This window comes from Nansenia antarctica (genome assembly GCF_963989245.1).
Source record: "Nansenia antarctica genome assembly, chromosome: 1".
Classification (NCBI taxonomy): Eukaryota; Metazoa; Chordata; class Actinopteri; order Argentiniformes; family Microstomatidae; genus Nansenia; species Nansenia antarctica.
This window is the reverse complement of record NC_137674.1, coordinates 22,609,316-22,749,315: the sequence shown is the minus strand read 5'-3', so window position 1 is coordinate 22,749,315 and position 140,000 is coordinate 22,609,316. Positions and strand designations below refer to the sequence as shown.

At 46.7% G+C, this 140,000-nt stretch overlaps 8 protein-coding genes across 9 annotated transcripts; 5 read left to right on the top strand and 3 right to left on the bottom strand.

Moving 5' to 3' along the window:
* Positions 1-17,390: 17,390 nt before the first annotated feature.
* On the bottom strand, positions 17,391-25,012 carry LOC308176015 (cell division cycle-associated protein 4-like). 2 transcript variants are annotated; one of them, XM_080550609.1, is made up of 2 exons: positions 24,999-25,012; positions 17,391-19,789 (listed from the first exon to the last, which is right to left on the bottom strand). In XM_080550609.1, the coding sequence occupies exon 2, from the start codon at positions 19,778-19,780 to the stop codon at positions 18,731-18,733; it is 1,050 nt and encodes a 349-aa protein (XP_080406735.1). In that variant the 5' UTR covers positions 19,781-19,789; positions 24,999-25,012; the 3' UTR covers positions 17,391-18,730. The 2 variants fall into 2 exon arrangements, with proteins under 2 accessions (XP_080406735.1, XP_080406736.1); XM_080550610.1 differs by lacking the exon at positions 24,999-25,012 and adding an exon at positions 21,291-21,534 and having other exon boundaries at positions 17,391-19,785.
* Positions 25,013-27,483: 2,471 nt separating this feature from the next.
* LOC308165450 (putative G-protein coupled receptor 132) lies at positions 27,484-30,064 on the bottom strand (the record flags this gene model as incomplete). Its single annotated transcript, XM_080539605.1, has 3 exons — positions 27,484-28,260; positions 28,769-29,082; positions 30,040-30,064. The coding sequence occupies 3 exons, from the start codon at positions 30,062-30,064 to the stop codon at positions 27,484-27,486; spliced, it is 1,116 nt and encodes a 371-aa protein (XP_080395731.1).
* A 4,703-nt stretch (positions 30,065-34,767) lies between these two features.
* On the top strand, positions 34,768-42,422 carry ahsa1b (AHA1, activator of heat shock protein ATPase homolog 1b). The gene is made up of 9 exons (XM_080535901.1): positions 34,768-34,897; positions 36,140-36,330; positions 36,520-36,602; positions 37,312-37,429; positions 38,089-38,177; positions 39,528-39,653; positions 39,936-40,037; positions 40,387-40,438; positions 41,288-42,422. Exons 1-9 carry the CDS (start codon positions 34,818-34,820, stop codon positions 41,458-41,460), a joined length of 1,014 nt encoding a protein of 337 aa, XP_080392027.1. The 5' UTR covers positions 34,768-34,817; the 3' UTR covers positions 41,461-42,422.
* Positions 42,423-43,320: 898 nt separating this feature from the next.
* Positions 43,321-45,763, bottom strand: LOC308165342 (dr1-associated corepressor; the record flags this gene model as incomplete). The annotated part of the gene is made up of 6 exons (XM_080539499.1): positions 43,321-43,353; positions 43,783-43,894; positions 44,383-44,499; positions 45,170-45,263; positions 45,526-45,598; positions 45,719-45,763. The coding sequence occupies 6 exons, from the start codon at positions 45,761-45,763 to the stop codon at positions 43,321-43,323; spliced, it is 474 nt and encodes a 157-aa protein (XP_080395625.1).
* Positions 45,764-64,774: 19,011 nt separating this feature from the next.
* larp1b (La ribonucleoprotein 1B) lies at positions 64,775-100,747 on the top strand. The gene is made up of 18 exons (XM_080539389.1): positions 64,775-65,139; positions 67,692-67,753; positions 68,041-68,097; positions 68,722-68,971; positions 70,100-70,252; positions 71,371-71,542; positions 76,626-76,770; positions 77,179-77,413; positions 78,202-78,428; positions 80,880-81,245; positions 84,276-84,390; positions 84,918-85,105; positions 86,321-86,427; positions 89,791-89,954; positions 91,253-91,397; positions 97,398-97,507; positions 97,905-98,032; positions 98,893-100,747. Exons 1-18 carry the CDS (start codon positions 64,785-64,787, stop codon positions 99,838-99,840), a joined length of 3,927 nt encoding a protein of 1,308 aa, XP_080395515.1. The 5' UTR covers positions 64,775-64,784; the 3' UTR covers positions 99,841-100,747.
* Positions 100,748-102,559: 1,812 nt separating this feature from the next.
* On the top strand, positions 102,560-108,446 carry pgrmc2 (progesterone receptor membrane component 2). Its single transcript, XM_080533149.1, has 3 exons — positions 102,560-102,919; positions 104,640-104,795; positions 106,339-108,446. Exons 1-3 carry the CDS (start codon positions 102,568-102,570, stop codon positions 106,434-106,436), a joined length of 606 nt encoding a protein of 201 aa, XP_080389275.1. The 5' UTR covers positions 102,560-102,567; the 3' UTR covers positions 106,437-108,446.
* Positions 108,447-112,679: 4,233 nt separating this feature from the next.
* On the top strand, positions 112,680-118,077 carry asmt2 (acetylserotonin O-methyltransferase 2; the record flags this gene model as incomplete). The annotated part of the gene is made up of 8 exons (XM_080545640.1): positions 112,680-112,760; positions 112,915-113,089; positions 113,303-113,432; positions 113,801-113,869; positions 115,113-115,231; positions 115,702-115,839; positions 116,216-116,338; positions 117,866-118,077. The coding sequence occupies 8 exons, from the start codon at positions 112,680-112,682 to the stop codon at positions 118,075-118,077; spliced, it is 1,047 nt and encodes a 348-aa protein (XP_080401766.1).
* A 4,355-nt stretch (positions 118,078-122,432) lies between these two features.
* Positions 122,433-139,956, top strand: jade1 (jade family PHD finger 1; the record flags this gene model as incomplete). Its single annotated transcript, XM_080546883.1, has 10 exons — positions 122,433-122,478; positions 129,549-129,619; positions 130,093-130,250; positions 130,745-130,929; positions 131,519-131,730; positions 132,739-132,906; positions 133,223-133,339; positions 133,998-134,609; positions 137,361-137,472; positions 139,297-139,956. The coding sequence occupies 10 exons, from the start codon at positions 122,433-122,435 to the stop codon at positions 139,701-139,703; spliced, it is 2,088 nt and encodes a 695-aa protein (XP_080403009.1). The 3' UTR covers positions 139,704-139,956.
* Between the last annotated feature and the right edge of the window lie 44 nt (positions 139,957-140,000).

The following is a 140,000-nucleotide window of genomic DNA, read 5'->3' as shown; positions in this document are numbered from 1 at the left end:
GGTTATTCTTTATTGATTTTGTATTTCTACTAGAATGCCAATGCCTAAATTGAACCTGTACCCAAGGATGTTACTCCTTGTATCCGTCTATCGATGTAATAAAAGAAATTCTTTAATATATTTTATTTTCAGTTTTTCAGTGTTATACACAAGACAAACAAACTAACTAACTAACAAACAAACAAGCTGCCAGGCATACATGTCTAGTATGATTTGGTTCCAACCAATTCCGAAAATGCAACATTGTCAGGTATTACAAGGATACAACTAAAGAGTAAAGTAAAATAAAGAGAAGATAAAAAAAGAGAAAGAGTACAGGCTTGCATCACTACAGGGATATAATCAACAATTATTTAAATTTTTAGATAATCAATAATTGGACCCCATATTATAAAAGCAGTTCTGATTCTAGTTCCGTAGCCGGTCAGTGGCGGTGGTGGTTTCAGTCTGGGTTATGAATCTGTGTTAGTTACACATATATAGATCAACTGCAACCGCTGATTTCTCTGCCTCATCTTCAGCTGCCGGTGTATCTGCCAGTCAGCAGTAAGTGTTGTCTCCCCCAGAGTGAGAAGAGAGGAGCGTTAGACATGTCTGGCTGCAGTGCCTCGATCAATACACACAGAGGCAAGGCCGTGTTCTCTGAACGCAACTCAGGACTGTCTGTCTTCTGTATCGTATTGTCATGCAGTTATTATAAATAAAGCTCTAGCGTTTAGTTTATCATTATTATGCAGACTTATCCGAACATAAAATTTGGTTTTAAGACACGCTCAGTAGGATGGAAAGAGAAAGAAGGAAAATACTAATAAATTCTCGTAAATTCTTTGGAATATGTTCAATATTCAGATACACGCCTCAGTTTGTGCTTCCTGGCAGCGTTTCCAGGACAGATGCAGATGGATACTTCTTGGCTTTGATGCTTTTTTTAGGCTGTTAGCAGCAAGATGATACTGCATTAGCGTCTGGCAGCAAATCAAACAACAACTCACAGCAGAATCAATGCTAGCTCTGGAGAAAAACAACAAACTCAATTTGCTCACCAAAACACCGTAGTTCCACCCTGCTGGACACACAGGGACGGTCATCTACAATAGTATTCAACACAGATAATCATCAGAGTGCATCAGATAGATAAGATAACACGGATTATAACGATATCATAAACAAAGATAGCAAACTGTATTGTGATGTGTCATTCTCTGTCACAAACAGAAAGACAGGAACTTCACGCCTCTGTCATGTAACGACCTCACAGCAGCGTCTAATGTACAACGTTAACCTGATCAGTTCTACGAAACCCGGCGTAGATAAGAATCTGGAGTATGTCCGCCGCTGTGAGAGGCGATGTTTGTCCACAGGGAGGTCACTGCCGTTCAGGAGGAGCCTCAGGGTATATTTAGGTGTCGGTTCCATGAAACTCACCAGAAAATCCACAACCTGATGTTCCCAGAGACAACTAGACATCACATGCCTACATGGTAACAACAAACCCTGCTTACAACCTCCTCCTCAGCAGAGATGCTGACCTCTGTACTTCCAGACACCCTCCTCTGTCCATGACTACTGCTCTGGAATCTGAGCGTTTCATAACATCATGAGATTCTAAGTCATGCATGTTTATGTTGGGTTTCGTTTTTTTTCCGTCTGTACGGTGAACAGGACATGAGGCCTTCACGTCTGCCATACGTACTGAATCAATGTTCTGCCCATCCTTCCTTGCATCATACACACACACACACACACACACATCATACAGAGGCCCGTGTTCAGTCTGGACAACCTGAACCTCTGATGAAGCTCAAATTAATGTTAAGTACATTTCCTTGTCAACAACAACGCCCTCTGTGTTGCACAACACCTCTGGTATTAACCCAGGAGCTCCTAGGATGGCCTGCGTGCATTCCACACCACAGCCTGGGAACACCACCACTAGTGTGTCCTCTGAGTACAAGGCACTTAGGCCCTGACAGAAATGACTCCAGGGAGACTGGGTCCCTATCATCTGGAATTGTAAGTCACTCTGGTTAAAAGCGTCTGGCTGAAATGGTTCAAACGTAAACGTAAACAAACCTGGTCATTCAGAAAATGAAGGATGCTTTTGTGTGTGTGTGTGTGTGTGTGTGTGTGTGTGTGTGTGACCTCAATGACCTCTGTGCGAGGACTGGAGTTTCCCTGGACTGGGTGAGGTCTGACTCAGACACTGTAACAGTGTCCGAGAATTTTATAACTGACTGTTCAACCTCAGTAAGGGCTACTGTTATTGACACAGAACATCATTTGTCACCAGACCATGCACGAAGGTACCTTGTTAGGTTACAGCACCAAAGACAGCAACAACACTGGACTGGTTTAAAACTACAGGGAAAGCTAGCTTGCCTCCCTACTACTGATCATTCTGTTTCTCACTCGATATTTAAGAACCATGCAGTAGATGAGGATATAGTCACTTTTACAGTTAAAGCTAGATTACAGGTCCTTCCAACTAGACTCAATCTCTCTCTGTGGTACCCTAACACATTCTCTCCCCACTGTCTGCACCATGATCAGAATTCAATCACTGAATCCCTGTCACATATTCTGAATGGCTGCTTTGTATATAAAGGCATGTACATCACTAGGCATGATAGAATTGTTGACTTGCTAGTTAAGGACATGCTCTCATATGTTACACCCTCTGTTAAAACCTATAAACACACACGTGTCTCAACTACCATGTTCAATCTGTGCAATAATGAATATGACTATTTTTCAAATGTTGCAGCCAATACACCAGATGTTATTGTTGTCGATGAGGACAGTAGAGAGGTCATCATTTTGGAAGTGGGTTGTGCGTTTGACTACAGCCTAGAAGAGGCCTTTCTTACCAAAGTTGTGAAGTACCATCCACTCAAAGATGCCATTGTACAGCTTGGGTACAAATGTAAATTATTAGTGTTTATATTTGGAAGCCTTGTTAATGTCCACAGACTAGTCGTCAGGGGGTTGCAGATGGCAGGAATTCCCAAGCCTAAAGCAAATGCCGTGGCAAAATTCTGCTCAATATCTGCAATAATTGGCAGCCGCCACATATGGAGGAGACGCTGCTACCTGTACCCATAGACAGATTTAAAGCTTGAATTATCGAGTGTCCTATGCTGGTGCAACTAATACTGTTTGTGTTCAAGAATTTTATTGTAAAATGTGAACGCAAATAAAGATATTAAATGTGTGTGTGTGTGTGTGTGTGGGGGGGGGGGGGTATGTGTGTGTGTGTGTGTGTGTGTGTGTGTGTGTGCGTGCGTGCGTGCGTGCGTGTGCGTGCGTGTATGTGTGTGTGTGTGTGTGTGTGTGTGTATGTGTGTGCATGACATCGTGCGTTGACTTCTAGCCTTGTCTATGTGTTGTACAGTAAGTGTGTATGTGTTGTACAGTAAGTGTGTATGTGTTGTACAGTAAGTGTCTATGTGTTGTACAGTAAGTATGTATGTCCTTGTCTATGTGTTGTACAGTAAGTGTGTATGTGTTGTACAGTAAGTGTGTATGTCCTTGTCTATGTGTTGTACAGTAAGTGTCTCTGTGTTGTACAGTAAGTGTCTATGTGTTGTACAGTAAGTGTGTATGTGTTGTACAGTAAGTGTCTATGTGTTGTACAGTAAGTGTCTATGTGTTGTACAATAAGTGTGTGGGTGTGTGTATGTCCATGAAGGACAGCTGCATAACAGGGCAGCAGCCGGTCAACCCCTCCTGACTGTAACTCTGGACAGAAGAGCTCAGAGAGGGAGAGACGTAAACATGTTTTCATTTCAGTCCTCCATTTCCACACATTGTCTCCACATCATCTGAAACAGACGCATGTTAGATCCCCTCTGTCCTGTGACTGAGGAGGGAAAAGCAGAAGAAGAGGAAAAAAAAAAAGTTACTGGAATGAATAAATCTACTGTAGTTGTTTTTTCCCTGGGAATTTTGGAGGGCAAGCTTCCATTACCATGGTTACGTCACAACGGACACGGTTTGTTTAGCAAATCAGTTAAGATGAAGACAACTTTGTTGTCATTGCACAAGAGTACTAAGTACTGAGACAACGAAATGTAGCATGTTTTGCTCTGGGTCTGCACAGGGTGAGGCATAGTCAGCGCCCCTGGAGCAATTCGGGGTTAAGTGTCTTGCACAAGGGCACAGCGGCAGTGGTAGGCACCTTAGGTATGATGCCAGTCCAACCCTCCAGTCACCAGCTCACATGCAGCTCCCTCCAGAGGCGGGGATCGAAACAGCGACCTTCCGATTGCTAGCCGGCCTCTCTAACCTCTAGACTACCTGCCTCTCTAACCTCTAGGCTACCTGCCTCTCTAACCACTAGACTACCTCACTCTCTAACCCCTAGGCTACCTGCCTCTCTAACCTCTAGACTACCTGCCTCTCTAACCTCTAGACTACCTGCCTCTCTAACCTCTAGACTACCTGCCTCTCTAACCTCTAGACTACCTGCCTCTCTAACCTCTAGACTACCTGCCTCTCTAACCTCTAGACTACCTGTCTCTCTAACCTCTAGACTACCTGCCTCTCTAACCTCTAGGCTACCTGGCTAGGCTATGTTAACATGTTATGTTATGCTGGATGAAACTCAATAGATACTGTAGTTAAACAGACGTGGGTAAACAGTAGTTTTGAGACATGTTTATATGGATTTATGTCTCCATGAACTTGCATTGAATGTCTGTTGGCAGTTGAGGTTAAAGTCAACCTTTACATTACAGTGGAAATCCTATAATATCCCCTATAAGACCCCAGCCAGAATGTTGTAACAGGAGAGAGAGAAGTGTGTTGCTGCTTGTCACTTACTAACCAAATAAATCATGAAACTCAAACTTCTAATCTCCACACACATGTTGAGGAGAGAGAGAGAGAGAGAGAGAGAGAGAGTATGGAACGACTTTGGTTTAGGATCAGTGTGACAACAGAGCAATGCTGACTAATAACTGATCCTTTGCCTGTCATTAGCCGTGTTCATAGGCTAATGTGTGCATAGGCTAATGTGTTCATAGGCTAACTCATTTTGAGAAGATTCGATTGAAGAGCATAACCCATATAGCCCCGTAGCAGCATAGTATGGCTCTTGTTCAACAGGGGAACCTCTGGCTCCCTGCCAACTAACAGACAGATGTAAGTCACAATGTGTTTATTGCATGGTGCCGAAACACAGTTCTAAGAATTTAATTCAGCTATTCATCAACAACGTACACATAAATTACATAAATCAGATAAAGCAATCAAAATAGTTGCAATCAAATTGAGCAAATTATGTTATGTTGGAAGGAAAAAAATAGTTTGGGCCCTTTGTGTCCAGATTGCAAGTTGGCCAAGGTTTAAAAGGTCATTGTTGGAGCTAACATGCTAACATGCTAACATGACCTGACGACTATTTTGGTTTTCCCTCCATTTTGGCGTGGAAGCCTTGGCAGAGACATTTCCTCCCTGATTTCCTGTTCCAATTACAGAGGTCACACTAAGGTCAAGGCCTACCAAACCAAAGAGGCACTTCACAGTGTCAACAACTGCCATCTAGGAGCTTCATTACACCGTGTTATTTATGTTATTACTATGCTCCTCCTCTTGCTGTATTTATATGTATGTAAAGCACTTTGAATTATGCTGTACAGATACACTTGCCTTGCCTTGCCATGCACCGGGGGGAAAGTGTGGACTTCTGAGAGTAGAATGTAGCACTGGTGGCCTGGGGTGGTCCAGTGGTCTAGCAACATGGCCTGGGGTGGTCCAGTGGTCTAGCACCATGGCCTGGGGTGGTCCAGTGGTCTAGCAACATGGCCTGGGGTGGTCCAGTGGTCTAGCACCATGGCCTGGGGTGGTCCAGTGGTCTAGCACCATGGCCTGGGGTGGTCCAGTGGTCTAGCACCATGGCCTGGAGTGGTCCAGTGGTCTAGCACCATGGCCTGGGGTGGTCCAGTGGTCTAGCACCATGGCCTGGGGTGGTCCAGTGGTCTAGCACCATGGCCTGGGGTGGTCCAGTGGTCTAGCACCATGGCCTGGGGTGGTCCAGTGGTCTAGCACCATGGCCTGGGGTGGTCCAGTGGTCTAGCACCATGGCCTGGGGTGGTACAGTGGTCTAGCACCATGGCCTGGGGTGGTCCAGTGGTCTAGCACCATGGCCTGGGGTGGTCGAGTGGTCCAGCACCATGGCCTGGCCTGGGGTGGTCCAGTGGTCTAGCACCATGGCCTGGGGTGGTCCAGTGGTCCAGCACCGCGGTCTACAGTGCACACATATGCCCATGTCGACATGGGTTTGAATCCGGCCAATGCCCTGCTAACATGCCCTCTCTCCTTACTTTCCTGTCTGTCCAATAAAAAATGAAATATATGAGTTACCCACTCAAAACTAATAAAAAATAATGTAGCATTGACTTCTCATAGAAAGGATTTACTGTTTGTCTATGCATAGCCTGCAATAATGTACTTTATGCAGTGTGATAATGTCTAGACCTTGACAGATGATATAGAACAAGAATGTGTCTATACAGATTCAGTTTCTATGGCATACCTTTACAAGGTCACACACATTTTCATTAATGTCCTTTGTCCATTCAGCCAATTTGAGAGTGTAGCATAATAGGCTATAACTATCTTAAATATATATATATTTTTAATTTAACCTTTATTTATACAGGTAAAAACACATTGAGCCCCAAGGGCTCATTTTCAAGTGTGACCTGTTCACAGGCATACAACAACAACATCCACCACAAACAAATACAATACAAAACCTGGCCTAGTCTAAAACTAAACTAAAACTACATAGTCTAAAACTAAACTAAAACTACATAGTCTAAAACTAAACTAAAACTACATAGTCTAAAACTAAAACTAGTCTAAAACAGTCTAAGATAGTCTAAAACTAAACAAAAACTACAAAACCTAAAACTAGACAGCTAAAGAGCTAGGGACAGGGAGGGGTCAGCAATGGGCAAAAGGGAGGGTCAATGTCTTAGAGATTCATTTAATGATATAGTGTATTTCAGTCAGTCAGGTCCGGCCACTTAGAAGACAGCGACACTGAGCACCATAGTCATGTCTAACCTGAGGCCTGGGCGACCTCTGTCTGCTTTTAGACTTCGAGGCACACCTCGAAAAACCCTAAACCTACCGAATTTAATCAAAGATTTGTCAATAACTTGATGTATACCTTGTAAAGAAAGTTTATTTATGTATTTATTATATTTAAATGATAATAACTACCGGTAATAATAACCTTTGTTTGAGGTTTTAAACTCACGCTAATAAACAATATGCCATCAAAGTCTCATAATCACCTCAGGCAACATGACTCCGTTGATACGCTTGATTGGCTCACCTGTCAGGTGTTCAGCCCCGCGCCGCTCCCGGCCCTACGTCATCAGGGCGGCGCTCCCGGTCATACGTCATCAGGGCGGCGCTCCCGGTCATACGTCATCAGGGCGGGTCCAGGGCAGTAGCAGGTAGGCTAACCTGGCGACCCTGTTCCAACCCGCCTCTGCCCGGTGGATCTACCGATGGTGTTACTCGGTGGGCTTCCGACGATCGAAATCAAAGAATTACAAGATTTATTTCCAGATTTGCAGTGTAATGTAAGTTAGAGCGTGTTGATAAATACATTCACGTGAGTCCTGTTGTTGTTGTTGTTGACTTCATCCAAACAGTGACTTTTCTGGCATACATTTTTCAAATACATGAATTTAGTATTTACCCATTCCCTGCTCTCTCTCTCTCTCTCTCTCTGTCCCAAAATAGAGCTTCATAGTTTTTGTTTTATTGAATGGAGGCGACAACCGTGTTAGGATGCGGGGACTGGTCGGTCTGGGGAGAGGGTAACACCGTGTATGACACCCAGGGTAACACCGTGTATGACACCCAGGGTAACACCGAGTATGACACCCAGGGTAACACCGAGTATGACACCCAGGGTAACACCGAGTATGACAGCGCATTTGGAGAGTGGGGTTCTGTTGATTCAAAGTCGGAGGCGATTGAACTCTCCTCAACTTCCTCTTTTGGTCACTCAACACAGGTTGTTTACCTGTAACGTTTACTATATTGTTGTTTGTTGTTGCATGCATATTGTGATTGATACTGATGAGCTGTCTAGACGTTGCCTTTGCACTTTCTTTCTCTCTCATGGTTCATCATTCATATCGTGATACGGCGTCATAGAGTGCAATCTGTTTTCTCGTTCTCTCTGTAGGTGCAGAGCAGTGATGTGAAGACGCCCTGGCAAACGTGTTTCCAGGACTTCAGTGACTCTGAAGAGACGGACTGTGTCGTACCCTCCCTGTCCCAGCTGCTTCTAAACACCCCAGAGACCCCATCTCAGCCAGACACCTCCACAAGGTACCCCAGTCCCTGTCTGTCTGAGTGTGTGTGTGTGTGTGTGTGTGTGTGTGTGTGTGTGTGTGTGTGTGTGTGTGTGCGTGCGTGTGTGCGTGTGTGTGTGTGTGTGTGTGTGTGTGTGTGTGTGTGTGTGTGTGTCTGTCTGTCTGTCTGTCTGTCTGTGACCACAGTCCCACTCCACACACTCCCACTCCACACACCCCACACCCCCACTCCCACTCCACACACCCCCACTCCCCCACCACACTCCCCCACTCCCACACCTCCTGTCAACTGTAACCTGTAGGCTACTGTCAACTATCTGCCATAAAAAAGGGGGCTAGTCAGCTAGTAGCAGGCTAGTCCTGTTCACCGAGTTCACTAAGTGGATATAAGTAAACATAATCCGGCGTGAGAGAGAGAGTGAGTGTTTACTACGTCAAGCCCTCCTCAGAAATGACCAACTGTCAAGCTGCTCTATAAGGAGTGTGTGAGTTCTGTTTGTTGCCAAAAGACTAGACAGAACATCAGCTAAATGAAGTATTTTTTTGGTCAAGTCTGTGTGTCCTCTCTCTCCCTGTTTGACTCCCCTGTTACATGGTGTTGATGCGTGTGTGCTGTGAGACTCTAGTAATTGTCATCTGCTTTACTGCCCTGCTTAGTGACGGTGTTAGCCTGCTTAGCGACGGTGCTAGCCTTCTTAGCGACGGTGCTAGCCTGCTTAGCGACAGTGCTAGCCTGTGGAGCTGTCTGCTGACTGGGCAGAAAAGACTGAGGCTCTACAAGCCAAGGCCATGCCTACACAGCACCACGGGCCTGGTCTCTGCCCTCAGACTCGCCCCCCCAGACCCCCGCACTGGCCAGGTGAGCAGGGAGGGGGGGAGGGGGGGGGCACTGGGAAAGGAGGGAATTCAAGGTCCTGTAATGTCTTTATTTTAAGTAAGTAGTCTTGAGAACCGATGGTTCTTGAGCCTAACAGCCCTTAGGGGGCAGGAGCCTATCTCCTGTTTCCGTAGCGTGAGGCGGCTTGATGTACAAGACAAGTACCCCCCCTGGACATGATGCTGGTATGTCGCAGGGTCTTGTAAATGTCTTTATGACGTGTACATTTTGGTTTGGTTTATTACAGTAATACAAAAATCTGAATTATGGGGTTGACATTGAAATGTGTTCTTCACAAGATCGGCGTACGTTTATTATACATCTAAGTACGTCTAGTAGGGAGATGTGTGCACAAATGTTTTGACTGTAAAAGTGGTCTTCTGTGTGCAGTGGAGAATAGCTGCTAAAACTGCAGTTTCGCTTTGTGTCCACTAGGAGGTGCTCCAAGCTTCCATGTAACGTAGTCTGCCTCATGTTTTGCCCGTCGGAAATGTTGTTTTTACCACCTCTCTCTCGCCACAGTGTGTTCCTTTGTGTTTGGATGACCATGAAGAGACAGAGCCCCCTACTGCTGCTCCTCTGATCCTAACAAAGGTGTGTGTGTGTGTGTGTGTGTGTGTGTGTGTGTGTGTGTGTGTCTGTCTGTCTGTGTGTGTGTCTGTGTCTGTCTGTCTGTCTGTCCATCACAGACCTGGTTATCATAAGTCAGTATCATCCTGCCCTCGTTAGCAGTGAACACATGTTTCTGTAAACTCTAACTTCACCTTCTCTCCTCCTCTCCTCCTCTCCTCTCTTCTCCTCTCCTCTCCTCTCCTCTCCTCTCCTCTCCCCTCCTCTCCTCTCCTCTCCTCTCCTCTCCTCTCCCCTCCACCCAGCTGGTCCCCCCCTCCTCCTGTCGTAGAGACGCCCCGGTCTTCATCTACCAGATCAGTCAGCAGTGGCTCGCCCAGTGCCGCCTCCAACTGCACCCTCAGCACTGCAGGAAGACCCTGCACTGACCTCTGACCCCTCAAACCCTCCCCTGACCTCAGTTCAAGCCCTCCAGTGACCTCTGACCCCTCAAACCCTGCACTGACCTCTGACCCCTCAAACCCTCCCCTGACCTCAGTTCAAGCCCTCCACTGACCTCTGACCCCTCAAACCCTGCACTGACCCCCGTTCAAACCCTCCACTGACCTCTGACCCCTCAAACCCTGCACTGACCCCTGTTCAAGCCCTCCACTGACCTCTGACCCCTCAAACCCTGCACTGACCCCCGTTCAAACCCTCCACTGACCTCTGACCCCTCAAACCCTCCACTGACCCCCGTTCAAACCCTGCACTGACCTCTGACCCCTGTTCAAGGACACTCTGTTGTGTTTTCGAACCCTGTACAGCCGTGGGGCTGTTAGGTTGGTTGTAGCCGTGGTGAGAAATGAGAAGATGAACACAATATTTACCTCAGGATTTACATGTTGTTGTTTTCACAGCTCAGTGGAGGAGAGGCACATTTGTATACAGTCACACTGACACACACTCACTACCAGATCAGATGAGTCTAACCTCACTGCTGTTATACGCCACTGTTTCTTCCAGGGGAGGGGGGGAGGGGAGGAGAGGAGGGGAGGGGAGGGGAGGGGAGGGGAGGGGGGAGAGAGAGGGGAGGGGAGAGGAGGAGGGGGGAGGGGAGGGGGTGAGGGAGAGGGAGCATACAAAGATGATGCAACTCTGTGGAAACTGGAAAGACTGATAATAAGCCAATGCATTCCTCTGCTGTTCTGCCACACGGCCACTAGGGGGCAGACTCTCAGCTCTCCTCCAGGCCTGCGCCCCATTTTACAACCGATTGTCCTTTCTGTATTATATTATTATATACATACTTATTCTGTATTATATACATACATATCCTGTATTATATACATACATATCCTGTACTGTTTACAAGCTGTTCTCCTTGTATAAGGTGTCTGACAGAAGCTCTTAGGGCTGGTCTCACAGACCAGGGATAAGCCTGATCCCAGATTAACAAGAGTCTTCAATGGAGATTTGACGTTGAACGCGTGGTTTAGTCCTGGACTAGGTGGTTTGGTCCAGGACTAGGTGGTTTAGTCCAGGACTAGGTGGTTTAGTCCAGGACTAGGGGATTTAGTCCAGGACTAGGTGGTTTAGTCCAGGACTAGACTTAAATCTGGTCTGTGAAACCACTATTTGTTACATTTTGTTTTTAGATAGTTTTAACATATACCTGCGCATTTAATACCACACATCTTTGTACCATACTGTAGATATGTTTTTAAATATGTAATTTATGATATTTTAAATTAAAGAAAAAACTCACACAACATTCTTCCTGATGTGTCATTGTCCTGGACCAGTAGTGTCAGAACCAACAGAACATTTACTCAAGACCAGTAGTAAGAACACAGACTATATATCTAATCGTTATTTAATTTAACTGTCACTATAAAACAAATAAAATGTATTTCTATATTTATAGTTACATTTGATCATCGTTCTTCAAATCTGACCCACAGCAGTGGAATAAGTTAAATAATACAAACCAGAACCACTGACCAGTAGTGTTGTATATAGTGGAGGTACAATCCTCACTAGATGGCTGGTGATTTAACTGGACAGATTCACCTTGTGTTTACCTGTGGACAGACTCACCTTGTGTTTACCTGTGGACAGACTCACCTTGTGTTTACCTGTGGACAGATTCACCTTGTGATGTTTGCATCTGTCCCTGTGGGTCCTGTGTCCCTGCAGAGATGTTCAGGACCACATGTCTCATGCCATTGGGCACCTTCAGTCTTACTGAGGACAGAAGAGCAAAAGAACACTCTAGAACCCGTAGTTCTACCTCATCTTCAGCCACGAGGACAACCTTAGAGACAGAACACAGCACAGTACACACACAGCACATCAGGAACCTTGTCTATCACTGAGCTAACAAACCAGAACGGATGAAAGGTCATAAAGGAATAAAACTGCAGGTAGAACACAACCCTGAGTTCTCTGTTCCAACTAGCAGGGTTTGCTTTCCTGGAGAGAGAGGAAACAAGGGGGGTGATTGGAGCAGCACTCTCCTCCCACAATGCACCTGCTTGGCTGGCAGGCTGAGGCTATGAATAGAAATGAAATTCCCTGAGCAAAACAATCACCTTTCTCACAAGCCCCTCCCACACCACAAGTAAGCCCATCCCACTTGACCAGCTCTCAACATCACCATCCCTCCTCCTCTGCACTGCCCTCCCCCTCTTATTCTCTCTATCTATCTCTTTCTTTCTCCACCTCTCTCCACCACCCCCTCTCATCTCGTGCACTGGGAGGATGTCAGGGTGAGTTAAACCTTGTGGTGGCTGAGGGGAGGAGAGGAGAGGGGAGGGGAGGAGTAGGGGAGAGGGGAGGAGGAGAGGAAAGGAGAGGAGACGAGACAGAGAGGAGAGGGGAGGAGTAGGGGAGAGGTGAGGAGAGGGGAGTAGGGGAGAGGTGAGGAGAGGGGAGGAGAGGAGGAGAGGAGAGGAAAGGAAAGGAGAGGAGAGGAAAGGAAAGGAGAGGAGGGGAGAGGAGAGGAGAAGAGAGGAGAGGAAGGACGACCCTGTGGTATTGTGTGGTCACATGACACTGGTGCACCATGGGAAAGGGCCTCGCTGCTCAGCTATTCACTGAATGTGTTTGCTAGCTTTCATCTTAAAAACTACAAATGTATTCATAACTGAGATCAGACTCAGATCAGATATGTGGAGCAGCTGAGGGTCCCCGAGGAGAGGTTTGAGAACCACTGCTCTATATGTCCCCTCCGGGCCTCCGTAGGTACTGGACCTTGTCTGTGAAGGCAGGACACCTTCCCAGCTGACCATGCTGGGGGGAAGGTCTGAATACTATGAAGGCCTGTGAACAAATGTAACTCATTAACATGCAAGGAATAACACATTCATATTACATGAACATATTCTGATGTGGTCGTTTCAATATAAAAGTGGAACGGGTCATACCTTTATCTTCAATTAAAGGTATGACCTTAGATGAGATTCAACCTTATTGTCATTGCAGAGCACAAGTACTAGACAACGAAATGCAGTTTAGCATCCAACCAGAAGTGCAGATAGTGATATAAGAACATGATATAAAAACATGACAATGATAGTGATAGGTGCAGTTAGGCATGTACGGTAGTTTAGAGGTATATACAGTGATGAGCTATGTACAGTTAAGGTAGCTATGTACAGTTAAGGTAGTTTATGTACAGTTAAGGTAGATATGTACAGTTAAGGTAGATATGTACAGTTACGGTAGTTTATGTACAGTTATGGTAGTTTATGTACAGTTAAGGTAGATATGTACAGTTAAGGTAGATATGTACAGTTACGGTAGATATGTACAGTTATGGTAGATATGTACAGTTACAGTAGATATGTACAGTTAAGGTAGATATACAGTTACGGTAGATATGTACAGTTACGGTAGTTTATGTACAGTTACGGTAGTTTATGTACAGTTATGGTAGATATGTACAGTTACGGTAGATATGTACAGTTAAGGTAGATATGTACAGTTACGGTAGATATGTACAGTTACGGTAGTTTATGTACAGTTACGGTAGTTTATGTACAGTTAAGGTAGATATGTACAGTTACGGTAGATATGTACAGTTATGGTAGATATGTACAGTTACGGTAGATATGTACAGTTAAGGTAGATATGTACAGTTACAGTAGATATGTACAGTTACGGTAGTTTATTTACAGTTATGGTAGTTTATGTACAGTTACGGTAGATATGTACAGTTATGGTAGCTTATGTACAGTTAAGGTAGATATGTACAGTTAAGGTAGCTTATGTACAGTTAAGGTAGATATGTACAGTTAAGGTAGCTTATGTACAGTTAAGGTAGATATGTACAGTTAAGGTAGCTATGTACAGTTAAGGTAGATATGTACAGTTAAGGTAGCTATGTACAGTTAAGGTAGCTGTATACAGTTAAGGTAGCTATGTACAGTTAAGGTAGATATGTACAGTTTCTAATGTGCAGATGTATAAAAGAAGCTATATTAAAGAGACATGTTGAATGTGCAGTGAACAGTATGTGCAGAGGCAGTAGTATAAACATCAGGTTAGTTTAGGTTAGAGTGATCACGTTAACCAGGGATGTGCAACCATCAGAGTATTGTCATTGTCATTTTACCCCAGGGGGGGGGGGGGGGGTACTGAGAGTCAGTCAAGTATGGGGGGGCGGGGGGGGATAGGTCAGCAGGGTGTGGGGGGAGTGTTTTTCAGAGTGCTGAACAAGCAATTAGATGGATATATACAGTGCTTTGCAAAAGTATTCACCCCCCTTGGCTTTTTACCTATTTTATTACATTACAACCTGTAATTTTAAACATTTTTTTAATCAGAATTTTATTTGATGAATCTGCACAAAATAGTGTTAGTTTTTAAATGAAATGAGAAATATATATATAAAAAAAGAATTTTAAAAAATAACTGAAAATTGGCATGTGCATATGTATAAGGCCCCAGAGGCTGCAACACCTAAGCAAGAGGCACCACCAACCAAACACTGCCATGAAGACCAAGGAACTCTCCAAACAAGTCCGAGACAAAGTTGTTGAGAAGTACAAGTCAGGGTTGGGTTATAAAAAAATATCCAAATCTTTGATGATCCCCAGGAGCACCATCAAATCCATCATAATCAAATGGAAAGAACATGGCACCACAACAAACCTGCCAAGAGAGGGCCGCCCACCAAAACTCACGGACGGGGCAAGGGGGGCATTAATCAGAGAGGCAGCACAGAGACCAAAGGTAACCCTGGAGGAGCTGCAGAGTTCCACAGCAGAGACTGGAGTATCTGTCCATAGGACCACAATTAGCTGTACACTCCATAGAGCTGGGCTTTATCGAAGAGTGGCCAGAAGAAAGCCATTACTTTCAGCTAAAAATAAGAAGGCACGTTTTGAGTTTGCAAAAAGGCATGTCGGAGACTCCCAAAATGTATGGAGGAAGGTGCTCTGGTCAGATGAGACTAAAATGTAACTTTTTGGCCATCAAGGAAAACGCTATGTCTGGCGCACACCCAACACATCCCATCACCCCAAGAACACCATCCCCATAGTGAAACATGGTGGTGGCAGCATCATGCTGTGGGGCTGTTTTTCACCAACAGGGACTGGGAAACTGGTCCGAGTCGAGGGAAAGATGGATGGTGCTTAATACAGGGATATTCTGACCTGACCTGGAAGGACAACACAAAAGGCACCATCAAGAGGGCACAACAGCGGCTATACACCCTGAGAGTCCTCAGGAAGGAACACAGCAAGCAGGAGATACTGGTGACCTTCTACCGCGGCGCAGTGGAGAGCATCCTCACCTACGGCATCTGCAACTGGTTCTCCAGCTGCACAACAGCGGAGAGGAATGCGCTACAGAGAGTCGTGAGAACAGCACAGAAGATCACCGGCGCCCCCCTCCCCTCTCTGGAAGAGCTGTACAACACACGCTGTCTCAGGAAGGCCTCCAAGATCTCCAGGGACCCGACCCACCCTGGGTACGAACACTTTACCAGGCTGCCCTCGAAAAGGCGGTTCAGGACCCTGGCCGCAAAGACAAACAGACTGAAGAACAGCTTCTACCACAGGGCCGTCCAGGCCCTGAACACAGCAAAGACCTAAGTTCTGGGCCCTGGACAGTCTGGACGGATTGTATGGCAGCTGCTGGACTGAAAAAATCAGGTGTAGTGCTGAGGCACAAACATGTACATTTCAAGCCTGCAAACTGTGACACTTTAAATAACGTGAAACAATACTATTGTGCAATATGACAACCCTAGTCGTCTAGCTGTACAGTATAGTACAGTGGATAGTGTACATAGCCTTTATTTATGTAAACCAGCTCCTTCCCTTTTTTTTTTTTTTTTTTTTTTAAGTGTTATTTTTTTCCCTTTCCTAACACCAGGGGAGCCACCCCTCCTAAATTTCGTTGTTTGGTACCTGTACTGTAGCAATGACAATAAAGTCCATTCCATTCCATTCCATTCTTGAGCAAAACCTGTACCAGTCTATAAGTGATTTGAGACTAGGATGGAGGTTCACCTTCCAGCAGGACAACGACCCGAAGCATACTGCTAAAGCATTTTTTTTTATAACCCAACCCTGACTTGTACTTCTCAACAACTTTGTCTCGGACTTGTTTGGAGAGTTCCTTGGTCTTCATGGCAGTGTTTGGTTGGTGGTGCCTCTTGCTTAGGTGTTGCAGCCTCTGGGGCCTTTCAGAAAAGGTGTGTATATACTGACAGATCATGTGACACTTAGATTGCATACAAGTGGACTTCATTTCACTAATTATGTGACTTCTGAAGGTAATTGGTTGTACCAGAAGTTTTTAGGGGCTTCATAACAAAGGGGGTGAATACATATGCACATGCCAATGTTCAGTTCTTTATTTTTTTTAAATTCTTTTTTTATATATATATTTCTCATTTCATTTAAAAACTAACACTATTTTGTGCAGATTCATCAAATAAAATTCTGATTAAATTTTTTTTTAAATTACAGGTTGTAATGTAATAAAATAGGTAAAAAGCCAGTGAATACTTTTGCAAGGCACTGTATATACAGGGTTCCCCCACCTTCTGAAACATCCAATTCAAGGACAAGACTCAATTCCCTCAAATTCAAGGACCCAACACGGCAGTTTGAGACAGATCTAGATGAGAATTTATATAATAGGAACTATCCTCTCACAGACAACAATTAAAAAGAGAGGCTTGAATGTGTGAACACTAGAAGGTCTCTTGCCTTCTCTACCACGGCACAGCAAAACAATATATTGTGAAATATGTGTATTTCACATAATACTTATTTACTAGTTAACGAGCTAAGTAAAACATTTTTTATATATATATAAAAAAAAATTTTAGAGAGAGAGGGGGGAATTCAAGCACTTTCAATGACCCATGTCTATTTTCAAAAACTTTAGACCTTGATTTCTTTTTCTCAAATTCACAAACTTTCAAGGAGGACCCGTGGGAACCCTGTATAGATGGATGGATAAAACATATTCACACAATATATCAGGTGAAAAATTCACTAGAAGAAAAAGAGACAAAGAATAACTTCATTGCACCTTTTATTATAAAAAATATTTACAAAGATGCTACCATTTTTTCCGTAATATAAAAATGCATATATCTTACAATTGTTAAGGTCTTTGAAATCCCAGCCCCTGTTGGAGCCAGAGTGACATCATTGAAGGGAGTGTTGTAGTAGCAAGGTAATACTGTTTCTGCTGTCTGCTTTCACTGCTTCTGGTTCGCCTGAGAGAATCATCATGATAAGGAGCGATAATGAAAATCATTTTTTTTTAGAGAATGACAGCTGCTTGTAAGAAAAAAATCATTTTGATAATTTCATTAAATTGTATACAAAGAATCATTTAGCAAATGAACTGCATAGTGAAGAGTAACCACCATTCCTGAAAAACGAGGAATAATAAAATAACTGTATCTCAAAGAAGAAGAAGGGAAAAAAACGATTGTTGTTGTGATACAAAACGTATCACGTGGGGCTACGCTGTGAAGGTAAATCAACTTGGCATGTCCATCTGTGTTGAATAAATAAAAAATAAATTAAAAAGTAATAACTTAAATGGGTCAACCCATAATTCTTCATTTGTAAGAAAACAAATATCCGAAAATATGGCGTTTTTAATGCAGATATCAAGCAGGAGTTTCTCTAAATACTTCAGGAATAAACAATTAATTGTTCTGAGCCAGGGGGCGTCTGGTCAAATCAAAGTGAGAGGACCGCGCCTGATAACAGCAAGGTGACAGTACCTGCCAGACTGTTCTAGACTGTTCTATGCTTGATAGTAAAACCATAGGAAGACATTGGGTGAAATCTGGCGACGTTAAAAATCTTAAAATCTCTGCCAGGGAGAAAAATAATATCAAGTAATTCTGGTAAATTTTCCCACGCTTGTATGATGCAAAAAATATATTTCTATATACATACGTACATATACATATATTTCACTAATCTTTGTTTTACTCTTTAGGAAAATATGCATTGCTTCAGAGGTTGTGGATGTCCAGTAGAACGTCCCGGTGTCTGGTCGTGTTCATGTAGTGTGACGGCATTGTTGTTCTTCAGTTCGTAAAACAATAAATTAAAAGACACAACTGGAAAAATAGAATGTATGACAAAAAAAGGAAACATAGAAAGTACGTAAAAAAACAAACAAAAACAGTTATGGTATATGTTCTAATCTCAGTCCACCCCGGTGAACAACTGCATGTGTTAACACTGTGATGCTTCTTTTGATTTCATAAATCCTCGACGACGTACGACATACGACATTATGCTGCTGCGTGTGTGTAAATAACATGACACATCCGTGTGTGTGTAACACACACACACACACACACACACGACCGTGCACAGTTCTGGAAAAAGAGAGGAGTCTTTGTCAAATAGTCAGTAACAAAACAAAACAAGGACAGGAGGAGTAAGTCTGTTGGTTTGTTGGTGTTTCAGGAGCCCACTATGATCTCCATGATGTGGTCCAGTTCGTTGAGGTCCGACCGGCAGCTGGTCCCTGCACTGAGCGGGGAGGGCCCGTGGGTCAGGCTCTCCAGCAGGTCGTAGGGGCCCATCTTGGGCGCGCTCTGCTGCATGCCCGTCAGCACCGTGTCCAGGTCGTAGTACGAGGCGTCCACGTCGGAGAACAGCTCCTCCAGCGCCGGGTCCGGTCCGGGCGCCGGGTTTTTGATCTCGAACGTGCCGAAGACCTGCTCCGCCGTCCTCGAGTCCTCCTCCCCCCCCCGCCTGCCCTCCGCCTCGCCCCCCTCCTCCCCCTCCTCCGACACCTCCGACGCACACTCCTCACTGTCCTCCTCCTCCTCCTCCTCTTCCTCATCCTCCTCCTCCTCTTCTTCCTCCTCCTCCTCCTCATCCTCGTCGTCCTCCCCCGTCTCCTCCTCCTCCCAGCTGGGGTCCATGCCGAAGGTCCCCGGCAGGTAGACGGTCGGGGAGGGGGCCGCGTTCGCCTGGGAGGGGGAGGAGACAGAGACAGAGACAGCGGCGGACGACATCACCACCTCGCCCTCTCCCTCCGCCTCGCCCTCCCCCTCCGCCACCACCTCTTCCCCAGCCTGACACCCCTCCGGAACGGGGAAGGCTTTGAGCGCCTGCTCGCCCCCCTGGCCTCCCCCTCCCGCCTCCGTCTGCCTACACAGCACCTCGGTGGCGACCAGGCGGTCGGCGGGACACTGCGCGGCGCTCAGCGCCTGGGTCATCAGCTGCCAGGTGCCGTCCTGGGTCATCTCCTCCTGGATCTGGCGCACCGTGTTGGCGATCAGGACCGAGCGGCAGAGGTTGGGCTCCACCAGCATGTGGCAGAGCTGCAGCTTGATGAGCGACATGTCCAGCAGGCTCTGCCGCTGCAGGCTGTAGGAGGAGAGCATGCGCACCGCCGCCACCGACGCCGCGCTGGGCGCCTGGCCGTCCGTCGTCTCTGGGCCGCCCGGCACAGGATCGTCCCCGGAGTCGGAGAACTTGCGCTTCGTACCCTTGGGGAACATGGTGGCTCTCTAGAGGGGGAAGGGAGAGATGGGAAAAGAGAATTAGTGTTGTCAGGGTATATACAGGGTATGCAGGGTATATGCAGGGTATATGCAGGGTATATACAGGAATCTTGAGGTTAATTTCAATACCTTTCTAAGACTTTTTAAAGACCTTGTCAATATTTTTCTAGACCTCACCGCCACTTCGAGCTGTAACCGTTTACATCAGTGAACCTTTAACTTAACAGTTTTAGTTTGCAATAGACTAATAGACCACTATCATACAACACAATTTCCGGTTCATCTTTGTTTTTTAATAAAAGTAATAAATTCACTTTTACTAAAAGTTTTTAGGACTCTTTGGACAGAGTCTAATTCAGAAAAATACATACAAAATTCAAGACCTCATAAAATCGTGATAAGACTTTTTAATACTTATTAAGGGTCTTGATTTTCCCAAAATTGATTTATCAACTTTTAATACTTTTCAAGACACCACGGATACCCTGATTAGTGTTGTTCACCGTGACGCTGTCGGAAGGTTGGAGTTGGACACACACTGGCATGTCGTATGTCGTGTGTTGTTGACTTTTTGAAGGATTGTTAACTGCTCATAAAATATACGGTAACATTCTGAAAAACTAGTGAAATTACAGTTTGTGATGCGACGTTTGAAATGTATAATAATACAGGAGAGAAACTAGTGAGGTGACTATCAGTACGCTACATCTGACGGCTGATAAACAGACACTTAGACACTCTACAGGTCAAGTTTTGGTGTAGGCTACAGTATAAAGCTACAGTAGAAACCCCCAAATACAGCATGTTACCCCCCCACTGAACCCCCAAATACAGCATGTTACCCCCCCACTGAACCCCCAAATACAGCATGAACCCCCAAATACAGCATGTTACCCCCCCCCTCCTCCAGAAGGTTGTGAGTTCAAATCCCACCTGGGAACACCACCACTAGTGTGTCCTTGAGTAAGACCTGGGAACACCACCACTAGTGTGTCCTTGAGTAAGGCCCTTAGCCCTCAGTTACTCCAGGGGGAATGTCCCTGTAATTCTAAATTCTAAATTCTATGTTACCAACCAACTGCCTGCATCAAAGTAGAGGATAATTCAGCCGTTGCTAAAAAAAACTGTAGAAAATAAAATAACGTTCACAATCAGCTCATTTACATACACCATCCCCACAACCTCCTGTTACCCCCGGTTACCAAGAGATCTCCTGCTCACGAGGTGAGGAAAAACCTCACTCCCAACATGAGAGGATAGGAAACAGTGGGTACGAAAAATGGAATGAATACCACACAAGAATTACATGTGATGATGTTTGTTTTGGAGATAAATAAATAAACCATGCTTAAAAAAAATAAAGCTACAACTACCAGGCTAACTACCAAGCTAACTACCAGGATTTCATAACAGGGAGAAAGGAGGAGGGTAGGTGGTTGTCCTGAGTGGCCTGTTTCTGCCTGAGGAGCTAACCCGCTAACCCGGCGCTACCATGACGACACAACACTTGCCTCAGAACAACATGGCCGCCGACTTGGACGTCTGCGGACGGCTTCCAAGGATCAAACAAGCGAGAAGGAGGAAGGAGGGCAGAACAGGGTTGAATACAGGCCTTGTTAACACTTCACACTACATCTCCCATCCCACTGAAACAAAGGAGCTTCTGTCAGCGTGCCTGTTCACTATGACTAAGCTAGTCAGTAGAGGGCATTGAGTTACTCCTCCACTACATCCATCCTCCATCTAACAAGCAACACAAGGCAGTCAAACAGCAGCACAATATGTAATTAACTAAAACAGACTAGACATTTTGGATGTAAAAGCATACAGGCCTACTTTTGGAGTTAACAGAAGGTAGTCACACAGGACAGGAGCACATCACATGTTATCATCAAAAACTAAAACAGACTAGACATTTTGGATGTAAAAAGCACCTACTTTAAGTTAACAAAAGATACAGTTCATCTTTATCAACACATACTAGCTGATAGCAAAAACAGGGAAACACACAGGCAAACTTCTGCATACGCGCAGGCCTAGGCCTGGTTGGATCATAGGGACACACTGACAGGACACTAAAACAGACTAGACATTTTGGATGTAAAAGCATAGGCCTACTTTTGAAGTTAACAAAAGGTACACTTCTTCTTTATCAACACATACTAGCTGATAGCAAAAAAGGGAAACACACAGGCAAACCTCTGCATACGCGCAGGCCTAGTTAGACTGTAACACCAAGCAGTCCTATAACATACTCTATATAACATAAAACATACTCTATATAACATACTCTCTATATAACATACTCTATATAACATAGTCTATATAACATACTCTATATAACATACTCTATATAACATACTCTCTATATAACATACTCTCTATATAACATACTCTATATAACATACTCTATATAACATACTCTATATAACATACTCTATATAACATACTCTCTATATAACATACTCTATAACATACTCTACATAACATACTCTATATAACATACTCTATATAACATAGTCTATATAACATACTCTATATAACATAGTCTATATAACATACTCTATATAACATAGTCTATATAACATAGTCTATATAACATAGTCTATATAACGTACTCTAGGGTTCTAGGGACTCTCTGGACACCACTGAGACGCTGTCAGTCTGAACACTACAGGGCCAGTCTGAACACTACAGGGTCAGTCTGAACACTACAGGGTCAGTCTGAACACTACAGGGACAGCCTGAACACTACAGGGTCAGCCTGAACACTACAGGGTCAGTCTGAACACTACAGGGTCAGTCTGAACACTACAGGGTCAGTCTGAACACTACAGGGCCAGTCTGAACACTACAGGGTCAGTCTGAACACTACAGGGTCAGTCTGAACACTACAGGGTCAGCCTGAACACTACAGGGTCAGTCTGAACACTACAGGGACAGTCTGAACACTACAGGGTCAGCCTGAACACTACAGGGACAGTCTGAACACTACAGGGTACCAGTCTGAACACTACAGGGTCAGCCTGAACACTACAGGGTACCAGTCTGAACACTACAGGTTACCAGTCTGAACACTACAGGTTACCAGTCTGAACACTACAGGGTCAGTCTGAACACTACAGGGTCAGTCTGAACACTACAGGGGTAAGACATGGAGCTTCCATCCTACCTGTGGCGACATCGCAGCACTGTTGACACACAAATGATGCAACACAAAGTGACCATCTGTTTTCCAGTGTGTTACTGAACATCACCTGGGACAGGGGACTGTGTGATCTACTCTACTGAACCACTGCTGCTCTCACTAGAGGGGAGCAATGCGCTTAGAAGAACGTCTTTAGCCGCGATGGAGGGAAACACTGTCTGTTACACTGGACACTGGGTCCTCCTTTCTTTTTTTCCCCACTCATATTTTTCACTTCATTGACAGACACAGTAGAGATTTAGACAGGAAGGATGGGTGAGAGAGAGAGGAGGGATGACATGCAGGATGTGTCCACGGCCGGAATCGAACCGGGAACCCTGCGGTTACGTGGTCAACGATTAACCCGCTACGCCACCTAAGCGCCCAGGACACTGGGTGTTCTGACTGGAGTAGAAGGTGATGTTAGCTGCACCAACTGAGCACAGCAGACGGGTCTCAGGAATGTTTTTCTCTCTTACGCGCTGCTCTGTTCTGCTCCGCTAACAGGACTCATACACGGGGCTGCCCGGCCAGGAACAACCCTGTCATTAAACACATGAAACGTGAGACAGAAACATGAATGTATTTGTCTGGTCTTTCCTTTGTTTTACAAGCCTGTCAAAAGGGGGAATGGGAGAATACTCTACTTTAGGAAACGCACACAAACACACTTAGGGTTAGAACACAACTGTAGGTTCCTGTCAATCACCAGACACAGAAAGAGGGTCTCTACGTCTGAGAGTCTAACTGATTGGATATCTGAAAAACTAGAAAAAGATCCTTAATCCTCTGCAAACCTAGAAAGGACTGTTCAATACACATCTGTTAGGCCCAAACTGATTAACTAATGGATACAAAATTAAATTACGTAGGTTAATAGTAGGCTATAAAAACAAAACTTAAATCAGGACAACATTCAACACCAACAATTGTTGGGGGGGGGGGGGGGGTATTCCATCAACATTGCTAAAGGGAAATCCAGGCTTATTGTGACAAATCTCCCAAGACTCATACAAAAACCCAGGTTGATTATTTCTGATAACTCTCGCGAGACTTACAGAAAAAAAAGAAAAACATTAAGCCTGGGTTTCCTTAAGCGACGTTGACGGTATACCCCCCCTGGTTTGGTGATTTAACCCCAATCAATCTGGCCACAACAACGAGCGGAAAACACACTTCTTGATCGGAAAAAACACACTCGTTGAGTCAGTGTGGCTGTGTGCGTGGGACGTCGTCTGTCAACCTGATGTTACTGTTACTGTTCCTGTTTGTCTCTGTTTGGTGTCTCAACTTAAAGCAGCAGCAACAACAAGCAGGAGCAGCCCAGAGGCCCTCTCCTCTCCTCCTCTCCTCTCCCCTCCTCCTCCTCCTCTCCTCTGGCTCCACCTAGCCCCCGGCTCCCCTCCCCCACTGCCCTGACGCTGCTGCCTGCTACTGCTGCTATTTCTTATTTGAATGGAGAAATGAGCTGACTAGCCCCCCAAGCAGTGCGACGGGTACACACGTCCTGCAAATATCACAATAGGTTAATAAAATCATTTTCATAATGAAATCAGTGTCCTTCCCCCCCTCTAAGCCCTCTCCCCGTCCTCGCAGGCAGCATGCTTTGTCTCGCAGCATCACACAGGAGGGCGACAATGGAGGCGACGCCATTTTGAAATAACTAAGTTAGCTACCTAGCTGGCTAATTCCCCCAGTCCACTTTTAAGATAAAATGGGGGGGGGGGGGCTGGTGGAGATATGAATGCAAGCACTTCAAATACATAAATCCGCCGTATACTTGCCGTCATTATCCCCTCTCCTGTATCGGTTGTGAAACGTGCATCTACTTAATAATAATAATTAATAATAAGTAGTGTGTGACTGGAGCTACGGTTAGCATAGCATAGCATAGCGCCCGCCGCCTCAGTCATCTCACACTAACATTTTGACACCGGGCTACTTTTGGACATAATGTAACACACAAAAAAATACCAACTCAATAACCTTAAATTATTAAAATATGACCGTTAAATAAATCCCGCCTACCTTTTGTATGTGTTTACTTTATTCCGGGGTTGGTCATAGGATCCTCTGTAGAAAGCGGCGATCAGGCTGAGATGAGATCATTCATGCCACGGCTTCAAACCAGCCCGTCTCCGCTGCTCTGCTACTGCTGGGGCCGGGAGGGAGGGGGGGGGGGGGGGGTAGGGAGGGGGGAGGGGGGGGGTCGGGGTGGGAGCAGGGTGGCTGAGGATGAAGGGGGCGGGGCCTCCATGCATCCTGATGGACAGGCTGTCACTTCATTGAGAGCAGCTCTCCCACCCGAACAAAAGACACGCTCTCAAAAAGGCAAATACATTGCAGAAAAAGCGAACGCAACATGATGAAATGTCCAAGTTTCCTTACTCATATACTCATGCTGTCATGATGCATGCATGGGTGAGGGCTGGAGCTAGGCTCAGGGCTAAGGGTTAGGTTAGGGCTAAGGGTTAGGTCTGGAGCTAGGCTTAGGGCTAAGGGTTTGGTTAGGGCTGGTGTTAGGCTTAGGGCTAAGGGTTAGGTCTGGAGCTAGGCTCAGGGCTAAGGGTTAGGTTAGGGCTAAGGGTTAGGTCTGGAGCTAGGCTTAGGGCTAAGGGTTTGGTTAGGGCTGGTGTTAGGCTTAGGGCTGGGGCTATTGGGTTAGAGCTGGACTTTGGGTTAGGTTTAGAGCTAGAGTTATGGCTAGGGTTAGGCCAAAGGTTAGGGTTAGCAAAGTTATAGCTGGTGTTAGGGTTTGGGCTGGAACAAGGGTTAGGGCTAAGGGTTAGGTCTGGTGCTAGGGTTAGGACAGGAGCTAGGGTTAGGACAGGAGTGAGGACTAGGGTTAGGGCATAGGTTAGGACTGGAGCTATTGGGTTAGACCTGGACCTATGGTTAGGTTAGGGCTGGGGGTAGGACTAGAGTCAGGGTTAGGGCTGGAGCTAAGGTTAGGGCAAGGGTTAGGGTTAGCTAAAGTTAGAGCTGGAGTTAGGGTCAGGGTTCTTGCCAGATCATCATTGTAAATGAGAATTTGTTCTCAATTGATTTTTATCTGGTAAAAAATAAAGGTCAAATAAAAAAAACCTAAAGGCCAAATAGCACATGGTATCTCTTCTTCTTCCTGCTGGCTTCAAATACTTCCCCTCTTTGTCTCCACTCATCACATCTACTGTGACTTTTATTTTAATTTTTTATAATCAGTTTTTGAATTGATTTTCAATTTGAATTTTTCAATAAACACATTTCTTGACTTACACAACTTTTGTATAAACTGGTAACAATATCATCGAATAAGTCTTGCTGTCATCAAACAGAAATAATACAGAGAAAAGGACAACATATTAAATAAAAAGAAAAATCACCTCTTACATTCATCACTCATCCAATTAGTCAACTTCAGTCTTACTACCGACTAGCAATATATATATATCCCAAGTAGCCTCCCCATTTTGCTGTGTATTGTTCAGTTCTGTCCATAGAACTGAAGGACATTTGTTTGTATGATGCCACCTTTGCCAACTCCATAAGCCTCTACTGTGACTTTCATACCAGACTGCTGATGAATGTCTCATCAAAACAGCATTTAATAAACACCTTTAATGTAAGAAAAGCTGTGTCTCATGTTTCTTATGTGTCTCATGTAAACCATAGTGATTCTATGATGCACTTTCTCAGATGGTGTATTGAGAAAAAAAGACATTTGTAACAAAGTCAGTCAATTTATTTCAGTTATACTAAATCAGATATAAAAATAGAATAAAATAGACATCATGCATGCAATTTGGGCTACGAACATTGTTGAGACACAATAGCTGTTTGAGTGTTTGTCGGTGAGTGTATGCAGTGTCGGCAGAAATAGTGGATGTGGGTGTGGGTGTAGTAGGTGTGGGGTTTGTCACCTGTCCCTGACCTGACCACAGAGCTCCGTGTACAGAGTTATGCTACATGCAGAAACTAACCGCAGTCATGAGCGATCCTCACAGATGTTTTTATTTAAAGATTTCTAGATTGTTTTTGTTATTGTTATCCACAATAATTACTTATTATTATAGTGAATTACATTATTTAACATCTTTGAGTGCATGACAGCATCCTCTGTCTGTAATGTCTTGGGTATCCAGCCTTCATACATAAGACCAAGGTGAACTTCCTGTTGTCAGGAAACATTTTCTGTTACTTCCTGTTCGATGACATGGAAAAAAGCGGATCCCAAACAGGCAAAAAAATGATAATACTGAGACTTGAGAGTGATCGACTGGACTCTCCATCCAGACCTAGAAGACGCGCTAGCTCCAACCAGCAGTGACAAACTCGCTCCTAGGGTCAGGGTTAGGGTTAGACAGGGTTGGGGTTAGGGTTAAGGTTAGGGTCAGGGTCAGGGTTAGGGTTAGGGTTAAGGTTAGGGTTAGGGTTAAGGTTAGGGTTAAGGTTAGGGTTAGGGTTAGGGTCAGGGTTAGGGTTAGGGTCAGGGTCAAGGTTAGGGTCAGGGTCAGGGTTAGGGTCAGGGTCAGGGTCAGGTGCAGCGGTCGCTCTGTGAGTTCCTCAGGCTGTGTCCTCCTCTCTGCTGGCCACTCTCCGTGAGACGCGGGCGCAGGGAGCTGGTCCCGCTGCGGAAGCTGTTCAGGCCCCGCCGGATCTCCTTCCGGACGCCGTCGCTGGCCAGCACGTACAGGATGGGGTTCAGCGCGCTGTTGAGCGTGGACAACCCCAGGGATATGGTGTACGGTGTGTAGACGCGCGTCTCAAAGTCACACTCGTCCTGAGCGGCGGAGGCGGAGAGGTGGAAGGTGACGGCGCGCAGCAGCAGGATGACGTGGTACGGCCCGAAGCACGCCAGGAAGAGGACGATCACCGCCACCGCCAGGTACCGCACCTTTATCTTCTGTTGGGGCCGCAGCCCGGAGCTCGCCTGGACGTTGGCCAGGATCGCTCGGTTGGTGAACACCAGGACGGCCAGAGGGAGGAGGAACCCCACCCCCACGCGGGCGCAGTTGAACGCGGCCACCGTGGCGCTGCTGTGGCCCGGCTCGAAGCAGCTCCTGGAACCACCAGCCTCCCCCCCCGCCCCCTCCCCCCCCTTGTCCACCTCGCCCTCGGGCATGAAGAACACGTTCAGGTGCACCCCCGCCACCACCAGGCCGATGACGAGGCACACCGCCACCGCCGTCTTCTGCCGCCGCAGGCCACGGGACTCGATGGAGTACACCACGGCCACGTAGCGGTCGGCGGACACGCAGCACAGCAGGAAGATGCTGATGTACATGTTGTTGAAGAAGATGTAGCCCGTCACCTACAAGAGGAAGTATTATGTCATGCAGTGTTCCTTTTGTCAAAAGTAAAACAGCAAGAAGCTCCTTTTTCTATACTGGGATTTCTTTATGGAACCATCTGCCTCTGCATATTCAGCAGTGCCAAAGCAAAGCCATCTTTAAAACAAAAGTGTCATATTTATGGGGAGAACTAATGGCTCACCCCTAAGAAAGAGAGGGTGTTTCCGTTTTGTTTTGTTTCACTTTATGTTTCCATGTTGTGTGTTTTAATGTGCTTTTTCTATGCTGTGTTCTTATAGTTTTTTAATTCTGTTTTATGATGTGATGTTTAGTTATATTCATTTTATGTTTTATACTGTGTGATGTTTTGTTTTATTCATTTTATGTTTCCATCGAGGACCACTTTGGAAATAAGTGTTTTAAATAATGCTTTCAAGTGCCTCAAGACTATCCTCTGGACATTACTTAGTGTCATAATGCGTAAATGATTCTATTGTAAAAAAAATCAAATCAAATCAAATCAGTCACCTTGCAGGCCAGCGAGCTCCAGGGCCACTGGTGGCCTCGGGCCACGTAGACGGCCCACACCGGGAGTGTGCAGAGGTACATGAGGTCACACAGAGACAAGCTCAGGAGGTAGATGCCCAACACGTTCTTCCGGTGGACCTGTAGGATGGTCATGCAGACGGTGGCCATGTTGGCAGGCACGCCGATGAGCAGGACCGCGCTGTACAGGACCACCAGCGGGATGCGGTCCTCGCTGTAGGGGAGGGTGCAGTTGGTGCTGCCGAGGCCGCCGCCGGCTGTCATGGTCTGGGTGGCGTCCATGGTCACCATGGTCACTGAGGAGACACCAGGAGAGGAGGTTACAGAACTTCAACTGACGTTGTTTTAGATGAAGGTGCTAGTGTTGTTATATATATACAACATAAAATAACAACAAACAAGCAACAGAAACAGTGTTATTGTCGAGCAGCGTACTGAAGCATTTATAAAGAGTGTTCAGTCTCCAACCATTTCACTTTTTCAACCAACCTATTTTCAGGGAGCTCTATCAACTGGTATATGACAATAGATATATTGGGACATTTTAGTCAGATATTTAGTTTTTCTAAATGATGTGAGCCTGAAGTCGTTGTCTTCCTCTCTGACTAGAGTCAGATTTAACCACATCCTTCCTGCCGCCACGCTCTGAGAGGAATTTTAACACAGCAACAGTCACTTTCAAATCTTTCTCATCTGAACTGAATAGTGCAATTTTCATATGATTAGACACAAACGTCAAATTAATCACAGTTTTTGAATAACACGGGTTGGGGCTCTCATAATATCTTCACACGTCTCTCATCACTCGATCGACCAAACATACATTTTTAACCCTTGCCTGATCTTTATAAACAGATACATATCCACGCTGAAGACAGTATGATCTCCTTTACTTCTTTTCATACCATCACAAGATGACACTTTCAAATACTACGTTATCCTCAATAACAGAATCATGTTCTGGGATGTATTCAACAACCTACGATACTAAGCCAATAAAAGACTCTACATGTAAAGTAAGAATATAATGTGTACGTTTTGAAAGTCCACAGTTTTAATATTTTATAAAAAAATATATAAGATTAAACAAAAAACAAACTAAACTAAAAAACAGTTGCATAAATTATAAAAGATTGAACGTGACTCATAATCTGACAGCTCTCAAAAACGGTCCCCAAAAATCCCTCGAACTATTTGTAATTGCGTAATATACCACCAAACTGAATTGAAGAAATACATTTTAAACTACTCACTGCTCTTGGTAGGTGCCAGTGCCATCTCAGCAAATGTCCTATTCTAGGTTGACTGACTGATCAAGACACACGTACACACACTCTGTAGTTCAGTACGACTGCTGAACCAATCACATTGTTGGCCCCGTTCCTCTTTTTCGCCTCTTCCTCTTGTTCAGACCAACCCCTTCTTACCTGTCCTGTCCTGACACCCGCTGCTGGGGCCTGCTTCTGCTGCTGTCGTCTAATCTGGAGCCGCAGACTGAAGACCTGTCTCCTCAGGCTACATCTTACAGTTCTTCTCTACTGCTTTAACACTAACACCTCTACTTTAACACTAACACACCTCTACCCCTCTAACACTAACATCAGAACCTCAAACACAATGACTAAAACCTGAAACTGGGGTATTTTATCTCACACCAATTCTTCACAATGACAAACACATTTCTTGCTTATCACTCATTTTGCAGCTCTAAACCACACAGTTAACAAAACACTAAGTACAAGAATGAATAATGAAGAACACTTCACTTCACTTCTGAGAAGTGGACAGTGTTTCAGAATAATAATAAAAAACAATTCTATTCTTGTATTTGTGTGTTTTATAGTTGAGTATGAAAACATAACAGTTTATAACAGGCTACTGTACGTATGTAGTGTAACACTGAAAATTATGATCATTCCCCAGTCCCCACTCATCCCCTCTACCCCCCTGTACAGACCTCTTCATCCCCTCTACCCCCCTGTACAGACCCCCTCTACCCCCCTGTACAGACCTCTTCATCCCCTCTACCCCCCTGTACAGACCCCCTCATCCCCTCTACCCCCCTGTACAGACCTCTTCATCCCCTCTACCCCCCTATACAGACCTATTCATCCCCTCTACCCCCCTGTACAGACCTCTTCCTCCCCTCTACCCCCCTATACAGACCTCTTCATCCCCTCTACCACCCTGTACAGACCTTTTCAACCCCTCTACCCCCTTGTACAGACCTCCTCATCCCCTCTACCCCCCTGTACAGACCTCCTCATCCCCACTACCCCCTTGTACAGACCTCCTCGTCCCCTCTACCCCCCTATACAGACCTCTTCATCCCCACTACCCCCTATACAGTTTCTCTAGTGTGAATAAATGTATACCTTTTTTAAAGTAATTCTTCCTTTTTCTAGCATTGTGACTGCCAGTGGCCCCTGGTCCTAGCATAGATTACTTTTTTCTTATGATGACTGGTATGATGGATAGATGATTCAGTTACTTAGACAAATGTTTTTGTTGTAAGTTGCTTTGGATAAAGGCGTCTGCTAAATGCCAAAAAAAATGTAAATGTAAAGGGAACTCTATGTAGATAAAAGAAAAAGAAAATTTCAAAGAAAAAAAATCTATCCATACACATACAAGTCAGTGACATTGTTTACATTATCGGTATCAAAGCGGAGCGTGCAAAGAAGCATTTCAACAGATATCGATCTTCAGCCACACAGAGAGAAACTTGAGACATGAAAGGTTATTGTGTGGAAACAAAACAAAAGTCTAGACAGCAGCTCAGTTCACTTCCTGTCAGCTCTTCCTGAAGAAAAGGAAACCTAAAAGGTGAGCTCACCTGGCAGGGTAGAGAACACCTCTACAGGGGATGACCGAAGAATGTCCACCATTTAATAACCCCCCCCCCAAAAAAAAACAGCTGTAGACAGAATCAGGAACCCACCAGGAGGTAGTGGTGGTGGATGTGAGAGACGACCATCCACAGAAGACTTCCCCAGCAGAAACACAAAGGCTACACTGCAAGGTGCAAACCGCTACATAGCCTCAGAAACAGGATGTTCAGGTTCCAGTTTGTTTGCAGAGTTCTCGTCCGTCTTATGGCGAAGATTAACATGTTCCACTGAGTCATGGCAAGAGGAAAGTGTGGAAAACTGCCCATGATCTCTACAGCATATTATCTTATTATCTGACGACCAAACCACCCTCAAGACCACCAGGACCAAGCTCCGGACCTGGGGTGATAGGGCCTTTTCAGCCGCAGCCCCGTCCCTCTGGAACGCCCTCCCCAACCACATCAGACAGGCCAACGCCCTCCCAACATTTAAACAGGCCCTCAAAACCCACCTCTTCAAGCTCGCCTTCACCAGTTAACCCTCTCCCCCTCCCCTTCCCATGTGTCCCCAGCACTACCTTCATTAGACCCCTATACTTTCTTTTATCTATTTTTTGTGTCTTTTTATTATTACTACTCAATCTTTTCAGCTAAAGCGTCTTTGAGTGTCTAGAAAAGCGCTATATAAGTCTAATGTATTATTATTATTATTATTATTATTATTATTATTATTATTATTGTGTTTGTCTATGTACAGTATGTATTTGTATCATTTGTATAGCAAGGCTTCCTTGAAAAAGACAAACAGTAGTAAAACCAATAGTTATACAAATACCCTCAAGACTCCAAAGGCAAATGCAAAGCCTAGAATCAAGACTAGACATGGACAGTTCTCTCATGTTGCACAAATTATGCGACAGAACACAATAAAACAATAATTGTCCTAATACTTTTGGTGTTCTGAAATAGGGGGACCATATAATAAGTGCTGGTGTTTCTAAATGGTGAAACCAATAAATATATATATATATATATATAGTATAGTATAGTATAGTAATAGTATAGTATAGTATAGTATAGTATAGTAATAGTATAGTATAGTAATAGTATAGTATAGAGCCAAAAGAAGAAAAGTATATGTTGCTTCACTGTCCAAAGTGCTTATAGTTTATAAGCCAGTCAAACATCTGTTCTATGTCTGTGGTCACACACACACACACACACACACACACACACACACACACACACACACACACACGCACATGCACACGCACGCACGCACGCACGCAGACACACACACACACACACACACACACACACACACACACACACACACGAGCCCTGTTACAAGACACAAGACTACAATAAGGATCACCCGGCAACACGATCTGATGTGATCTGTTACACCGGAACTGTCTCAAGTAACAAGACAGCAACAATGCCAATATAATAGAGAGACACTTCCGTTTCCAGCAGTTATATATAAATAACAGGACTCCATTCTCCTGTCAACGATGAACCTCTACGCGTCGTTGTCTTGACTTCAGAATAAAAGCGCGCAGTAGAAATGGAAAGTGATAGGATCACATGATTGTCTCCTATTCTAGTTGAAATAGGCTATGGAAATGTTACGGAACATAAAGTATATACAATTTAAAATTCCAAAAGTAATTTTTTCATCATTAACATTTACATGTTGGCTCATGTTACATGTCAATGTACTCCTAATGCCCTGTATATTTGTATAAACTGGACTTATGGCTGGTTTCGATTTTATCTGCTCATAATATTTAGCATGAATCTACTCTGCAACACTTTAAGAATATGGACAGGGGTGCACATAACTGGTGCGCCAGTGCGCATGCGTCGCCAAAATGCATGCTGCGCGGAAGATCAGCGGCATGAACGCGCTCTTGCGCACCAACAGCTGGAAGCGCTGGGAGAGGAATTTACTTCCTCAAAATCCAACTGCTGACTGCTGACTGCTGCATCACTGCAAGCCCCGTAACGCCATCACGACGACCACGGCGACTCCCCTCACGAAAACATTCGGAAAGTATCGTAACTTGTACTTTCATTCCGCGTATCGCGTATCGCACGGTTATCACGGTTATCACGCCGACACGTGAAAATTCAGTCCCAAACGACTCGTCGCTAAAAGGAAAAACAACACCAAGGGACTTCACGTTTCTTTTCTCTGAAGCTTTCAAACGTTCAGACGTTTGTTTTACAGCTTCATTATCGCACCTAGACCCCTGACCCAGGGAATATGGTTGGGAATTCTATTAGAAGAAAAAAAAATGACTTTGTTGCACAATCAAAATAATGAGCTATTTAAAGTGATAGCCTACAACATCCTCTACCATGGTTGAAATTGAGGACAGTGATAACTTACAGCAGTCAAGAGAGCAGTGATGATGATGATTAAGCTTGTAGCATAAATAAATGCTTAGGCTGTAACTTTTTGTTGAAAAGTTGATTTCAGTGTTTACAGAACAGAGCAATGCTTAAAGAGATGTCAGTTGATTTCATTGTGTTTAAAGAACAGACATTCAGTTAGTGCTTAAAGAGATGTCAGTTGATTTCATTGTGTTTAAAGGAGTCTGACAGACTTTCATGCTTAAAGAGCAGTCATTTGATTTTGCATTTGTTTCTTTTGTTTTGCACACAATCATTTGTTCGTTCATCTTTATTTATGAATAAATGTCGTTTTGCTAATATAAGTTATCCATGTATCCCTTTTTTATCCATCCTGTGGGACGGGTCGTGACTCGCGAGCTCGGGGAGCACCAAGCAGCATCCCTAGGTGCTCCTCTGAGCACTGGCCCCAAAAAGTTATGTGCACCCCTGAATATGGATCAGGTGAGTTTGAGTCTTAATATGTGTTTTACAAAATGTTACTGTGGTACATGGACACTAATTCCTTTTTAAAGTTAAATGTAATGTGTGGTTCATCCATCATTTTACAATGTGGTTCATCGAGTTTACTGCTTTTATTTTGAAATCGTGATTTACAGCCACCGGAAAATGATGGGCGGAATTCCACTAACGTAGATGACGTAACGACGTCACGCCACTACCGTTAGCCCAGTATTCCTGAAACCTGTCGTAGGAGGACAGTCAGGCATCGACCACCCGGCGGCGAGGTCTGCTCTCTTCTCCCGTCAGCTCACAGTATTGTTCACGTCTGAAGACACAACCATGGCGAAGTGGGGAGAAGGGGACCCTCGCTGGATCGTGGAGGAGAGAGCAGATGCTACTAACGTCAACAACTGGCACTGGTGAGGAAAGAGACGTCAGTCCGAGTCTGGTGTCAGCCAGGCCGCTGAGGCTAGCAGGCTAACAGGCTAGCTGGTTATCTGGCTCTCTGTCTCTCTGACCTGGACCTCAGACCTGACAGAGAGCAGCTAGCATGGAAGGATAGGCAGCTAGCCATCAGACGCTGCTGACCAGCTAGCTTATGGTGGTGCAATGATGAACACGGCATTATTCCTGGTGCTAACTTGACCGTTAACGCTAGCTAGCTAGCGAGCTAATGTGCTCTGTTCTAGCTTCTACTCTAGTTGCGTAGCGACGGTCACGGTGCTTTAGAGGTGTGTAGGGATGCTCAGTAGCGCGCGATTCATTCATCACTGTGAGCGATTGAACGGTTTACAGTATATGATGTTCGGTGCTATTAGATTAGATTAGATTCAACTTTATTGTCATCGCAGAGTACAAGTACTAAATAACGAAATGCAGTTTAGCATCCAACCAGAAGTGCCAATAGTGATATAAGAACATTATATAAATAGAACAAGAGGTAGTGATAGGTAACTATGTAATATACAGTATGTGCAGAGGTACTATTGTAAACATCAGTATAGTTTAGAGGTATATACAGTTATGGGCAATATACAGTTATGAGCTATGTACAGTGAGGTAGTTTATGTACAGTATCTAATGTGCAGAAGTATAAAAGAAGCTATGTCAGGACTCAGGAGACATGTGCAATGTGCAATATACAGTAAGTTCAAAGGTAGTAATGTAAACATCAGTAGTGCAAAGGTTAGTGATCACATTAACCAGGGATGAGCAGCCATCAAAGTGTTGTACATGATGAGTACAGTATATGATGTTGGGTGCTATTACACTACTCTAAAAAGGCAGCTGTGCTATAAGCTATACTGTCACCATGACCATCATTACTGATGCATAGTTTGCATGTACTCGTATGTAGTAAGCTACAATTGTCCCGTTCCAGTCAAGCTGAGATCTGAAGGATACACCAACAGCTAGGCAGGCATACACCAACATTAGCTACGATGACTTCATTATATGTATGAATGTATTTTCCTTTGTTGTAGATCTGAGTGTCCATAAAACATGTATTCAATGTCTGCTAAGGACGGTTAATGTGTGTCGTTATACATGATTAATTATTCACAGTGGCTAGCTTAACTGCTGGAAATCAAGTCATCAATCAACTACTTGGCTAGTTTGAATGATTCCATATTCACATCTGTTCGTCCTGGTCTGTAAAGGACTGAGCGTGACGCTACAAGCTGGTCGTCAGACAAGTTGAAAGCCCTGCTCCTCGGCCTGAGCGTGGAGAACGAGGAGGGCACGTGTGAGGTCACTGAGGTCAGCAAGGCCGAAGGCGAGGCCTCCATCAACAACCGCAAAGGAAAGCTCATCTTCTTCTACGAGTGGAACCTGAAGGCTACCTGGACAGGTGTGTCTGTCAGTGTGATTGGGGGGATTTACAGTTCTTGTTGTTATCATTATTGTGCATTTTTGTCACTCACCACCACCATGTTTTCTAAGTTCTAATTTCTGTCTCTTAACACACACAAAAAAAGAAATCACACTGCACATCCTTACACACTCGATCCTCAACGGTTGCTCTTGTTTGGTTTGTCAGGAACGTCAAAGACGGGAATCAAGTACACAGGAAATATAGAAGTTCCAAACCTCTCAGACGAAAACGACATGGAAGACCTCGATGTAAGTCGCCTCTGGAACTCCCTCCCCCCCGGCATCAGGAACATTGATTCAATCTCCTCATTCAAAACCCACCTGTTTACGCAGGCGTATCCCTGTTGATTTACTGTTCCTGTGCTGCTCTGCTGCCAGCTATGTTTTATACTGTATATTTCTATGTATTTTGTATTTTGAATTTTGTAACTGTTTTTACATTTGTTGTTGTACGGCGACCTTGAGTGCCATGAAAGGCGCCTTATAAAATAAATGTATTATTATTATTATTATTACATTTGGGACACGTGTAGAGAGATATCATATATACGTGTAGAGACACATGTAGAGAGATATCATATACCTGTAGAGATATATCATATACGTGTAGAAATATAGAGATTTGTGTAGAGATATAGAGATACGTGTAGAGATATAGAGATACATGTAGAGATATAGAGATTCATATAGAGATACGTGTAGAGATATCGTATACTCTCTAGTCTCATTCTCTGTACCGTGATTTCCTTACGGTTGTAATGTTAGTTAATGCAACATGTGCGATTCTGTGACTGATCAGTGTAATGTTAGTTAATGGTGTGTGGTTCTGTGACAGATCAGTATAATGTTAGTTAATGGTGTGTGGTTCTGTGACAGATCAGTATAATGTTAGTTAATGGTGTGTGGTTCTGTGACTGATCAGTATAATGTTAGTTAATGGTGTTTGGTTTTGTGACAGATCGGTGTGACGCTGGGTAAAGATGAGCCGGAGACGCCTCTGACGGCCCTGATGAAGAAGGAGGGGGCAGACAAGATCCGCGCTGCGCTGGGAGGCTACGTGGGCTTCCTCAAAACAGGCACGTCTACCCAGTTCCTTGTTGTCCTTTTCTGCTGTATTTCTGTTCACGAGGGGTGCAGCGGTTCAGTTGGCCCACGGCTCGGTTTTTGGGTCACGGTGGTTTCGGTTCGGTTTCAAAAACCGAAATAAATGACTCCACAACGTTACAGAAGCAACTTGACCTCCGACTTTCAACGTATCGCAGCATAAACCCAAAAGCCGACATTCACTAGTGTGTATTGAACCGTCCGGACAGTTCAATATAAAACCCAGAACCGTTTCACCCCTAGTGGTCACATTGAACTATGACTGAATATGTCATTACTGTGACCTGTTGTAGTCCCTACATGTTATCATAGAGGCTGTAGAAGCTAACGTGGTCCTCTGTGGCTCAGCTGGTGGAGCATGGCGACTAACAACGCTTAGGTTGTGGGTTTGATTCCCGCTGGGACCGTTTATACAGAAAAATGTACGCACTCACTGCAATGTAAGTCGCTTTGGATAAAAGCATCAGCTAAATGGCATTTATTGTTATTATGTATAGTATTGTATTCATGTTTAATGTTGTTATTATGTGTAGTATTGTATTAATGTGTCATGTTATTATGTACATTATTGTATTAATGTGTCATGTTATTATGTACATTATTGTATTAATGTGTAATGTTGCGTTCTCAGAGTTCACGCAGGGCATGATCCTGCCCACAGCTAACGGCGTGTCCAAGCCTCAGTCTTCACAGTCCAAAGCCAAAGTGGACAAAACTCAGGTTGGTGCCGTCATGACATTTACCTGTAATAACACACTGTAATAACACACTGTAATAACACACCTGTAATAACACACCTGTAATAATACACCTACAGTTGCAATCAAAATTATTCAGCCCCCATTGCATATTAGGTTTATTGGCAAAATAAACAATTTCTCATCTGTTTTCAATAAACAAAGTAGACAAGAACAGTTTCAATAGTTAAATCAAACTAATATTACCATGGTTTTTATCCAAACTCAACATGAAAAATGCTACTTTTAATCACTACTGCAGTCTCAAAATAATTCAGCCTCCTGTCTCAAGCACACCTGGTGCAACTATTCAAGGGCTTGATTAGTTCAGGTGTGCTTGAGATAGAACACATAAATGTCTGGACTGGCTGGGGGTTTGTTGAGAGTGACGTTTGATTGCATGTTAGTATGGCTAAGTCAAAAGAATTGTCCAAAAAGTTCAGAGAAGAGATCATTGTCTTGCACAAACAAGGAAAAGGATACAAAAAGATAGCAAAAGCACTGAATGTTCCTAGAGATACAGTTGGAAGCATTATGCTGTTTAAGCCATAGTGCACAAGTTCAAAGTTGAAGGAACAGTGGCTACACTACCTGGCCGTGGCAGGAAGAGGAATATATATATATATACATAAGCCACATAAGTTTTGGAATTCTGTTCTGTGGAAACAAAACTGGAACTTTTCGGGCCTCTGGATCAGCGGCATGTCTGGAGGAAGAAGAATGAAGCATGCTGAAAAGAACCCCCTGCCTGCAGTGGAGCATGGCGGTGGCTCAGTGATGCTCTGGGGCTCTGCTGCCTCTGACACTGGAAACCTGCAGCGTGTGGAGCTGCACGATGGATCAGTCAAGTATCAGGACATCTTAGGAAGAAACGTCACGCCGTCTGTGACGAAGCTGAAGCTTGGGCGTCATTGGACCTTCCAACAGGACAACGATCCCAAGCATACCTCAAAGGCCACCAAGGCTTCAGAAGATTCTAGAGTGGCCGTCAGTCACCTGACTTGAACCCTGTAGAGAATCTCTGGTGGGAACATCTTGTGTTGAATTTGGATAAAAAAAACCTTGTAATATAACATTGAACTACTTAAACAGTTCTTATGTAATTAGTTTATTGCAAACAGCTGAGAAATGTTAGATTTTGCCAATAAACCTAATGTGCAATAGGGGTTGAATCATTTTGAATGTAACTGTAACCCCTCAGTGCAGAACGGTTGTCTTCATAACACGTCTTGTGGGTGCTCGCAAGTGTCCGATGTTCAGTTAACTTTTTAAATGTTTAGTTTAGCTGAAACCTTTTTGTTTGTTTGTGTGTTTTGTGTTGTTCTGAACCCAGATCAGCTCAGGCAGCTCTGCCCCTCCAGCCAACACCGGCGTGAAGATCCCCACCTGTTCCTTCCGCATGACGGAGGCCTTCCTCACCTCGCCTGAGGAGCTCTACAGGGTCTTCCTCAACCAGGAGGTGAGACGGCCACATGCACTTCTGCCAGTTTGGGCTGTACTGGGCTGTCCTGGGCTGTCCTGGGCTGTACTGGGCCGTACTGGGCCGTACAGGCTTTGAAAGTACATTGTCTCATAACTAATTCTCCTGTAAGTTTCCATCACAAGTTATGTGTTTGTGACATGTCTGTTGTGCAATATATGGTTACTGAGCTGGTCTCTTGAATACTTCCTCCTCCATGTCTGTTCCATGTCTGTTCCATGGCTGTTCCATGTCTGTTCCACGGCTGTTCCATGGCTACAGATGGTGCAGGCGTTCACCCATGCTGCAGCGGTGGTGGAGGCAGAGAAAGGGGGGAAGTTTCGCCTGCTAGATGGGAACGTGATTGGTGAATTCAAGGAGCTGGTGAGAACTTCCTCCTAACACCCCAGAGCAGGACTCCTAACCCTGACCTGAACACACAGGACTCCTAACCCTGACCTGAACACACAGGACTCCTAACCCTGACCTGAACACACAGGACTCCTAACCCTGACCTGAACACACAGGACTCCTAACCCTGACCTGAACACACAGGACTCCTAACCCTGACCTGAACACACAGGACTCCTAACCCTGACCTGAACACACAGGACTCCTAACCCTGACCTGAACACACAGGACTCCTAACCCTGACCTGAACACACAGGACTCCTAACCCTGGTCTGAACACACAGGTTAAGACTCTTCTCTTCTCTTGTCTTGTTTCCATCAGGTTCCTGAGAAGAAGATAGTAATGAAGTGGAGATACAACACCTGGCCCTGTGGTAAGCCATGTTCTGTTGTCAGCAGAGACACATTTAGACCACACACACACACACACACACACACACACACACACACACACACACACACACACACACACACACACACCTAGAGCCATGTTCTGTTGTCAGCAGTGACACGTTTAGACCACACACACACACACACACACACACACACACCTAGAGCCATGTTCAAATACACATTTTACTCACGTATGAAATATGCACCAATTAACATCATTTAACTCCACCTCTCCTCCCAAATGGACTGACTTATATAGCACCGTTATCCAAAACGCTTTACAACGGCCTCTCATTCACCCATTCACACACCAATGGCGGCAAGCTACCATGCAAGGCGCTGGCCCGCTCACTGGGAGCAATTTGGGGTTCAGTGTCTTGCCCAAGGACACTTCGACATGTGGCCAGCCAGGGCTCGAACCACCGATCTGCCAACCTTGCGATCATTAGACGGCAGCTCTACCTCCTGTGCCACAGCCGCCCCATGGCCATCCTCCCCTGGCCTACAGAACACTATGAGACCTCCACTAACCTCTCCTCTGTTCCCCTGGTCTACAGAACACTATGAGACCTCCACTAACCTCTCCTCTGTTCCCCTGGTCTACAGAACACTATGGGCCGGTTTCAGAGACAAGGCTTAAGCCTAGTCCTGGACTAAATCACACTTTCAATGTAAAATCTCCATTGAAGATGTTTTTTAGTCTAGGATTAGGCTTAAGCCTTGTCTGTGAAACCGGCCCTATGAGACCTCCACTAACCTCTCCTCTGTTCCCCTGGTCTACAGAACACTGAGACCTCCACTAACCTCTCCTCTCCTCCCCTGGCCTACAGAACACTATGCGACCTTCACCCTGACCTTCTCCAGCCGGGCCGGAGAGACGGACCTGAAGCTGGACTGCCGGGGCGTCCCGGAGAGAGAGGAGGAGAGAACGAGGGCGGGCTGGCAGAGATACTACTTTGAGGCCATCAAACAGACATTTGGCTACGGAGCACGACTCTATTGAAGACGGGTGTTATTGTATTATAATAATGTTCTTGACTTTTAATTTCCTGGGTCCAAATGTACAAAATGTCAAGTTGAGAGGAGAAGAAGTGTTAGCAGAGAGGAGAACACGGGAGGTTTCTGTCACTGTTGTTTTTAAACGTAGACATTTTTTAATTTGAGAAGGGACGTGTGTCCGCGTTCTGGTCGACCACTCGAGGAGCGAGAGTAGAGTTGTTGTTTTGCCTTTCGGGCGGAAGATGGGAAATAACGAGGGAATGTTTTGAACCACTAATGCAAACTTGGTCTCTGCTCAGCGGGAGAGTTCAAAATGTTAGACGTTCTTTTTCTCAGCTTTTGTTTGAACAAAATATGATATCATGAGTTAACACTTTGGAAATTAAATTAGATATTTTTTTTACTGAAATAGCTTCTTTAAGGGCTGGTTTCATGGACATGGGTTAAGACTGATCCTAGACTAAGAAGCATCCTCAAAGGAGAGTTTCCATTGCTAGTGTGAACTGACCCTGGACTAGGCTTAAGCCTGGTCTGTGAAACCGGCCCTCAATCTTTTAAAAGTTAAGGAGAACTTGGAAGGGTATGCATGCTCCATTAAAGCTGAATGAGAAAAGGTGATCTCTTAACAGTACTGTATTCGTGGCCCATGTTATTTTCAGCAGAAGTGCAAACCATTACTGTATGTTCCTCAACTGTTTGTTTTGCATTTTAGTTTTCTTGCTCATTACAAAACCATATTTTCTACTTAATTATGTAAACATTAGATTGCGGATAGCTCTTAGGAAGAACATGTTACTAAGTAAGTAAGACACCCCAGAGCTTCTATAGACCTGTAAGTATTCTGTATTTACGGTTTAGGATGCTAGTAATTAAGCAAAGTTCCACAAGGCTTCAAAATGTGACCAAAAGACTTAACATGTAAGGTAAATTAATTCATCTATTTATTTATTTTATTTTTTTTTGTATTTCCCCCCATTATCATGAAACAAATACGTTCTGAGATACGTTCTGATTTCTTGTAATAAACTTGACCTTGCATCCTGGCCAGTGTGCTAGTATTATTATTTGTCTTACACACAACATCTCAAAACTACTGTGGTTCTTCACACTCATGTAGCTACAGTGTGTATGTTATCATCTGTTATGAATGTCTTTAGTTGAACATCTTATAGCCTTGTTATGAATGTCTTTAGTTGAACATCCTATAGCCTTGTTATGAATGTCTTTAGTTGTGGTTTGTAGGCGTATTTGCATATAGGGTGACACAAACACTGCACAGAGTTGACAGTTGATTCAACACATTTTTTATTATTATTATTATTCTCTATAGAACAGAATTTACAGAATCCACAACATTCTCAAATGTGAATCTTTTAAAAAAACGTAACAATTGCTATAAAAATGTAACATTACCACTGACCACAGATCCAAATATGCCATATGAGCACATACTTTTGTCATTACCAGTAAATAAATTATAGAAATGTCAACAACCACAAACTAGTCACCCCACCACCACTGACGAGGTGTTAACAGTGTGTTCTCTATATCCAACATGGAGAAGCAAAAACACACTAAATACATCCTGTGCATTACAATGATACTCAGAGATAAATACTTGTGTTCATTTTAGTTTAAAACACTAATTTAAATTTCTTATTAACCACAATAGAACTACTTTCACACACAAGTCGTAGAAAAAACACATTCTCTGTCATGTTATTGCACATCTTCCCATATCATTTTGTTCTCATAATGTCACCCTGACATCACAAAATGTTTAATTTAACATGAAAAAAAAACAAAGAAAGAAAGAAAGAAAGTCATGTTTAACAACACTGGCACATGGTCGACATGGCTCTGCTCACAGGCAGATGTACAGCTCTGAATCCCCGTCCTGGAAATAAACACAGTAGACATGTTAGACATCTGGGTTAAGCAAGCAGAGAACAGGGGGGCATTCCATCATCGTTGCTAAAGGAAAATCCAGGCTTATTCTGAAAAGCCTCGTGAGACTTCTAATCAAAAATAAGCCTGGATTGCCTTGTAGCGACGTTGATGGAATACCCCCCAGGATGGTATGATATCATAATGTTTTCACAATTAAAATTGGTCCAGAAATGGGATTGACTTCTACAAGATTGTCATAACACACAAGTGGCGAACAAGACTAGTGTATGTTGACGCACTATGATCATATTACTGAACAAGGCAATGTCTCCATGTTCACACAGTGTTAACCCCTTACACTGGAGCTGTCCCAGAGTTAAACCCTAACCCTTACACTGGAGCTGTCCCAGAGTTAAACCCTAACCCTAACCCTTACACTGGAGCTGTCGTGGTTGTCATGGTTGTCTCTGGAGTCGTTGTTGGGTTTCTTGGGTCGCTCTTCCACCTCGAGCTGCTTTGCGTTGGCAGAAATGTCCTGACGCTTCTTCCTGTAGAAGGGAAGACGTGAAAAATCACAATCACTTACAAGTGATAATAATAATAAGAAGAAGAAAAAAGTCTCTAGTACAAAATCATACGTGTGACTGCACCAGTATACAACATGAAAACAAATCGTGACGTTAGAATTATAGGGCCGGTTTCACAGACAAGGCTTAAGCTTAGTCCTGGACTAAATCACACTTTCAATGTAAAATCTCCATTGAAGATGCTTTTTAGTCCAGGATTAGGCTTAAGCCCTGTCTGTGAAACTGGCCCATAAGGTTCTATCTCCATTTTTGGTCAAAATTGAGTTTTTTACATAATCTGATCCATTAGGTGTTTATTAATGCCTGTGTGGTGTTATTTTTAAAATGTTGACTTTTTTTAGTTAGTAATTAGTTCCATCTCACAAAACATAATGGAATGTAAAAACTTTGACACTTATAATTCTAAGCTCACGAAATATAAAACATATTAGGGTTAGTTGACCCTTCACCTATAGGGCCATTTCCCCTTGCCTCCTCGCGCCTCCCTCTTGGTGGCCACGGGGGTGGTGTGCTCTGCCAGGTCTTTCAGGAAGTCAAACAGCTTCTCTGACTCTATGCACTGCTTCCTACGATGACATCAGAGTAAACTTATCAGTAGCCAATAGCAAACAAGTACACTTATCAGTAGCCAATAGCAAACAAGTACACTTATCAGTAGCCAATAGCAAACAAGTACACTTATCAGTAGCCAATAGCAAACAAGTACATTTATCAGTAGCCAATAGCAAACACGTACATTTATCAGTAGCCAATAGCAAACACGTACATTTATCAGTAGCCAATAGCAAACAACTACATTTATCAGTAGCCAATAGCAAACAAGTACATTTATCAGTAGCCAATAGCATATCATGGAAAAAAGAGTCAAGGTCCGTCTGTCGGTCTCTTCTGTTCACACCTAAGCAGACAGACAGACAGACTTACATGTGGGTGATGACATCACTCTGCTGGTACTTACATGTGGGTGATGACATCACTCTGCTGGTACTTACATGTGGGTGATGACTGATGACATCACTCTGCTGGTACTTACATGTGGGTGATGACATCACTCTGCTGGTACTTACATGTGGGTGATGACATCACTCTGCTGGTACTTACATGTGTGTGATGTCATCACTTGGCTGGTACTTACATGTGTGTGATGACATCTCTCTGCTGGTACTTACATGTGTGTGATGGACTCGGCTGGTACTTACATGTGGGTGATGACATCATCTCTCTGCTGGTACTTACATGTGTGTGATGGACATCACTCGGCTGCGCTTGGCCTGGGTGATCTGACAGGCTTTGGTCAGCAGCGACGTGAGGAACATCTCCAGGGCGCGAGCTGCTCTCTGTGGTCAGGGAACTGGCGCTCAGTTACCAAACGGAACACAGGCAGCATAACCCAATAAAATAACGTATTTATTACTTACAGAAACTCAAAGCTGAGCAACGAGGGGATAGGACAAACAATCGTTGGATCACTACTCTTAGAATGTATTCATAATAATACAGGTGGAGTGCACGTACATAGGACATAGGTAATATACAGGTGCGTAATCCAGGTGAGTCTGTAGGCGCAGCGCGTTACTGTAGCAGAAGGATACATATGATCACAGGCACGGCAGCAGCGATCCTCCCGACCTCAGTGTCTTTCTGCATGATCTTTTTAATACGAGCCTGAAACGCAGCAGGCAGGCAGGGGTCAGGACGGGGAGAGGCGCGTGCATGTCCGGAGGTGAAGACGGTTATTTCACAGCCAGACAGACACCACACATATACAACTGTTTGGTTACTCACTGGCGGAAAACGCACGTTGTATCTTCTCTTCTGGTGTCCGGGCATTCTGTAACTTTATGTCCCCGTTTAGGGTTACATTTTTTTATATTTTCACGACTCTTCGTCCTCAGCTCCATTTGTTGATGTTTCACAGGAAGTCACTGAAAAAAACAACCCAGGGTCACACCCGAGGGTCACACCTCCCTGACCCCATGACCCCGACCCTAACCCCGTGACCCTAACCCCGGGGAAAACACGATACATGTTGTAATGTTGTTGTATTTTATAGTTGATTACAAATGTATAAATGCTCCCCCTGAATAAATACAGAAAGGGAGATGATGTAAACGATAGACCAAAAATTAAACATGATAAATTACATCTAAAACAAGAATAATATGACATAAATTACATAATAATACTAATACTACCAGTACTAATACTACTACTACTACTACTACTACTACTACTACTACTAATAATAATAATAATAATAATAATATTTACATAATAATTACATTAAAATTGTGTTAACGCATTATCTAAATATTTTCTTTACTTATGGATATCAACAGCAGTCTTATTATCTGATTATGTCACGACCTGTTGCTGATTAGAATAACAGATTATAACAGTTAATAATTATGGCTGGGTGGGTATAAGGTCCACTGACACATGATAAAAGCTTTCCATGTCCCACTATTGCTTAGTTAAACACTTTTCCCTGGACAGGACAGATCATGATCAGTGGTGTGGTGATTGCTGCCTGTGTACTAGCCACCTGTTGTGTTTATGGTAAGTCTGTTTTCAAGCCTTCATTTCAACTCGGGAGACCCTCATTTTTGGTGGGGCTGAGTGACATTGCCTGTTTGCATATAATGTATCTATGTACTATGATGCATGTAGCTATGTACTATGATGCAGTAATGTAGCTATGTACTATGATGCAGTAATGTAGCTATGTATTATGATGCAGTAATGTATCTATGTACTATGATGCAGTAATGTAGCTATGTACTATGATAGATAGATAGATAGATAGACTTTATTTGTCATTGTTACAGTACAGGTACCAAACAACGAAATTTAGGAGGGGAGGCTCCCCTGGTGTTTAAGAAAGGAAAAAGAAACACATTTTGGAAAAAGCATAGATGCATAAAAACACAAGAAGATAAGGAGCTGGTTTACATCAATAGAGGCTATGTACACAATCCACTGTACTATACTGCACAGATAGTCTATGATGCAGTGATGTAGCTATGTACTATGATGCAGTGATGTAGCTATGTACTATGATGCAGTACAAGTCGTAGCCACTATCCGCTTGTTAAGTCTGACGTCAAAAGTGACGTTTAGCCATTTCCGAGTCCAAATCAGAAATTCTTCGCACCGGAGTACCTGTGAACTACAGCGGTAGAATGACAGTTTAATCGTTTTTTAGACTCGGATCTATTCATACAACAAGGGACACAGCACTTTACCGTTTTCTCCATATTGTCAGGGTATTTGAGCCTCGGAAAAGCGCTATATAAATATAATTTATTATTATTATTATTTCGGCATCTCGAAGACAGCGCCTCAGCCAACGTTGGCCCCGGAAATACGTCACGACTTAACAAGCGGATGGCGAGTGTTTCTTTGACTGAAGTGATTGGCGAATTCGCAAAATGGCTTCATGTGATTGGACGAAGAAAATGTCAATCTTTCAGCCCTGGACTCAATGCATGGTGAGGCCAGGCCTCCCTTGCCCACCCATTTTCAGTGATTTGGCCAATCACATATTGCCATGAAAAAAATTGCATTACATTGACTTCTATGAGAAACCACTTTCCTGGGGGAGGCCTGGCCTCCCTCAATACAAACGGATAGGGATTCTGGCCTGTAGGTGCTTTACAATTGCAATATTGGGTTTTAGCCATGGAAAAATTCTGATTTATGAACAAAACGGAAATAATATTAATATTTAAAAATATATATATATTTTGTTGTTGTTAAATAAATAAATAAAATAAAAATAATTATTGCTTTTTTAAATCTCTCTCTCTTCTCTCAAATTATTGGGGAGGCCAGGCCTCCTCCACCTCTATGGAGGAGCCTCCACTGGTAGCTATGTACTATGATGCAGTAATGTAGCTATGTACTATGATGCAGTAATGTAGCTATGTACTATGATGCAGTAATGTAGCTATGTACTATGATGCAGTAATGTAGCTATGTACTATGATGCAGTAATGTAGCTATGTACTATGATGCAGTAAAGTAGCTATGTTCTATGATGCAGTAATGTAACGATGTACTATGATGCAGTTATAATATAATGTAGCTATGTACTATAGTGCAGTATTGTAGCTATGTACTATGATGCAGTAAAACAACTATGCAAGTAAAACAACTGATGCAATAAACAACACTGAGATGATAGTACAGCATTGGATGAGGTGGTTCATATTCTATACAAAAATGAAATAATTCACTTCATTCTACTTCTTCTTCTCAAAGGCAACGAATGGTGGCGAGAAGATGACCAGGGAACACATCTCAATCAGGTAGCTCACTCCAGCTACCTCACACCGCAGCTACCTCACACCGCAGCTACCTCACACTCCAGCTACCTCACACCTCAGCTACCTCACACCGCAGCTACCTCACACTGCAGCTACCTCACACTGCAGCTACCTCACACTGCAGCTGCCTCACACTGCAGCTACCTCACACCGCAGCTACCTCACACTGCAGCTACCTCACACTGCAGCTACCTCACACTGCAGCTACCTCACACTGCAGCTGCCTCACACCGCAGCTACCTCACACCGCAGCTCCCTCACACTGCAGCTACCTCACACCGCAGCTACCTCACACTGCAGCTACCTCACACTGCAGCTCCCTCACACCGCAGCTACCTCACACTGCAGCTACCTCACACTGCAGCTGCCTCACACTGCAGCTACCTCACACTGCAGCTACCTCACACTGCAGTTACCTCACACTGCAGCTACCTCACACCTCAGCTCCCTCACACCCCAGCTACCTCACACCGCAGCTACCTCACACTGCAGCTACCTCACACTGCAGCTACCTCACACTGCAGCTACCTCACACCGCAGCTACCTCACACTGCAGCTACCTCACACTCCAGCTACCTCACACCGCAGCTACCTCACACTGCAGCTACCTCACACCGCAGCTACCTCACACCGCAGCTACCTCACACCCCAGCTACCTCACACTGCAGCTGCCTCACACTGCAGCTACCTCACACTGCAGCTACCTCACACTGCAGCTACCTCACACTGCAGCTACCTCACACTGCAGTTACCTCACACTGCAGCTACCTCACACCTCAGCTCCCTCACACCCCAGCTACCTCACACCGCAGCTACCTCACACTGCAGCTACCTCACACTGCAGCTACCTCACACTGCAGCTACCTCACACCGCAGCTACCTCACACCCCAGCTACCTCACACTGCAGCTGCCTCACACTGCAGCTACCTCACACTGCAGCTACCTCACACTGCAGCTACCTCACACTGCAGCTACCTCACACTGCAGCTGCCTCACACTGCAGCTACCTCACACTGCAGCTACCTCACACTGCAGCTACCTCACACTGCAGCTACCTCACACTGCAGCTACCTCACACCGCAGCTACCTCACACTGCAGCTACCTCACACTGCAGCTACCTCACACCGCAGCTACCTCACACCGCAGCTACCTCACACTGCAGCTACCTCACACCGCAGCTACCTCACACTGCAGCTACCTCACACTGCAGCTACCTCACACCGCAGCTACCTCACACTGCAGCTGCCTCACACTGCAGCTACCTCACACCGCAGCTACCTCACACTGCAGCTACCTCACACTGCAGCTACCTCACACTGCAGCTACCTCACACTGCAGCTACCTCACACCGCAGCTACCTCACACTGCAGCTACCTCACACTGTCAGATGATCTCAGCTACAGTCACAACAACATAATGTGTCTTTAACTGTGTGTGTGTGTGTGTGTGTGTGTGTGTGTGTGTGTGTGTGTGTGTGTGTGTGTTCCAGGAGACCCTTGACTATGTGAGACCCCCGGGGTTTCAGCACCCCCCGTTCCAGTGCCCAGACATGAGCCCCTCACCCACTGTCCCCACCTCAGGTGAGCCTAACTTTAGTCTAAGAGTAGGCTAGACTAGGCTAACTTTAGACTGAGAGTAGGCTAGACTAGGCTAACTTTAGACTGAGAGTAGGCTAGACTAGGCTAACTTTAGACTGAGAGTAGGCTAGACTAGGCTAACTTTAGACTGAGAGTAGGCTAGACTAGGCTAACTTTAGACTGAGAGTAGGTTAGACTAGGCTAACTTCAGACATTTCAAAGAAACGTCCCAGGGATGATGAGGTCTCAGAGGTGTCTGAATCCTTTTGGGCGTTCACACACACACACACACACACACACACACACACACACACACACACACACACACGCAGAGAAGATTAGATTGTATTTCATTGTATAAGTAATGCATTGGTCTCTAAACTGTTATTTGTAATTCCAGTGGAACATGTGAAGGCAGCCGACATCAAAGTCATAGCAGCGCTGGGAGACTCTCTGACGGTGAGTTGAATTAGATTTTAAAAAGAGTTTCAAGTTCAGTTAATCCCAAGAGTTGAACACATTACATTCTTTCTTTTTTAAATTTTAATTAATCCATCACTTACCATTATATACCATATTTTAAGGACCCCCATTAGAAGCACACAGATGTACCTCTAGTCTTCCTGGGGTCCTGAACATACAAACTACAGACATACAGACATAATAAATGTACAATCTACAAAAGATAAAAAGATACTCAGTCAAGCTAAGTGTCTGTAGTAAAAAGTACCAGACTATAACTGATAATAGACATACCGATTGTGAGCAATTTCGACATGGGAATAATCAGGTACAATCAATTATACAGCAGTACAGGTGTAGTCAACTGTACAATAGTACAACAGCTCACAAGACAAAGAGAAACATGTATAATAAAGTATGTTGCTAAACAGACAAAAGAAAGAGTTAGAACTGGAATATTTAAAATACCAGTCATCGGTCAGAAACAAAAATAACAATCAGACATACAAACAAAAATGAGCCTTTCTGTTATTTGGCAAGGAACATTGTTGTGGGATATAATTGATTCTTAATAGATTTAGTAGAACTTATAAAGCACAAAGAGCTTAGATCAATTGTCTCCAAAGAGGCCTTTTATTAAGCAAAGTTACATGAGCGCAGAGAGAAACGAGCAGACCAATAAGCAAGAAGCAAAAGCCAAAAGCCCCCAACGATGGGTGGGACTCATATTTATAGAACTGTCCTTGGTCATGAGGTCACTACTCTTGGAAACCAATCATATTATACAAATCTGTGATTACACAAGTTATGGGCCCTGTCCATAGTCAGAATTATTCACTGCGCCACAGATCTTGGCCCATCCCTTACAGGAAGGAAATGGGCCTTCCTTGACTGCTAGATTCGCCAAACTGTAGAGAGACTTCAATTTCTCAGTATAAAATAATATAAAAATACAACAACATCTTAGTAATTTACTTGAATAATGCAGCAACATGTGTGTGATTCTACTGGGTGGCCAACGAGCTGGAACGTTCCGTCTTCTGTTTGTGTTGCAGACGGCTGTTGGTGCAAACGGCACGTCAATCGTCTCAGTTCCTTTTGAATATCGCCAGGTGTCATGGAGGTACCTACCTAGCTGTCATTACAATAACAACTTATATATATATATATTTGTGAATGTATGTTACTGTATGTAATGACGTACAGTTATATTACCAGTTCCTGAATCGGCTGCCATCATTGTCAACCTTATCAGCGTCTTGTCAGATGTTGATCAGCTGACTTTCAAGTATTCTATCTCATCCATCATATCACAGATTGATCATGAGTCAAATGTTGATGATGTTGCTTTTTTTTCCATCCCAATTCTTCTTATACTTTCTTGTTTTTGTTTTTCAGTATTGGAGGATATGGAACGTATCGAGATGTCATCACTCTGGCCAGTAAGTCCTGATGTTAACACAGCATCACGTTTTCGCTGTAGAAACCTTTCTCTAACACCTTATTATATATAGAGGGGACAGAGCATTCTCTTATTATGTATAGAGGGGATAGAGCCTACTCTTATTATATATAGAGGGGATAGAGCCTTCTCTTATTATATATAGAGGGGACAGAGCCTTCTCTAAGGCCGCCCCTCAGCTCTGGAATAGCCTCCCCCTCCACGTCAGATCTGCCCAGAGCGTCGAGGCTTTTAAAACCTTAGCTAAAACATACCTCTTCTCCCTGACCTTTGACCTGAGCTGAGCCTGCCTCCCAACACTACACTTTTCTGCACTTTTCTTTCTGCACCTGTTGTATTCTGTATTGCACCTTGTTTTTTTATTTTAGTGTATTTTTATTTGTCGTTTTCTTTTACTAGGGTTTTATCTGTTAAGCACTTTGGTCGGCTGTTTGTTGGTGTAAATGTGCTATATATATATATCGGAAGGTTGTGAGTTCAAATCCCGCCTGAAACCACACCACTACTAGTGTGTCCTTGAGTAAGACCTGGGAACACCACTACTAGTGTGTCCTTGATTAAGGCACTTAGCCCTCAGTTACTCCAGGGGGAATGTCCCTGTAATTCGTAATTGTAAGTCGCTTTGGATTAAAAGCGTCTGCTAAATGGCTAAATGTAAAATGTAAAATGTATATAAATAAACCTGATTTGACTTTCTGCCTGGTTCCAGACATCGTGAAGCTGTTCAACCCCAGCGTGCTAGGCCCCGCCCCCAAGGCTCTGCTGCATGACAATCCTATTAAACCAACTATCAACGACACAGGCTTCTGCTTTGCTATCACTGGACATAACACTCTGTAAGGGAAATTCATTTTACTACCACTGTACAGTATACAGTACAGGCCAAAAGTTTGGACACACCTTCTCATTCAAAGTTTCCTTTATTTTCATGACTATTTACATTGTAGATTCTCACTGAAGGCATCAAAACTATGAATGAACACATGTGGAATGATGTACTTAACAAAAAAGTGTGAAATAACTCTAAATATGTCTTATATTTTAGATTCCTCAAAGTAGCCACCCTTTGCTTTTTTGTTGTTAATAAAATATATAATAATAATAATAAATATATATATATAATAACATATTATTATTAACACATATTATATTAAATATTATTATAATATATTTTATTAACAACAAAAAAGCAAAGGGTGGCTACTTTGAGGAATCTAAAATATAAGACATATTTAGAGTTATTTCAATCTTTATTGTTAAATACATAATTCCTATGTGTTCATTCATAGTTTTGATGCCTTCAGTGAGAATCTACAATGTACCAAATAGTCATGAAAATAAAGGAAACGCATTGAATGAGAAGGTGTGTCCAAACTTTTGGCCTGTACTGTACATACAGTATCTACATACAACACCGTATGACACAGACAACAACAGACAGTACTACACATGACAGACACACAAGTACACACACTCAGCGCGGTCTGTTATTTAAGGCAACAATGGCTGCGGGGATCAGGCTTTTGCCAAAGCGAGCCCTTTTGCACCTTAGCGTTCTGTACCTACGCCCGGATGGCAGTGGGGCGAGGTACAGGTTGAGTGGGTGGGTGATGTCCTGTTCTATTGTGGTTGCGATGCGTGAGATGGGCCTGTTGTTTAGTGCTGTGACGTTGGGTGTGGGGAGTCCAGTTATCCTGGCAGCAGTGTTGGTGATGCGTGTGAGTTTGGCCTGGTTAATGAATGTTGAAGAAGCAGGAGGAACAGTACCTTATGATGTATAGTTTGATAATGAGAGGTAAACTATGGAACTATGAACAATGATAACCCCAAACAGTGTGACCTTACATAACCAGATCTAACCAGCAACGGTTAAGTAACTAAATGGTTTATCAACCAATGTTAGCTTTTTATCTTGATTGATTTACAATATCCCATGTTGATAAGCTTGTGATATGTTGATGAGGTAGATGAGGTTGCCCTGAGAAGATAAAACAGCTATAAAATGACAAGCACATTTTGTATTAAGCATCAGGTTCAAAGATTTTATTTATTACACCCAGATCTATTGTTTAATAACTTCAATAACTGATGACAATGTTATATTGACAGTATTTATTTCTGTAATAACCAAGATGTGTGTGTGTGTGTGTGGTGTGTGTGTGTGTGTGTGTGTGTGCGTGTGTGTGTGTGCTGTGCATGTGTGTGTGTGTGTGTGTGTGTGTGTGTGTGTGTGCGTGTGTGTGCATGCATGTGTGTGTGTGTGTTTGTGTGTATGTGTGTGTGTGCTGTGCATGTGTGTGTGTGTGTGTGTGTGTGTGTGTGTCTGTGTGTGTGTGTGTGTATGTGTGCGTGAGCATGTGTGTGTGTGTGTGTGTGTATATGTGTGTGTGAGCATGTGTGTGTGTGTCTGTCTGTGTGTGTGTGTGTGTGTGTGTGTGTGTGCATGCATGTGTGAAGTGGGGGGGTCATTACTTCATGATATGTTGTGTTCCCCCCGCACAGGAACATGTCAGAGCAGGTCAGACACATGATAGACACCTTCAAGTCCTATCCAGTAAGTCTGACCCCTTTTTAAACATGTGACACAGTCTGATCATCTGGTCCGCATGTCGGCAACCAATCAAAATGTTCGGACTTTTCTTTTGAAACACAGAACTACGTTGAGAATCACAACACAAACTCGCTAGTCAATCCAAAACACTGGTTTGGCTGAGTAATCCCCCCACTGCTACCTAGTTAACCATAACACTACTTTACCTTGTTAGCAGGCTCACAAAACAAGCTGTGTTAGTTGACTAGAGATGTGTCGTTGATTTTCAACAACGAGGAAATGTATTCATATTTTTCAAAAGAAAAGTCTGATCATTACATCAGATCCCTCAGATACATGAGGACCAAAGCATTAGAATGTGTCACAAATGTGATGTATTGTTCCACATGACTCTGCTCTTTGTAAAGCATGTTGTTGTTTTTCTCAATGACACAAGGCCAGAACACTAACAACACAACGCCATCATTATAATATTTCATGTTCCAGGGTCATTATAATATTTCATGTTTCAGGGTCATTATAATATTTCATGTTTCAGGGTCATTATAATATTTCATGTTCCAGGGTCATTATAATATTTCATGTTCCAGGGTCATTCGAATATTTCATGTTTCAGGGTCATTATAATCATGTTTCAGGGTCTGAACTTCAAAGAAGACTGGAAGCTGGTGACGGTGCTTATTGGAATGAACGACATCTGTGACCACTGTAAAAACAAAGTAAGAAAAGGTTTGAATTCTCTCATAATAATCTCTCGAATAACAGTACCTCTAACCCACACCTTATTATAACAGTCACTCTAACCCACACCTTATTATAACAGTCACTCTAACCCACACCTTATTTTATCCGTCCACATTTAGCAATATTTGGAGTAGCCGCGGCATTTAACTTATAATAAACGAGAGCTCTGCTGTTCTGCTTGTACAATCTTAAGGCGTGTCCACCTACCTGCTAATAACAGGGTGAAACAACTTGTTTGTTTATTTATTTGTTTATTTATTGGAAGGATCCCCATTAGCTATACCCATATGCATGAGCTACTTTTAGTGGGGTCCACATTTAAAACATACATTACAAATAACATTTAGCATATAAAACATACTTTAAATTACAATATCAAGCATTAAAATACATCATACATTATACAATTTTACATTTGGCATAATATAAATCACTTAAATCTCTCGTTACATAAAAATAGAACAAGTTACAACCATGTTAGAGAGGACTACACATTTCCATCTACGGTGCGTCACCATCTAGTGTCACAGGTTTGCTGTACCCAGGTGTTTCCTTATCTGCTTTTTGAACATACGTTTACTTGTCACGTTTATAATTTCTGTTGGTAGTGGGTTCCATGACTTCATGGCTCTGTATCCCACCGTGCGTCTAAGGACATTGGTATTAGCTTTAGGGAGTGAAACCCTTCCTTCTGTTACTCGTCTGTAACTCGTGTTAACTTGCTCCAAACGTCCCACAGAGTCTCTTCTCTGCTGACAACTTCATCCACTTCATGACCGAGTCCCTTGACATGATGATGAATGAGGTACAGCCATGAATAATTGAAATCTTGAATTTCCCACAATGCACTGTGACTGGTTATAATGACTAATCGTGAGCTTAGAATGATAAGGTTCTATCTCCGTTCACACACTCCGTTCTATCTCTCTCTAGGGCAGTTCAGAGATATTGAGCGCCAACGTTTTCACATTCCATTATGTTTTGTGAGATGGAACCTTTGTATTTTATTTAATTACTAACTAAAAAATGTCAACATTTTAAAAATAACACCACACAGGCATTAATAAACACCTAATGGATCAGATTATGTAAAAAAACTCAATTTTGACAAAAATGGAGATAGAACCTTAGAATTCTAACGTCATGTAATGTTGTCTTCGGGAGTTATGATTCTGATGTACCTCACGCTCTCCCCATCTCTTGTTTTTCCACCCCATCTCTCATCCTTCCTCCGTGTCCCGCGTGTCTCTGTCAGATCCCCAGGATGATAGTGAACGTGGTGCAGCACATCCCCATGGAGGGTTTAAGGGAGGTGTTTAAGCCGACCCTGGGCTGCCAGCTACAGAGGTAAGCTAGCGCTAACCTAGCACTCACCTAGCACTCACCTAGCACTCACCTAGCGCTAACCTAGCACTCACCTAGCACTCACCTAGCCCTCACCTAGCACTCACCTAGCACTCAGCTAGCCCTCACCTCAATACAATTAATTATTATTATCTATTATTATGACTCACTGCCCACTGCTGTAAACCTACTGTAAACCCTAGTGTTTCTCAACCTTGATACAGTTCCACTGAAACTCCCTTATATAATATTGACCTATGAAAACCCTTATATAATGAACCTATCATGACCTCTGACCCCTGATCTGATGTGACTCTGTCTCCATGTTAGGCAGTTCTGCTCCTGTCTGATAGTGCCAAAGAACTCCACTGAGCTGCAGGAGGTTTTGGACACCAATTTAGAATTCCAGGTGTGTGTGTGTGTGTGTGTGTGTGTGTGTGTGTGTGTGTGTGTGTGTGTTTGTGTGTGTGTGTGTGTGCGTGTGTGCGTGTGTGTGTGTGTGTGTGTGTGTGTGTGTGTGTGTGTGTGTGTGTGCGTGCGTGCGTGCGTGCGTGCGTGCGTGTGAGTGTGTGTGTGTGTGTGTGTGTGTGTGTTGGTGATTAAGGAGTGTGAACCTTAATCCCAAGTGTTTCCAGTGTCTAAGTGAAATCGTCCATTACCCAGTATCAAATGTCCCCTGACACACTAGCGAACTTGCAATTTTATACTTCATTGATTACTTATTATTGACTCATTATTGACTTATTATTGATGATGTGTTATTGATGATGTGTTAATGATGACGTGTTATTGATGATGTGTTATTGATGATGTGTTATTGATGATGTGTTATTGATGATGTGTTATTGATGATGTGTTTCAGAGAAGGCTGCAGGAGCTGCTGCTCAGTGATCGTTTCTTTAAGAAGGACTTTGCCGTGGTCCTGCAGCCCTACCTGCAGTACGCCCAGCCCCCCAGACTAGAGGTAGACAGCCCCCAGACTAGAGGTAGACAGCCCCCCAGACTAGAGGTAGACAGCCCAGCCCCCCAGACTAGAGGCAGACAGCCCCCCGGACTAGAGGTACACAGCCCCCCAGACTAGAGGTAGACAGCCCCCCAGACTAGAGGTAGACAGCCCCCCAGACTAGAGGTACACAGCCCCCCAGACTAGAGGTAGACAGCCCCCCAGACTAGAGGTAGACAGCCCCACAGACTAGAGGTAGACAGCCCCCCAGACTACAGGTAGACAGCCCAGCCCCCCAGACTAGAGGTAGACAGCCCCCCCCCCAGACTAGAGGTAGACAGCACCCCAGACTAGAGGTAGACAGCCCCCCAGACTAGAGGTAGACAGCCCCCCAGACTAGAGGTACACAGCCCCCCAGACTAGAGGTAGACAGCCCCCCAGACTAGAGGTAGACAGCCCCCCAGACTAGAGGTAGACAGCCCCACAGACTAGAGGTACACAGCCCCCCAGACTAGAGGTAGACAGCCCCCCAGACTAGAGGTACACAGCCCCCCAGACTAGAGGTAGACAGCCCCCCAGACTAGAGGTAGACAGCCCAGCCCCTCAGACTAGAGGTAGACAGCCCCCCAGACTAGAGGTAGACAGCCCAGCCCCACAGACTAGAGGTACACAGCCCCCCAGACTAGAGGTAGACAGCCCCCCAGACTAGAGGTACACAGCCCCCCAGACTAGAGGTAGACAGCCCCCCAGACTAGAGGTAGACAGCCCAGCCCCTCAGACTAGAGGTAGACAGCCCCCCAGACTAGAGGTAGACAGCCCAGCCCCCCAGACTAGAGGTAGACAGCCCAGCCCCCCAGACTAGAGGCAGACAGCCCAGCCCCCCAGACTAGAGGTAGACAGCCCCCCAGACTAGAGGTAGACAGCCCAGCCCCCCAGACTAGAGGTAGACAGCCCAGCCCTCCAGACTAGAGGCAGACAGTCAACCTGCATTATGATCTATGATTTCGTCTCTTCTTAATCACTTGGTTAGATTCTTGAAAGCATAACTAACAGATTATTAAAATATATATATATATATATTATTATAGTTTCTTCTCTCTTCCCTCTAGAATGGAGACATCGACCACAGCTACTTCACGGCCGACTGTTTCCATTTCAGTGTGAAAGGACATGAGGAGCTGGCTAAGGGCCTGTGGAACAACATGGTGAACATGTCCTTTAAAACACTAAACACTAAACTGAGTTAAAACACCACTAAACTGAGTTAAACACCACTAAACTGAGTTAAACACCACTAAACTGAGTTAAAACACCACTAAACTGAGTTAACCACCGCTAAACTGAGTTAAAACACCACTAAACTGAGTTCTGTGATTCCTAATCTCTGGGTTTCCCTTGCAGTTCCAGCCCGAGGGAGAGAAAGCCATGGTGTACAACATCTCACAGGCTATAGAACTCATCTGCCCACCAAAGGTACGCAGTAGTATCAATCAATCAATCAATCAATCAATCAATCAATCAAACTTTATTTATATAGCACGTCTTGCATTGAATGCAACTCCAAGTGATGAACATAAAAACAATAGTAAATAAAATACAACACAATAAAACAAGAAATAGGAGATAAGAAATAGGAGTAAAAGAGCAAGTTGAGATAAACACTAGATAAAAGTCAGGCTAAAAAGGTGTAGCCAGTGCAGAGATACATACGTAGTATGCTGTAGGTACGGTCAGTTTGTTGCTAAACGTTTCTATGTTGTACTTTTAAGACTAATAACTCTGTCTTCTGTCACGCTGTAGGAGCATCCGTACATCTACACCAGACCCAGAGTCCTGTCTGCTGGACACCCGCTCAACCACACCTCTATGACCATGTTCACCTTACTGCTACTGCTCATAGGGCTGTTTTACGACTGATCTGGGATCTGAATTCGGTTGTTAAGTCGTGACATGTTTCCGGGTCCAAAGTTGGCTGAGGCTCTCTCTTCGAAATGCCTCAGTAATAATAATAATTCATTATATTTGTATAGCGCTTTTTCCGAGGCTCAAAGACGCTGACAATATGGGGAAAACGGGAAAGTGCTGCGTCCCTTGTTGTATGAATAGATCTGAGTCTAAAAAAACGATTGAACTGTCATTGTACCGCTTTAGTACACTGGTACTCTGGTGCTTTAGTACACTGGTACTCTGGTGTTTTAGTACACTGGTACTCTGGTGCTTTAGTACACTGGTACTCTGGTGCTTTAGTACACTGGTACTCTGGTGCTTTAGTACACTGGTACTCTGGTGCTTTAGTACACTGGTACTCTGGTGTTTTAGTACACTGGTACTCTGGTGCTTTAGTACACTGGTACTCTGGTGCTTTAGTACACCGGTACTCTGGTGCTTTAGTACACTGGTACTCTGGTGCAGGGAATTTCTGGTTTGGACCCGGAAATTGCTAAACGTCACGTTTGACGTCAGACTTAACAACCGAATAGAGAAGAATAGAACCTTAATGTCCATCCGATGATTACATTTTACTTTATGGCATCACCATGCAGAAATTGGATTCATACACATTATCATAACATTATCATCATACACATTGACACAGTGACACAAACCATACACACACAGGTGCTGTTAATGTTCTACCAATACCCTTGTTGTACTTTTTCCTCTGTTAACAAAAAAATAAGTTGATCTCCTTTTTCTTGCTGTGAAATACATAAAATATATATTCTGAGTTTGATTTGTGTGGTTTATTGATGCTCTCAGAGAACCCATGACCAGGCTAATAGGGCTGTGATGTATGCTATGCACTGCAGTAGCAGATATACACCGGCTTCTTACAAGAGACACGTATCATCACATTCTGTATAACATTTACTGTTACACACACTAGGTAGAGAACACCAGGTAAGGTCCTGTCTGTATGACACCAGGGGTAAGGTCCAGTCTGTATGACACCAGAGGTAAGGTCCAGTCTGTCTGTATGACACCAGGGTAAGGTCCAGTCTGTCTTTATGACACCAGGGTAAGGTCCTGTCTGTCTGTATGACACCAGGGTAAGGTCCAGTCTGTATGACACCAGAGGTAAGGTCCAGTCTGTCTGTATGACACCAGAGGTAAGGTCCAGTCTGTATGACACCAGAGGTAAGGTCCAGTCTGTCTGTATGACACCAGGGTAAGGTCCAGTCTGTCTGTATGACACCAGGGTAAGGTCCAGTCTGTCTGTATGACACCAGGGTAAGGTCCAGTCTGTCTGTATGACACCAGGGTAAGGTCCAGTCTGTCTGTATGACACCAGGGTAAGGTCCAGTCTGTATGACACCAGAGGTAAGGTCCAGTCTGTCTGTATGACACCAGGGTAAGGTCCAGTCTGTCTGTATGACACCAGGGTAAGGTCCAGTCTGTCTGTATGACACCAGGGTAAGGTCCAGTCTGTCTGTATGACACCAGGGTAAGGTCCAGTCTGTCTGTATGACACCAGGGTAAGGTCCAGTCTGTATGACACCAGAGGTAAGGTCCAGTCTGTCTGTATGACACCAGGGTAAGGTCCAGTCTGTCTGTATGACACCAGGGTAAGGTCCAGTCTGTCTGTATGACACCAGGGTAAGGTCCAGTATGTCTGTATGACACCAGGGTAAGGTCCAGTCTGTCTGTATGACACCAGGGTAAGGTCCAGTCTGTATGACACCAGGGTAAGGTCCAGTCTGTCTGTATGACACCAGGGTAAGGTCCAGTATGTCTGTATGACACCAGGGTAAGGTCCAGTCAGTCTGTATGACACCAGGGTAAGGTCCAGTCTGTATGACACCAGAGGTAAGGTCCAGTCTGTCTGTATGACACCAGAGGTAAGGTCCAGTCTGTATGACACCAGGGTAAGGTCCAGTCTGTCTGTATGACACCAGGGTAAGGTCCAGTCTGTATGACACCAGAGGTAAGGTCCAGTCTGTCTGTATGACACCGGGGTAAGGTCCAGTCTGTCTGTATGACACCAGAGGTAAGGTCCAGTCTGTCTGTATGACACCGGGGTAAGGTCCAGTCTGTCTGTATGACACCAGGGTAAGGTCCAGTCAGTATGACACCAGGGTAAGGTCCAGTCTGTCTGTATGACACCAGGGTAAGGTCCAGTCTGTCTGTATGACACCAGGGTAAGGTCCAGTCAGTATGACACCAGGGTAAGGTCCAGTCTGTATGACACCAGGGTAAGGTCCAGTCTGTATGACACCGGGGTAAGGTCCAGTCTGTCTGTATGACACCAGGGGTAAGGTCCAGTCTGTCTGTATGACACCAGGGTAAGGTCCAGTCTGTCTGTATGACACCAGGGGTAAGGTCCAGTCTGTATGACACCAGGGTAAGGTCCAGTCTGTCTGTATGACACCAGAGGTAAGGTCCAGTCTGTCTGTATGACACCAGGGTAAGGTCCAGTCTGTCTGTATGACACCAGGGTAAGGTCCAGTCTGTCTGTATGACACCAGGGTAAGGTCCAGTCTGTATGACACCAGGGTAAGGTCCAGTCTGTCTGTATGACACCAGGGTAAGGTCCAGTCTGTCTGTATGGCACCAGGGTAAGGTCCAGTCTGTATGACACCAGGGTAAGGTCCAGTCCGTCTGTATGACACCAGTCCAGTCCGTCTGTATGACACCAGGGTAAGGTCCAGTCCGTCTGTATGACACCAGAGGTAAGGTCCAGTCTGTATGACACCAGGGTAAGGTCCAGTCTGTCTGTATGACACCAGAGGTAAGGTCCAGTCTGTATGACACCCGGGTAAGGTCCAGTCTGTATGACACCAGAGGTAAGGTCCAGTCTGTCTGTATGACACCAGGGTAAGGTCCAGTCTGTCTGTATGACACCAGGGTAAGGTCCAGTCTGTCTGTATGACACCAGAGGTAAGGTCCAGTCTGTATGACACCCGGGTAAGGTCCTGTCTGTATGACACCAACGACAATGACTGCTCGTGTCAAGCTGATCCTGCTTGATGAAAAACACCTGCTGATGATTTAGATGAACAGGTGACAGAATAAACAGTGTGGCTGGTACTGTCTTTGTCGGAAACATCACCCACGTTGAAATAATAATCGCCCAACAGAGATTTACTATAGCCTACTGGCTTTTTTGGAAGGTTGTTTTCATGTGCCTGTACCATTTATTTCGGAAAGTCGTGTTCACTGACTGACTGACTGACTGCTGTGCCAGTTTATACAACAGTTAGTTCCGACCAAGTCATTTGATTGGACAAGAGCCATTCCATGAGTGCTGATATACAGTATAACAGCACTGGGACTTTTAACTATAATTATGTATCTTAACTCTGAAATGACCGTTAATTCATAGCTTTCATGTGACGTCACAGCATAGTGGAAACGCCCACCTGACGGGCAAAAGGCACTTTTTGCGGGCAAAACCCACGGGCAAAACCCACTTTTTGCGGGTTAATAACTTTTTTCCCCCGTGGGTTAGGAAAATAATTCCAACGTGTCCGGATAGAGTAGAAGACAGGGAATCCAACACTATTTGAATGGAGTCGATCCTCCACTCCTATCACCGTGGACACAGCAAGGAGCGAATTCCCGGATATAAATATTCCCTCGCCTCGCTGACAGCGGGAGTTGGGAGTTTCGTCCAGCAGCCGGTGAACGCCCGGTTGATCGAGTTTCATATTAAAAGTATATCTTCTCGGGGTGTCAGCGCGTTGGTTAAGAGCTCAAAATGACCGTATACTGATGGTGAATTTAGCAATAATAGTCTTATGTTTGTACCACCTCCATAACCGGTGTTATTCACGGGAAAAGCCGGTGAAGGAGGCACCCTTTGCAGGTCAATAACTTTGATTCTCCGGGGGTTAGGAAAATAATTCCAACGTGTCCGGATAGAGTAGATGACAGGGAATCCAACACTATTTGAATGGAGTCGATCCTCCACTCCTATCACCGTGGACACAGCAAGGAGCGAATTCCCGGATATAAATATTCCCTCGCCGACAGCTGGAGTTGGGAGTTTCGTCCAGCAGCCGGTGAACGCCCGGTTGATCGAGTTTCATATTAAAAGTATATCTTCTCGGGGTGTCAGCGCGGTGGTTAAGGGCTCAAAATGACCGTATACTGATGGTGAATTTAGCAATAATAGTCTTATGTTTGGACCACCTCCATAACCGGTGTTATTCACGGGAAAAGCCGGTCAAGGAGGCACCCTTTGCAGGTCAATAACTTTGATTCTCCGGGGGTTAGGAAAATAATTCCAACGTGTCCGGATAGAGTAGAAGACAGGGAATCCAACACTATTTGAATGGTGTCAATCCTCCACTCCTATCACCGTCGTGTATCTTGATAGTTCTTCATGAGTGAGGTGGTCTAAATAGTAGGCAGCCATGTTGAGCGATGTTGCTATGATACTTTTTGCCCTTCAGGTTGGTGGTTGCTAGGGAAGAAACCACGTGACTGAAAGCTATGAATACAAAGTAGCTAGCCTGCAGATGTTTGTGTTCAGGTTGCTAGGCAACAGTCCAGTTGCGGAACTATTTTTTCTTGACGGAGCCAAAATAAATGATTAAATAAACAAACAAATCATAATCTCTTGTCACTTATTACTGTTAACTAATAAATGGCGCTGGAGAACTGTTGTATAAAAGCAATATCACACTCGAGGTCGTGCCTCGTACCTACGACCGAATCACAGCCGTGCAAACACTCCCTCTCGTCTCGTGTGATATTGCTTATAATTGTGATCTTTATTGTGTGTGACGTCACAATGCGGGTGGGGTAATGCCGATTCACAACAGAGTGGGTGACCGTGACAGTGTCATGGTCACAGACAGGTAAACGGACGGGCCCACGTCACAGACAGGTAAACGGACGGGCCCACGTCACAAACAGGTAAAGGGGCTGGCACACATCTCCAAACAAATTTGGCCACGTCAGTTTTGGAACACCACGCTTCGAAAAAAAAAAAGAGAGAGGGAACTCCTGTAGTATCACTGTCTGGTCAGCAGGGGCAGCAACCAGTCGCTGGTTTGTCGAGACTGCAGTGCTGTGTGTTGACCACCAGGGGCAGCAGTGAGCAAGCAGTAGTCGGTAGTAGAAATCAGAGGTTGTCGAGAGGTCGTCATATTAGTACTGTAAAAGTTGCGAGAAAGTAAACTGTTTTAGGTTAATGTTTCGCACGATGACTAGATAAAGTGGTCTACTTGTTGACGTCAAAAAAACGTCAAAAAACGTGATCACGGCAGCGAAAAGGCCAAGGTAACGTTTACAGTTGGTCGTTCGCTGGTGGGGGGGCTACTTCGATCCAACCCAAAAGTTGTTTACAAGTCGGTGGTTGTCAGCGTCCAGTACTTCTCCACATCGCCCGGGCTTTCCTCCCTTCAACTACATTTCTCTGTAGATCAGAAGTGAAGAACCTGGAAGACACGCTGGATTTAAAACCATTTTAAGCGAGGGGAAAACTTGCAGGATGTCCGACGCCCAAGTTGAATTGGACTCGTCGCGTTTGACAGCGAACTGCGGCGGAGAGAAGCGCCTGGACCAGCCCGACCCGGAGCAGCAGACCCCGGGGGGGCACCAGGACCAGGAGGCTGGGCTGGACGGCCACAGAGCCACGGCGGTCCAGATGGATATGCATGAGAAGTGCAACAATGTTAACGATAAAGAAAACGACCTGGACACGTTGGGCAACAATGTGGACTCGGGTGAAAGTGTGAAGCAGAAGGTAGTTGAAGCCCCCCCGCCTCCAGTGAACCCCTGGACCAAGAGGACCAGCTGTGTGTCCAACAACACCACTAACTCCACTGACGTCTCCCCAGAAAACGGTAAGTTGTGTGTGTGTGTTTGTGTGTATAAGTTGTATCCCCTCCCTGCCCCTACCATGCCCCCAAAAAACACACGTTAGCTGCTTTAGCTTAACTTCTGTTAGCATGCAGTGTTGTGAATACACGTGTGTCTGTGCGGCTCGTTGGCCTGTAGCAGCCCAGTGGATGTGGAGGGAGACGTGTGTCCCTGTGGTGGGCTGTGAGGAACACACGGTGCTTTTGTTGTTTGTTTTATTCGCAAAGTTATTGTAGCTAACGTTAGCTAACTAGCTAGGCAGGCTAGCGCAACGTGGGTCTGGGAGGACAGCTCAGAGCAGAGCAGAGAGGAGAGGTGGGGTTTGGGAGTCCGCGTTTGACTGGCTGACAGCGTCAGTAACATGTTGGCTGCGTTCGTAAAACTCGCTCCGAGAGCGCCGGAGCGCAACACTGGGTTCAACGTCAAGTCATTTGATTGGACAAGAGGCGTTCCACGAGTGCTGATCAGATTTCCAGAGCGTGTTTTACGAACGCAGCCAGCGTCAGTCAACATGTTGAGTTTTCCCAACGAGCAGAGTGTAAAAAGAAAGAAAAAGTGACTATTAATTAGTGTCAAAAATGACGAACGAGCACATTGTCTATTATTACGTCTCACGGGTTAACGCGAGGGTTATTATTAATAGTGTTGGAGTGAACTCATATTTTAGGTGAGACTTCCTGGTCCACACAGCTCTTTACTGGAAGTGGAGTTTTATATCAGTCTTGTCATAACAACAGTAGACAGATTGTGTCCCGCGGTGTAACTTAGAGAAACACAGCCAGTGTCCAGTCTTATGCAGTCATTCTGTCTAAGTTAACCGCGCTGGTCAGCTAGTTGCTGATGGCAGCATATTCCCCCCCTACCATCCCCCAGTATCTGATCGGGTTGCACTGGAACACGTGGAGTGCTGACAACTGCAGCTTTGGCTAACAGCTAGCTACTCAGTACACATGGGGGGGGGGGGGGGGGGGGGGCGTTCGTAAATACGCTCTGGAAGTCTGATCAGCACTCATGGAATGCCTTTTGTCCAATCAAATTACCGGTCGGTCTATGACGGCGAAGGCAGTGTGTGCTCCGGCGCTCTCAGAGCGAATTTTACGAACGCAGCCTACACAGTCTACACGAGCAATGTGTCTGGATGTACCCGGGTCCCGGGCATAAACTATCTCTAAGTTATCTAAGTTAATATGGACAACACTGCCTGATGGTGAAACACGTGTCTCCTAACATGATGTGTCCCCTCCCATACCACAGTTGTATTTACATGTGGTTTGTTAAGTTATTTCTCATTCGTTTTCCTACTTCACCTATTATTAGGTCTCCTAAATTGGCCAAGGTCATCACAATACTCCTTTGTGAAAAAAAAAGTATTCTCCTAATGTTGTAATGGTGTTGTATCAGACCACAGTGTTTAACAGAGTGTGTGAGGTTAGTAAGGTCAGGCATGGTTACACCCCCTGTACCCTGGGCCTTATCAGCAGGCCATTCTCTGGACATGATAAAGACACACAGCACAGACCCTCCCAATGACAGCCTGGCTGCCTGTTTACAATTTGAACACACACACACACACACACACACACACACACACACACACACACACACACACACACACACACCTATAGACACACACACACACACACACACACACACACACACACACACACACACACACACACACACACACACACACAGACAAACACACCTATAGACAAACACACACACATACAGACAAACAAACACACACACACACACACACACACAGACAAACACACTCACAGACAAACAAACAAACAAACACACAGACAGACAGACACACAGACACACACACTCACTCTCTCTCTCTCTCTCTCTCTCTCTCTCTCTCTCTCTCTCTCTCTCTATTAAAACAACTGGAAACAGCTTGTTACCAACAACACAGGGTACTTTAGCCATGTAAAGTAATAACCACTAAACCCAGTCATAATCATGATCTGCATCTAGCCTACATTTACAACTGTCAGCAACTGCGTTTCATTCTACTACCCCCCTGTACTGTTCCCCAGTGTCAAAAAAGATTATTAAAACATTCTTCCATCTTCTAGTACGACGACTGCCAATGGCTCCAGGCCTGAGCATAGATTACTTTCTCCTGCTATGACTGGTGGATACATAGATGATTCACTTACTCGCTTTGGATAAATGCCAAAAAAAATAAATCTAAATGTCATTCGAAAGCGGAATATACAGCGTAAGGGCCACCCCACAAAGTAGAGGTTAAAGATTAGAAATAAAGTCGATGACTTTATTAAAAACCATTGTCATTGACACAAGATTTAGCCTGTAAATAGTTGACAATGTTAGTTCACGAAAGGAAACAGCTGTGTGTATGCCAGGTACAGCATGTGATGATGCTTTCATGTACATGTTGATGGTCCTACGTGAGGCTGTGTGTCATGTACATGTTGATGGTTCTACGTGAGGCTGTGTGTCATGTACATGTTGATGGTTCTACGTGAGGCTGTGTGTCAGTGACTTTCTGTTACTTCATCCACAGAGCAACAGACCCCAGCCAAGGTTGTTCGTGCTGCCAAGCCGAGAGCAAGAAAGTCCAGCAAGGTAAAAAGGCTCTCTGACCTACACGAAAAGTAAAGTAGCCTGTCGATATGTTTATATGTCAACTTGAAGTCTGCTCTCAGAGGCTGAATGCAGACCACTATCCTACGGTCTTAAGAAGGACACTTGATATGCTTGAAATTCAACAAGTTTGACTGATTGGCCTTTCCTTTCTGAGGTGGTCCCCTCACTCAGGTGTAAACTAAATGAATCTCTCTTAACTCTTTCTCTCTTAACTGTTTCTCTCTTAACTGTTTCTTCCATGTGTGTCTGTGTTCTCTGCCTTCCAGTCCAGTGACTTCAGTGACATCACAAACTGGCCCACTCCTGGAGAGTTAGCCAACGAGGTAAGACCTTCTAAGACCTGAGGATCATCTGAGACCTGCGGTCCATCTGAGTGTAAACATGTATCATTTTAGTTGAGATGCTTATGTTGATAATGATAATCACTGCAGTTTATTTCATCCACAACTTTCCATACATCATCAGCTGCCGTGTCTCAGTCTTAACGACCAGACTGCTGCTGCGATCACTTATTCTATTATTGACGCTCTGACGCTACTGTATACAGACAGGCCTGCAGCCATGGTTGATTGTTGTTTATATCCTGCTTATTCTATTATTGATTTTGATTGCCAATGCCTATTTGAACCTGTACACAAGAATTTTACTCCTTGTATCCGGCCACACCCTGTAGGCCACACCCTGTAGTAACAGACCACGCCCCCTAGTACCGGAGACCACGCCCCATAGTAACAGAGACCACGCCCATAGTACCGGAGACCAAGCCCCATAGTAACAGAGACCAAGCCCCCTAGTACCAGAGACCACGCCCCATAGTAACAGAGACCACGCCCCATAGTAACAGTGTGATGCCTATTTGAACCTGTACCCAAGAATTTGACTCATTGTATCCGTACATCGATGTAATACAAGACATTCTGATTCTGACATGTTTTCTCTCCTTCCAGCAGAACCAGAACGTCATTAACGGTCAGGGGAAGAAACAGCCGGCCCCAAAGAGAGAGAGAGAGAGGGAGAGGGAGAGGAAGAGTCAGAGAGGAGAGAAGAGGCTGGACGGCAGCGACGGGAGCGAGAGCAAAGAGAACCAGGCCCAGCAGGACCCCCTGGCTGACCTGACGACCCCCGACCCCCAGGCGGGGGAGGGGGGGGAGGAGGAGGGGGAGGACCCCCAGTCTGCTGCCCTGAGGAAGAGAGGAGGTAAAATGTTCAGACTTATATTTTTGAAAAAAAACGTTGTTGAGAATCACGACACAAACTCGCTAGTCGAGCCAAAATACTGCAACAACGCAATGGATTGGGTGTGTAATCCCCCACTGCTGCCTAGTTAACTAGAACACTACTTTACATTGTTAGCAGGCTCACACAACAAGCTGTGTTAGTCGACTAGGGATGTGTCGTTGATTTTCCACAACGCTGAAATGTATGTAATGCATTTTTCTAAATAAAAGCCCCTTTCATCAGCAGCTGTCACACATGACAAGGTTAGGTCTCAGTGGGAGCACCAGCTAAGACAGAAGTCTCTCTCTGTGAACCATATCAGCAGACCCCTGGGTGTGGCTGTGTTCCATACAGCTTTAACTCTCGTCCTCCGTGTTACCCAGCATGCACCTGTCCCAACCTGAGCTCAAGTGCTGTGTTCGCTATGCTCCACTGCTAGCTAACAAGTGTAAGATGGTGTCACGCCCTGTAGTAACAGACCACGCCCCTAGTAACAGAGACCACGCCCCTAGTAACAGAGACCACGCCCCCTAGCAACACAGACCACACCCTGTAGTAACAGAGACCACGCCCCCTAGTACCGGAGACCACGCCCCATAGTAACAGAGACCACGGCCCATAGTAACAGAGACCACGGCCCATAGTAACAGAGACCACGCCCTATAGTAACAGAGACCAGGCCCCATAGTATCAGAGGCCACGCCCCCTAGTAACAGAGACAACGCCCCATAGTAACAGAGGCCACGCCCCCTAGTACCAGAGACCACGCCCCCTAGTAACAGAGGCCACGCCCCATAGTAACAGAGCGTAGACTATGATATTCAACATGTGGACAGATTGAAAATGTTTTTTATGTTTTAACCCTAACAAAATAATGAATTGAAGGTGCAGTTCTGGTCAGGTGATCAGACGGTATCTGGAGCAGATTTAACACACCTGTAGAGACCCAGGAACAATGGGACACCATCACATACCATCACATGTCATATGGAGGAATATGAACCAATCACATGTGCTTGTCTGGTTGACCTTAGCCTGTAACAGCAGGTCCTCTTGTGTTTCTGAGAGCTTCCTGTTTCCTGTCTGATGTGATGGTGTTCCTCTCAGGTTGGAGACGGGAGCCGCGGGAGTTCGTGGAGGATGCTGGGAGCTCACGCAGCGAGGGAGGCGGCGTCCGGGGGGGGCTCAGCGAGGGAGGGGTCCGGGGGGGGCTCAGAGGCCGAGGGAGAGGACGTGGCCGAGGGAGGGGCCGTGGGAGAGGTAACTAACACTCTGTCATGGTGCATCATGGTCTCATGGTTATTAGTCACACACACACACACACACACACACACACACACCACACACACACACCACACACCACACACACACACACACACACACACACACACACACACACACCACACACACACACCACACACACACACACACACACACACACATACTGCATGGCCACTTTTTTCTATTCAAAGTTTAACTTTATTTACACAGCAGATATCATACCCAGTACAGTTGAGTTCATAGGAATAATAAACAGAACCAGATTTAGTTGTTAAGGCAGGGTATCCGCGGTGTCTTGAAAAGTATTAAAAGTTGATAAATCAATTTTGGGAAAATCAAGACCCTTAATAAGTATTAAAAAGTCTTATCACGATTTTATGAGGTCTTGAATTTTGTTGGTATTTTTGGTGAATTTATTAAGATAAACCGGAAATTCTGTTGTATGATAGTGGTCTAGTCTATTGCAAACTAAAACTGTTATGTTGAAGGTGTCACTGATGTAAACGGTTACAGCTCCAAGTGGCGGTGAGGTCTGGAAAAATATTGACAAGGTCTTTAAAAAAGTCTTAGAAAGGTATTGAAATTAACCTCAAGATTCCTGTATATACCCTGTAAGGAACACACAGGGATGACCTGTTCCTGTTGCTAGAAATTAGATTAGATTAGATTAGATTCAACTTTACTGTCATCACAGAGTACAAGTACAATACAACGGAATGCAGTTTAGCATCCAACCAGAAGTGCAAACAGTGATATAAGGGCATGATATAAATAGAACAAGAGGTAGTGATAGGTAACTATGTAGTATCCAGTATGTGTAGAGGTAGTATTGTAAACATCAGTATAGTTTAGAGGTAAATACAGTTATGAGCTATACAGTTATGGAGTATATACAGTTATGAGCTATGTACAGTGAGGTAGTTGATGTACAGTGAAGTAGTTGATGTACAGTGAGGTAGTTGATGTACAGTGAGGTAGTTGATGTACAGTGAGGTAGTTGATGTACAGTGAGGTAGTTGATGTTCATGATGATTCATGGAGAATCCTTCCCTAACAGTTTCTGCCTGTGTGTGTGTGTCCTGTGTCCCCCCCCCCAGGCCGGTTCGACCACGCCCACGGCTACCGGGACGGCTTCTCCTCAGACGGGTCCAAAGGCCCGCCGGCCGAGTTCGGCTCCAACATGGTGTACTATTACCATGACGACGGGAACAGAGTCCAGATGTACACCGTGGACGAGAAGCTGCTGAAGGACTACATCAAACGCCAGATGTGAGACGCTTAACCATAATAATAATAATAATAACTTTTATTTGTATAGCACTTTTCCTGCAAACGTTGCAGCTCAAAGTGCTTTAATGATTATATCATCATCATTTAATCATATAGTCATTTAATTGTGTGTGTGTGTGGGGTATGGTAATTGCCTCCCCTGTCAATGGTAATTAATCCTCATTATCTGGTGTTACTCTCTTTATGTGTGTGTGTGTGTGTGCTTACTGTAGTCTGGTGTGTCTGTAGTCTGGTGTGTCTGTAGTCTGGTGTGTCTGTAGTCTGGTGTGTCTGTAGTCTGGTGTGTCTGTAGTCTGGTGTGTCTGTAGTCTGGTGTGTCTGTAGTGTCTGTAGTCTGGTGTGTCTGTAGTCTGGTGTGTCTGTGGTCTGGTGTGTCTGTAGTCTGGTGTGTCTGTAGTGTCTGTAGTCTGGTGTGTCTGTAGTCTGGTGTGTCTGTAGTCTGGTGTGTCTGTAGTCTGGTGTGTCTGTAGTCTGGTGTGTCTGTACTCTGGTGTGTCTGTACTCTAGTGTGTCTGTAGTCTGGTGTGTCTGTGGTCTGGTGTGTCTGTAGTCTGGTGTGTCTGTAGTGTCTGTAGTCTGGTGTGTCTGTAGTCTGGTGTGTCTGTAATGTCTGTAGTCTGGTGTGTCTGTAGTCTGGTGTGTCTGTAATGTCTGTAGTCTGGTGTGTCTGTAGTCTGGTGTGTCTGTAGTCTGGTGTGTCTGTAGTCTGGTGTGTCTGTAGTCTGGTGTGTCTACTCTGGTGTGTCTGTAGTCTGGTGTGTCTGTAGTCTGGTGTGTCTGTAATGTCTGTAGTCTGGTGTGTCTGTAGTCTGGTGTGTCTGTAGTCTGGTGTGTCTGTAGTCTGGTGTGTCTGTAGTCTGGTGTGTCTACTCTGGTGTGTCTGTAGTCTGGTGTGTCTGTAGTCTGGTGTGTCTGTAATGTCTGTAGTCTGGTGTGTCTGTAGTCGGGTGTGTCTGTGGTCTGGTGTGTCTGTAGTCTGGTGTGTCTGTACTCTAGTGTGTCTGTAGTCTGGTGTGTCTGTAGTCTGGTGTGTCTGTACTCTGGTGTGTCTGTACTCTAGTGTGTCTGTAGTCTGGTATGTGTGTAGTCTGGTGTGTCTGTAGTATGGTGTGTCTGTAGTGTCTGTAGTCTGGTGTGTCTGTAGTCTGGTGTGTCTGTAGTCTGGTGTGTCTGTAGTCTGGTGTGTCTGTAGTCTGGTGTGTCTGTAGTCTGGTGTGTCTGTACTCTGGTGTGTCTGTAGTCTGGTGTGTCTGTAGTCTGGTGTGTCTGTGGTCTGATGTGTCTGTAGTCGGGTGTGTCTGTAGCCTGGTGTGTCTGTAGTCTGGTGTGTCTGTAGTCTGGTATGTGTGTAGTCTGGTGTGTCTGTAGTCTGGTGTGTCTACTCTGGTGTGTCTGTGGTCTGGTGTGTCTGTAGTCTGGTGTGTCTGGAGTCTGGTGTCTGTAGCCTGGTGTGTCTGTAGTCTGGTGTGTCTGTGGTCTGGTGTGTCTGTGGTCTGGTGTGTCTGTAGTCTGGTGTGTCTGTAGTCTGGTGTGTCTGTAGCCTGGTGTGTCTGTAGTCTGGTGTGTCTGTAGTCTGGTGTGTCTGTAGCCTGGTGTGTCTGTAGTCTGGTGTGTCTGTAGTCTGGTGTATGTGTAGTCGGGTGTGTCTGTAGCCTGGTGTGTCTGTAGCCTGGTGTGTCTGTAGTCTGGTGTGTCTGTAGTCTGGTGTATGTGTAGTCTGGTGTGTCTGTGGTCTGGTGTGTCTGTAGTCTGGTGTGTCTGTAGTCTGGTGTGTCTGTAGTCTGGTGTGTCTGTAGTCTGGTATACAGTATTAGGATGAATCCCAATTCACCCCTCCGGCTCCGTTTTCACCCCTTCGGCTCCGTTTTGCGCGTTCACGTGTAGGGGTAGTGGCGTCCCAATTCATTTTACATGGAGTGTTAGGGCTAGGGTTTTCCATGGCTCCATTTGGAGAAAATCTGCACCCACGTTCCATTCGGAGCCATGAGACTCCCTTCCGGCATGCATTGCGAATCATCTACAGAAATTGTATTTTCGCTCTCGTAAATACGGAAGCAAGCCTGAAATGTCATTAACTTTTTCTGTAATTACTTGTAATTAAAGACTTGAAAAATTATGATAACCATCGTATTATCTTAGTTTAATGTCATTTCAATGCATTATAGACCTTTTCTTTATAACAAGCTTAACAAAAAAATCGCTTTTATGTCGAGGTGCTGTGTCTAACGTCACAGGCTGATTTGTGGCCGACAGTCGCGCATATGACATATTTCCATGTCTGATGGCATATGACACCTACTAATGTCATTTCAATGCATTATAGACCTTTTCTTTACAACAAGCATAACAAAAAAATCGCTGTTATGCCGAGGTGCTTAACATAGAAAGTTCCACAGTCCAGCGCGCTCGGGACAGCGGGCAGGACACTGGAGCCAGCAGGACACCGGAGCACTCATATCTGCGTGTTTGTCACAGGCTGACAGTCACCGTGTTCCGCTGCCCCGACGTCAGTCCCATGGAAGTGTCAAGCACAGCCTTCCCCATAGAAATACATCGGTGCGCGATTTACATTTCAGAGATGTACAATCATGTTTCTTTAGAAATAAATTATTACCTGTGGTGTTTGACAGCATGATAGGCGCGAATTTCCCCCCCTTAGTGGTATATAACCAGTTCGGTTCGCGTCAGGTCGGCCCAGTTCAGTTTAGATCAGTTCTGGTTTTCCATTATACACAAACCGACCCGGACTAGTAGGAGGAGTAGACGATAGTAGGCGGAGTTACGCGTCACACGCAGCCTGGCAAAAAGCTTCCGGGTGTACACAGCAACAAGTGATTTTTTTGGAGAGAAAGAGAAAGAGAGAGAGGAAGCTATGTACACATAATAAAGTCATGTTTTTTGAACCCTTAAAACCACTGCCTTCACTTGTCTGCTTTATGAACTGTAGTATCATCATCGGGAAACGCCGACAAGACGCGAATCTACCGGCATTTGACTCCACAGTTAAACGCGAAAATGGCTGGACAGCACAGCAGCAGCGGCCGGGTGAACTCCCGGTTCATCGAGTTTACGGTTAAAAGCATAACTTCTCGGGGTGTCAGCGCGGTGGTTAAGGGCTCAAAATGACCGTAGACAGATGGTGAAGTTAGCAAAGGAGTATTGTGTTTGTACCACCTCCACAGCCGGAGTTATTCACGGGCAAAGACGGTGCATAATAGCGATTTCTGTGTTGTGCTTGTTGTAAATAAAAGTTCGATGATTCATTGAAATGACATTAAACTAAGATAATACGATGGTCAGCATAATTTTTCGAATCTTTATTAATAAGCTATTACAGAAACTGTAGTGACATTTTCCTAGAGTGAATGTGGTATTTCAAGATGGCGGTTAGTGAAGAAATAAATATGGACTTGGGATGACGATTTTCCATTGACCAATCAACGGTGTGCAGCGTCACACGTCACACGCAGCCTGGCAAAGAGACCCGGATATGAAATTGTAGACCCTGGGGTCGATGTGGAGCTAAAGAAGCGAGCTGACCTGGGACCGAACCGACCTGGGACGACTAATGGAAAAGGGGAGCGAAGCGGGCTGACCCGGGTCAGCACCAGGTCAGCACCGTAGTGGAAAAGCCCCATTAGTGTCGTTTAGTTTTTTTTCAACCATCAAAACGCAGTGTGGCTGTGCGTCCTGCAGGGGGCAGTGTTGTGTGCTGCGATTGAGTGGCAGCCTCGGCCTCGTACAGACAGCCAGACAGAGTAGCGGGGGGGGGGGGGGGGGGGGACTGTTAGTGGCTGTGGGAGGGGGGGGGGGAGGACTGTTAGTGGCTGTGGGCGGGGAGGGTTGGTGAGGACTCTTAGTGGGTGTGTGTGGGGGGGGGGGGACTCTTAGTGGGTGTGTGTGGGGGGGTGGGGGTGGTGAGGACTCTTAGTGGGTGGGTGTGGGGTGGGGGGGAGGAGTGTAAAGCGCTTTGGAATATGACGCTATATAAGTGCAGTCCGTTTACCATTCGCTACCATCACTGTGTATCTTACCATGTGTGCTTTTGCAGGAGTGGTATAGGAATTAAATGTTTTCACAGGTTTGATTCTTCTTGATACCTCTAATCAAAGCGCTAATCAAAGCGCTTTACAACGGCCTCTCATTCACCCATTCACACACATTCACACACCAATGGTGGCCAAGCTACCATGCAAGGCGCCGGCCCGCTCATTGGGAGCAATTTGGGGTTCAGTGTTTAACAGCATATTCTTTAGACGCAGTCATACACAAGCACACACACCATGCAGAGTGTTTCATCAACACAGTGCTCACTGTTTCCCATCATGCCTCTGACTGACATGTGTCTGTCCTCCCTCCAGAGAGGTCTACTACAGCCATGCCTCTAACTCTGTCCTCCCTCCAGAGAGTATTACTACAGCCATGCCTCTAATACTGCCCTTCCTCCAGAGAGTATTACTACAGCCATGCCTCTAATACTGTCCCTCCCTCCAGAGAGTATTACTACAGCCATGCCTCTAATACTGTCCCTCCCTCCAGAGAGTATTACTACAGCCATGCCTCTAATACTGTCCCTCCCTCCAGAGAGTATTACTACAGCCATGCCTCTAATACTGTCCTCCCTCCAGAGAGTATTACTACAGCCATGCCTCTAATACTGTCCCTCCCTCCAGAGAGTATTACTACAGCCATGCCTCTAATACTGTCCCTCCCTCCAGAGAGTATTACTACAGCCATGCCTCTAATACTGTCCTCCCTCCAGAGAGTATTACTACAGCCATGCCTCTAATACTGTCCCTCCCTCCAGAGAGTATTATTACAACCATGCCTCTAATACTGTCCCTCCCTCCAGAGAGTATTTTTACAGCCATGCCTCTAATACTGTCCCTCCCTCCAGAGAGCCATGCCTCTAATACTGCCCTTCCTCCAGAGAGGTCTACTACAATCATGCCTCTAATACTGCCCTTCCTCCAGAGAGGTCTACTACAGCCATGCCTCTAATACTGCCCTCCCTCCAGAGAGGTCTACTACAGCCATGCCTCTAATACTGTCCTCCCTCCAGAGAGTACTACTTCAGCCTGCACAACCTGGAGAGAGACTTCTTCCTGCGGAGGAAGATGGACGCCCAGGGTTTCCTCCCGGTCTCTCTCATCGCCGGCTTCCACAGAGTCCAGGCCCTGACCACCGACGTCAGCCTCATAGTGGAGGTGCATCTCTTTACATTTCTTTATTAGGATAAACCCCATGAGATGTGTCATCTTGTTTTAGATTAATTAAAACATTATACATGGATACATTTTACATATTTTTTCTATTGATAGTCAATGTTTTACTGTAGTTAACCAACGGCAACAATTGTGTGTGTGCGTGTGTCTGTGTGTGTGTGTCTGTGTCTCTGTGTATGTCTGTGTCTCTCTGTTTGTCTGTGTCTGTGTCTGTGTCTGTGTGTCTGTGTCTGTCTCTGTCTGTGTCTGTCTCTGTCTGTGTCTCTCTCTGTCTCTCTCTCTGTGTGTGTGTCTCTGTGTGTCTGTGTGTCTGTGTGTGTCTCTGTGTGTGTCTGTGTGTGTGTGTGTCTCTCTGTGTGTGTGTGTGTGTGTGTGTGCGCGCTCTACCAGGCCTTGAAGAACAGCAGTGAGGTGGAGCTGATCGAGGGGAAGGTGAGGTGTAAGGTGGACCCAGAACGCTGGCCCATCTCCCCCCTGACAGACCTCCCCCCCCCCCCCACCGTGGGCTGCCCCAGGACAGACCTCCCCCCCACCCCCATCGTGGGCTCCCCTAGGACGGACTTCTCCCAGCTCATCAACTGTCCTGAGTTCATCCCGGGACGGGCCTTCTCCTGCGTCACCACTGGTTAGTCACTAGAACTTAGAATTCAGAATTTAGAATTTAGAATTTAACAGATGCTTTTACTCCAAAGGGATTTACAATTACAAATTCCAGGGACATTCCCCCTGGAGTAACTGAGGGCTGAGTGTCTTACTCAAGGACACACTAGTGATGGTGTTCCCAGGTCTTACTCAAGGACACACTAGTGGTGGTGTTCCCAGGTCTTACTCAAGGACACACTAGTGGTGGTGTTCCCAGGTCTTACTCAAGGACACACTAGTGGTGGTGTTCCCAGGTCTTACTCAAGGGCACACTAGTGGTGGTGTTCCCAGGTCTTACTCAAGGACACACTAGTTGTGGTGTTCCCAGGTCTTACTCAAGGACACACTAGTGTTGGTGTTTCCAGGTCTTACTCAAGGACACACTAGTGGTGGTGTTCCCAGGTCTTACTCAAGGACACACTAGTGGTGGTGTTCCCAGGTGGGATTTGAACACAACCTTCCGATCACCAGTCCACTAGACCTCACTATCCACTAGACCACCACTACCCCTAGTCACTATGTTCCGATGCTATGCTAGCTCATGATGCTACGCTGGCTCATGGTAAATGTTAATGGTAAAGCCGTTATTTATTTATAATAAAGGCCGTAAGACCATCCCAATAGCACGTACATGTTTCTGTCTGGGAAAATGTCAAAACATTTTATTTTGACAACCCTTGCGAGACTTATCAAAATAAACCTGGATTGTCCTTTAGTGACGTTGATGGAATACCCCCTTGGTCTCTGATCTCTCCCTGTGTTGTTCCCTAGGCTCCTCCCCCTCCCCAGGCTCCTCCCCTGTCAAACAGACGGCTGCTGGCCCCGCCCACCCGGAAGCCCCGCCCCCGGCCCTCCCCTCCCCAGACTCTGACCCGTCTAAAGACTCCTCGTCCCCCGCTGACGTGAAGGGCCCCCCCCCCGCCTTCCCCCCCGACCCCGAGGCCCAGCCCTGGGTCCAGGTGGAGAAACGCCACCGGACCTCCACCGGCAAGACCAAGGTACGTACCCCCCCCCCCCCCCGGTTAGACCAAGGTACGTCCCCCCCCCCCCCCCCCCCCCGGTTAGACCAAGGTAGGTACCCCCCCTGAGAGGTTAGGCCAAGGTACGCCTGAGTGTTTCCCCCCCCCCACTGAGAGTAGGTGGTAAGACCAAGGTACGCCTCACCTCCAGGCCTCACCAGGAGCCTCTCCTATTCACCTCTCCCTCTCCTCCTCACCTCTCCCTCTCCTACTCACCTCTCCCTCTCCTCCTCACCTCTCCCTCTCCTACTCACCTCACCCTCTCCTCCTCACCTCTCCCTCTCCTCCTCACCTCTCCCTCTCCTACTCACCTCTCCCTCTCCTCCTCACCTCTCCCTCTCCTCCTCACCTCTCCCTCTCCTCCTCACCTCTCCCTCTCCTCCTCACCTCACCCTCTCCTCCTCACCTCTCCCTCTCCTCCTCACCTCACCCTCTCCTACTCACCTCTCCCTCTCCTACTCACCTCTCCCTCTCCTACTCACCTCTCCCTCTCCTCCTCACCTCTCCCTCTCCTCCTCACCTCACCCTCTCCTCCTCACCTCACCCTCTCCTACTCACCTCTCCCTCTCCTCCTCACCTCTCCCTCTCCTACTCACCTCTCCCTCTCCTCCTCACCTCTCCCTCTCCTCCTCACCTCACCCTCTCCTCCTCACCTCTCCCTCTCCTCCTCACCTCTCCCTCCTACTCACCTCTCCCTCTCCTCCTCACCTCTCCCTCTCCTCCTCACCTCACCCTCTCCTCCTCACCTCACCCTCTCCTCCTCACCTCTCCCTCTCCTCCTCACCTCTCCCTCTCCTCCTCACCTCCCCCTCTCCTCCTCACCTCTCCCTCTCCTCCTCACCTCTCCCTCTCCTACTCACCTCTCCCTCTCCTACTCACCTCTCCCTCTCCTACTCACCTCTCCCTCTCCTCCTCACCTCTCCCTCTCCTACTCACCTCTCCCTCTCCTACTCACCTCTCCCTCTCCTCCTCACCTCCCCCTCTCCTCCTCACCTCTCCCTCTCCTACTCACCTCTCCCTCTCCTACTCACCTCTCCCTCTCCTCCTCACCTCCCCCTCTCCTCCTCACCTCCCCCTCTCCTCCTCACCTCTCCCTCTCCTCCTCACCTCTCCCTCTCCTCCTCACCTCACCCTCTCCTCCTCACCTCTCCCTCTCCTCCTCACCTCTCCCTCTCCTCCTCACCTCCCCCTCTCCTCCTCACCTCTCCCTCTCCTCCTCACCTCTCCCTCTCCTACTCACCTCTCCCTCTCCTACTCACCTCACCCTCTCACCTCACCCTCTCCTACTCACCTCTCCCTCTCCTCCTCACCTCTCCCTCTCCTCCTCACCTCTCCCTCTCCTACTCACCTCTCCCTCTCCTCCTCACCTCACCCTCTCCTCCTCACCCTCTCCCTCTCCTACTCACCTCTCCCTCTCCTCCTCACCTCACCCTCTCACCTCACCCTCTCCCTCTCCTCCTCACCTCACCCTCTCCTACTCACCTCTCCCTCTCCTCCTCACCTCTCCCTCCTACTCACCTCTCCCTCTCCTCCTCACCTCCCCCTCTCCTACTCACCTCCCCCTCTCCTCCTCACCTCCCCCTCTCCTCCTCACCTCTCCCTCTCCTCCTCACCTCTCCCTCTCCTACTCACCTCTCCCTCTCCTCCTCACCTCCCCCTCTCCTCCTCACCTCTCCCTCTCCTACTCACCTCACCCTCTCCTGCTCACCTCTCCCTCTCCTCCTCACCTCTCCCTCTCCTCCTCACCTCACCCTCTCACCTCTCCCTCTCCTACTCACCTCTCCCTCTCCTCCTCACCTCTCCCTCTCCTACTCACCTCTCCCTCTCCTCACCTCTCCCTCTCCTACTCACCTCACCCTCTCCTGCGCTTCGCCTCACACACCTTTACCCTCATGTTGTCTAAGTGGCTCCAGGGGTGCCGGCTATGACTATGCGCTGACTACCCCTGTCCCTAGTGCAGAAAACACCTGTCTGCTGCTCATCTTCTTTTCTCCTTTCATCTGTGTCTGCTGGTCTCTGCTGGTCTCGCTGCTGGTTTCTCTGCTGGTCGCTGCTGGTCTCTCTGCTGGTCTCTGCTGGTCTCTCCTCTTGGACAGCAGCATGTCAGTGATGATGTGTCCCATGTTAGCGCCTGTCCCCCAGAGCCTCAGCTACCCTGCTGTCCTTCTACAGTTGAGTACCTCTCATCTCTCCTCCTCCTCCTCCTTCAACCTCTCATCTCTCCTCCTCCTCCTTCACTCTCTTTGCTCTTTCCCCCTTTTCCTCTCCACACACATCTCTCACTTCCACTAACAACATGCCAGGATAGTCCAGTGTATCTGACCCTCTCCAGCCTCAGTGTGTCATTGATGTGTATGTCCCGGTGGGTGATGTGTATGTCACGGTGGGTGATTGGCCTATCAGTTGACCACTCCTCTCTCTGTCGTCCAGGAGCCCAGCGACGCCCCCCTCCAGCCCGCCCCCCCCCAGCCCGCGGCCCCCCAGCCAGACCAGGAGGAGCTGGACTTCATGTTCGACGAGGAGATGGAGCAGATGGCCCCGCGCAAGAACACCTTCACCGACTGGTCCGACGACGACTCGGACTACGAGATGGACGACCGCGACGTCAACAAGATCCTGATCGTCACACAGACGCCCCCCCACCTCCGCAAGCACCCCGGGGGGGACCGCACGGGCAGCCACGAGTCCCGCGCACGCATCACCACCGACCTGGCCAAGGCCATCAACGACGGGCTGTACTACTACGAACAGGACCTCTGGTCTGGGGACGACCACCCAGAATGCACCACGGCCAAGGTGAGGGGGGGAGGGAGGGAGGGAGAGGAGAGGCAGGAGACAGGAAATATGGAGCAATATTTGAGGATACATATAAATAAGACATATAGAATATAACAACAAAATATAAGAGGCAACATTTGTAAAAAAAAAAAAAAATGGGATAACATTATTGAATTATATACATTTTAGGCAAGAGAAATATACATCCAGCAGAATTTTGCACAGGAGTTGGACAGCAGCACTATGTGTGTCGAGTTTAGAATCATCTACAGTGTGACTGTCTTATCTGAAGCCTTATCAGTGACCAGCCCACAGACTCTCCACCAGCACATAGACTCTCCACCAGCACATAGACTCTCTACCAGCACATAGACTCTCTACCAGCACATAGCCTCTCTACCAGCACATAGCCTCTCCACCAGCACATAGACTCTCTACCAGCACATAGACTCTCTACCAGCACATAGACTCTCTAACAGCACATAGACTCTCTACCAGCACATAGACTCTCTACCAGCACATAGGCTCTCTACCAGCACACAGACTCTCCACCAGCACATAGACTCTCCACCAGCACATAGACTCTCTACCAGCACATAGACTCTCCACCAGCACATAGACTCTCTACCAGCACATAGACTCTCTACCAGCACACAGACTCTCCTCCAGCACATAGACTCTCCACCAGCACATAGACTCTCCCTCAGCACGGATGTACGGAGCTGCCAACATGTACAACCTCCCAGAATAGCCCCACTATTTGTCGCCCCACTATACCAGCCCCCCGTGACGAGGTGTGTGTGTCCAGGGAGCGTTTGGAGTTAACCCCTTGTGGGCCACAACATCAAACAGTCTGGGTCACACAGCGTAGCTCAATTGTGGCAAATGTTATGTCACATAGGCAATCAGCGAGCATGCTGGGTAGATACTGAATACCACAGACTCCTAGAGAATCACTCTGAATAGATAGACTCCTAGAGAATCACTGAATAGATAGACTCCTAGAGAATCACTGAATAGATAGACTCCTAGAGAATCATTGAATAGATAGACTCCTAGAGAATCACACCATGTAGCTGTTCACCAGTGCTTCTGTCTGCAGACCTGTCTTCCTATCTTCAGCTGTCAGCCTTGTGTGTGTGTGTGTGTGTGTGTGTGTGTGTGTGTGTGTGTGTGTGTTTTGTGCAGCAGGAGGAGTGAGAGCAGGGACAGACAGCCAGGGTCAGAGAGAGAGAGAGGGAGACCCACCTGTTGAGACTTGATAAAGAACAACTGGTTCAGCAGCATGCTAGGCCTCAGAGACTCCCACACTCTGCTACCTCACCCCCCCCCCCCCCGACCAGCCCATGGCTACCTCACCCCCCCCCCCCCCCCCCCCGACCAGCCCATAGCTACCTCACCCCCACCCCCCCCGACCAGCCCATGGCTACCTCACCCCCACCCCCCCCGACCAGCCCATAGCTACCTCACCCCCCCCCCCCCCCTCCCACAACCAACCCTTAACTACCTCAGCCCCCGAAGAAACAAACACACGCATGACAATAAAGCTAGTGAACCGTGAGCATCGGTGTGTTTTCTGCTCATGATTCTTCTGAGATGTTCACCTACACAGATGGTGACAGGCAGTTCATTACTGTATGGATGTTATTGTGTCAATGGTTCTTTGAATGGTCAGGTAAAGTTATTTTATTTTTTATTTTTCAGAGTGGGGCAGTCCCACTCATATGTGTCATTTTATTGGACAGATACAGTGAAGACAGACATGACAGTAAGGAGAAGAAGGGGGAGAGAGAGAGGGCATGTCAGCAGGGCATGGGCCGGATTCTAACCCATGCAGACATGGGCATATGTGTGCACTGTAGACCGCGGTACTAGACCACTGGTCCACCTCAGGCCATGGTGCTAGACCACTGGACCACCCCAGGCCATGGTGCTAGACCACTGGACCACCCCAGGCCATGGTGCTAGACCACTGGACCACCCCAGGCCATGGTGCTAGACCACTGGACCACCCCAGGCCATGGTGCTAGACCACTGGACCACCCCAGGCCATGGTGCTAGACCACTGGACCACCCCAGGCCATGGTGCTAGACCGCTGGACCACCCCAGGCCACAGCAGTTCAAGTCGTGCTCATACTGTAGGTGTTAGGGTTTGGGTCTGGTGGGAAACGCACCAGCTGAGTTGTGACACCAAGGTCACGCCAGGTGGAACAGTTCAAAGTCTCTTCTGGTGATAAAACGTGACACATGCAGAGCATCACATCTGCTCCGGTCACATCAGCATGTTCCCTCAGCTGTCTCCTCAAGGTTCTGTCTCCTCAAGGTTTTGGAAGACAATATTTTTACATATTATTGAAATTTGTATAAAATTTGTTTCTACAACCAAATAAGCAACAACAGTTTCCTGTAACTGCAATCCTTTGTATCATGTTCATGCTCCTCTGTGGCTCGGTTGGTAGAGCGTGGCGCTAACAACGCTTAGGTTGTGGGTTCGATCCCCGCTGGGACCGTATATACTGAAAAATGTATGTATGCACTCACTGCAATGTTAGTCTCTTTGGATAAAAGCGTCAGCTAAATGGTATATATTATTATATTATATTTCGCACAGCTATTTTTACCAGCTCAGTGGCCTTGCAGATAGAGTGTCCACCCTGAGATCGGGAGGTTGTGAGTTCGATCCCCGGCCGAGTCGTACCACCAAAGACTATAAACATGGTACCTGATGCCTCCCTGCTTGGCACTCAGCATTAAGGGTTGGATTGGGGGGGTAAGAGCCTGCAACATACCAGCGTCATGTACTTGTACATCAAGCCGCCTCACGCTACGGAAACAGGAGATAGGCTCCTGCCCCCTAAGGGCCGTTAGGCTCCAGAACCATCGGTTCTCAACGCTACTTACTTTACTTTATATTTCGTACAGATAGCAAGCTGTCTTAAGTAATGAATTGGTTATTAGCATACGCAGTGTAAAGGTGGTCTAGTGTAGTTCTCTGCTGTGTGTGTTCATGTTGGTTCTGATGGCATGTTGCCCCCCCCTCCCCCCAGCAGGAGGTGGAGACCTTCAGGAAGCTGAATGTGATCAGTAAGGATGAGTTTGACACCCTCACCCCCAAAACGCCCGTGGACCCCACCCAGGAGGTGCCCCCTCTTCCACAGACAGGTTCGTTGAGTCAAGTCACTCTGCAGCCCGGCACCCTGATGATTATGGTTGTCATACATTTATTGTGAGCTGTGGTTGCTGCACCTCGTTATTAACAGCCTATAGACAGCCTATACTGCCCTGCAGAAGCTAACTGCAGTAACTACGCAAACAGTGTGAGACTATCCAGCCAAATGCAATACTGCAATTCTTTATATCCCTTTTCTCTAAGATGGAGCGAGATTGAACTCTGAAACTTTGTCACAAGATAAAACAGATATTGAGAAGTTCAATTTCACTTATAACTACATTTTGGGGAAAAATGGTAGTTACTGCAGTTAGATTCTGCAAGGCAGTGTATACAGCCTATAGACAGCCTGTATGCTCAGCTTATAACAGCCTATAGACAGCCTGTAGACAGATAAACAGACTGCCTATAGACAGCCTGTAGACAGATAGACAGCCTATAAACAGCCTATAACAGCCTGTAGACAGATAGACAGCCTGTACGTCCAGCCTGCTGATGTCCTACCCACGGGCGTTTCCAGAGGAGATGCAGGGCGTGTCGGACGGCCTGGCCCAGTCCCTCCCCACCACGGTGCCTGACTCCCCCAGCGACCGCCAGCCCCCCCGGACCCCCAAGACCCCCCGCACCCCCGGAGGGAGGCAGGACCCCAACAAGACCCCCCGCTTCTACCCCGTCCCCATCAAGGAAGGAGGGGACATCGACGGGCAGGTGAGGCGTCCACTGTCGTCTTTTAAGTTTGGTCTGTTTATCCAGAGGTCCAGGGGTCAAAGTTCATCAATGTTTATCATTGTGATGATGACAAGCACTGCAGTGGCTGAAGTTCACCCATAACACATTCTTTTCTGCTGTTGTTGCTAGGTAACTGCTGTTGTTACTAGGTAACTGCTGTCGTTGCTAGGTAACTGCTGTTGTTACTAGGTAACTGCTGTTGTTGCTAGGTAAGTGCTGTTGTTACTAGGGGACTGTTACCAGGTAACTGTTGCTATGAAGCCTCTGACCAGAGAGCCTGGGTCAGTCGTCATTATCAACAGACACATTTTCATGGTCGTTATCTTTTACGATCATCTCATCTTCAGTGTTGACAGGGCCAGTCTGCTAACTTCATGTCATGTGCCTTTATCCATACAGTAGTAGTAATGAGTGGGTGTGTCCTAAATGAAATAACAATAGTTATTCTTAAGCATACTAGTCAAATTGTGCTCCAGATTTAGTGTAATTAACTGTGTTATTGGATTATATTCTTGTGTGTGCCTCTCCCTGCCTGAGGTGGTGTGCGTGCACGCGTGTTTAGTTGTTGTTGTTTTAGGCCATTTCTGCTTTCTAGGGATGGAGACAGTAGAGATTGGCAGGAAAGATAGGTGACAGAGAGGAGGGATGACAGGAAGGATAGGTGAGAGAGAGGAGGGGGGATATGCAGGATAGGTGACAGAGAGGAGGGATGACATGAAAGATAGGTGACAGAGAGGAGGGATGACATGAAGGATAGGTGAGAGAGAGGAGGGGGGATATGCAGGATAGGTGAGAGAGAGGAGGGGGGATATGCAGGATAGGTGAGAGAGAGGAGGGGGGATATGCAGGATATGTCGACGGCCAGAATCGGCCCAGGGACCCTGCGATTCCATGGCTGACGTCTTAGTGTGCTATGCCACTAAGCGGCCCGTGTGTGTGAGTTTAACCCTGTGTGTTCCTGTGTGTGTGTGTGAGAGTTTAACCGTGTGTGTGTGTGTGTGTGTGTGTGTGTGTGTGTGTGTTTGTGTTGTGTGTGTGTGTGTGTGTGTGTGTGTGTGTGTGTGTGTGTGTGTGAGAGAGAGAGTTTAACCCCGTGTGTTCCTGTGTGTGTGTGTGTGTGTGTGTGTGTGTGTGTGTGTGTGTGTGTGTGTGTGTGAGAGAGAGAGAGTTTAACCCCGTGTGTTCCTGTCCCAGACACCCAGGAAGAAGAAGACCCGCCACAGCTCCAACCCCCCCCAGGAGTGCCACGTGGGCTGGGTGATGGACAGCAGGGAGCACCGCCCCCGCACCTCCTCCATCAGGTACGATACCCTCCCTCTTCCACCTCCTCTACCTCCTCCCTCCTTCTCTACCTCCTCCTCCTCCTCTACCTCCTCCCTCCTTCTCTACCTCCTCCCTCCTCTACCTCCTCCCTCCTTCTCTCCCTCCTCTACCTCCTCCCTCCTCTACCTCCTCCTCTACCTCCTCCCTCCTTCTCTACCTCCTACCTCCTCCCTCCTTCTCTCCCTCCTCTACCTCCTCCCTCCTCTACCTCCTCCTCTACCTCCTCCTCTACCTCCTCCCTCCTTCTTTCCCTCCTCTACCTCCTCTACCTCCTCCATCAGGTACTATACACTCCCTCCTCCCTCCTCTACCTCCTCCTCCCTCCTTCTCTACCTCCTCCTCTACCTCCTCCTCTACCTCCACCTCCTCCTCCACCTCCTCCTCTACCTCCTCCTCCTCCTCTACCTCCTCCTCTACCTCCTCTACCTCCTCTACCTCCTCCTCCTCCTCTACCTCCACCTCCTTCTCTACCTCCTCTACCTCCTCTACCTCCTCCTCCTCCTCTACCTCCTTCTCTACCTCCTCCTCTACCTCCTCCTCCTCCTCTACCTCCTCCTCCCTCCTCTACCTCCACCTCCTCCTCTACCTCCACCTCCTCCTCTACCTCCTCCTCCTCTACCTCCACCTCCTCCTCTACCTCCTCCTCCTCTACCTCCTCCTCCTCCTCTACCTCCTCCCTCCTTCTCTACCTCCTCCTCCTCTACCTCCTCCCTCCTTCTCTACCTCCTCCCTCCTTCTCTACCTCCTCCATCAGGTACTATACACTCTCTCCTCTCTCCTCTACCTCCTCCCTCCTCTACCTCCTCCCTCCATCTCTACCTCCTCTACCTCCTCCATCAGGTACTGTACACTCCCTCCTCTCTCCTCCACCTCCTCCTCTACCTCCCTCCCTCCTCTCTCCTCTACCTCCTCCCTCCTCTACCTCCTCCCTCCTCTACCTCCCTCCCTCCTTCTCTACCTCCTCCATCAGGTACTGATACCCTCTCTCTCTCCTCTACCTCCTCCCTCCTCTACCTCCTTCCTCCTCTCCCTCTTCATCTGACTCTTCATCATATGGGGTTGTTGATATCCCCCTCCTCCCTGTTTGTCTGCCTCTGTCTCTCCTGTCTGTCCCTCCTGTCTCTCCTGTCCCTCCTGTCTCTCCCGTCTCTCCTGTCTCTCCCGTCTCTCCTGTCTCTCCCGTCTCTCCTGTCCCTCCTGTCTCTCCCGTCTCTCCTGTCTCTCCCGTCCCTCCCGTCTCTCCTGTCTGTCCCTCCTGTCTCTCCTGTCCCTCCTGTCTCTCCTGTCCCTCCTGTCTCTCCCGTCCCTCCTGTCTCTCCTGTCTCTCCTGTCCCTCCTGTCTCTCCCGTCTCTCCCGTCCCTCCTGTCTGTCCCTCCTGTCCCTCCTGTCTCTCCCGTCTCTCCTGTCTGTCCCTCCTGTCTCTCCTGTCTCTCCTGTCTCTCCCGTCTCTCCTGTCTCTCCTGTCTCTCCTGTCCCTCCTGTCTCTCCTGTCTCTCCCGTCTCTCCTGTACCTCCTGTCTCTCCTGTCTCTCCCGTCTCTCCTGTCTCTCCCGTCTCTCCCGTCTCTCCTGTCTCTCCCGTCCCTCCTGTCTCTCCCGTCCCTCCTGTCTCTCCTGTCTCTCCTGTCTCTCCTGTCCCTCCCGTCTCTCCTGTCTGTCCCTCCTGTCTCTCCTGTCTCTCCTGTCCCTCCTGTCTCTCCTGTCTCTCCCGTCTCTCCTGTCTGTCCCTCCTGTCTCTCCTGTCCCTCCTGTCTCTCCCGTCTCTCCCGTCTCTCCTGTCTGTCCCGTCTCTCCCGTCTCTCCTGTCTCTCCCGTCTCTCCCGTCTCTCCTGTCTGTCCCTCCTGTCTCTCCTGTCCCTCCTGTCTCTCCCGTCTCTCCTGTCCCTCCTGTCTCTGCTGTCTCTCCTGTCTCTCCCGTCTCTCCTGTCTCTCCTGTCCCTCCTGTCTCTCCCGTCTCTCCTGTCCCTCCTGTCTCTGCTGTCTCTCCCGTCTCTCCTGTCTCTCCCGTCTCTCCCGTCTCTCCTGTCTGTCCCTCCTGTCTCTCCTGTCCCTCCTGTCTCTCCCGTCTCTCCTGTCCCTTCTGTCTCTGCTGTCTCTCCTGTCTCTCCTGTCCCTCCTGTCTCTGCTGTCTCTCCTGTCTGTCCCTCCTGTCTCTCCTGTCCCTCCTGTCTCTCCCGTCTCTCCTGTCTCTCCTGTCTCTCCCGTCTCACCTGTCTCTCCCGTCTCTCCTGTCTCTCCTGTCTCTCCTGTCCCTCCTGTCTCTCCCGTCCCTCCTGTCCCTCCTGTCTCTCCCGTCTCTCCTGTCTCTCCTGTCTCTCCTGTCCCTCCTGTCTCTCCTGTCTCTCCTGTCTCTCCCGTCTCTCCTGTCTGTCTCTCCTGTCTCTCCTGTCTCTCCCGTCTCACCTGTCTCTCCCGTCTCTCCTGTCTCTCCCGTCCCTCCCGTCTCTCCCGTCTCTCCTGTCTCTCCTGTCTCACCTGTCTCTCCTGTCTCTCCTGTCTCTCCCGTCTCTCCTGTCTCTCCTGTCTCTCCCGTCTCACCTGTCTCTCCCGTCTCTCCCGTCCCTCCCGTCTCTCCCGTCTCTCCCGTCTCTCCTGTCTCACCTGTCTCTCCTGTCTCTCCTGTCTCTCCCGTCTCTCCCGTCTCTCCTGTCTCTCCTGTCTCTCCCGTCTCTCCTGTCTCTCCTGTCTCACCTGTCCCTCCTGTCTCTCCTGTCTCTCCCGTCTCTCCTGTCTCTCCCGTCTCTCCTGTCCCTCCTGTCTCTCCTGTCTCTCCTGTCCCTCCTGTCTCTCCTGTCTCTCCTGTCTCTCCTGTCCCTCCTGTCTCTGCTGTCTCTCCTGTCTCTGCTGTCTCTCCTGTCTCTCCTGTCTCTCCTGTACCTCCTGTCTCTCCCGTCTCTCCTGTCCCTCCTGTCTCTCCTGTCTCTCCTGTCTCTCCTGTACCTCCTGTCTCTCCCGTCTCTCCTGTCCCTCCTGTCTCTGCTGTCTCTCCTGTCTCTCCTGTCCCTCCTGTCTCTCCTGTCCCTCCTGTCTCTGCTGTCTCTCCTGTCTCTCCTGTCCCTCCTGTCTCTCCTGTCTCTCCTGTCTCTCCTGTCTCTCCCGTCTCTCCTGTCCCTCCTGTCTCTCCTGTCCCTCCCGTCTCTCCTGTCCCTCCTGTCTCTCCTGTCTCTCCTGTCCCTCCTGTCTCTCCTGTCTCTCACGGCCCTTTTGGGCTAGAAGTCCCTCTCTACTTTTTTTTCCCACAGTTCCTCTCTCCTCTGTCTACCTCTACTCCTGTTCCCCCCCCCTGCCCCCCCCCCATGTTTAACTAACCCCCCCCACCTCCTCTACCCTGGGTCTCACAGCAGCTCCAACGCGTCCCCGTCCGAGGGTCCCCCCTCCCTGTCCGGCAGTCTGGGCTGCACCCCCCACTCCCTGCCCAAGTTCTGGCACCCGTCCCACGAGCTGCTGCGGGACAACGGCTTCACCCAGCAGGTCTACCACAAGTACCGCCGCCGCTGCCTCAATGGTAAGACGCTAAGAACTACCTCAGAACTACCTAAGAACTACCTCAGAACTACCTCAGGCACGCAGACGCATCTACCTTGTGATGATGATGACAAGCGCTGCAGTGGCAAAAAAGTTCACACATAACATATTCTTTGCTGCTGTTGTTACTAGGTAACTGCTGTTGTTACTAGGTAACTGCTGTTGTTACTAGGTAACTGCTGTTGTTGCTAGGTAACTGCTGTTGTTGCTAGGTAACTGCTGTTGTTACTAGGTAACTGCTGTTGTTACTAGGTAACTGCTGTTGTTGCTAGGTAACTGCTGTTGTTGCTAGGTAACTGTTGTCGTTACACAGCCGCACGCAGCTACCTCAGAACTACCTCAGAACTACCTCAGGCACGCTGGCGCTCACACAAGCACCTCAGTGACATTCACACGACTACCTCAGGCATGCAGATGTTCACACAGGGCAGAGCCGCAGCAATGCAGCGCTGCAGGCAGGCAGAGGGCCGCAGGCCTGCAGACGTTTACAGGGAAACTGAAACTTAAACCTGCTCTGAGAGAGTCTGCTGCTGTGGTGTTGAAATGTCATTTACATTTTTGGCAGTTTTAGCAGACGCCGTTATACAGAGATACTCACTCAGAGATGCCACAGCAGAGCAGGGTGTGGCGGTGATTCACACGTTGGTTCAGACGACAAACAAACAACAAACCAACCAACTCAACGATGCACGTTTCTTACATCCACTGTATGACAGGCAGCTAAGCTAAACTAAGTTAATGTGTGCTATGCTAATACTACACTCATACTATACTATTACTAAGCTGTTCAATTCAATTCAAACTACTTTATTAGTCCCACTAGGGGCAATTAATTGTGTCTCACCACATACAAACAACAACAACACAACACAACAACAACAGCACAACTACAACAACAACAACAACAACAACACAACAACAACAACTACTACAACAACACAACAAAACAACAACAACAACAAGTGCACCAGGAGCTAGGAAGATCATTGGGTATTGTGGGTACCTTGAAATAATACAGTACAATTCAACAATCTATGCTAAGCTAAGCTAAGTTGATGTTTCTATGTCCGTGTTCCCCTGTGCAGAGAGGAATGCTATGCTAAGCTAAGCTAAATTGATGTTTCTGTATGTGTTTCCCTCTGCAGAGAGGAATGCTATGCTATGCTAAGCTAAGCTAAGTTGATGTTTCTGTACGTGTTCCCCTGTGCAGAGAGGAATGCTATGCTATGCTAAGCTAAGCTAAGCTGATGTTTCTATGTACCGTGTTCCCCTGGTCAGAGAGGAAGCGTCTGGGCATCGGGCTGTCCCAGGAGATGAACACGCTGTTCCGGTTCTGGAGCTTCTTCCTGCGGGACAACTTCAACAGACGGATGTACGACGAGTTCAGACAGTGCGCCCTGGAGGACGCCCGGGACAACTACAGGTACACACACACACACACACACACACACCAGGGACAACTACAGGTACACACACACACCAGGGACAACTACAGGTACACACACACACCAGGGACAACTACAGGTACACACACACACCAGGGACAACTACAGGTACACACACACACCAGGGACAACTACAGGTACACACACACACACACACACACACCAGGGACAACTACAGGTACACACACACACCAGGGACAACTACAGGTACACACACACACACACCAGGGACAACTACAGGTACACACACACGCACACACCAGGGTTTCCGTTAGAAAAATTTGCCGTCGGACATCGTGTCCGGGAAGAATTCGATTTACCGGACAAACGTGATATATTCCGGTCATCATATTCAAATATAATATTTTTTTTTTTTTTCAAAATCATATATTTTTTTTCTCCAAATCTAATATAGCTGTTTGTCGCGGTGATTACTGTTGTGTAGCGGCCTATATATGCCATTTAATGTCTATTTCTCATCCGATACGATTAGATGCGAGCTATATAATATATAATAATATAACATGATTTGACGCATGCGCGCTATGCCATGCGTCAAATCCAGCGCTGAACGGGTCCAGCGCTGAACGGGCGCCTCACTGGGAACTGAACAGACAGCATCGATCAATGAACGGACTCCACATTACGTTAACTGAAGTTTGTTAAATTGTTTGGGATTAATGTGAGTTTTCTATTTTCTCTTTACAGTTTTACTTTTTTTTTTATTATCAATAAAACAACGTCATTTCTATAAGTCTCGCTGGTTGGGAAGGCATTTCGTTTAGCTCGGGAGTATGACAATGGGAAGAACATAACTGTTTATTGAGAAACAATTGATAGGCAGTCTGGGATACGTATATAAAGAAATACCACAATGTCTAGATGTATAACATTTTATTGAACAGTAACAGTGCAAGCATGTAGGCTACGGGGAACAGGGATTTTGGTCAGTAGGTCCTTTGTACAGAGGGCGTTTCTCTCCGACAACGCGTTCCCAGGTACCATGGAAGTCATAGGTAGTCCAGCACACTGACAGAGAGACAGAGAGACAGACAGACAGACAGACAGACAGACAGATAGACAGACAGACAGACAGACAGTCAGCTTACTTCTACCCTTTTGAGTGGAATTACTCCTTTAATTAGCTGTTAGCCATCTCAAAGCCCCCTGAGCTGCTCGTCAACACTGAGAATAGACCACATTATAGAAACCAAAACACCGTTTTTTAAATCCACAGGGAATAACCGAGAGTGTAAGGAAAGGCACACCCAGCGCTGTCAGTGGTGGGGAGACTTGAAGTGGCTTTGCTTGATTTCCATCACAGATTCAAGGATTGAAACACTGATGAAAATAGGGAGTAATAGTGATGGGATTATTTTAGATTATTTTAGATTAGATTAGATTAGATTAGGTGAGATTCAACTTTATTGTCATTGCAGAGTACAAGTACCAGACAACAAAATGCAGTTTAGCATCTAACCAGAAGTGCAAATAGTGATATAAAAACAAACACTTAACTTTCGGGGAAACTGCTAAAATAAAATAAATTAAATAAATTAAAAAAGAAAGCGACTATTAGCACCGCCGAATGACAACAAACGTATGAGTAATGAGTAAAACAATGTCACTTTTATAGTATGTTGTTTAACTTGCCGTTCGGTCGCCATGGCTCTGGTGTGTGTAGCAGCTTCAGCTAGCTGGCTGGAAACTTCTAGGGGTGCGTTCGTAAACACGCTCTGAGAGCGCCGGAGCGCACGCTGGCTTCGATGTCACAGAGCGACCGAGTCGTTCGATTGGACGAGAGGCGTTCCGCGAGTGCTGATCGGATTTCCAGAGCGTGTTTACGAACGCACCCAGCCAGCTTTAGCGAATTGTATTCAAAGGGAATTATTTTCACCGGACAATATGTCCGACGACTTTTCAATTTGTCGGACTTCACCAAATTTTACCGGACAAAGACCGGTAATTGCCGGTTAACGGAAACCCAGGCACACACACACCAGGGACGACTACAGGTACACACACACACCAGGGACAACTACAGGTACACACACACACACACACACACCAGGGACGACTACAGGTACACACACACCAGGGACAACTACAGGTACAGACACACACACACCAGGGACGACTACAGGTACACACACCTGTACCTGCTGGGTGGGGGGGGGGGGGGCAGAGAGACAACTACAGGTACACACACCTGTACCTGCTGGGTGGGGGGGGGGGGGGCAGAGAGACGACTACAGGTACACACACCTGTACCTGCTGGGTGGGGGGGGGGGGGGGGGGGGCAGAGAGACGACTACAGGTACACACACCTGTACCTGCTTGGGGGGGGGCAGAGAGACAACTACAGGTACACACACCTGTACCTGCTGGGTGGGGGGGGGGGGGCAGAGAGACAACTACAGGTACACACACACCTCAGAACCAGGACTGCTTTTATTCCATCAACGTACGGATACAAGGAGTAACATCCTTGGGTACAGGTTCAATTAGGCATTGGCATTGCCGAAAAAAAAATCTATAATAGAATAAGCAGGATATAAACAATAATCAGGATATAGACAACAACAGCTGTATACTGTAACAATAGCTGTACAGACAACAGCCTCAGAGCGTCAATACCAGAATAGGTGATGGCAGCAGAATGTGAGTCAGCATATCGACATTCTTAATGTAAACTAAATACTTGTGCAAAAAAGGTTTGCAGGTTGTAGTGTGATGTGACACACTGTCATACACTTGTTAGTGTAACTGCTAGTGTATATATACACTCACTGAACACTTTATTAGGAACACTATACTAATACTGGGTAGGGCCTCCCTTCGCTCTCACAACAGCCTCCATTCTTTGTGGCGTTGATTCCACAAGATGTTGGCTGTGATTGGTTGGTGTTAACAAGCCTAACATGCGCCAAGACAACATTCCCTCCACCGTTGGAGACTGGTACGCAAGGGTACACTAAACAAGTTGGCGTTGGTTCCTCAACACTGGCATTGCAACATTCAGATACCAAATCACAATAATAATAGTAAAGTAAATATGGAATTCTTTACTTTACACTACCTGCATGAATGAGAAGGTGTTCCTAATAAAGTGTCCAGTGAGTGTATATATCCACAGACTCCACAGGTATGTGTTAGGCTATTAGAGAGGCTTAATAGTGGGTAGTGGTGGTCTAGTAGTGGATAGTGAGTTGGACTGGTGATCAGAAGGTTGTGAGTTCACATCCCACCTGGGAACACCACCACTAGTGTGTCCTTGAGTAAGACCTGGGAACACCACCACTAGTGTGTCCTTGAGTAAGACCTGGGAACACCACCACTAGTGTGTCCTTGAGTAAGACCTGGGAACACCACCACTAGTGTGTCCTTGAGTAAGACCTGGGAACATCACCACTAGTGTGTCCTTGAGTAAGACCTGGGAACATCACCACTAGTGTGTCCTTGAGTAAGACCTGGGAACATCACCACTAGTGTGTCCTTGAGTAAGACCTGGGAACACCACCACTAGTGTGTCCTTGAGTAAGACCTGGGAACACCACCACTAGTGTGTCCTGGAGTAAGGTCCTCAGCTCCTGTGTTACTCCAGGGAGACTGTCCCACTGTAATCTCTTCTAATTGTCGCTTTGGATAAAAGCGTCTGCTAAAACGGTTGAGAATGTGTTGGGGTAGGGAGGCGGTCTTAGAAGGACATTGTTGTGGTTCTGCCAGTAGCACACAGAGCCACCTGCCAAGCCAACATTCCTGTCTCAGTGTCTCAGAGTCTCAGTGTCTCAGAGTCTCAGTCTCAGAGTCTCAGTGTCTCAGTGTCTCAGTGTGTCAGTGTGTCAGTGTCTCAGTGTCTCAGTGTGTCAGTGTGTCAGTGTGTCAGTGTCTCAGTGTCTCAGTGTCTCAGTGTGTCAGTGTCTCAGTGTGTCAGTGTGTCAGTGTGTCAGTGTCTCAGTGTCTCAGTGTGTCAGTGTCTCAGTGTCTCAGTGTGTCAGTGTGTCAGTGTCTCAGTGTGTCAGTGTCTCAGTGTGTCAGTGTCTCAGTGTCTCAGTGTGTCAGTGTCTCAGTGTGTCAGTGTCTCAGTGTCTCAGTGTGTCATTGTCTCAGTGTCTCAGTGTCTCAGTGTCTCAGTGTGTCAGTGTCTCAGTGTCTCAGAGTCTCAGTGTCTCAGTGTCTCAGTGTGTCAGTGTCTCAGTGTGTCAGTGTCTCAGTGTGTCAGTGTCTCAGTGTCTCAGTGTCTCAGTGTCTCAGTGTGTCAGTGTCTCAGTGTGTCAGTGTCTCAGTGTCTCAGTGTGTCAGTGTCTCAGTGTGTCAGTGTCTCAGTGTGTCAGTGTCTCAGTGTCTCAGAGTGTGTCAGTGTCTCAGTGTGTCAGTGTGTCAGTGTCTCAGAGTCTCAGTGTCTGAAGGCCAATGCACACGGCGTGCGATTTTTGTTGCCGGACAAAATTCGATTTTGAAGTTTGAATGGAAGTCTATGAGAAAATGTCATCCCAATGCACATGGCCCCGATTCTAATCGCACCGCGAAAATTCGATTCCATTCGTTTTGAATGGGACAAAGCACACGGCGTGCGAGTTTTGTCGCACTGTCAAATTTAGCAAATTTTGTAAAAGTTTGTGGTGCGACGGATTATTGCATCACAATGGGACAATTGGGAAAACTTCAACTGGTCTATCTAAATTAATTGAGTCACTCATAACAGGGAGAGACTGGAGCATACCTTTTTATATAGTTATAGTTTAGCAAAAAAGCTTGCTATCATTACATAAAAGCATATCAACGTTAACGTTGCTACTCACCCATTTTCGTTTGTCTCCTTTCGTTGATGACTGTCTCCGTCCTCCGAATCTATGTCTGCCTGATCATCGCCCATAATAATAAAGTGGCTTTTATAATACACCTTTCTGGCTGTGTGTTTTGTGCGCTCACTCTCCTGACATTTTACCAATACCCCTAAATCAGGGGACCCACATATTTTATCACAATATAATTAATAATAATAATTAATTTTGCCATTTAGCAGACGCTTTTATCCAAAGCGACTTACAATTACGAATTACAGGGACATTCCCCCTGGAGTAACTGAGGGCTAAGTGCCTTACCCAAGGGCACACTAGTAGTGGTGTGGCTTCAGGCGGGATTTGAACTCACAACCTTCCGATCCCAAGTCCAACTCACTATCCACTAGACCACCACTACCCAGTGGTGTCCAGTTGTATCTTGTAGAAATTGTGGAAGCAAGGCAAGCAATATTGGTAGAGCCTATTGTAATCAGCCTGCCTGGTCCGACTACGTAACAATAAAGTAACAATTGTGAATGGAACGTTGTGGTGCAACAAAATCTCGCACGCCGTGTGCATTGGGATGAGATTTTTTATGATTTTCTCATAGACTTCAATGGTGTGAGTTGAAAATGGAATTTTGCGGTGCAACAAAATCGCATTGCACGCCGTGTGCATTGCAATCGAATGTTGTCCGGCAACAAAAATTGCACGCCGTGTGCATTGGCCTTCAGAGTCTCAGTGTTGTCTCAGTGTCTCAGTGTGTCAGTGTGTTGGTAGTAAGGGGAAGAGGCAGGGTGTGTCATGGAAGCACAAGACAGTGAGGAGACGACGTGAAGCATGGGCAGATCTGGTCTGTCTTGTTCCTGTTTTATAGTCAACGGCACAGAGGAACGTTTGTTACAGAGAGGAACGTTTGTTAAATGCCAACACTCAAATCAATCCCAGGTACACTTGCTATGTAGGTCAAATTCATGTGTACACACACACACACACACTTATCCAAAGCATATTCATACGCTGGCATTGGACCAGCTGCTTATTGTGGAGTTCATGTTGAGCCTTTTAAATCACTCCTCCACTGTCACTCAACTGCAGCTGTGTGTGTGTGTGTGTGTGTGTGTGTGTGTGTGTGTGTGTGTGTGTCTGTCTCTGTCTCTGTCTCTGTCTCTGTCTCTCTGTGTGTGTGTGCAGGTATGGTCTGGAGTGTTTGTTCAGGTACTACAGCTACGGTCTGGAGCGGAGGTTCAGGGCCGACCTGTTCCAGGACTTCCAGGAGGAAACCCTGAGGGACTTTGAGACGGGTAACTCCCTCCCTCCCTCACACACACTCCTGCTGTCATATCTCCTGCTGTCATATCTCCTGCTGTCAGCATGTCTGTCAGAACCTGGGGGGTACTCCATCAACGGCGCTAAAGGAAAATCTAGGCTTATTTTTGATGTCTCACAAGATTTATAACATTTCCGAAATAAGCCTAGATTTTCCTTTAGCGAACGTTGATGGGATACCCCCCAGGACAAACTTGTCAGATGGTAAACCTTAAAAACATAAAAGCAAAAAAAATAAAATAATTAACAAAACATAAAAGTTAACTGCAGCTTAACAAGGCTTGAGTTGGACTAAGGCTGTGTGTGTGTGTGTGTGTGTGTGTGTGTGTGTGTGTGTGTGCGCGTGTGTGTGTGTGTGTTGTGTGGGTCCAGGCCAGCTGTACGGGCTGGAGAAGTTCTGGGCGTTCCTGAAGTACTCTAAGATGAAGAACCAGCCCATCGACCCCCAGCTGCAGCAGCACCTGGACACCTTCAAACACCTGGAGGACTTCAGGGTGGTGGTGAGTGTCTGGGTCTGGGTCAGAGGGGTGGTGGTGAGTGTCTGGGTCTGGGTCAGAGGGGTGGTGAGTGTCTGGGTCAGGGTCAGGGTGGTGGTGAGTGTCTGGGTCAGGATCAGGGTGGTGGTGAGTGTCTGGGTCTGGGTCAGAGGGGTGGTGAGTGTCTGGGTCAGGGTCAGGGTGGTGGTGAGTGTCTGGGTCAGGATCAGGGTGGTGGTGAGTGTCTGGGTCAGGATCAGGGTGGTGGTGAGTGTCTGGGTCAGGGTCAGAGGGGTGGTGAGTGTCTGGGTCAGGATCAGGGTGGTGGTGAGTGTCTGGGTCAGGATCAGGGTGGTGGTGAGTGTCTGGGTCAGGGTGGTGGTGAGTGTCTGGGTCTGGGTCAGAGGGGTGGTGAGTGTCTGGGTCTGGGTCAGAGGGGGGGTGGTGAGTGTCTGGGTCAGGGTCAGAGGGGTGGTGAGTGTCTGGGTCTGGGTCAGGGTGGTGGTGAGTGTCTGGGTCTGGGTCAGAGGGGTGGTGAGTGTCTGGGTCTGGGTCAGAGGGGTGGTGAGTGTCTGGGTCTGGGTCAGAGGGGTGGTGAGTGTCTGTGTGTGTGTGTGTGAAGGGGAGAGGGAGACAGAGGCAGGGGTGGTGAGTGTGTGTGTGTGTGTGAAGGGGAGAGGGAGACAGAGACAGGGGTGGTGAGTGTGTATGTGTGTGTGAAGGGGAGAGGGAGACAGAGACAGGGGGGGTGAGTGTGTGTGAATGTTTGATGATGGATGTGGGAGTAGCGTGGCATTTTGTTGTGCTCATTGCGGAGGGCCTAACCTGTGTGTGTGTGTGTGTGTGTGTGTGTGTGTGTGTGTGTGTGTGTGTGTGTGTTGCAGCCTCCCTCGGGCGAGGACAGCAGCAGGAGGAGGCGCCACTCCTCCTCAGCAGGAGACGAAGGGAGGCGCAGGAGACACAACTCCACCTCCTCCTCCACCGCCGCCAAGCCCTCAGCTGTCTATCAGGCTGCTGGCCCCGCCCCCAAGCCCTCAGCTGTCAATCAGCCTGCTGGCCCCGCCCCTAAGCCCTCAGCTGTCAATCAGCCTGCTGGCCCCGCCTCCAAGCCCTCAGCTGTCAATCAGCCTTCTGCCTCAGCCTCTACGGCCTCTACCACCACCAAGGCCTCTCCCACCACCACCAAGGCCTCTACCACCACCAAGGCTTCTCCCACCACCACCAAGGCTTCTACTGCCTCTACCACCACCAAGGCTTCTACTGCCTCTACCACCACCAAGGCTTCTCCTCCCACCACCAAGGCCTCTACCACCACCAAGGCTTCTCCCACCACCACCAAGGCTTCTACTGCCTCTACCACCACCAAGGCCTCTACCACCACCAAGGCCTCTACCACCACCACCAAGGCCTCTACCACCACCAAGGCCTTTACCACCACCAAGGCCTCTACCACCACCAAGGCTTCTCCCACCACCACCAAGGCTTCTACTGCCTCTACCACCACCAAGGCTTCTCCTACCACCACCAAGGCCTCTCCCACCACCACCAAGGCCTCTACTACCACCACCAAGGCCTCCACCACCACCACCAAGGCCTCTACCACCAATCAGCCACCTGCCTCTGGCTCTAAGGTTTCTGCCTCTACCACCACCAAGGGCTCTACCACCACCACCACCAAGGCCTCTGCTGCTACCAAGGCCCCTCCAGCCACCAAGGCCTCCACTGCAGCGGTCCAGAACGCGCCCAAAGAGCCCACCAAGAGAGCCCCAGCATCTGAGGGGAGGAGGGCTGAGCCTGGCACCAAGACGGACGCTACCGCTAACGCTAACTAATGATCATGATGTTGTTGTGATGGAGGGATGTGATGGAGGGATGTCATCTCACAGGGGGACAGGAGGAGAGAGAAACAGTCAGAAACAAACAGCCTCTCTGTCTGTTCAGAGGAGGTGTTGTTGTGTTGTTGTTGTCAGACTGTTTAGGATGATTGATTTGATTGTTGTCATTTGATTTTTAAAGCATCACAGTAGGCAGGTAGAGAGTGAAGTTATCAAGGCGCTCGACAGCTCAAACGTTTACAGAATAATGCATTCCTGCATTGAATTAGTCAAGTGTTGAATTCTTTTGGGATGCCTTACATTTACATTTCAATAAGTGTCTTGACTTTTTTTATTTTTTTGACCCACTTTTTTAATTTTATTTTATTTTTACAGCTAATCTGGTGCTTTTTAGTCGTCTCTGGTGCAAGGTCCTAGCGAGTACAGTATGTTTTGGCAATGGTGCATACCGTAAGCATAGCATCAGATAGATTTACATTTCTCAAGGTATTTTGAATTCATTGGTTTGGGTCATAGGGGTCATGACCCTTACTGAGCTCATGGAGAATGGCAGCTTTCGATTAGTGTTCAAAACATTTTTATTTTAGTTTTATTATTATTAAATGGAGATGCAAGTTTTTTTCCCCCCTGGATTCCAACACATGTTCAGATGGGAAGGACGTCTTTTACCTCAACTGTTTGGGGTGAAAGTTTTGAAATTGACACCATTGCATCTATATTTCTATATTTTAAACAAAATGCCTTTGCAGACCTACTTCTGGAGTTCCTAGACAGTCAGGAGTCAGGCGTTTTGGTGGAAGTATTGGTCTTGTGCTGGATGGCCCATGTATTCTCCTATGACAGATATGCTTGTCTTCTCCTATGACAGATATGCTATTTTTATTGTGTGCTGCTTCTGGCTCCCTCAAGCAAACTTAAAGGGGGGTGGGGGCGGGAGGAGGTGGGGGTGGGGTGGGGGGGCGGGTTGGGGTGATTTTTTGAATCAGGAAGTATCTATCAACTTAATTACTTAGATGTTTTAAACTAGATGTCTTTCTAAAGTTATTTCTATAAAGTTAGAAATCTATCGGAGGTATGGTAATTTATTGTTGTTTATTGGATTTGACGGAATAGATAATTATTAGGTGTTTTTTGCTTTGACGCTTCATATTAAAACCATGAGGAAATGTGAATGACTGTGACAACTATAATTATGTATGAGCCAACATTCTTCAGATTCAAGAGGCTTTTTTTTAACTACATATCATTACGTGCTCACAGAGTAACATTATACAGCAGTTTACCCAAGACATCAAGAGAGATCTGAGTTGTGAAAGTGTTGGTTTTGAAAAATGTACATATTATACAAATCATTTGCAATTGATATTTCTTATTTTTTTTTCTGTTTGATTTTATTTTATTAATTCATTTATCGGACATTTGTTGCATCATTTGTGTGTTTGTGTGTGTGTGTGTTTAGTTAGCTATGCATGTTAATGCCAGACTTTCTTTTAATGAATTGTAAAATGTGAAAAGATATAAAGTAGGCCTACAGAATTGATTGAAAAACATCTGTTTGTGGTCTGTCATGTCCTTGTTTCACTTAATCAGTCATTATTACATTATCCTCTGGTGTCAGCCAGCCAGCCAGATGTTCCCTCTAACATGTGAGTAACAGAAGTGGCAGTGTTGAGGTCTGGACAGCGGTAATGTGTTCAGTGTCAGGGCGCTCCACATACTCCTCAAACACCTCCTCTGCCAACCCTGGGTGTGTCAGCCTCCTCACATGACGACACTACCTCCATGCTTGGCAGGGCTTCGGGTCCTAATCAAATAATGAAAAATGGAAGTACAAGAGTGCATGCATACTATAATTCTCTGGAGTATACTAGTATCAGGTCTGATACTCGGGACGTGTTGTCTTAAGGCTAGTACACTCAGGCCTGTGGAAGGCAGCTGTACTGTAATTATAATAAACACAGGTCTGGAGAGAGTTGTCACATAGAAGACAGAGCAGACCTGCTGTAGCTGTCAGGCAACATTGCAGTTGCAGCTGCAGAGTGGTAAGAAGCTGTTCTATATCGGCTGCAATACCAACCCCATGTTGGCGTCCTATAGAGATTAATATTTGTCCTATGTAACAGGTTGACCCATATTTGATGATACCTCAGTACTGGGTATGACATTCTGCACAAGCTCACTATAAACTGGCCTGTTGTTTGATTTCACAAGACAAGTCCATTTTATGAGAAATTAGATTAGGTTAGATCAGATTAGATTAGATTCAACTTTATTATCATCGCAGAGTACAAGTACAATACAACGAAATGCAGTTTAGCATCCAACCAGAAGTGCAAATATATAAGGGCATGATATAAATAGAAAATAGCTTTGTAATATTGCTGCCTATATTCAAAATATTCAATTTCCATCACTCGTGCATCAATAGCCCATTGTCCTGCCCGTGTCTTTGCTGGTGGCACCGTGAGTCAAGGAAACATAAAACTACTGCCGAGACTGAAGTACCAAGTTATTGACGCAGTCCAATCATATGAGACTACCAGCTGAGGGTGCGTTCGTAAACACGCTCTGGAAATCTGACCAGCACTCGTGGAACACCTCTTGTCCAATCAAATTACTTGGTCCCTTTGTGACGTTGAACTCAGTGTGGCACTCCGGCGCTCTCACAGGGAACTTACGAACGCGCCGTGAAGTGGGAGGGTTAGGGTTAGGGCTACCAGCAGGATGGCGGACGATGGAGACACTTCGAGTGGACCAGTCGACACCAGCGGCGGGCAGGGGACAGCAGAGGAGGCGGACAGCGGGCTCGGTCTGGGATACGGGATGTTGTTGAACGTCAGTGTGTTAGTGGTCGTGGCCGCGGTCTGCTACGCGGTGTACCGGCGCTGGGGCCGCAGGGTCGGGGCTGGCGCGGCCCGGGGAGGCGGGGAGGCCTCGGCTCTGCCCAAGATGAGGAGACGGGACTTCACTCTGGAGCAGCTGGGCGAGTACGACGGACTTCAAAACCCGCGGATCATGATGGCGGTTAACATGAAAGTCTTCGATGTGACCACCGGGAAAACGTTTTATGGGCGAGGTAACGTATGACCGTGTTCCGGACCGGGTCTGAAGTTGTACATCCATCGTCACCTGGCGAGTTAGTTAGCGTGCTAAGCTACAGCCCAGCTGCCTGCTCCGGCTGTCTGGGCGCGATAAGCTGCTACGCTAAGCTAAGCTAACCCTAAGCAGCCAGCTAGTAGCAATGCTATGCTAAGCTATGCTAACCCCTATCTCAGCCAGCTGGCTTCACGCATAATAACCCACGTCTGGTACAACTTGGTTGAGTGCGTTTGGTTTTAGATAGCGAGCTTTTTGGGCTATTTTGACACATGAAGGCAGCTTTTATTCAAAAACAATGTTGAAGAATATTTATGACTGAACGTTAGCTAACTTCTGTCAGGGCTAGCCTAGCGTGCTAACAGCAGCAGGTTGGTGTGTTGACGTGCAGAGCCAGGCTGGCTGGGCGCTGCAGGAGCACATTTTAAGAGACTGCTGTTGTGGAAAATATTACTTCTCTGTGTGTGAGAACAAAACCATGTTATGATCAACCCCAATAGTTTACTAATAAAACGCTTCAAGCTATTTGATCCAGGAGATCGATCTCCTTGGCTTGTGTTTAATATTCAATATTAACTGAGAGGAAAGCAGAAGAAGTATTATTATCCTCAACAACACTGGTAGTTCAACACAGTTGTTTGCAGTCTGGGACCAAGACAAAATATGACCCAACTCATAACAATATGATATCTGACTGCAGTCATTTCGAAAAGTCTGAACTTTGCGCCCGCGGAGCTTCCTGGACCACGTCAGCTAGTTAGACGCAACACTCAGCCCAGCTGGTGGAGGTTAGTAAGCAGGATCAGCTATTTTATATATATATTTATTTATTATAGCCTACAGTAGCTTCCAGTCTTAGGTTGGAGACCCTAATTAAGACGCTTTAAATATGAGATGCACCAGCTGCATTTCCTGGGTAGGATGTTATTTGTATTTAGAAGAAGATGATCCTATTAAAGACAGAGAGAGCAGATAACATTTCCTTAACATTGTCAACCTGACCGTCAACCCCCTGTTACATAAACATGCCCATAAAACACCTCACAGCTTGCACTCAGCAGTGCTGCTGGACAGACAGTCTAGCCTGGTATCAGTCATTGTTAAAAGCTATCAGGCTATTTTGAGTTGCTGACGTAGTAATATCCAGTTTTGTCATGCATAAGAGAAATCCGGCACAGCAAACATCAGATTTTCCCGTTCTGATCTGTTGGTTAACAGTGGCTTTTAAAATGTAAAGAAACGTTTGTGTTGAGCTTCTCACAGAGATGCTAATGTGACTCAAAGAGCTTGAGGGCTGAAGTACTATTGGTTTCTATTGCACAACACAGTAAATAGGGCCTAACCTTAATGCCTAGAGCTAAGGTCTCACATGGGGATCAGATGATGTCTGTTTGTAACTGAGAATCTGTTCTCAATTGATTATATCTGGTAGAATAAAAAAACAACACTGTGACAATTCTCTATGAAGTCAACACTTACCCTCATCCTCTCTTTAGAAGTACCAACGCACTAAATGAAATGTTCTGTTTCTGTTCACGTTCTTGTATCACTGTTTGCACTTCTTCTGGTTAGATGATAAACCACGTTTGCTTGTCTAGTACTTCTTGTACTCTGCCGTGACAGTTAAGTGATTAATCCTGATCTAACCTCTGGTGTGTGTGTGTGTGTGTGTGTGTGTGTGTGTGTGTGTGTGTCTGTAGACGGGCCTTATGGCATCTTTGCGGGGCGTGACGCGTCGCGGGGCCTGGCCACCTTCTGTCTGGAGAGGGACGCGCTCAGGGACGAGTACGACGACCTGTCTGACCTCAACGCCGTCCAGATGGAGAGCGTCAGAGAGTGGGAGATGCAGTTCATGGGTGAGGATGTTCACGCCTGCGCTGTGGTGGTCTCCCTAAAGACCCCTGGTCTCCCTACTGGTCTCCCTAAAGACCCCTGGACTCCCTAAAGACCCCATGTCTCCCTAAAGACCCCTAGTCTCCCTACAGACCCCCGGTCTCCCTAAAGACCCCCGGTCTCCCTACAGACCCCCGGTCTCCCTACAGACCCCCGGTCTCCCTAAAGACCCCCGGTCTCCCTACAGACCCCCGGTCTCCCTAAAGACCCCCGGTCTCCCTAAAGTCTCCCTAAAGACCCCCGGTCTCCCTAAAGACCCCCGGTCTCCCTAAAGTCTCCCTAAAGACCCCCGGTCTCCCTAAAGACCCCTGGTCTCCCTAAAGACCCCTGGTCTCCCTAAAGACCCCTAGTCTCCCTAAAGACCCCTGGTCTCCCTAAAGACCCCTGGTCTCCCTAAAGACCCCTAGTCTCCCTAAAGACCCCTAGTCTCCCTAAAGACCCCTGGTCTCCCTAAAGACCCCTGGTCTCCCTAAAGACCCCTGGTCTCCCTAAAGACCCCTAGTCTCCCTAAAGACCCCTGGTCTCCCTAAAGACCCCTGGTCTCCCTAAAGACCCCTAGTCTCCCTAAAGACCCCATGTCTCCCTAAAGACCCCTAGTCTCCCTACAGACCCCCGGTCTCCCTAAAGACCCCCGGTTTCCCTAAAGACCCCCGGTCTCCCTAAAGACCCCTAGTCTCCCTAAAGACCCCTGGTCTCCCTACAGACCCCCGGTCTCCCTAAAGACCCCCGGTCTCCCTAAAGACCCCTGGTCTCCCTAAAGACCCCTGGTCTCCCTAAAGACCCCTAGTCTCCCTAAAGACCCCATGTCTCCCTAAAGACCCCCGGTCTCCCTAAAGACCCCTAGTCTCCCTAAAGACCCCTGGTCTCCCTAAAGACCCCCGGTCTCCCTAAAGACCCCATGTCTCCCTAAAGACCCCCGGTCTCCCTAAAGACCCCCGGTCTCCCTAAAGACCCCCGGTCTCCCTAAAGACCCCCGGTCTCCCTAAAGACCCCCGGTCTCCCTAAAGACCCCCGGTCTCCCTAAAGTCTCCCTAAAGACCCCCGGTCTCCCTAAAGACCCCTGGTCTCCCTAAAGCTGGGGAAGACGACAGTTGATGTGTTATTGGTTGAGAATTCACAGATGATCATTACAGACAGAGTATTGGTTTATAATCTGCCGTTAGCCTCGTAGCGTAATTGCCTAAGTCGTGCTTCACTTGTGGTCAGCCGAGCCATCTTTGTATGTAGTGTCAAACATGCCTATGTCAAAGAGATGACTTGGGGCAGATGGTAATTTTGGAATGTAACAACAAGCTTTCTGATGGGCTGATGTCATAGAGGCAATAATGCACCGTGATTCAGCAGTGTTAGGAGAGTAGAGAGACAGATATCTCAATTTGGCCAAAATATGACTTAGATAATTATGCTATGAGGCTAATATGACTTAGATAATTATTCTATGAGGCTAATATGACTTAGATAATTATGCTATGAGGCTAACGACATGTCCCCTTTGCCCCCCAACAGAGAAGTATGATTATGTGGGCCGGCTGCTGAAGCCGGGAGACGAGCCGTCAGAGTACACAGACGAGGAGGACGTCAAGGACCACCTGAAACACGACTGAACTGTTACCCAGCGACCAAAGCCAGGACCCCTACAGCTGGACCCCCCCCCCCCTTTAGACCTGTTATTCTACCTGACCTCCCTCCCCCCCTTTAGACCTGTTATTCTACCTGACCTACCTTCCCCTCCTCCCCCCTTTAGACCTGTTATTCTACCTGACCTACCTTCCCCCCCTCCCCCCTAAACCTGTTATTTAAACCCTAATCTATTCTCACCTTACCTGCTCCTTACCTCTCCCTCACCTGTCCTGTCCTGACCCTTACCTGACCTTATCTGACCCTTACTTGACCCTTACCTGACCTTTACCTCTTCCTCACCTGACCTTACCTGTCCTGTCCTGACCCTTACCTGACCTCACCTGACATTACCTGACCCTTACCTGAACTTACCTGTCCTTACCTGACCTGACCTCACCTGTCCCTCACCTGTCCCTCACCTGTCCCTCACCTGTCCTTACCTGACCTGACCTCACCTGTCCCTCACCTGTCCGGCCTGCAGCTGTTGTGGACGAACGGGGACTCAGAGTCTCAACTTCCTGGCTCTGAGCTCCTCCCACTTCCTCCTACTGGTTTTCCACCAACAGAAACAAATTATGACAAACTGTTTATGGGGGATTTTAATGACATAAACATAAACATGGGTTTGTGCTATTAGTATAACTGAGAAAGGAAACGAAAAAGCAAAACATTTTACTCAATTTCTCCTTGGGGATGTCATTGTTGCATTAATGTGAAGAAGAAAAAAAACAAGCATTGTGGTTGTCACAGAGTGCTGGGTGGAGGCTGTGCAGAGAGCTGGATAGAGGCTGTACAGAGTAGTGGGTGGAGGCTGTGCTGGGTAGAGGCTGTACAGAGTAGAGGGTAGAGGCTGTATGGAGTAGAGGGTGGAGGCTGTACAGAGTAGAGGGTGGAGGCTGTGCTGGGTAGAGGCTGTACGGAGTAGAGGGTGGAGGCTGTGCAGAGAGTCTTGATAGTCAGAATGGTCAAAGGAGTCTGGGGGCGGCTGGGAACGTCTGTTTGGTTTGTGTTTCGTTCTTTCTGTCCCACTTCACTCCTGAACTGCTTTAGCATTCGATTCGTACGCTTATCAATCAATTAATCGATTGCCTGTGGGACTTTTTTGTTTAAGAAAAAAGAGTGCCCCACCCCCCCCGCCACCATCATCATCATCATCATCATCACCACCACCGTCACCACCACCACCATTACCATCATCACCACCACCACCATTGAAAGGCAGTGCTGTGGCCTAACCAAAGGCAGAGGAGAGGGGAGGAGTTGTATTTTTCCTGTTGTTTGTAGTGTATGCACTACTAGTTTATCTTTGTTTGTCACCATGTGATTGTATTTGTGGGGTAGCGTAGTGGGGGAGTGCAGGGATGGGGTGGGGGTGGGGGAGGGGGGGCGGGGCGTTAGTGGTCCTTGCCACAAAAAAAATGTTTTGAATCACTTCAGACGGAATCGTTGATTGGGAGTACAAAGGGAAGGTCACATGACAGGTCACATGACAGTTCTAATCAACCGACTGTTTGTGTTTACACGCCATCCATGTCAGCTGTACGTCTGTAGAATCCCCCCAGAATGGTCAAAGTATTAATTGTGCCTTATTTTGTTTGTTCTATACAACTAAAATTCTGACCAGTCACAAAAGAAGAAGGAGAAGAAGAAGGGGGCGGGGCTGTAAAAACCTATTCTTCACATGACGCTTTCTGTTGGAAGTGTTTAGAAAAGAGCGGTTTGTTAGGTTAGGTTTCTCCAGACTAGAAAGGCATGCTCTGGTAGTCCACGCACAGACTGGAATACTTCCCCACATCACAACCTTGTACATAGACCTTACAAATTACTCAGTGTTACTGCCATATTTATGTAGTTGACGAACTCCATATATTGCTGTGTTGTATTGGCCAAAAGCCCCATGGTTTGTGTTTTTTCTTTTTTTCTTTTCTTTGTTTCTTTTGCTGAAGTTCTTTTTAAACGTGGGTGAATTTCTAAAAGGAAAACGTTTAAAGTGTTGTGGGATCGGGGATGGGGGGGGGGGTAAATTCATCTTTGGGAGAAATGTCGCTTATCTTGTAAATATAGCTATCATTTTATTAAAGCATGTCAGCGATGGTGAGCTACGCTGGAGTCCCGCCATGTCATGTATTTAAATGTTGGGTGTGTGTCTGCGTGCGCGAGATAGAGGAAGGGATTTGTTCATGCATAATAAACTGATTTGGTTAATAACTTATGAAGTTATGTGTGATATTTACAAACCTTGAAGTATACTATTCATCAGGTCTTCTGACGCTGGTTTTCTCTTAGGGCGTTCACACCGGCAAAGAACCGTACCCTGGAACCGGCCGGCGCTTGGAGCCTGAAAATAAATAAATAGTGGTTCTCAAGCTCGTCAGTGGGTGTGTCATATTCTAGGCTGCAGAGACCAGCAAGGAGGAAGTAGACAAAATGTAATCTAATCTAAATCTAATCATTAGTGATCAAAAACAATATCAAAAGTTTCATTATTCTCTCTATCTTACTCACATGCTCAGCAAACGCACACGCGGACATGCGCGAACTATTCCAGTAAAGGAGCAGCTGATTAGTAAGAGAACGCATGTAGAAAGTGTCTTTTGTTTTGTTTAATAGAAAATTGTGTTTATTTCAGATACTGTAGTGGAAGATATTATCCTCTTTTCCAGTGAAGTAGCTGCCGTCTAGTTGTGAAAATGTTGTTTATCCCGCCCCTTCATCACCCATCGTTGATGACGCGGATGGTTCAGGATACTGGTATGAACGCGGGCTGGTTCTCCAGACAGCACCAAGGTTCGCGAACGCGAACCGGCACGGTTCTTTGCCGGTGTGAAAGCCCTATCTGTGTACCACATGTACAAAAGAAGAGATTTGGTGAGGCTGCATTCTCATGTTCTGCTCCAGATTGTGTCTCACTGCCAGTTTACATTAGGGATGCAACCTCAGCACATATGTTCAAGTCAAGACTAAAAACCCATCTTTTTAATTTGCCTTTAAATGACTAAATAATTAATTTGATTGGAGCACTTTGAGCTGCAATGTTTGCAGGAAAAGTGCTATACTAATAAAAGTTATTATTATTATTATCCTACAGTTTTCACGTTAGTTTCCTCATGGTCCATTTTCATCGTGGTTGCTCAGGTTGAAGTTCACAGGTTATATCAGTGCCTGCTCATTACATAACGGCTCATTTTTGCCTTTATATTTTACATTGATACAAATGTTACACTGCGGTTCTTCCAGATCAGATCAAATGATGGCGATGCACTCCCGAACTGATGCATAGCTACTTGTTAATTTACAAATGACAAAAATGCTGAAAATGTCCTGGAGTCTGGACCCTTGAGCCCAGCTGCTCGGCTGCAGTAGTGGAGTCGGCCGGAGGGTGTGATCGCCCCCTGGTGGCCAGGACCGAGAGGGCAGGACGGAACATCCCTCGGACTCATCGACACAGAAGTGTTTGTTTCATCTCTGAAGCTTCATTCACAAGGTTTGGTCGTCCGGTCCTCGGCTGGATCTACACAGCGACTGCTTGTCAATAATAACGCCAGTAAAGATCTAAAGAGGTAGGTCTAAACCCGGTCTAAAGTTAAACCCGGTCTAAACAACACAGCTCGCAGACAGCTTACATAACAGCCCAGAGGAATGTCTCTAGATATTGAAGTGTGCTTAGGCGATAACATCAGACTATCAGTTTGGCAGTTTGAACTTGGCAGGTTTTAAATCTTTAAAGGGTTTTAATGTGGACAGAGACGTCATGGGTCAGAGGAGCCCGGCGCCTCGTCGCGCTTATCTCGTCTAATATTTGTTTTGCAATGAAACTGTAAGAAGGTCAACAACACCACTTTAATTAAATGTCTGTTTTTACCACTATATTAACCATGGTGATATTCTATTAAAAGCGTGTCACACTTTTAGATTAAATTCAACTTTACTGTCGTCGCACAGAAGTACTTAGACAACCAGATGTAGTTTCTAACCAGACAGTGCAGAATACATGATCATTACACAGTGCATGGTGTTAATACAGTATAAGGAATAACGGTATAAAGACATGAATATAATACGTGAATATATATGAGATATATATCAATATGATATAGTTATGATATATATGTATAGTATGATATCTACAGAACAAGGGCAATAGGTCTTGAGGTATGTACCATGTAAGATGTATAATTAGAGACCAATATAATACATATGTAATGTGGTAAACAAGCAGTAGTAAGTCCTGAGTGTGCAGCCGGTAGAGGTATGAACACCGGTGATGTGGTTTTCTCCACTCGCTGCAGAGCCTCACTGATGCAGTTAGTCAGGATGCTCTCGAGTAGAAGTTGACCAGGATCCTAGGAGACAGCTGGGTTCTTCAGTCTCCTCAGGAAGTATAGACACTGCTGTGTCATTTTGACCAGGGTGGGGAGGAGATGAGGGTCCAAGACAAGAGAGGTCCTCAGAGATGTGGACCCCCAGGAACTTGAAGCTGGGAACACGCTCCACCTCCATCTCGTTGATGTAGATGGAGGAGTGTACGCAGCCCCCAGTTTTTCTGAAGTCCACAATGATCTCCTTGGTCTTCTTGGTGTTGAGAGCCAGGTTGTTGTCAGGAAGTCCAGGGTCCAGTTGCAGAAGGAGGTGGTCTTTAAAGTGAGCCAGGACCAACCTCTCGAAGCACTTCATGGTGATTTTCTGCAACCAAGTTCATGAGGTAGTGACATGAGGTAGTTTAATCTCTCGAATTCCTTGCTGCCAAATTCTGATACGCAACAGCAGCTACAGTGTGTAGGATATGAGGCTGAGGCAGCTACAGTGTGTAGGATATGAGGCTGCTACAGTGTGTAGGATATGAGGCGGCTACAGTGTGTAAGATATGAGGCAGCTACAGTGTGTAGGATATGAGGCAGATACAGTGTGTAGGATATGAGGCAGCTACAGTGTGTAAGATATGAGGCAGCTACAGTGTGTAGGATATGAGGCAGCTACAGTGTGTAGGATATGAGGCGGCTACAGTGTGTAGGATATGAGGCAGCTACAGTGTGTAGGATATGAGGCAGCTACAGTGTGTAGGATATGAGGCGGCTACAGTGTGTAAGATATGAGGCAGCTACAGTGTGTAAGATATGAGGCAGCTACAGTGTGTAAGATATGAGGCAGCTACAGTGTGTAGGATATGAGGCAGCTACAGTGTGTAGGATATGAGGCGGCTACAGTGTGTAAGATATGAGGCAGCTACAGTGTGTAAGATATGAGGCAGCTACAGTGTGTAGGATATGAGGCAGCTACAGTGTGTAGGATATGAGGCGGCTACAGTGTGTAAGATATGAGGCAGCTACAGTGTGTAAGATATGAGGCAGCTACAGTGTGTAAGATATGAGGCAGCTACAGTGTGTAGGATATGGGGCAGCTACAGTGTGTAAGATATGAGGCAGCTACAGTGTGTAAGATATGAGGCAGCTACAGTGTGTAGGATATGAGGCGGCTACAGTGTGTAGGATATGAGGCGGCTACAGTGTGTAGGATATGAGGCAGCTACAGTGTGTAGGATATGAGGCTGCTACAGTGTGTAGGATATGGGGCCCATGTTGAGGCAGCTACACTTGGTAACACTTATCCCTGCAGGCTAGTTAACAACATGGATGTAAACACAATCAGAAGCTTTCCCTCCGGATCACAGTTAGTACATAATATGTTACGGTACATGTGGGAAAACTAGGGTTAGGGTTATATACATGTACCGTAACACATACATATGTACTGTATCACACCGCAGTGATCTCATCTCTAGGCTAATAATACTATGCAACAATTACAAAGTAATTGCTTAATGACGACATGCATGTTAAAACCCAAAATAATAATATAATTATTATTGCTTTAACATGGCAGTTCCATAATACAACTTTATTGTATTGATTGATTATCCTAACTGTTTCTCTTTGATCTGGAAATGAACCGTTTTTAAAAAAAAAAAGTAATTTCTTCTGAGTGGGGCAGTCCCACTAATTTTTTTTATTGGACAGATACAGTGAAGACAGACAGGAAAGTAGGAGAAGAAGGGAGAGAGAGGGAGGGCATGTCAGCAGGGCATGGGCCGGATTCTAACCCATGCCGACATGGGCATATGTGTGCACTGTTAGACCGCGGACTGGACCACCCCAGGCCACGAACCGTTAAGTCTTACATAATCACTCCTCATTGCCTCTCACCGTTATCCCCCTGCAGGGCTTCATGTCATGGCAGAACACCTCTCCCAGAGCGAGCTGGACTACCCTTTCAAACTACTGGAGTATTTCAACGGCTTCAGAGTCTCAAAGGTTTTTACATTTGTATTTTTGTTATTGTAAACATGATTTACTGACAAGTCATTTGGCCTTCTTCCTTCTCTATTGTGCCGATCATGTGAAGACCAAACAAATATGTCAGACTGCCTGACTTCTCTATCACCACTAACCTCCCTCCTCCCAACAGGTGATATTCTCAGCGTGTGAGTTGGGGGTGTTCGACCTGCTGCTCCAGTCCCAGAAGCCCCTGGGGGCGGGGCAGGTGGCGGAAGCGCTGGGGGCCAGCCAGGACGGAATGGAGAGGCTGCTGGACGTCCTGGTGGGCATCGAGATCCTGGAGGTGGAGGTGGTGGAGGGGACAGGTGAGGCTGGCACACCTGGTGAGGCTGACACACCTGTATGGGACACGGTCCGGTCAGATGGGCCGCAAGTCGGCAACCAATCAAAATGTTCCGACTTTTATTTGAAGTTTGAAACACGGAATGTCTACGTTTTCTCTTGTAAATATGCCTTTCAGTCAGAATCGTCTGTTTAGCTTCAACAGGAACTCACAGGAGCTTCTCTCTCTGTGTCAGTTTGCTACAGCAGCACAGACGTGGCCAACCTCTACCTTGCCAAAAGCAGCGCAAAGTCCCTCCACGACATGATCATCTACCAGTCCCAGACCATCTATCCTCTCTGGAACAACATGGTGGACGCTGTCAGGTGGGTAGACAACATGGTGGACTGTTAGGTGATTAAACAACATGGTGGACGATGTCAGGTGGGCCAAGAAATGGCACGAGAACTAAATTGAACCAGAAAATGTAGAAATGGAAAGTGACACACTCATTAGTGACACACTCATTAGTGACACACTCATTAGTGACACACTCATTAGTGACAGAGTCGTTAGTGACACACTCATTAGTGACAGACTCGTTTGTGACACACTCATTAGTGACAGAGTCGTTAGTGACACACTCGTTAGTGACACACTCATTAGTGACAGCGTCGTTAGTGACAGAGTCGTTAGTGACAGACTCGTTAGTGACCTTCATATCAAGCGTGGTTGATTGTCACATCTCCTACAGGGAAGGGAAGAACCAGAATGAGAAAACCTTTGGCCTCTCAGCTGAAGACATCTTCCAGACCATCTACAGGTACTGTGGCTCTACCTTACCTCACATCATACTGTCATTTACTTTTTTAAGTTATCTTTTCTGAGTGGGGCAGTCCCACTCATATTTTTCTTTTTATTGATAGAGACAGTAGAGATTTTGACAGGAAGGATGGGTGAGAGAGAGAGAGAGGAGGATAGAGACAGTAGAGATTTGACAGGAAGGATGGGTGAGAGAGAGAGAGAGGAGGATAGAGACAGTAGAGATTGACAGGAAGGATGGGTGAGAGGGAGAGAGGAGGGATGACATGCAGGATATGTCCGTGGCCGGAATCGAACCGGGAACCCTGCGGTTACATGGTCGACACCGCCTAAGCTCCCCAGTACCGTCACTTACTGAAATGAGAAGTAGATGTAGATGTAGCGCAGGAAGACATTCACTGATGGAATGAACCTGAATAAAAAAGTAATGAAAATGTGTATGTAGTAATAAAATATTGATACGGTTTCTCCCCGACTCCTTCTTGTGTTGCATTGTTCTGTGTTCCTGTAGAGTCTTTGTACAGGGATGTGTTAACAAAGAGACCTCTAAGAGCTCAGCACACAGAGAGAAATCTCAATTGAAAAGACAGACAGATATAAAATTGCTCCACTATCTCTGCTAGAACACACTCGAATGGGTCTGACCCAGTGGCGACTGCGTGAGTCTGACCCACTGCTGTCTGCAGAGAGACAGTTCATTATTTATTTCTTTGTGCTCCGGTTCAGCTGACGCTGCGTTGAACAATTTGCCTCAAGGGATTTTTGTGTCTTTGGCTGGCTTGACATAGATCTAACAATGCAACACAGCGCTCGAATACAGTTGCAGTAATAACACTTGTATCTATATCTTTCTATTCCTTGGCTTATTATGTTGTTAAATGTTTCTCTATTTCTTTTCTCTCTATATATATGTATCTATTCTTGCCATTTTTATTATAATTTTTTTCTCTTACTATCCTTCTTTGTCCTGTATTTTTTAATACTGTATGTAAAGCACTTTGAATTGCCCCCGTTGTATGAAATGTGCTACACAAATAAACTTGCCTTGGCTTGCCTTAGGGCAAATAGTGCCAATTCCAAGTCATTATATTCTTCTACCAGATCGAAAACACAAATTATTTCGCTAATTTGATGTCTCAACTAAAATGTGTTTTTATCAGTGATCCATGTAGAAAGTGTATGTTGTTGTTGTTGTGTGTTTGGTTCTGTGTGTTGGTCCATCTGAGCGTGTGTGTCTGTTCCAGGTCAGATGAGGAGATGCTGAAGTTCATGGGTCTGATGAACTCCACCTGGGTGATCGACGGCCCGGACGTCGTCACAGCGTTCGACCTGTCCTGTTTCAACACCATGGTTGACCTCGGAGGTAACCATGGTTACAGCAGCAGTGTCAACTCAAAAACAGCATCCACACACTCAAACACTGTGCAAAAAACGTTGTTTAATGTGCAAGCTTTCGGGTCATAGACCTTCATTCTTCAGGCATTCTTCTTGCAGATAAGCTATAGAATCAAAGGCCAATGACTGAAAGTTAAACAACATTAAACTACATGTTTATCACCGTTTTGAGTGTGTGGATGCAGTTTTTTTGCACTCTATTGATACTCTTCAGTTCCAGCACCTCAGCTAAGTCTGATAACGGATGAGCGGTGGTATTTTCTATATTTTGTGGTGGTGAAGTGAAATTAACAAATGCAGGAAGTGTAATTCAAGTTGTAATTCAAACCTAAATTGTGAGGATAATTCGGTTCGGAACATGCAGATGTAAAGGTCAGTCAGCCTATCGTCCTGGTGATACGGCCTTGGTTATCCTGTTGGTTTGGCAACGTTCTCCAGGTTGTTCTGGTGCTCTTGGTCGTGAGTTGGTGAAGGCCTACCCCGCTTCCACGGTTACTGTGTTCGACCTTCCTAAAGTCATCCAGAACGCCAAGAAGCATTTTGCTGAAGAAGACGACACTCTTGTCTTCCAGGAGGGTGAGTGTTATCAGACGTCATCAAACTTACTTACACAGTAACAGTCAGATGATTCTATAGCTTATCTATATCTTTTTATTCATTGTCATTTATTATGTTGTTAAATGTTTATCTATTCATTTTCTCTATATATGTATCTATTCTTGCCATTTTTATTTCTATTTCTATTCTTTATTTTTTTATTTTTTTACTATCCTTTTCTTCTTTTTCTGTATTTCTTTTAATGCTGTAGTAGTGTATGTAACGCACTTTGAATTGCCCCTGTTGTATGAAATGTGCTATAGAGATAAACTTGCCTTGCCTACACCCCAGACATGCTGTTGCATCATTACTGAGAGGTTCTGCTCTGTTCTGCTCTGTTCTGCTCTGTGTGCAGGAGACTTCTTTGACGGGGACGTCCCTCCTGCGGACCTGTACGTCCTGGCCAGGATCATCCACGACTGGAAGGAGGACAAGTGTGTCCAGCTGCTGAAGAAGCTGTATGCGTGCTGTCAGCCAGGTGTGTGTTAGGGTCAGGGTGCTGTCAGCCAGGTGTGTGTGTTAAGGTCAGGGTGCTGTCAGCCAGGTGTGTGTGTTAAGGTCAGGGTGCTGTCAGCCAGGTGTGTGTTAGGGTTAGGGTGCTGTCAGCCAGGTGTGTGTGTTAGGGTCAGGGCTACTCAGCCAGGTGTGTGTTAGGGTTAGGGTTACTCAGCCAGGTGTGTGTTAGAGTCAGGGTTACTCAGCCAGGTGTGTGTTAGAGTCAGGGTGCTGTCAGCCAGGTGTGTGTTAGGGTGCTGTCAGCCAGGTGTGTGTGTTAGGGTCAGGGTGCTGTCAGCCAGGTGTGTGTTAGGGTCAGGGTGCTGTCAGCCAGGTGTGTGTTAGAGTCAGGGTGCTGTCAGCCAGGTGTGTGTGTTAGGGTCAGGGTTACTCAGCCAGGTGTGTGTTAGAGTCAGGGTTACTCAGCCAGGTGTGTGTTAGAGTCAGGGTTACTCAGTCAGGTGTGTGTTAGGGTCAGGGTGCTGTCAGCCAGGTGTGTGTTAGGGTCAGGGTGCTGTCAGCCAGGTGTGTGTTAGGGTCAGGGTGCTGTCAGCCAGGTGTGTGTTAGGGTCAGGGTGCTGTCAGCCAGGTGTGTGTTAGGGTCAGGGTGCTGTCAGCCAGGTGTGTGTTAGGGTTAGGGTGCTGTCAGCCAGGTGTGTGTTAGGGTCAGGGTGCTGTCAGCCAGGTGTGTGTTAGGGTTAGGGTTACTCAGTCAGGTGTGTGTTAGGGTCAGGGTGCTGTCAGCCAGGTGTGTGTTAGGGTCAGGGTGCTGTCAGCCAGGTGTGTGTGTTAGGGTCAGGGTGCTGTCAGCCAGGTGTGTGTGTTAGGGTCAGGGTGCTGTCAGCCAGGTGTGTGTTAGGGTCAGGGTGCTGTCAGCCAGGTGTGTGTTAGGGTCAGGGTGCTGTCAGCCAGGTGTGTGTGTTAGGGTCAGGGTGCTGTCAGCCAGGTGTGTGTGTTAGGGTCAGGGTGCTGTCAGCCAGGTGTGTGTTAGGGTTAGGGTGCTGTCAGCCAGGTGTGTGTTAGGGTCAGGGTGCTGTCAGCCAGGTGTGTGTTAGGGTCAGGGTGCTGTCAGCCAGGTGTGTGTTAGGGTTAGGGTTACTCAACCAGGTGTGTGTGTTAGGGTTAGGTATATGCATGCTGTCAGCCAGGTGTGTGTGTGTGTGTTAGGGTTAGGTATATGCATGCTGTCAGCCAGGTGTGTGTGTGTGTTAGGGTTAGGTATATGCATGCTGTCAGCCAGGTGTGTGTGTGTGTTAGGGAGTAGTAGCATCCATCCAGCCTGTCTTAGCCCTACGGTACATAACACTGTGTCCACATCTCTGTTCCTCCTCCTCCTCCTCCTCCTCTTAGTCTCTAACAGTGTGTCCACATCTCTGTCTCCTCCACCTCCTCCTCCTCCTCCTAGTCTCTAACACTGTGTCCACATCTCTGTTCCTCCTCCTCCTCCTCCTCCTCCTCCTCCTAGTCTCTAACACTATGTCCACATCTCTGTTCCTCCTCCCTCCTCTAGGGGGCGGTGTGCTCCTAGTGGAGTCTCTGCTGTTTGAGAACAGGCGAGGTCCGGTCATGGCCCAGATCTTCTCCCTGAACATGCTGGTCCAGACGGAGGGGAAGGAGCACCCCCCCTCCCGGTACCACAGCATGCTCTCCGCCGCGGGCTTCCACAACATCCAGGTGTGCCGGACCGGGAAGTCCTACGACGCCGTGCTGGCCGTCAAATGACCCCTGACCCCTGACCCCCGGCAGGGTTAGCTTCTGACTGGACATCGCTGAAGGAGTTAACACTAGAACAGCCGTGGGTGGGGTCATTAACACTAGAACAGCCGTGGGTGGGGTCATTAACAATAGAACAGCCGTGGGTGGTGTCATTAACACTAGAACAGCCGTGGGTGGGGTCATTAACACTAGAACAGCCGTGGGTGGGGTCATTATCACTAGAACAGTCGTGGGTGGGGTCATTAACACTAGAACAGCCGCGGGTGGGGTCATTAACACTAGAACTGTCATGGGTGGGGTCATTAACACTAGAACAGCCGCGGGTGGGGTCATTAACACTAGAACAGCCGTGGGTGGGGTCATTAACACTAGAACAGCTGTGGGTGGGGTCATTAACACTCGAACAGCCATGGGTGGGGTCATTAACACTAGAACAGCTGTATACTGTACCTACTATAAGAGCCGCCTCGGGGGTCAAATGACCATAGTCTTTACAATGGGAAGCTGCTACTTAAATTAGCCTGCCTCCTACACAGAAAAACTGCAAAATAGCTTTATACTAGCTTATCCTGATGTGATTCACAAAATGTAAGGATACTGGGTGGTAGAACGCACATATCTAGGAAAAGTCATGAAAGGAGGGTCCTGAAATTTGATTGAGTGCAAAGGTATAACACTTTGATAAATGACCCCACCCATGGCTGTTCTAGTGTTAAAAGTCTGCTGAAGGAAGTTAAGCTCTGCCAAGGCATTTCTGTGAAATTACTTTAGTTAGGTGTCTGGTGGTCTGCATGACCCTACCCTCTGTCCCAGGGCTGTGGGACTAGTTAGTTAGTTAGTCACCAGGTTGTTCCAGGGGGGGCTGTGGGACTAGTTAGTTAGTTAGTACCAGGTTGTTCCAGGGGGGTTGGCTTCTCCTAGGTAGTGTAGCTGAGCTAGCAGCAGGTTGGGGTTTGGAAAGCCTCAACTTCCTGTCAGATTCTTCCCTTATTGATCTGGATTTGTGTTATTGGCACCAGATTCACCAACTGTCACCATGTTAGTTAGCCAGAGAAGCACACTTAGTTAGTAGTTTACTAGTAATAGCACTGCATTATGCTATATAGTCGTAGAATTAGTTCTTAGTGTCGACTTGACTATGTGTGTCACCATGAAGAGAAGGTTAAGATGTGCCATATCAAGGTGAGGTTTAAAGATCTAAAACCTCTTGGCACATATGAGAGACACGATAGTTATCAGAGTCTTGTGCCATGATCCTACAAAGTCGTTTTCTCCTAATTGATCGGTTGTACTACAGCATGCATCTGAACCATACCCCCTAACAGGATACCAACCTTTCCTGCCTGGCGCTTACATCTGTTGGAGAACCAAATATCACTGAAAGTCTTCCAGATGTCATTCCTTCATATCTCCCAAGTATTGTAATTGTAGAAACACAGGCACTGTGCATAGCCTACACAACGGTCTGCATTTTTTCAAAGGCAGCATTTTTATGGTTGTATTTTATTTTATGTATTTTTGTTGTAATCCACATGTGAATTTGTGGGCCTAATTTCCTATTAAAATATTTACCTCATCAATAAGTGAGTAAAGACAATATTATTTCTAAAACAGTACGTTGTTACTTTGCTGTTTCCTCTACTACTCCATCTAGCGGTACATGTGTGCATTACACTGAACTTAATGAGCTCGTATTCACTGAAAATATACTTTTAAAAAGCGATCTTGTCTTAACATTGAGTGGAGTGCATTACAGAGAGTACATGAAAAAAACACAGTAAATTTAAATTGTACAGAAATTGTTGAAATGTGATCTTGTACTATTAATGAAGCAATTATACTGGACTGTATTTATTTGCACATATATAATAAATATGAGAGAAAACAACAAGAAAAACAAAACATACAAATTATAATAACACTTAGCACACAGACATGGATTTATCATCTTCTCCCAGCAAATACATTACACTAAATGATATTTTTCTGATATTTGATCATGATGAAACGTCCACCAGCGCACAAACAGGCCATGAACAGCACAAACACAAGTTGAAAACCAAAAAGATAAATCGATCCGATCCATGTAGTAACATGATCACATCGGAAAACATAATTAAGTATTACGGTTATTTAGCACACACAAACATGTCTAAATATCTTCAATGAAAGTGCCCCATCTAGTGGCCATACACAGTGACTACACCCACCTCTAGTGGCGGTAGACAGTAACTACAGCCCCCTCTAGTGGCGGTACATAGTAAGGACACCCAGAGCAGAGCAGACGTCAGTCAAGGGGAACGTTATAGTCAACCCGGCCCAGTCCAACTCGCTGCTGCACTGGACTCTTCCACTTCCACATAGAACCACCTCGTCGGCCAGACGCACTGTGTGTAGGTACTGCCCAATTTCTTATTGACTAAACATGGAATTAAATCAAGGGCATTTCTCCTCTAGGGTTAGGGGTAGGTGTTGTGGTGATGTCGCTCAGAAACAAACAGTTATCTACGTCATTTAAAATGGCGCCAAAGACTGAGTTCATAGGGCTCGAGTAAATAAATAACATCATAATCACTACAATGTCCTGTCCACATGACATTATAATCAATATCTGTTTATCTATATCATGTAAGGGTCGCCCTTAACTACTATTGTGTAGCGGTACTATTTTTAAACTCCCAACTCGTTGTGTGTTTTTAAAACCCAGATAACCAGCAATGTGCTTAGCTACGTGGCTAAACAGCCAGAACCTGGTTGCGTTCGTAAATTCGCTCTGGGAATCTGATCAGCACTCGTGGAATGCCTCTTGTCCAATCAAATTACTCGGTCCCTTTGTGACGTTGAACCCAGTGTGCGCTCACAGAGCGAATGTACGAACGCACCCTGACTCGTACAGGCTTGTGTTGTGTTGTTCCAGCGTTAGCATGTTAGCCAGCTAGCGGTCCTCTGCCAGCCACAGCGGCCGTGTTGTCAGGCAGCGCAGCAGCCAAGCAGCACATGTCTGAACAGTGTGAGTTAAAACTGTCTTTACATGAGAACGTTTGTACTGAAATAACACGTTTTGGCAGCTGTAACGTCAGCAGGTTAGTAGGTTTCTGTTTGTTGCTTTTTGCCAAACCGTTTTCTAGCTTGTTTTGTTATCGACTGTTGTAGACAGATGGGTTCTGTCTGATCGCCTGACACGTTGTTCAACAAACACTAAGCCAAGTCCTCCTTGTTTGTAAATCCTGATTGTTCTGTTGGGTAGTGATAGTTTCTCCTGACACGAGGTTATTCTGGGCAGTCGGGTGGCAGTAATGACATCAGGTCAGACAGCAACAAGTCTGACCGCTAGGTTAGGTACCGTAACCCGGGTCTGGTCTAGGTTAGGTACCGTAACCCGGGTCTGGTCTAGGTTAGGTAACCCGGGTCTGGTCTAGGTTAGGTAACCCGGGTCTGGTCTAGGTTAGGTAACCCGGGTCTGGTCTAGGTTAGGTGACCCGTGTCTGGTCTAGGTTAGGTAACCCGGGTCTGGTCTAGGTTAGGTAACCCGGGTCTGGTCTAGGTTAGATAACCAGGGTCTGGTCTAGGTTAGATAACCCGGGTCTGGTCTAGGTTAGATAACCCGGGTCTAGTCCAGTACAACTGGCCAGTGAGGTCGGTCTGAATCTGAGACATTGGGCTGGATGATTCGCCATCTTTGTGTGACATGGATGTGTTCCTACCTAGATGTTTTGGGAAGTGTAGAAGTGATTTATTTAAATAAAAGAATCTGCGGCTGCGCAGTACGTTGGCAGAGCTGATGCTCGGGAACAAGCCCCTCCCCTTGAGGTCATTATGACGTTCTGTTTCTTTTGTGCACGTTTTTGTTGTTGTTGCTTGAATAGTCAGAAGTTAGGAGCAGGGGAGGACATAGATATATAGGAGGAGGAGAGGAGATGGATATCTATGGAGGAGGACCCAGCCATCTGACGGGTGATCTGCCCTCATTGTGATGGAGGACAGCAGTAGTGACCAGTTTATAACCAATCAGTGAGATTAATAATAGTTGTGGTGTGATTTTGTTTATCCTAAGATTAAGTTTGTCCTACAACTTGATTGAAATTATATTGAGCATTGTTATAGTGTGTTATAGTGTCATAGTAATTATCATCAGTCTGTGTAAACGGCAGGCTTAGTTGGAGCCAATACAGATTATTTGAAGTTAAAAGTTGTACAAAATGTACAAAAGAAGAGATTTGGTGAGAATTATTATTATTATTATTATTTGGATACTCTTAAACAACTCAGCAATATGACATCATCAGAGCAAGGGATGACTAACTGGATGTTGTGTATTGTTTCATAATTGATCAATTTCAGATTAACAAAGTACAAGCACCATGAAGAGAACTAATCTCAGCAGCAGTGAGGACTCTGACAATGGCAGTAAGTATCCCCCCTCTATTACCCCCTCTATTACCCCCTCTATTACCCCCTCTATTACCCCCTCTATTACCCCCTCTATTACCCCTCTATTACCCCCTCTATTACCCCCTCTATTACCCCCTCTATTACCCCCTCTATTACCCCTCTATTACCTCTCTATCCCCCCTCTATTACCCCAGTGTTTCCTCTACATGCATTTCATCGTGGCGGACCGCCACGATGGAATTTCCGCCGCCACCATTCAGATTTCTCAACCCAAAAAAAAAAAAAAGATTTAGGCCGCTTTTCAGACCTTCACAGAGCTAGACACACCCACAAGCGCTGAAACTGGACCAGTCCGTGTGTGTCGCGAGTATTGAACTTGAGGCTGCGTTCGTAAATTCGCTCTGAGAGCCCCGGAGCGCACACTGGGTTCAACGTCATAAAGGGACCAAGTCATTTGATTGGACAAGAGGCATTCCGTGAGTGCTGATCAGATTTCCAGAGCGTATTTACGAACGCGCCCTGGCTGTCACCCGAACACCGCGAGCTAGCGTAGTGTAGTGTAGTATAGGATGTGTAGTGTAGTGTAGGATGGAGAGAGAGAGGAGAAGCCTCTCTATGTGTTACCTATGTCCAGTGTACTAGAACCACTCTAACAGGAGTGTTTGTCCGTGAATAACACCGGCTATGCCCGGGGTAGAAACACAAGACTATAGCTGGATAAGGTCTACACGGTCATTTTAAGCCGTCGACCAGCCCTCTACGACCACGGGAAGTCATGTTAAAAGTGAAGATACTTCTGTTAAACTAAGCTAAGCTAAACATCGCTAATCGCTAACTCCCTCCTGGGCTTAAAGTGACAAGTAATAACGTTGTGAAAAAAAACGTCAGATCAGTGTTTTTGTTTTTATTGACAACGGAATTACATGCTGGAAAAACATGCAGACACAGACAATAAGAGACACACGGGAGAAGTACAGGAAAACATTTTATTTTTTTGGGCCATCCTTGAGTTTTGGCTGAAATTACGTCGTTGTTTTGAGCGCGCGTGCGCGTTTCATGCTGTGCGCGCGCGGTCAGCACTACCCGCCACCATTGTAAAAATTCCTGGAGGAAACACTGTACCCCCTCTATTACCCCCTCTATTACCCCCTCTATTACCCCTCTATTACCTCTCTATTACCTCTCTATCCCCCCTCTATTACCCCCTCTATTACCCCCTCTATTACCCCCTCTATTACCCCCTCTATTACCCCCTCTATTACCTCTCTATTACCTCTCTATCCCCCCTCTATTACCCCCTCTATTACCTCTCTATTACCCCCTCTATTACCCCCTCTATTACCCCTCTATTACCCCCTCTATTACCTCTCTATTACCCCCTCTATTACCCCCTCTATTACCCCTCTATTACCCCCTCTATTACCTCTCTATTACCCCCTCTATTACCCCCTCTATTACCCCTCTATTACCTCTCTATTACCTCTCTATCCCCCCTCTATTACCCCCTCTATTACCCCCTCTATTACCCCCTCTATTACCCCCTCTATTACCCCTCTATTACCCCTCTATTACCTCTCTATTACCTCTCTATCCCCCCTCTATTACCCCCTCTATTACCTCTCTATTACCCCCTCTATTACCCCCTCTATTACCCCCTCTATCCCCCCTCTATTACCCCCTCTATTACCTCTCTATTACCCCCTCTATTACCCCCTCTATTACCCCCTCTATTACCCCCTCTATTACCCCCTCTATTACCTCTCTATTACCCCCTCTATTACCCCCTCTATTACCCCCTCTATTACCCCCTCTATTACCTCTCTATTACCCCCTCTATTACCCCCTCTATTACCCCCTCTATTACCCCCTCTATTACCCCCTCTATTACCCCCTCTATTACCCCCTCTATTACCCCTCTATTACCCCCTCCATTAGACCAACTATTAACCCTCTGTGTGCCATTCATTCACTGGTTGACTGACCCATGTTCTGTCAAGGATGGACATTCACGTGCCTTTTTAGATATTGCAGATAGATATAGCAGATTCATATAGATATAGATATAGCAGATTCATATAGATATAGCAGATACATAGCAGAATGTAATATTTAGATGAACAGAATTAATGGGTAAGCTGATGGCTGATACACTTAAAATGTTTGAAAAACTAAAACTCTCTTTGGAAATCGCCACAAAACGAGTCTGAAAGAACAAAGGATGCAGAGACTTGGGTTGCAGTGAGAACTGTGTCAGTTTTAATCTGAGTTCAGCAGAAGCTGATGTTAGTTTAGCTAGGGTTAGCCCTAACCCTAACCCTTAACACGTCCGTCGATTACATCCTGTGTGAAACTCCCAGACGTTGATGGATTGATTTTATTAGACAATTTTAAAATACAAAAATAACATCTGAGCATCTGAAGCAGCTACATACATACAGTTGAGGCCAAAATTATTATCCCCCCTTGTGAAATCAGACAAAACCCATGATTTCTCCATGGAAATGACCATTAACAACAAGTGTTTATAGTGTATTTGTTTCCAAAATAATAAAGACAAAATGTCCACTAAGTTTGATTAGGATATTTTATTGATGCACTGAGTTGAAACAAGAAACGGCAAAAATGACACGTCCAAAATTATTAGCCCCCTGGCCATTAATAGTCAATAGTGTACCCAAAAACCTTTTAGAGTAGTTCTTTACTAGGTTGGCACAGGTCTCTCGAGGGATTTTGGATCATTCTTCCATTGCAAATGGTTCCAGCTGGTCCAAACTGCGTCGGTTTCCGAGCATGGACATTCACTTTGAGCACCCGCCACAGATTCTCAATAGGATTGAGATCTGGGCTCTGTGCGGGCCACTCCAGGACCTTGGTTTTGGTGTCCTTTAGGAACTGTTGGACCAATGTATTGATGTATGCTTTGGGTCATTGTCTTGTTGGAAGACCCAGTGACGACCTAAGCCTAGACTAAGAGCAGATTTCTTCATATTATCCCTCAAAATGTCAACATAGTTTTCTTTTTTCATGATGCCATGCACCTGAACAAGGCTCCCTGTGCCTGAGGCTGCAAAACAGCCCCACAGCATGATGCTCCCACCACCATGTTTAACTGTGGGAACTGTGTTCTTAGGGTTGAAGGCCTCTCCCTTTCTTCGCCAGACATAAGCAACATCCATGTGCCCAAACAGTTCCAGTTTAGTCTCATCAGACCAAAGCACAGATTTCCAAAACTCATCTTTACCTTTCAAATGTTCACGGGCAAACCTCAGTCTGGCTCTGATGTGCCACTCTTTGAGTAAAGGGGTTCTTCTGGGATGATGGCCCTGAAGCACACCACGATGAAGAGCCCTCACAACTGTATTCCTTGAAACATCAACTCCACAAGAGGCCAGGTCAGCAACAATCATCTTGGCAGATGTCCTTGGTGTCTTGCTGACATCTCTGACTATTTTCCTCTCCAGAGTTCTTGAAATCTTGAGCTTTCGACCACGCCCCAGGTTTGTTTCTTACAGAAGTTGTCTCCTTGTACTTAGCAATGATGCAACGTACAGCGGTTCTAGACACTGAGACGCTTGGAAATGGCAGTGTAGCCTTCCGCCTTATCATGAGCCATTTTTGGCATTTAGCAGACGCCTTATTCCAAAGCGACTTACAATCAATACATTTGAATACCAAGCATGTGAATCAGCAATCCACCATTCGTTGCAGGAGGAGTAATCTAGCTCGGGCCCGGGGACACTGATAGAAGGAAAAACCTTGACATGCGAGTATTTGGGGAGGTTGAATACCAGCCGGGCAGCAGCATTCTGGATGAGCTGCAGAGGTCTAATGGCTGAAGCGGGGAGCCTCCACTATATTCTTTCTGAGCTCAAGACTGATTTCCTTTGTCTTTGGCATGGTAAGTAAGAGTAGTAGTATAGTCCCTCTCAATAATGTGTTCAAGTGCCCTGTTTCTTGGAGTCCTTTTATGCTAATTGAATGCCCAGGTGTTGTTAGGAAGCCAATTGACTGTACAGGTGTGGTTTGAAATCTGATTGGTTGCTTAGGTGTGTTTTTAAAGCAAATATTCACATGGGGGCTAATATTTTTGACCACCCCATTTTTCACTATATTTGATATAAAGCAAGCCTAAAAACTTATTTTATATTCCAAAATGTACCAAAAGCTAATAAATAGCACTGGTGAATGTTTGATTATATAACGTTTTATCCATGATGCAAACATTGGGAAGAATTTTAGGAAAATGGTCCATAATTCCTGGGGGGCTAATAATTTTGGCCTCAACTGTATTGGGGCTTTTCCACTACGGTGCTGACCCGGGTCAGCCCGCTTCGGTCTGCTTCTTTTCCCCTTTTCCATTAGTCGTCCCAGGTCGGTTCGGTTCGCTTCGGCTCGCTTCTTTAGCTCCACATCGACCCCAGGGTCCCTCCCCAAGCCCCATTTCATATCCGGATCTTTTTGCCAGGCTGCGTGTGACATGTGACGCTGCACACCGTTGATTGGTCAATGGAAAATCGTCATCCCAAGTCCATATATTTCTTCACTAACCGCCATCTTGAAATACCACATTCGCTCTAGGAAAATGTCACTACAGTTTCTGTAATAGCTTATTAATAAAGATTCGAAAAATTATGCTGACCATCGTATTATCTTAGTTTAATGTCATTTCAATGAATCCTAGAACTTTTATTTACAACAAGCACAACACAAAAATCGCTATTATGCACCGTCTTTGCCCGTGAATAACACCGGCTGTGGAGGTGGTACAAACACAATACTCCTTTGCTAACTTCACCATCTGTCTACGGTCATTTTTAGCCCTTAACCACCGCGCTGACACCCCGAGAAGTTATGCTTTTAACCGTAAACTCGATGAACCGGGAGGTCACCCGCTGCCGTCCAGCCATTTTCGCCGTTCACTCATGAGTCAAATGCCGGTTTTAACAGGGAATTCGCTCCGCGCTGTGTCCACGGTGATAGGAGTGGAGGATCGACTCCATTCAAAAACTTTTGGATTCCCTGCCTTCTCCTCTTTCCGGACACGTTTGAATTGTTATCCTAACCCCCGGTAAACCGAAGTTATTAACCCGCAAACGGCACCGTGTTTGTCTGTGAATAACACCGGCTGTGGAGGTGGTACAAACACAATACTCCTTTGCTAACTTCACCATCTGTCTACGGTCATTTTGAGCCCTTAACCACCGCGCTGACACCCCGAGAAGTTATGCTTTTAACCGTAAACTCGATGAACCGGGAGGTCACCCGCTGCCGTCCAGCCATTTTCGCCGTTCACTCATGAGTCAAATGCCGGTTTTAACAGGGAATTCGCTCCGCGCTGTGTCCACGGTGATAGGAGAGTAGGATCGACTCCATTCGAATGGTTTTGGAATCCATGTCTTCTCCCCTATCCGGACACGTTTGAATTGTTATCCTAACCCACGGTAAACCGAAGTTATTAACCCACAAAGGGCACCGTGTTTGTCCGCACACAATGATACTACAGTTCATAAAGCAGACAAGTGAAGGCAGTGGTTTTAAGGGTTCAAAAAACATGACTTTATTATGTGTAGAACAACATATGTGCACAACAAAATCCAAGAAAATCCAGGAGGGATTCAGGGAGGGTCAGGTCACTCACCCATGTCTCTGAACTCCAGAAATGATTCAAACATGCAGACAATCAGGCAGTAGCCATCTTGCGCTGTTATGACGCGTAACTCCGCCTACTATCGTCTACTCCTCCTACTAGTCCGGGTTGGTTTGTGTATAATGGAAAACCAGAACAGATCAAAAGTGACCCGACCTGACCCGAACCGATCCGAACTGCACTGACCCGGGCTGCTGATGGAAAAGCACCATATGTCATTTCAGTTCTTAAACTATCAAGGACTAAACTAGCACCACACAGCTGAACTGCTTATTTCCATTGTGGTCCTTGTTGGAGAAGGACTGGCCAGTTGAGTCACACGTGTGACTCAGCCTTAAAGGGCCCTCGCCCAACTCCTGCCATACAAATATGGCACTCTGGTGCTTTAGTACACTGGTACTCTGGTGCTTTAGTACACTGGTACTCTGGTGCTTTAGTACACTGGTACTCTGGTGCTTTCTTTAGTACACTGGTACTCTGGTGCAGGGAATTTCTGGTTTGGACCCGGAAATTGCTAAACGTCACATTTGACGTCAGACTTAATAATAATATAACAACTTTGTATCGACAAAAAACGTTGCTATTTTAGAAAACCCTGGTTCATAGTGTAACAGTAAACCGGCCAACCCTAACCCAGTACTGGTAATTAGCTCAGATATCCCCGTCATTTCTCTTACCATCATCTAAATTAGCCGTAATTTGTGGTTACGGCTATTTACCAAGTGTGCAATTGTGCGTCTTGTTTTGTGAACGTGCGTTCCAGGGAAGGCCAGCGTCTACCTGGGTCAGAGCAGCAGGGAGGCAGGAGGTGTCAAGAGGAGGAGAGGGAGTAGAGACAGGACGCGCTACTGGACCTTTAAAGATGTCCTGCCAGGTCAGGGGCAGATACAGGGGCAGGGGCAGATACAGATACAGATGCAGATGCAGATGCAGAGACAGATACAGGGGCAGGGGCAGATACAGATACAGGGGCAGATACAGATACAGGGGCAGATACAGATACAGATACAGATACAGGGGCAGATACAGATACAGGGGCAGATACAGATACAGATACAGGGGCAGATACAGGGGCAGATACAGATACAGGGGCAGAGACAGAGACAGAGACAGAGACAGAGACAGGGGCAGATACAGAGACAGAGACAGAGACAGAGACAGAGGCAGAGACAGAGACAGGGGCAGATACAGATACAGATACAGATGCAGATGCAGAGACAGAGACAGAGACAGATACAGATACAGGGGCAGATACAGATACAGGGGCAGATACAGAGACAGAGACAGATACAGATACAGGGGCAGATACAGATACAGATACAGATACAGGGGCAGATACGGGGTAGTTTTTTATTTTTTATTATCATCTCAGAACAGAACGAGGTTTACTAAAATTGATTAGACAGTTAAAGTCTGAAGCTGCTGCTTTGTCTCCTAGGTAACTCTACTTCCTGGTCCCAACACTCCACCTCCCAGCCCAGGAGGGGGCGGGGCCAGAAGCCCTCAGAGGTACAGAACACTACCCCAACCCTCTACCCCTAACACTCAACACTCAACACTCAGAGGAACCGTACACTAACCCTCCACAGTACATTACAGTACAGAACATTAAGCCTCAACACTCACACTCACAATCCCACAGTAGGGTAGATCTATCTATCTATCTATTCATCTATCCATCTCTCTATCCATCTATCTATCTATCCATCTATCCATCTATCCATCCATCTATCCATCTATCCATCCATCCATCCATCCATCCATCCATCCATCCATCCATCCATCCATCCATCCATCCATCTATCCATCTATCCATCTATCTATCTATCTGTGTGTGACCCTATGTGTCTGCTGGCTGTGTGATCCTACGTGTGTGTGTGTGTGTGTGTGACCCTCTCTGTGTGTGTGTGTGTGTGTGTGTGTGTGTGTGACCCTCTGTGTGTGTGTGTGTGTGTGTGTCCGTGTGTCCCCGTGTGTCCCAGGTGTTCAGGACAGACCTGATCACGGCCATGAAGCTGCCTGACACGTTCCAGCTGAGCCCGGAGGACTTCTACGTGCTGGCGGACCCCTGGAGGCAGGACTGGGAGAAGGGGGTGCAGGTCCCCGTCAGCCCCCAGTCCATCCCCCAGCCTGTGGCCCGGTAGGAGACCCACACCCCCCTGAACCCCCCTGAACCCCCGTCATACACACACACACCTTTACATCTAACTCCCTCTCTCTCCTGTCTCCCTCCCTCCTCTCCTCTCTCTCCTGTCTCTTTCTCTCTCCTGTCTCTTTCTCTCATCTCCTCTCCTCTCTCTTCTCCCTCTCCTCTCTCTCTCCTCTCCTTCATCTTCCCTCTCTCCTCCTCCTCTCTCTCTCTCCTTCCTCTCTCTCCGGTCTCTTTCTCTCTCCTCTCTCCTCTCCTCTCTCTTCTCCCTCTCCTCTCTCTCTCTCTCTCTCCTCTTCTCTCTCTCTCCCTCCTGTCTCTTTCTCTCATCTCTCTCTCCTGTCTCTTTCTCTCCCTCCTCTCCCTCGCTCTCTCTCATGTCTCTTTCTCTCTCCTCTCCCTCTCTCTCCTTCCTCTCCCTCTCTCTCCTTCCTCCCTCTCTCTCCTCTCCACTAACACCGGTGTGTGTGTCCCCCCCCCTGTAGGGTGACAGCAGAGCGGGGGGGGGAGGTGATGTTCTCCAAGCCTAAGAAGCTGATTCGTGCGTCGGGCAGCGAGGCTCATGGGTACGTGGACGTGGTCACGCTGGCGGAGGACGCCTGCCGCTACGACCTGAACGAGCAGGACGTGGCCTGGCTGGGCCTCGCCAACCTGGAGTTCAGAGACATGGGTGAGTGACCTGACCCTCCCTGACCCCTCCTGACCCCCACCTGACCCTCCTGACCCCCCCTGGCTGGGCCTCACCAACCTGGAGGTCAGGGACATGGGTGAGTGTCCTGACCTCCCCCCCGACCCCCCCTGGCTGGGCCTCGCCAACCTGTAGTTCAGGGACATGGGTGAGTGTCCAGACCCCCCCCCCCCGACCCCTCCCTGACCCCCCCACCTCACCAACCTGGAGGTCAGGGACATGGGTGAGTTCCTGACCCCCCCCGACCCCTCCCTGACCCCCTCACCTCGCCAACCTGGAGGTCAGGGACATGGGTGAGTGACCTGACCCCTCCTGACCCCCCCCCTGACCCCTCCTGAAATAAATAGATAAACATGTAACAACATAATAAGACAATGAATAAAAAAGATACAGATAAAAGTGTTACTACAACTGTATTCAAGCGCTGCTCTGCCTGATACGGCGTGAGAGATCACAAATGCTGGTCTGTGTTTAGCTGCTATCTTGCGGAGATACACTGTGTGAGATCGCAGTGTAAAATGACACGTGTGACGGTTGTGTCTGTGTGTCGCCCCCTGCTGGTGGGTAACAGGGATGCCGGCGCTGGACGAGGCCACCATGGAGCGGGTCCTGGAGGAGTTTGAGCGGCGCTGCTACGAGGCCATGCACCACGCCATGCAGACGCAGGAGGGCCTGGGCATCGAGTATGATGACGACGTGACCTGTGACGTGTGTCTGTCCCCCGATGGAGAGGAGAACAACGAGATGGTCTTCTGTGACAAGTGCAACATCTGTGTTCACCAGGTGAGACTAGTTAAACTAGTTAACCTCTAGTTATCATCTGTGTTCACCAGGTGAGATAATAATAATATCTTTTATATAGCGCCTTTCACAAACCCAAGGGACGCTTTACAGAATTTACAGACAGAAAGTCAGACAGACGGAACAGAAAACAGAGACAGCGACAAAACTAAACTAGGGGCCAAAGGCCTTGGTGAACAGATGGGTTTAGAGGGCTGAGTTGAAGGTGTCCAGGGTAGGGGGAGGGGGGTGTTGCGGATCACTGTGGGGAGAGATTTCCAGAGGGTGGGGGCTGCCACACTGAATGGTGAGACGGTTTAATGATCCTTGCTGGCGCAGGTAGAATGACCTACTTAAACAGGGCCGCTACCTCAGGTATGAGACAGACAGACAGACAGACAGACAGACACACCCAGGAATGTTGCCTAGCTGTTGTGGTTAGTGTGTATTGGTGCTCAGCAGGGTGTGTACTTAGGGCGTGTACTCAAGGTGTGTGTGTCTGTCTGTGTCTGTGCGTGTGTTTGTGTGTCTGTACTCTGTGTGTGCGTGTGTGTGTCTGTACTCTGTGTGTGTCTGTACTCTCTCTCTCTGTGTGTGTGTGTGTGTGTACTCTGTGTGTGTGTGTGTACTCTGTGTACTCTGTGTGTGTGTGTGTGTGTACTCTGTGTGTGTGTGTGTGTATGTTGTGTGCGTGTGTGTGTGTGTGTGTGTCTGTACTCTGTGTGTGTCTGTACTCTGTGTGTGTCTGTACTCTGTGTGTGTGTGTGTGTGTGTGTGTGTACTCTGTGTGTGTGTGTGTACTCTGTGTGTGTGTGTACTCTGTGTGTACTCTGTGTGTGTGTGTGTACTCTGTGTGTGTGTGTGTGTGTGTGTGTGTGTACTCTGTGTGTGTGTGTGTGTTGTGTGCGTGTGTGTGTGTGTGTGTGTGTCTGTACTCTGTGTGTGTGTGTGTGTCTGTACTCTGTGTGTGTGTGTGTGTGTGTGTGTGTGTGTGTGTGTGTGTGTGTGTAGGCGTGCTACGGCATCCTGAAGGTGCCGGAGGGCAGCTGGCTGTGCCGGCCCTGCGCCCTGGGCATCCTGCCTCGCTGCCAGCTCTGCCCCAAGAAGGGCGGGGCCATGAAGCCCACCAGGAGCGGCACCAAGTGGGCCCACGTCAGCTGTGCCCTGTGGATCCCCGAGGTGACTTCCTGTCTGACTACACACTTCCTGTCTGAATGCATGTGCTGATTAGGGGTGTGTGTGTGCTCAAGCCTTATCTAGTACACCTGTCTCACTCCTGGTATCTTTCATGCGGGTCGTTTCAAATGTTACGAGTGTAAGCACAGGTATCAGATGTGGGTCATTTAAAAAAGTAGGTGTAAGCAGGCGTTAAAAGAAATCTCATATAGGCACTAAATTGGAACTAGGCGTTACGCCCTGCGGTGTAAATGCAGCCTAACAGTCTTGTCTACCTGTCTGTAGGTGAGATCTAACAGTCTTGTCTACCTGTGTGTAGGTGAGCATCGGGAACCCAGAGAAGATGGAGCCCATCACCAACGTGTCCCACATCCCCAGTAACAGGTGGGCTCTGGTCTGCTGCCTCTGCAAGGAGAAGACTGGAGCCTGCATACAGGTAGAGTCACCAGGCACCTGGCTAGACACTCATTAGAGTGTACACATATCCAATGCCGGGACTAAAGCCCCTTTCACACACAGTTCCCTGTAAAGCTGGGAGGAGATGGTGTGGGGGCTCACTGGTCCGTAATGCGTCTGTATCACAAAATGTACATTTGTTAAGTAAGTAATCTAGCTAACTATAACTAGCTAACTAACTATGATTGGAAATGAAGTAGTGTCCAGTTGTGGAATTATATTTATCACTACTTTGGCTGATGTGATGTGGGTTAACTAGCCAACTCCCTAACATCAGCCGAGTGAACCAAAAGTACCAAGTGAGAAACTCCTCGCTGTGATTGGTTAACTTGTTCCATGTGAAAACATCAGACATATGTAACCCTTTGCGTGCCGGACCAGGGAATGTTCAGGCTTCTGTTCACACATAAGCCGACACGGTAAATTCCATGGAATTGTACATGGTCCTGACCAGGGAAAATGGCTGGTCGAATATCCCTGGTCAGTCGTGTTCACACATACACCGTACCAGGTAAATTCCATGGAATGTACTGGGAAGGCTTGTATGTGTGAAAGGGGTTAAAGTTATGCGTTTAATGACACGTGTCAGAGTTACATAATTAGTTTCTTTCTTCCACCCCACCATCCTCCCTCCTCAGTGCTCGGCCAAAAACTGTCGTACGGCGTTCCACGTGACGTGCGCCCTGCACTGCGGCTCGGACATGAAGACCATCCTGACTGAGGCCGACGAGGTCAAGTTCAAGTCCTACTGCCCCAAGCACTCTGGAGGGGGTCTGGAGGGGGGGGGCGGGGGGCAGGAGGACTCAGGAGAGGAGGAGAGGGAGGAGAGGAAGGAGGAGAGGGAAGGAGGGGCCAGAGACAAGAGGGGGAGGAGGAAAGGGAGAGTCCAAGACCGAGGGGGGGAGGAGGCCGCCTCCTCCTCCTCTACCCCCACCCCCACCCCCGCCCCCCCCCTCAGCAGCCGCCAGCAGGAGGAGAAGCGCGTCAACCTCCGCACATTCATGCTGCAGCAGCTGGAGGAGAACTTCTGCCAGTTCGTGGACGTGGGGGAGGTGGCGGGCCGGCTGAAGCTTCCCCGCGAGGCCGCAGACTTCCTGTTCCACTACTGGAGACTGAAGCGGCGCGCCAACTACAACCAGCCACTGCTCACGCCCCGGGAGGACGAGGAGGAGAGCCTGGCCCGGCGGGAGCAAGATGTCCTGCTGAGGAGGCTGCAGCTGTTCACACACCTCCGGCAGGACCTGGAGAGGGTAGGTCCCTCCCCCTCCCTCCCCCCTTATCTGACCTTGCCCCCCTGGGTTGCACAGGGCGTCGCTAGCCCACTCCTCCCCAGACACATGCGCAGGAGCAGAGGCTGGGTGCTGGCTGCAGCGGCAGGGAGGAGGGAGTAGGAGGAGGAGTCTGGGGGTGTGAGGAGCAGACAGCGAGGGCAGGGAGGAGGAGGATGAGGGCCCTGAAAAAAAGAACTGTTAATAAATACAGAGTTACCCGGCTGCTATCTTAATGCTTGTCTGGTGTGTTTGTAGGATAGGATACGGTAGAATGAACAGAAATCTTACTTATACTTGAGGTTCATCGTTGTGTACCTTATACAAACCTTATACTATTTTCTTTTAGCTGTGATTGAAATAAAGGTGGTGTCAGTGAGAAAACAATATGGAGGAGCGCTGTGAAACTAGAAACACACACAGAAACTAGCTGTGCCAGACCCAGACCGTAGATGGGAGGCAGGTTTTAGATGTATACACACTAGAGGTTAAGGATAAAGACCCCTAACTTGGGTCTGAAGGAGTCACCACCACCACACAGCAGTGCTCACTGATGACCTTTGACCTGTCAGTAGTGTGTGAAGCTGTGGGAACGAGTCAGGGCTAGTAGCTAGCCTAACACTGTAACTCCAGCGTGGTAAACTACTTCACTGGTTAAAACTGCTAAGCAGTATACTTTTCTATTATATTCCTCCAATACACATACGTTTTCAGCAGAAGAAAAGGCAGTTTATCTCTCCTATCTTCTGCCGCTAGGTGTGTAGCTGGGTGTAGCTAGGTGTAGCTAGGTGTAGCTAGGTGTAGCTAGGTGTAGCTGTTTCGAACGCCATGTTTTTTTTTCCGAAGTGTCTTATTTTACCTAGAATGCATCTATAGATGATCTACAGGCTATCTAAGTCAGTCTTACTTTAGTCACTCATAGGCTAGCTTTATGCAACAGGAACATTTTAGAGTCTATAGCAAAACTTAAAGTGAGATCTAAGTCTAAGACTGGGTCTACCTTTATGTAACGGCCCCTGGACCTGGACACGTCTGCCTGTGTTCCTGGTACACGTGGCCCAGTAACCTCCATGGGAAGCATTATTATTTAAAAACAACAAACACATATTTACACATTCTGGCCCAGTGTTTCCTCTATATGCATTTATTGGTGGCGGGCCGCCACGAATGAATTTGCTCCGCCACCAAATGATTCAGACAATCCACTTTGATTCAGGCTGCGCAGAAAGGCAGCGAGTTATTATGACCGGAGAACTGAAAAAAAGCATGTGTCCCTGAACGCTCCGCCAATCACTGTGAGTAAACTCTGAGAATGTCCTCACGTCACATTTTACCGTAATACCCTATATGTTGGTTGAAGTGCAACATCTCAGCTTTCAGGGACAGTTGGATTTTTTTCGATAGCACAAACCGTTTAGAAATTACGGTAATTACAATGTCGGATGCGGATGTGCGGTACATTCGGCGCAGAAGTGGTATCTATACCAGATAAATAATAACCATTTGCTTACGTAATTTTTCGTTTGTTTACATAGTCTGAAACTACAGATGGTAAGCTTTCAAATGATGCGTCAGACATTGAAATCGAAAAAAAAATCAAGATGACACGAGTATTTGAATGTTTGTTTGTATCATGTTTTGCTCAAGAATGGTGACTGCTAAAAACCCTGCTAGCGGCTAACGTTTCGTTCTAAAACGAAAGTACTGTAACGTCCCCACTTGGACAGTGGTTGAAATAATGACAGATAGCTTCTCTCATGTAATCTGTGCGTTTAATTGTAAACTATCTCATACACAACTTTCTTAGTTCACCCGAGCTCTCTCTCCCAACGGTCTCAATAACACACACAGCATCACAGGGGTGCACAGTAACAGTGCGAACATGAACATGAACTCAAGCATTAATGAACATTAATGAACAGGGTTGTTCTATCTAATTTATTATGTTTGTGTTATGCTAATAAATGTAGATCCACACAGGTATACAAACTGAGATCCGTTGCCAAGTGCCATTCATTCTGACAACACACACACAGTCGTAAAGCTCTAACAGAACGTGACGTCGTAAAGTGCAACAAAGTGCTGCAATGACATACTGTCGTACATAACAATATTGGTATTTGAACACCTTCTATATAAAATCACCTGCTCGGCTTTAATGACTTAACCGCTATTTAAGAAATTATATTTGTTTTCGCGTGCACGCGTTTTATGCGCATGCACGCGTTTTATGCGCATGCGCGCGACAAAAATGACCAGCCCGCCACCAATGTGAAAAATCCTGGAGGAAACACTGTTCTGGCCTTTTTACAATTCCTCTCGTTATTCCTTCCTCCTCATATAGTACAATATACGTTACAGTGAGGTGCAAAACATTTGGGCACCCCTGGTTTAAATATCTGTTACAATGAATCTCCAAGTGATTGAAAGCAAACCTGAACACTAAATGCTGCAAAGTTAAACATGACAGTTTTTAAATGAAGTTTGGGAACCCTTTTGGATTATTCTTTGTCAACTTTTGAGAAGATGATTACTAAGGTCCAGACCAAGGTGATTAACTCGTTAGGGCTTCAATGAGTCAGGTGAGTATAACTCCAGGGTTGTGTTGGGTGTCCTCCTCCCCCTCCTCCTCACCCTCCTCCCCCTGGTCTCTCCCTCCTCACCCTTCTCCCCCTCCTCCCCCCCTGGTCTCCCTCCCCCTCCTCCTCCCCCTTCTCCCCCCCCGGTCTCCAGGTGCGTAACCTGACCTACATGGTGACGCGGAGGGAGAAGATGAAGCGTTCGTTGTGGCGCGTCCAGGAGCAGATCCTGCAGCACCAGGTCAGGCTGCTGGACCAGGAGACAGGTAAGGCTCTGCTCGGCTCTGATTGGCTAAAAATATGTAGATATTGAATAAGAGAGAGAGAGAGAGAGAGAGAGAGAGAGAGAGAGAGAGAGAGAGAGAGGAGAGAGAGAGAGAGAGAGAGAGAGAGAGAGAGAGAGAGAGAGAGAGAGAGAGAGAGAGAGAGAGAGAGAGAGAGAAGAGAGAGAGAGAGAGAGAGAGAGAGAGAGAGAGAGAGAGAGAGAGAGAGAGAGAGAGAGAGAGAGAGAGAGAGAGAGAGAGAGAGAGAGAGAGAGAGAGAGAGAGAGAGAAAAAGAGAGAGAGAGAGAGAGAGAGATGACAGGAAGGATAGTCTATGTTTTGTCGTCTCATCCCTCCGTCTGCAGGGATTAAAGTTCTCCGTCGCTACGACGGATTTCCGTCAATTTATTCCAAATTGCGACGGATTTATTCCAAGTTGTGACGGATTTTACCTGGTGTAATATGATTTGTAGAGGCATACAATCTATTTTTACTGACGCTGCACCCCTCATAGTGATAAGTAGGTGGACATGGCGTGTGCTGCTGAAATAGCCGACATGCGGTGCTTGGTTTGAAAAAAGTAACGCCAGCTCAGTAAATCATTCAAACTTAATGTTTACTTATAGGCTATGTGAATGTGACTGCACCACACATGTGAACAGTAACAAAGCAAATGCAGTTTAATTTTTATGAAAAACATTGACAACAAAATCGGCAAAAAAAAAAAAAAGCTGAATCCGCTTAGCCTATATATGCTCCTGAAACGACAGAGCAAACACGCTACATTACTAGGGCTAATAATTACTAGGGATAATAATTACAATCAGCCAATAGAAAAAATAATATTAGGCTATTTAAATCTCACTTAATGAGAAAACTGGCATCTCTCATCGGTCACTATTTGTTGGCTATCTGGTGATATGGACCGGACGTCTTTGAGTGTCTAAAAAAGCGCTATACATCTAATGTATTATTATTATCTATTATTATTATGGACGTCACTTTAATCCGGCAGTTCTCAAGGTTTTTATGCACCAATCGATTCCTCTAGTGCGTCTTTATCGCATTCATTGACGAAAAGGACGACTCGCATGTATAGGTGGAAGGGAACATTCATTGTGAGCACGGAAAATGTGAGTCGCTTTGCATTGATGAAACCAGGTAGGATGAACGTATAGTTCGCTGTCCATTCCTCTTTAAATGCCCTGTTTTCACCGTCAACTTTCCTCTTTAGACCTTTGGAGAGTGACATTATATGCTAGCTAGCAGGTTAAATGTTTAGCTAACTTCACCCGGCACGCAAACAACCAATCCAATAATAATGTGACCTTGTAAGTCTGGGAGGAGGGGGGAATAATTATCAGAATAAAGTATGTTAAATAATTATTAGAATAAGTTAGGCTGCGCTACATCGTCAGTCCACACATTTATTATTCAAAACTATGGAAAAGGTGAAACTACGTTTCAACGTTGTTGAGAATCACAACACAAACTCGCTAGTCAAGCCAAAATACTGCAGCGAAATGGATTGCACTGCTACCTAGTTAACTAGAACACTTCTTTACATTGTTAGCAGGCTCACAAAACAAGCCGTGTTAGTTGACTAGCGATGTGTCATTGATTTTATACAACGCGGAAATGTGTTCACATTTTTCGAAAGAAAAGTCAAAGCATTAGAACGTAGGAACGGAAAATCGCACGCGCGCTTTGCGCACGGAAAAGCCACCGGCCCCGATTTGGCCTGATTTTTTTTTTCCCTTCAGGAGATTTTTTTTTTGCTTTAATCCCTGCGTCTGTACTAACCCTCTGTTGTTGTTGTTCCTGCAGAGCCGTCAGCTGCGTGTCTGGAGGACATCCTGTCCAGTCTGGTGACGCCGACAAAGAAGCCAGACGCCCCCTCCCTGTGGGACTGCACCGGCCTGAAGGCCCTGGGGAGGGACAGGGGGGCAGGAGACCCCCAGGGCCCCCGGAGAGGAGGAGGAGGAGCGCTCCCCGACTCCCCAGCCAGTCTGAGTGAGGGGGGGGGGGACAGCCTCAGCGGCCTCCCCAGGACCGAGGACAGCGACGGGGCCAACCCTAACCACACCAGACTACACAAGCCTGCAGGCAGGAGAGGGCTGAGGAGAGAGGCCCCAGAGCCTGCCATGTCCCACCCTGACCACCAGGGGGCTAGGAGAGGCCTTAGAGAGGCCCCAGAGCCTGCCATGTCCCACCCTGACCACCAGGGGGGCTAGGAGAGGCCTCAGAGAGGCCCCAGAGCCTGCCATGACCCACCCTGACCACCAGGGGGCTAGGAAGAGGCCTCAGAGAGGCCCCAGAGCCTGCCATGTCCCACCATGACCACCAGGGGGCTAGGAGAGGCCTTAGAGAGGCCCCAGAACCTGCCATGACCCACCCTGACCACCAGGGGGCTAGGAGAGGCCTCAGAGAGGCCCCAGAGCCTGCATGTCCCACCCTGACCACCAGGGGGCTAGGAGAGGCCTTAGAGAGGCCCCAGAGCCTGCCAGTGTGCTGCAGAGCAGGCGGGGAGG

Coding starts and splice junctions, on each gene's coding strand:
- LOC308176015 (XM_080550609.1), bottom strand. CDS start 19,780: ATGTTCCCCAAGGGTACGAAGCGCAAGTTCTCCGACTCCGGGGACGAT.
- pgrmc2 (XM_080533149.1), top strand. CDS start 102,568: ATGGCGGACGATGGAGACACTTCGAGTGGACCAGTCGACACCAGCGGC. Junction 102,920..104,639: donor GAAAACGTTTTATGGGCGAG/GTAACGTATGAC, acceptor GTGTGTCTGTAG/ACGGGCCTTATGGCATCTTT. Junction 104,796..106,338: donor GTGGGAGATGCAGTTCATGG/GTGAGGATGTTC, acceptor GCCCCCCAACAG/AGAAGTATGATTATGTGGGC.
- ahsa1b (XM_080535901.1), top strand. CDS start 34,818: ATGGCGAAGTGGGGAGAAGGGGACCCTCGCTGGATCGTGGAGGAGAGA. Junction 36,331..36,519: donor CCTGAAGGCTACCTGGACAG/GTGTGTCTGTCA, acceptor TTGGTTTGTCAG/GAACGTCAAAGACGGGAATC. Junction 40,038..40,386: donor TTGGTGAATTCAAGGAGCTG/GTGAGAACTTCC, acceptor TGTTTCCATCAG/GTTCCTGAGAAGAAGATAGT.
- larp1b (XM_080539389.1), top strand. CDS start 64,785: ATGTCCGACGCCCAAGTTGAATTGGACTCGTCGCGTTTGACAGCGAAC. Junction 76,771..77,178: donor ACGTCAGCCTCATAGTGGAG/GTGCATCTCTTT, acceptor GCGCTCTACCAG/GCCTTGAAGAACAGCAGTGA. Junction 86,428..89,790: donor CCCCGCACCTCCTCCATCAG/GTACGATACCCT, acceptor TGGGTCTCACAG/CAGCTCCAACGCGTCCCCGT.